At 45.4% G+C, this 144179-nt stretch overlaps 1 protein-coding gene across 1 annotated transcript; it reads left to right on the top strand.

Moving 5' to 3' along the window:
• The first annotated feature begins 29316 nt into the window (after positions 1-29316).
• On the top strand, positions 29317-131379 carry P3H4 (prolyl 3-hydroxylase family member 4 (inactive)). The gene is made up of 7 exons (XM_069237657.1): positions 29317-30024; positions 70885-71034; positions 92203-92374; positions 102944-103072; positions 105989-106134; positions 108364-108447; positions 130934-131379. The coding sequence occupies exons 1-7, from the start codon at positions 29500-29502 to the stop codon at positions 131081-131083; spliced, it is 1356 nt and encodes a 451-aa protein (XP_069093758.1). The 5' UTR covers positions 29317-29499; the 3' UTR covers positions 131084-131379.
• Positions 131380-144179: the final 12800 nt, after the last annotated feature.

The raw sequence follows: 144179 nt of genomic DNA, 5'->3' as shown, positions 1-144179 counted from the left end.
AAAAGTGAGGTACCATTTTTATTGGAAGACTTAGGGAAATGCTGGGTGGATGGAAGGTTGTGGCTCTCTGCAGATTCCAGAACTTTTCATCACAGAAATGCAAAGAGCATGTGTTTTTGTAGTTAAAGTTTCAGGATTGCAAGGGACTCTGGGTAAAACAGCCTGGTAAGAGCTATACAAGTCACCCCATTCTGAATTCCCCGCAAGGTGTCTAGCTTTCAAAAATGTACAGGTTTGCTAGGCTTCCCTAAGTGCTGGTTAAGCTAGGGCCCAAAATCCACAGCTACTCACTTTTAAAAAAACAGGTGAGTGGAACAATGTGATGTGTTCATGGTGTGTTTTGGTCCATTTCCTGTTGCATGCACTTGACCCACCCAGATAAAAGAGGTACTAATTTTATCAGAAGACTTAGGGGAATGCTGGGTGGAAGAGAGTTTGTGACTCCTGGCAGATTCCAGAAATTTCCATCACAGAAATGTGAGGAAAATGAGTTTTTTAGTCAACTTTTCAGGTTTGCACGGGATTCTGGGTAAAACAACCTGGTGAGAGCCATGCAAGTCACCACATCCTGGATTCCCCTAGATGTTTAGTTTTCAAAGATGTACAGGTTTGCTAGTTTTCCCTAGGTGCTGGCTGAGCTAGGGCCCAAAATCCACTGCTGCCTACTTTGCAAAATATGAGTCTGTTCTAAGTGGAAAAATGTGATATGGACATGTTGCTTTTTGGACCATTATCTGATGTGGGCACTAGGCCTACCCACACAAGTGAGGTACCATTTGTATTGTGAGACATGTAGGAGCATAGAATAGTAGGCTATTTATCACCAATTGAATTTTGCTTCATTTGTGCCTTCCAAATGTAAGACAGTGTGTAAGAAAGAAGACATTTTGAAAAATACCCTCTAAATCATATGCTCTTACAGGTACCCATAACTTGGAGATTTACAAATAACCATTGCTCCTGAATTCCATATCTTGTGCCATTTTCAGAAATACATATGTTATCCTGATGCCCATTTTTCACTCTACATATTTCCCACAGACCCTTAACCCAAAGGGTCTAGCGAAGGTAATGCTATATTGCTTTTGTAAACCAGTCATTGTAACAAAAAGGTACAGATGAAAACATTGTCACAAATGGCTGTTTCTTTCCTACTTGTTTTCAATATTTATTTATTTTAACATTTAGGGCCAAATTACAAGTTTGGTGGTCAAAGGATCGCCTCACTCTTGGTGGTCAAACTGCCACATTACAACCCTGGCGGGACCACCAGGAGCCACCGCCAGAATCATGGATGCCGGCGGGTGGTGGCGGTCGGAGTCTTGGTCAGCCACGGCAGCACTGAGTTCAGCACCGCCGTGCTCATCACAAGTCCTATTTCCGCCAGCCTTTTCATGGCATGTTCCTACCATGAAAGGGAGCCGTGACACTGTTTCCACCAGCCTGACCAGTGGAAATGTCATAATACGATGATTCCGCCGGTCAGTCTGGTGGAAACATTGTAATACAACTGGTGGGAAGGCTGCCTGTAGGACGGCAGCCAACTCCCCGTGGCTTTGGAAGTCGGATCATTCTGACTGCCAAAGTCGTAATGAGGCCCTTAGTTTCATTGGGATACCCTTGAAGGATCTACACATATGACCCCTTGCTGAATTCTGTCCACGTTTAAGAAATATATAGATTTCCTAGCTCACCCATTGGTTTCACACTGGTTTCCACCACAAACTGGTAGTAGGTTGAAAGCACAAAAAATAGGAAAAATGTGCTACCTCTTTGAAAAATGCCAAAACTGTGGAAAAACAATAGATTATTTTGATTCAGCTCTGCAGGTTCCTGAAAGCTGGGAAGCTGATGACTTCAGCACATCAAACCATTCATTGATGCCATTTTTATGAAAAAAACATACACTTTTATCTAGAGCACTTTTTTTCACCCCCCCACCCCCCAAATCACAATTTAGCCATATTATGCCTATTCTCTCGGACTCCCTACAGATAAATCAACAAGACCTAGGTACTTTTAAAATCCACAGGGTGTTGGAAAACTGTTACATAAATTTGCTGTGGATACCTTAGGTCAGTGTTTTTCAACCACTGTTCCGCGGCACACTAGTGTGCCGCGAGATGTTGCCTGGTGTGCCATGGGAAAAATTCGAAAGATTTAAAAAAAAAAAAAAATGTCAAATTTCCGCCCACTAGGGCGGCGGGCGCCGGACTGTAGGGCATTGTGAACGGGTCGATACGACCACGTCCACGCCAGCGCCAACCAGCTTCTCGCCAGGAAAGCCCGTTGCGCGTTCCCATGTCTCCATGGGAACGCTCCGGGCGTCGATGACGCGTTTCCCTGTTTCCAGGGAAACGCTTCAGGACTTCCGGGGGAGCGGTGAAAAGGGGCCGGAGCCGAAAGAGAGGGAGAGCGCGAGGAGGTCAGGACGAGACGAAGGAGTCTCGTCGAGGAGCGGGACGAGGAGGACGAGAGAGTGGCGGTAACGAGAGACAAGGAGAAGGAGGTCTACCACGGAGAAGGTAAGGTTACACATATCTGTGGTCTAGTTCTAAAACATGTGGTCTGAATGCAAAAAGTTAGAGAAAACCATAGCAAGGCTGCCAGGTCTAACAGTATTATTGTTGTAGTTACAGCTAATTTTAGTAAAATTGAGTGCTCAAAATTGAGGTGAGCTACAGCGAGTTAATAAGAATTAAGGATGTATCATACACCTCTTCCTCTCATACACACCAAAACACAAGTTGTTTCTCAAGCAGAGTACCTAGGATTCAAAACTAGAATGGCACTTACCTCACAGAAGGAGTCAGAGTCACAATTCATTGCGTTTTTCATCTGAGGCATCATGGATTCGTTCACCGGGGGCATCATGGAAGTGTTCATCGGGGGCATCATTGAAGATTTCATTGGGGGCATCGTGGTGGAATTCATGGAGGAATTCATCATGGAGTTATGCATATATGTACTTTTATTCTGGTAACATTGAGCCCCATAGCAATGAAAGTTCCAGCACTTTAACTGTAGAAAGATGACACAAACCACAGGTGTTTCAGGTGATTAGAAAGATAAGTGGTTCAGTGCCCTAGAATAGTCACAGTGTGTGGCTTCCAGGGACCCCGATGCTGCATAAACTTGCTGCAGAGGTGCTGAACCAATTTGATGTCTACGTAACCAGATGCTTCTAAACCAGCGTCTCCGAGGTTTCAGATTGAACTCAGTCTCCAAAACCTGATACTTGACCCTTAAAACTGCGCGTTAGTGTTAAAAACACCATGCTATCTTAATCCTTCTGGCGTGTGCATTGACAGTAGATGGAGACTGGGCTCCATGCAGACGACTGTATGTTGAAATATTGTGGGGCAAAACATTTGAGGCCTAAATATCGAGAACCAAAATATTGTGGTTCGGTACACATAATAAGTACAGTTTTGCTATGATAGAGTCCACACAGTTTAAATAGCGGCTCTGATCAAAGCAGGTCCCTACTTCAATCTAGATAGCCACAGAAAGCACACTTCATGTCCTAGATGTGGAGAACCATTATTGGAGACTGACAGGCCTTTCATGACGTGTGTGAGTTACCTTACATCTCCCTCCCTGAGAGTCATTTGACGGCTATTAGAGACCCCCTCACCATTACCCGTTATTGCTTGCACCGGGTAACTCCACTATATACCTGTCACCCCATAACCCCTTCCCCTCTTCTACGGTAATAGAAACCCCAGAGATACCCCGTCACTTACCTTGGTATTATTTCTGTTTTTCTTGCCGGTAATACTGGAGCCACCAGAGCCCACCAGAGCCTCCAACCTAAGGAATAATCAGGAGAAGACAAAGTTAACAAAAGAACCGAACCACCCCAGCCCGCAGGACAAACCTTATAATATTCTATATTCGCACAGATTTAAATAAATATCCATACTTACCATACTACTCAATCATCTGTGCCATGCCTATTCCATCACCTGTGCCATGCCTATACCATCATCTGTGCCATGCCTATTCCATCACCTGTGCCATGCCTATACCATCTGTGCCATGCCTATACCATCACCTGTGCCATACCTGTACCATCTGTGCCATGCCTATACCATCACCTGTGCCATGCCTGTACCATCACCTGTGCAATGCCTATTACTATAAAGGGGCTTCCACTCTAATAGGCCCCCGGCACATGCCCGTGAGTCACATGATCCGTTCTGGGAGCAAGATGTAGAAACCATGCATTCATTCATATAATATTGTGAGACAAATTAAGATGAAAAAAAAAAAATCTAAATAGCAATAACCATTGTGATTTTTTCTGACTATTACTATGATTTTTATTATACAGTAGTTTGGAAAGTTTATTATTCAGTACTTATTATTCATCGAATAAAAGTAAGGGCTCGCCTCTTGCACACGGGCGTTCCGATCAGATCCGCCTGTCAGATCTGATTGGATGCCCTATTCAGCACTATGGAGCAGCGGATGTCAGCTGCGGAGACGGAGCTGTCATCCGCCGGCTCAGCGGGGATCAGCGGATCGATCCCCGCTGAGCAGAGAACGGTCCGCAACGTTTTTGTTTGCCATTAAAGAAACAAATATTAAACCATGCTTGAATGTCGGAACTGGTTACTAAAATTTTTGAATCCCACCACTGATGTTAAGGACTATAAATAGCTCCGGTGTCACTGTTACACTAACAGGAGGAGGACAGGAGGAGACATCGCAGTAGATCGCCGATGAGCAGAAGAGCGCCAATGGATCTGGATTTGGAGGAAACATGAGCAGAAGAGCAGAAGAGCGCTGACTGATGGATCTGGATGGAGACATGCGCAGAAGAGTGCTGAGTGTGACGGACAGCGGCTATCTGGAGGAGACAAGCGCAGTAAGTACTGAGTGACAGTGAGATACTGCAGTGATGGACAAGTTTTTGAAAAGGAAAGAACTGGACTCTGAACAAAATTTGGAGCCAGATGAGAGCCCAAGTATGAGTGGGGATCAAAAGAAAGCAAAGATGGTTAGCTCAAGCAAATTCTCTGGCACAAGGCAATATAGCGAAAGTTATATTTCATTTGGATTTACTTTCACCGGAGATGCAAACAAACCAACTCCACTGTGCGTGGTGTGTGGTGAAAAGCTAGCTAACAGTGCTATGGTCCCAAGCAAACTTAAACGCCATCTCCAAACGAAACACCCTTCGCTTCAAAACAAGAATGCAGACTATTTTGTTTGCCTGCGTGAAAACACGGAGAAAGAGGCAACTTTCATGAGAAAAACCACAAAGGTAAATGAAAGAGCTCTTAAAGCTAGCTATCAAGTTGCTGAACTTAAAGCCAAGTCAAAAAAGTCGCACACTGTGGCAGAGACATTAATACTTCCCGCCTGCAAAGCTATTGTACAGGAGATGCTCGGACCTGAAGCAGCTAAGGAAATAGCCAAAGTCCCTCTCTCAGACAACACAATTTCCAGACGTATTAATGACATGTCTGCAGACATCGAAAGTGTGGTTTTGGAAAAGATCCGTATCAGTGAGAAATTTGCATTGCAACTTGACGAGTCTACTGATATCAGTGGACATGCTCAACTCTTGGCCAATGTGCGTTTTGTTGATGGTGATGCAATTAGAGAAAACTTCTTTTTTTGCAAGGCATTGCCAGAAAAAACAACAGGAGAAGAAATTTTTTGGGTCACATCAGAATACCTTGAACAAGGAGGACTTAAGTGGGAAAACTGCACAAGTGTCTGCACCGATGGAGCTGCAGCCATGGTCGGGCGCACCAAAGGCTTTGTAAGCAGAGTGAAGGAAAGAAATCCAGATGTTATTGTTACGCATTGTTTTTTACACCGTGAGGCCCTCGTAGCCAAGACTTTACCAGCAGACCTAGTTCATGTGTTGGATGATGTTGTGCGCATGGTAAACTTTGTAAAGTCACGACCCGTGAAAACTCGCATATTTGCAGCTTTGTGTGAGGAGATGGGAGCGAAGCATAAAACCTTGCTGTTTCATACGGAGGTCCGGTGGTTGTCGCGTGGCAAGGTCTTGGTTCGTGTGTATGAGCTGCGGGAGGAACTTAAAGTGTTTCTGACAAATGAGAGGTCAGATTATGCAAAGCTGCTTGCAAGTGATGAGTGGTGTGCAAGGCTGGCATACCTGGCAGATATATTTCATCATCTGAATGAACTGAACACACGAATGAAAACCTGCTTACAAGTACAGATCAAATAAATGGATTCCGTTCAAAGGTGCAACTCTGGCATCAACACGTGGAAAGTGGCAATCTTGAAATGTTCACACTCACCAAGCAATGGCAAGGTGTTCACACTGCTGCACTGTGTGAGATAATAGTTAAACATTTAAAACTCTCGAGGAGAAGTTGTCATTTTATTTCTCTTCAGTCTCCACTGAATGCCTTGACTGGGTTAGGGACCCTTATAGCTCAGCATCAGTTGGTGGAAAGGACATGACTTTACAGTAGCAGGAGGAACTAACTGAACTGAGACAAAATCGTGGTTTCAAGCTAAGATTTGCTGATCTACCTTTGGACAGTTTTTGGTTGGATACTGCCAAGGAGTTCCCCCTTCTGGCAAACAAAGCTATTTTGACATTGCTCCCATTTTCCACTACATATCTGTGTGAGATGAGCTTTTCAAGCATGATTGCTATAAAAACTAAATACAGAGAGAGACTGAGAGCTGTTGACGAAGAGCTACGTGTGTGTCTTTCTTCGATTCCAGCCAGAATATCAGCTTTGTGTTCAGCCAAACAGGCCCAGGTTGCGCACTGAATAAAGTATTTTATAATTTTTCATATTTCTGTTTACTTACTATTTCATAATAAAGTAATTATAAAATACTTTCTTTGTGTTTATTTGATTCCTATTCAAGAGAATTACTTTATATATAGTCAATATAGGCACAAAGTTACATTTTTTAACATTTTCTAATGGTGGTGTGCCTCGTGATTTTTTTCATGAAACAAGTGTGCCTTTGCCCAAAAAAGGTTGAAAAACACTGCCTTAGGTTGTCAAAAGGTTATAGCCAAAAAAGGTAAGCTGCCCCATGGGCTGGGGGCAGGCTGGGGGGTGCCCAGCATCTAAGGGGTTAAAAGACCTACAGTGCTTAGTAGTGATGAGAGCGATGCATACCTTTCTTCCAGATAATGGTTCAGCGTTCACCATTAAGGCTTTTGCTAATGCTATGTTTGTTCTGGGAGTACATCATCTATTCTCCCATTCATTCCATCTGAAGCAGAAAGGTGTGGTCAAGCAAGCCAATGGTATTCTTATATAAGCCTTGACTGTAAGGATTGTTGTGGCACTACAACTTATGTCAGGCTCAGTGAGCAATCAATAATTTGCCAAGGGCAGTACTAACATGTCGCACATCATATGCACTTCTGTTTAGCATACCAATGTATATTTTCTCTGCTTTGCTGCTCTCTGGAAAGGTAAAGAGGCCAAATGATTTATCTTATTTGTGTGTTAATCTGTTGCAGAATTTTCATGACCTGAGAGGAAAACTTGCGAACAAAAAGAGTTCTTCTGGTGCTCTTTGCAAATGTAAAGCTGCTGATGAGTGACTACCACGAGTAGGAGAACTAGTCCAAGAAATGATTCCTGAGAAAATGCTATTTGGACTGTCATACAGACCACTTTTGCCATTTTTTGGTGAAGATAGCACTTGTATCATAATTCTGCTGCCATTGCCTGGTGCTAATAAAAACAGGAAGTTGTAAGTGGAGCAGATCAACAAGCATTATGGGCTTCATTATGACATTGGCTGCAAGTGCTGCCTACGACCACGGTGACGGCCGCCAACATACCGTCGCCGTGGCTACCGACCGTCCATGGAATTATGACCGTAGCCGGAATTCCACCAGAAGGCTGGCGGAATTCTGTCTACGGTCATGGCGGCGGACGTCGGTAATGTGGCGCTGCTGCCAGCAACAGTGCCACACCAGCAAAACACCACCTACCGTATCATGTTCCATGACACGGCCTAGCAGTGTTTTGCCGGCGGACCCTACTGCTGGCAGCAGCGCCAGGTCCCGTCTCCTACCGGAGGACCCCCTCGGAGCAGGTAAGTCGGGTTCTCCGACAGGAGAGGGGGGTGGGGGGTTTTGTGTGCGTGTGTGGGGCTGTGTGTGACTGTAATATACACCGGCAACAAGACAGCGTTATCACGCGCTGTCCTTGCGCTCTCCGCACTAATGGATGCATTACTAAACGTATAGTGACTGAAAGAAATAAGGTTGGGCCCAGAGGGACCCCGTGTCTATCTCCGTATGTAACTACGGATATACTATTTGACCAATACTTACGAGTACGGCAAGCCGCATAGTGCCAAAGACAGGAGCACTAGCCACAAAATATGGCAAGACTGACTATTTACATTGGAACCAATGCTATATTTTAGGGGCTACAGCAGCCCTAGTGAAACTATTCTTCATCCAAGTCTGAATCTATGAGCCTTGAAAAAGTCCGCTAGGACGAAACACGTGTTGGCTGTTGTCTGTTCTTGGATTAAACACTCCTTGCAACTCTACTCATTTTGGACTATATATTGATTATAGAGACTCAGAGTGCCCTGGTCCCTGTTTCTTTCTCAAACTGTGTGTGACTGTGTTTGAATGCGTGCATGCATGTGTAATGCGTGTGTGCATGAGTGGGTGTGTGTACGTGCCTGTTGTGTCGTGTGATTGCGTGCGTGCCTGAATGTATGTTTGTGAGTGTTGCTGTGAGTGTGTATAAATGTATACATGCGTGGTTGAATGTGTGTATGCGTGTGTATGTCTTTACGTGTATGTGTGTATATGTGGGGGGTGAGATGTGGAGGGTGAGCGTAGGGGTGGATTGTGGGGAGGGGCAGGGGGCGGGGGAGACCCTTATCAGTGCCAGGGAAGGAATTCCCTGGCACTGATAGTGCCTACCGTCATGGTTTCCGTGTCGGTACAGAAACCACGGAAACCATGGCGGTGTGCGGGGTCAAAATGCAATGGGCAGCTTAGTGATGGCCGCCGGGCTGGAAACTGTAGTCTCCAGCCCGGCGGTCGTTACCGCAGTGGTGGTCGGTGTGTTAACTTGGCAGTTTGGCTTTGGCCAAACTATAAATGTCATAATAGTGGAGGTATGTACCGCCAGCCTGTTGGGGTAATACCTCCACTATTGCACCGACCGCCGAGGTCGTAATGACCCCCTATATGTCTGATTCTGTTCAGTAGCCCTCCACCAACGCCAAAGTGGCTCTAGATTAGACCAGTACATCATCTCCGTGTTCAGGAGTTACCCCAAGAAGAAATAAGCTGAGCAAAGATAGTCTCCCCATTGGAGGGACTGCAGAGCTTCCAGCTGTACACCCAACAAACCCGATAAACACGACCAATTGTGATTTGGTACAACCAGCAAGTCCAACAGCTGAACCTGCTTCAACACTGACTGCATCCACAGCACTATTAGAAGAACCTTCACTAATTAAACAATGAATTGCTTTGCAAGAGATTGCAGTATCCAAAGGTGACTCTGAACCTGAAGAAACACGAGTTGTTCTTGCATTTCTCCAGGAAACAACGATGTCTGAGGTAAGCAGACGGTGAGCTAGATGTTGCTGGGATGGTAGATGGTAAATCCTTCCACCAGGTATTTCATCCTTCCATTTGTGGATTGCAATGCTGATTATCGTCTTGAGGGTGTTGCACGGGCCCTCTTTTCTGGCACTGCACCAACTGGAAAGACCTCCAAAACCGAAAATTGCTTGTCCAGCCTTTCTAGATAGAGAAAGTGTCCTCATATGTGCACGTGAGAAAGGCACACTACTGTAAGACCTAAAAAGAGCGATGTCTTTCCACTATTTTACTGCTTTACCTCTGTACTTTAACCTCTGTTAAGGCTGCCAGGAGAACATTATTGAAATGAAGGAAGTATTGCATTGTCCGTCGAAATTCCACATCAGATTTAAGGGATGGAGTTATTTTTTTAAGCTGATGAATATGTGGTGGAGTTCACTGAATTGCATGTTCGCAAAAAAAGAGAGAATGGTCCTCCTCATGCGGCTGGTGGACGTCCAAAGTAACAAAGCGTGGTGCAATGGTCTGTCTGATGCTCCACAGCAGAACTGGTTGGAAGTGGTCCAGATGATCGGATACACTGTTTAATGCCCACTGCTGCAGAGAATATCCCCTGTGCCATGATCGTTGGTTGAACTGACACCAAGTCGAGTTTTGCATTTGTTGTAGTGTTTCAGTGCACTTGGTTATTAACGCAATAATAGGTCGGGAATACTCCATTCAGAAAGGAATGTAGGCAAGGGTGTTGAGGCCATCTAGTGTAATATATCCATCAGTGAGTGACATGGTTTTTCCTCATCTGATTTGGAGATTGGTGTGGTTGCACTGGCAGTTTGGGGTCCATCTCAGACGGGTGGACTGGGTGTTAATAGCGGCACTAAGGTGCTTCCACTATTATAATCCTAGGCGATGTTGGAAATGGTGGTGGCATATAATTTCAATCCACTGCAGGGCAGTGAGTGAGCAGCCCTTGGTCTGAAGTGCCACAAAGCCTGAACTTCATAACATGGGATGTGAGGGGGTTAATCACCCCATTCAGCCCTGGAGATAAGAGTGCACCCGAAGTGACTTCAAGTCACTCTTGCTATGTCACATAAATGTCACGTGGCTGCCTCAATAGGGGTTTCACCTCTTGCCAACAAAAACAGGGCTGCCATAGATACTTCTCGAAAGACAGGCACACTCCCGCTTCTGTATTAGAATTACACACAACGGGGAGGTTTTCAGGCGAGGCGAGCTGGTTACTTGTTCAGTTGGGGGATATTTAACTGTGCACAAGGGTTTTTCAGACGAAAAAGTGCTACTCATCAACTTCTACTACTGCAATGGTAGTGATGTGTTATTCTATTCTGTGGTGGCAGAAAACCTGGGAACTGTCCAAGCCATAGGTAATATGTCCAGGGAGCGTTAAATAACATCACTGAGCTGGTCATCAAGGGGTTTGAGTGAGGCATCTGAGCCAGGCTGGTAGGACCCTAGTGTGCATTGAAGATCTATTTGAGCTGCAGGAGACTTAAAATCAGAGACACACAGATGAGAGGGGTTTAACTCCCACTCTGACTGTTGAGAGCGATGAAGGTGTTTGGCCTCTAAATCCGTGGAGAGGAGATCACGGATGTTTCAGGGCGCAGACCACACCCACGGCAGCGACATGGCGGTCTGGTATGCTCCGTGTAGGTGACACTGCCCATGAACACTTTCTCCAAGGAAACCTTGAGCACACCGCAGGCAGGCCTCCTCATAGATGAGGCCGGAGATGTGTGTGACTCGTATGTGTTGTACCAGGCACCAACTGGCAGGCGCCGTGATGCCCCGGATGTTGTCCCGCAGTAACTTCTCTGCCTCCTGGCACCCCTATTGTTGAGACCCTTCCCTCCTTTGCCGCGTGCAGACACAGGCCCTCATTCTGACCTTGGCGGTCTTTTCGCAAGACCGCCGAGTTACCGCCGCGGTGAAGACCGCCGACCGCGGCGGTATGCCGCTGTGCGCATTCTGACCGCTGGGAGCGTTCCGCCGGAAAACCGCCAGCAGCCACACTGGCGGTCGGCGGGAAAGTGGAGACTGGTCAACCTCCACCGCCACGCCAGCAGAACACCGCCCACAGAATTACGACCCACATTTCTGTGTGGCGGTCTTCTGTTGGCGGTCTTCTGTTGGCAGTCACCTCCCCATGGCTCCTGTCACCTCCCGGAGGACCAACGCACAAGGTAAGTTGATCGTCCGTGAGGGGAGGGGGTGGGGGGATGTTGTGTGAAGTGTGCGTGCATGGGGGTGTGCGTGGGAGTGTGTAGAGGGGGTGTGTGAGTGCGTGCATGCGGGCGGGGAGTGCTGCTGTGCCTATGGGCAATGTGTGTAGTTCAGCGGGTGCGCATGTCGGCATGTATGTGTGCGGGTATGTGTCCCCGTTGTGTATGTGTGTGTGTAGGGGGTGTGTATATGTGCATGTAGGGGGTGTGTGCATGTCGGGGTGCGTGTATGTGCATGTCGGGGTGGGGGTGGGGAGGGGGTTCGTACCACCTCTGGGGGGTGGCAGGGGGGTGGAGGGTGTGGGGGGAGGACTCGGGGGGGCAGTGGGGGGTGGGGGAGACCCCTATCAGTGCCAGGGAAGGAATTCCCTGGCCCCGATAGTGCCTACCACCATGGTTCGCATGGCGGTTCCCGACCGCCAGAAACTGCGGCGGTAAGCAGGGTCATGATACCGTTGGCGGTCTTGGGTCGACCGCCGGACCGGAGTGCGCAGACTCCAGCCCGTCGGTCATGACCGCCGTGGCTGTCGGAGTGGGGAAGTGGCGGTCGGTCGCGGCGGTGACCGCCGCGGTCAGAATGCCATTTTTAATACCGCCGGTCTGTTCGCGGTCCGACCGCCGTCTCTCCGCCGACCGCCAAGGTCAGAATGAGGGCCACAACAGTTTTTTGTGCTCTGATCCAAAGTAGGAGTAAGGAGTGGTATTACTTCTAGAACTGTCACATATTAGTGCATTGGTAATCCTGCAAAGAAAGCTCTCCAAACACTCACCTGTCTACATCCAGCGGAGACCCTGGTGTTGTAAATGCACAGAACTATTAGAACCAGTCTTGTGTTCAGAGGTGGTGAAGCAGGTCCAATTCTATGTTTACACTAATTTTGGCTCTAACAATGGCGCTGATAATGAATTGACTGCTGTCTGTGAGGGGTTTATAGGTTTCTTTATCTCCAAGGAAAACTTGGTATAGAAAAGGCATTGAGAGATAAACTAGCAGGACTTCAATCGAAATTAAAGCCAATGGAATTGCGGTACAAAGATCCGGTGATGAAGAGATTATAGGAAGATTAGACAATGTCTTGAGGTAGGCCAAGAGACAGGCGGCCATGATGGGAAACAAGGTTGTAGCTAGCAGGCATGGGGAGGCTGAGTGGCCAAGCAGGGCAATGGCATGGCTGCTCGAAAGCATTCACAGCCCCACAGGCATCTCAAGGATCAGAGAAAACCGTGTCAGCTTCTTACTAGAGAAAGGGACATTCAAGTAGGGTTTTCCTTCTATTACATGATGATATTGTCCTTACAGAAATATGTTCCCCTGAAACAACTTAGGCACTTGTATCAGATGGTTCTCCCCTGGATGGAAGGAGAATGGAGGGGCACCATTGCCCCTGTCTATGCTAACAGTAAAGCAGCTGGTCCAGACAAAATTACATTTGAACATGGCATTCAGAAACAAATGTATCCCCACTGCTTCTACTACTGTAGAGTGAGGCCAACGGAAAGGGGAAGTCACCTTAAATAACTAGGGCAGCACAGGCCGGCAATTATTATTTTCCTCTTGAAGCCCTGCAAGATCCCAGAAAGCTGTGGCTCACATAGGCCTCTATCACATATCAACTTTGATTAAACAATTCAAGCAAAACATCAGGCAAACAAGTGATTCCCCAATGTTTGGTTTTACCAGACCAGGGAGATTTTATCCCTGGAAGATCCACTTTGAACAACCTGTGAAAGGTGTTTAGTACTGTCCATTAGGTAGACCCCAAACTTGGGAAGCGATGGCCATGCTTGATGCGCTGAAGCTCTTTGATTTCGTATAGTGGTTGTTCCTTATAGAAGTGCTGAGGTTGAGAATTTGTGTGGGTTTGCTTACTCTGGTGAAACTAATGGACCGGTTGGCTGGGTCGCAACAAAGCTGTGTTCTTTTGAACTATTAGGAGAACAAGGCAGGTTTGCCCCCTAACACCTGTGCCCTTGCTCTGAAAGCAGAACCACTGGCTGACCAATTATATTGTGCATCTATGTACATGATAATCTCCTAATAATTAAGAATCCCAGTTTGAATCTTGAGAGTACATGAAAACGTTTTACTCTAATAGTTTGCCCCCAGATACATTAGGAATAACTTGGAGTTTCTGTGTAAGTGGTTGCTATTGGTTGGAAATGGCCCTCTTTGCAGGGTTATCCTCAGATGAGGAGAAGGGTTCCCCCGGGTTTAGTTCAGTGGGCCCTGAGAGTGTTGACCAAGGGATCCCCCTAGCTTTAGAGAAGCACAGAACTGGCAAGAGCCCCTGCAGTAGTGGGCCATTGTCCAGGTTCTATCGCCCTGAGCAGGAAAATCCAGCAAGGTATTGATTGGCCTACCCGGGCTTTAGGCTGGGAGAGGGTTGTGTTGGAAATAGTCCTTTTTGCAGGGTTATCCCCAAACTTTTTGCCTTCTTCCTCCTATTTTTTCAGGTCTGTTTTTGCTGGTTTATTGTCTCTGCGCACTTTACCACTGCTAATCAGTGCTAAAGTGCAAGTGCTCCCTAAGTAAATTAAACTGTTGATTGGTTTATCCATCATTAGCATATTTGATTTACTGGTAACTCCCTAGTAAAGTGCACCAGAGGTGCCCAGGGCCTGTAAATAAAAGGCTACTAGTGGGCCTGCAGCACTGATTGTGCCACCCACATAAGTAGCTCAGACCTGCCACTGCAGTGTTTGTGTGTGCAGCTTAAAACTGCCAATTCAACCGGGCAAGGGTACCCACTTGCCAGGCCCAAACTTTCCCTTTTTGTACATACAAAGGCACCCCTAAGGTAGCTCCAGATAGCCACATGGGCAGGATGCAGTGTAATTAAGAGTTATGACATGTACTGGTGTGTTTTACATGTCCTAACAGTAAAATACTGCCAAACTGAGGTTTCACTGTCGCAAGGCCTCTCTTACTCTCATAGGTTAACATGGGGCTGCCTTTAAATCACTTTAAAGCGCAGATTCCCTTTGAGAGCAGAAGCAAATAAGGAGTTTAGGGTCTCTGAACTCATAATTTAAAAATACATCTTTTAGTGAAGTTGGTTTTTGGATTGTGAGTCTGAAAATGCCACTTTTAGAAAATAGGCATTTTCTTGCTTAAACCATTCTGTGACTCTGCCTGTTTGTGGATTCCCTGTCTGGGTCAGTTTGACAGTTGGACCTCTCCTCTAGACAGTGACACCAAGGGAACTGGGGTGTAGCCTGCATATCCTGATAAGCCATCTGAGCTAGAGTGGAGGGAGGAATGGTCGCAAGCACCTGAAAGGACTGTGCCTGCCCTCACACAATGCAGTCTCCCACCCCCTGGTGTGTGTCTGGGGCCTGGCCTGGACAAGGAAGGATCTTGCAAACACTTGAGACTTTGCTTCGAAGTCTGCCAACTTCAAAGGCAGAAAGGGGTATAAGAAGAAGACCCAAACCCCAGACTTTTAGAATCTTTCTGGAATCAAGAGAAACCTCTGCCCAGGAGAAGAGCTGAAGAGCTGGAGGAGGAGTACTGTCCCTTTGCTGTCTTGTTTTGCTGGACTGGCCTGCAGTTGCTGCTTCTGCCTGAAAAGAGTGCAAAGGGTGAACTTGGCTTGGGCCTACCCACGATAATGCTTCAGCAACGACGACGACGCTGCCTGCACCATGACCTGGCGACACTACACGTCGCACCACCCCGCTTCACACCACAGCCGTGGTCTCACCAACGCCGTTGGACGCCATCACCAAGCCGCTGCCTGCACGGTGACCTGTGGGCCCCACACGTCGCATCATCCTGCTTCGCACCGCAGGCCCCGACGCCATCCAGGCCAGCGCTCCTAACTTCATTAGTCCTGAGTTCGATCTGCAACGCGTGTGACTTCAAGGGCCCGACGACCCTCGCACCGACTCCAGAACCAACACCGCAACGCCCGCACCGCAAGGATAACGACACCCTGCAATTCCAAAGGTACTGTTTGGGGGTCTCCCCGACACCGTAGCTGGCCCTCGATGCCACCGCCGGCCTGAACTGTTGGTTTTGTTGTGATCACGATGCTGTGATAGCCCCAGGTGGAGCTATTGACTTTAAGGAACTGTGGGCCAGATGTAGCAAATTTGGAAATTGCAAGTCGCAATTTCCAATGCAGAACGATGTCTCAGACACCGTCTGCGAGTCGGTATGGGGTCGCAAAGACCCACCTCATTAATATTAATGAGGTGGGTCGCAAATTGCGGCCCCATACCGACTATGGGCACTCACAAACATGGAGGCCTGCTGTAGTCAGCAGACCTCCATGTTCATGACTGCTTTTAAATAAAGCATTTTTTTTTTTTAAGTGTAGCCCGTTTTCCTTAAAGGAAAACGAGCTGCACTTAAAAAAAAAATCGAAACCTTTAGTTTCGGTATTTTTTCAGGGCAGGTAGTGGTCCCTTGGACCACTACCTACCCTGAAAAAATAATTTGTGGTCCAATCACAAAGGGGAAGGGGTCCCATGGGGACCCCTTCCAATTTGCGAGTGGGTTACCATCCACTTGAAGTGGATGGTAACTGCGACACCATTTGCGACCGCATTTGCGGTCGCAAATGGTATTGCATACCACTCCGAATCGCAAATAGGAAGGGAACACCCCTTCCTATTTGCGATTCTGAAATGCATTTTGCGAGTCGGTCCCGACTCGCAAAATGCATTTCTGCATTGGAAACTGGAATTTGCGACTCGCAAACGGCATTTTTTGCCGTTTGCGACTCGCAAATAGTTTCCTGCATCTGGCCCTGTATTTTTTGAGTAAATCTTGCAAAATTCATATCTTTAACACCATGTATTGGATTTTTATTGTTTTGGTCTTGTTTTACACAGATAAATATTGGCTATGTTTCTAAAATTGGTGTGGTGTCCTTTTGTAGTGTTTTCACTCATTACTGTGTGTTATGTGCAAATACTTTACACATTGCTTCTGAGATAAGCCTGACTGCTCGTGCCAAGCTACCAAGGGGGTGAGCAGGGGTTATCTGAGTGGGTATCTCCCTTATTTTGACTAGAGTGAGGGTCCCTACTTGGACAGGGTGCAAACTGACTGCCGACTAGAGACCCCATTTCTAACACTATTAAAAGAATTTAAAGGAACAACTATGAATTTGCTGTAGGAAAGTTTGAAGTTCTAGAAGAGAATTGGATTGAATTACTGATATTATTGGTTATGCATCCATGCTAAAATACTCATCCTGAAGAGGTTCCTTTAGCTGTACAGCATACTTTCTCTAGGAATTCTAGTCCTTTCCTTCACCTGACAGCTTGTAGCAAACAAAAATCACATTTTAATTTTTAAGAAATGTGCCATGTATCCTGCAGTAGCAAGAATGGTGACAATGTCTACATGTTTTAGATATTCAACTGAATATTCATCAGTGGTGGCCGGCAGCTTTAGGAGGGAGGGGGGCAGGCGGGGCACACACACACACACACACACACACACACACTCATTTTTTCACACACAGGCACGCACGCACGCACATCCATTAACAACACTCATACCATTCAAACATGCACGCACGCACCAAACATTCATTTTAAAACATCACACACTCATTCTTTCACGCACGCACATCCATTAACAAAATTCATACCATTCAAACATGCACGCATGCACCAAACATTCATTTTACAAGATCACACACATTCATTCTTTCACGCACGCACGCACATCCATTAACAACACTCATAACACTCAAACATGCACGCGCGCACCAGGCATTCAATTTAAAACATAACACACATACATACACACACACACACACACACACACTTACCTTCAGCCTCCAGGTCCCAGGAGGGTTGGGACTGCTGCCTTAAGGTCAGCCAATGAGGGAAGGCAGCAGTCCCAGCCTCGTCACAGAGTGGGATGGGGTCAATGAGACTGCTGACCCCACCCCACTCTGTGACGAAGTGTCAATGGGTGACGCTTTCCTCGTCACCCAGGGGAGGGCCTCGAGGCACTTTTGCTGGGCCGCGGAGGTCACGCCCAATGGAGCTGTGACCTCCTCAGCCCAGCAAAGTTCAGCTCAGGCAGCCAGGAGTCTGTGCAAATCGCGCATGTCTGCTCCTGGCTGCCTGACCTGAACATGAAGAGTGTCTGTCAGGCTGACCTTTGTTCAACCTGACAGACACTCTTCATGGGGTGGGGGTGTGTGGCCCCTCCGCCCTAAAGGACGGGCCGCCACTGATATTCATAATTCGGATTTATATCGTCAACATATGACATTGCATTGATCGCTTCTTGTATCTTATTGATACGTGCAGAAAAGATCCTAGGGCTATACTTATGTCCTTGAGGTACACAAATGAACATGTATTATGATCAGATGCTATACTTTGTGTGAAAAAATCAATACCCACTTTTTTCATAATCTGATACATTTTGCATGTAAGCTGTGTCACAAGACCTGTACTTTGTGCATTTTGAACCGCAAGTGCTTTCTAGTGTAGACTGGGATTTTTAAAGTCCAAAACTAATCTGTAGAAGCCATCAGGGTTTGAAACTTGAAAGACTGTGGTGTTCATTGTAGTCAGGCATGGACTGTATATGCCCTGTTACATTAGTTCATGTAAGATCTTGTGTAAATTTATTTTAGCCTGAGGCTTCAAAGGGTACGGACACCAAATTTATGGTTCATCACATAAAGGAATTGATTATGGAACTGTTTCCTTATCCTATCCAGTTTTTTTTTTTTTGTAGCGAGATAGCACTAATTGTAGTACCTATTTTTTTGCACAGAAACCCTTGAGTGATTGGGGTATGACACAAGAGGTACACATTAAGGCTCCCTCTTCTGGGAAAACAAAAGGATGAATGATGGAGTGCTGAAACTTTTCAAACACTCACCCCCAGTCACAGTGTTGGGTTAAATCAATTGTTCTTTTGCTCACCATGCCACCCCAGTCTGGACCCAGCCTTATGCAAATCAGTCTTGACTCTGCTCCCCATGGCAACAGTCCAGTCTGAACTTCCAGGCCAGGTCCTCCCTGGACCGGAAACAAGCATCCTTGAATGGGTTTCGGGGTATCACCCCTCATCAGCCAGGCTAGCTCGCTGGACTGCTCCATGACTGATTTACACATGGCTGGGTCCAAACTGGGGTGATTGGGCACGCCAAATAAAAAATGGATTAAACCTAGATATGTGGCTGGGTGTGAGTGTTTGAAAAGTTCCAACACTCCATCCATCATTTTATTTTGTGATTTTGCTATGTGCGCCCTAAGTGGCTAGGGTATGCCCAGACATGGGTCCCTTGCCTGCTGCTCAACTGGATTCAAGCTAGCCTGGCTGATGACGGGTAATACTCTAAAACTGGTCCCAGCATCCTTGAGTACGGTCCAGGGAGGATCTGGCTTGGCAGTACGGTCTGGACTGCTCCCATGGGAACCATGGTCAAGACTGATTTGCATATGGCTGGGCCCAAACTGGGGTGACATGGCGAGCAAAATAACAATGGATTAAACACAGATCTGTGCCTGAGGGGTGAGTGTTTGAAAAGTTTCAACACTCCGTCCATCATTTTATTTTGTTATGTCCCTCTTCTGTGGGAACATTGATCACAAATTGTGGTGACCAAACATCTTCAGCCAAAATAATGTCATAAGAGTCTGATAAATGAGCCCCAATATCATTTGAACTGCCCTTTCAATACCTCCTTCAATTTGAATTTTAGTTTGGTAAATTAGGACAGTTCACTTAAGTGCTTGTCAGGCATTTCTACCTGAATATAATGTGTCATCATTTTCATTTTCAGAAAGTGCCTGAAAATCAAGCAGGCTAGTGCTGTTTTTGTCCTGTTCCTTTTCTGTCCCATTTTCCTTGGTGATGTGCTTGACCCATCGGGTGTCCTTAGGATGACTGACAACTCTTATGAGGATCAGACTTCTTATTCTGTGGAAAGTGAGAATAATTGAGAGTAATGATCATCAGAGGACTGATATCTCCCAGGGGCTTTAATATATTTGTTATCTCTAAACTCACAATTCTCCTGATCTTCGTCTTTTACAACAATATTATTTTTCCCTTCTGAGGACTCCATCCCTGATTTTGGAATTACCTGTTTGGTATTCGTCTTGATCCTGTTTTTTTTTTAACCTTTTGACAGGGGTGGCTCGTCCGCTAAGGCGGAGGAGTGTCGCCCCACTGGATTTTCAAAAGAGAAAAAAATAAAATGCTAATAACGTATGCTACATTATTATCATTTTATTTTGCCTTGGAGTAAGGGGTGGGCGGGGCTGGAGGCAGGGGGTTGGAGGAGGGGCTTTGCACAACAATGTGCGCATGTCTTTTTGGCTGGCCGTGATGTGCTGGCCAAACAGACATGCGCACTTTGCATATTCTCTGCCGAGCTGTATTGAACAGCCAAGTGGAGAACATGCTCAGGCTCCCAATCCCAGTCTCAGCGGCGAGGCAGGCCACTCAGACCAATCACGACGTTGCTGTCATGCTGGTGACAGCAGCGTTCTGATTGGCTGGGAGCCTGTGTGCACCCGGGAACAGGAAGAGGACGGAGGGAAGATGAACGCATCTCCTCTCGAAGGTAAGTGTTTTTTTATTTTTGTTTGGGACCCATCCCGCCCCGCCACTGCCTTTTGAGTTCCCTTCACTTCCAGTTTCGGATTTTAACAGATTTCTTGGTGCGTTAGTTCCAGGAGCATCCCTAACCAATGAAAGATAGCTTTGGGTATTGGGCAGAGTAGTCGCTTATATGGTGAACAGTCAAAAGCCCATCACCCCTTATGTTTCCATGAGGATATTCTCAACTAAATTCTGTGGCTAGGGATTCAAGTGACAGAGGACCAGCAAAATGGATTTCCTGCAGTAAGACTTTTGTTCAAGAAAAGTTTCAATACTCCAGAGTCCAGATTCCTAGTAACATTAGTAGTAAACCCCATCCTTTTTAGGTCTCGTCAGTCCCCAATGATACTTCTTCTTTCTTAAGGTGTATGCCTTAACTCCCTTCAGCTGTACTGAGAAGAAGTGAAGAACATGTGACTCTAGGGTCACCTGGGGTTGTTCTTTTGCACCTCCCTCATTAGCCAACTTGTTTTGTTCTCTTCTCCACTTGATATTATTGGTTTCTTAGAATCTAGAAAACTATTTTCTCTACCTCTTTCTCTCTTTGGTGGGAAGTGTTTCGCATGGTCTTTTCTCTAACTTCCCTGCCTGATCTCTTTTGTCAAAGCCTTGGCCCTGTATGCTGTGAAGCCATACTTGGAAACAGCACCATTACTACCAAAAAGACTGGTCATGGCCGGAGGTAAGGTTTGGACCTTGTGAACACTGGACTTTTAAAAGAAGACTGAAGCTTGGACTACTATCTTTTAATCAGTGACTCCCAAAAAAGATACATCATGGCCTTTAAGCCAAGAGGTTGATATTATTATTATTGGTAGCTGAAGCAGGGCTCCTGGAGTCTGTGACACTGCAGCAGCTACTGCCTCCTAGTCAGGTTGGTGTGGGGAAATTGGGCAGACTGTAAATGGAAGTGGGTGAATTTAAAACATTGGTTCTAACCCCGCTGTTCGAGCATGTGTGTAACTGGGACTCTGACTGGTTTTTAAAGGGATCAGTCTTTTACATTTGTGTTGTGTATGAATCAGTTGCAGAGTATTTAGGGGCACATGTACGTACGATTTTCCCTGTCACAAACGGCCCGATTCACAGAATCGGACCGTTTGCGACAAGAAAAAAACATTTTGTTATGTACAGAACGTATTTTGCGATTCAGTAATCTATTTACCGAATAGAAGGGGCTTTCCCTTCCTAATTGCGAGTCGCAGCGCGATGTAGCATTGTTTTGTGACTGTGAATGCGGTCACAAAACAATCGCAGTTAGCACCAGTTTCAAACTAGTGCTAACACATTCGCAAACGGGAAGGGGTCCCCATGGGACCTCTTCCCCTTTGTGAATGGCAGTGAAAATATTTTTTCAGAGCAGGCAGTGGTCCTATTGCTTACTGCCTGCTCTGAAAAATTTAAAAGAAAACTTTTTGTTTTTGTTTTTTAAATGCATCTCGTTTTCCTTTAAGGAAAACGGGCTGCATTTAAAAAAAAAACTGCTTTATTTAAAAGCAGTCACAGACATGGTGGTCTGCTGTCTCCTGCAGGCCACCATCCCTGAGAGGGCAGCCATTGCCAATGGTGTCGCAAATTGCGACCTGCCTCATGAATATTCATGAGGTAGGTCTTTTGCGACCCCATTGCGAATCGGAAAAAGTGTAAAGTACACTGTTGTACATCCAGTTTTGACTCGCAGTTTGCGAGTCGCAAAACCGGATCTTTGTACATGTGGCCCTTGGTCTTTTACTATTTTATACCAAGGTCTACAGCTGGAGATGTACTCTGCTTCTGTTGGAGCTACTTTCGAACCTCTGGTAATACAGCTGTTGAAGGGATACCATTTGTGGTAGTGTATAAGTTAGAAAGGGGTCCTTTTTCCTTTTTTGCATTAGGGCCCTGGGTACTCATGCATGCTCCAGAGACAGGTTCTTCCCACCCTTCCTTAGGGAAAAACTCATGGGAAGATTGGAGATGTTATGAATGCTACAGGCCTACTAGATATCTACCGGTTACAATTAAGGACCATTACCCTGGGCTTCCCTGGACAGCACACATACTTTTGTATTGTTGAATAATTAGCGTGTATTCTGTACTAACCTAAATTGAATCATATGTATTAGAATTAGCATCGTAATAAAAGATAACTCAACATTAAGCCATACAGAGAGGGTGAACCAAATAAAAACTCCAAACATTATTCATCAAACATCACAGACTTATTTGGCTAATCTCCCTACTTACCCTTGGTATCTGCCGAAGCATGTAAGACTTCCTGTCAGAACCCTTTCAGAGGTCCACGGAGCAAGCAGAGGCTGCTGGGCCTAACCATTGGGGTTGAGGCCTTTTACTTCTGATGTCCCAGGGCCCAACCTCTTACAGACCTTGAGCTAATGGGCCAAGTACCCCTTCTGCACTTGACTCTCACTGGTAGTGCAGGCCGAGCAGCCCAAGGCTTCTCAGAGGGAAGGTAGATACATGGGGGTGAACGCAGGCTAACAAGTCAAAATACGTTCAGAAGCAGTAAATAAATGATTGTCCAGTCAAATCATTTCTTTTATGACAAAATATGAACACAGAGTGAAATACGGCACAAACAAACAATACACACAGCTCTCTAAGGTCAGGGCTCTAGTGTTCAATAGGAAGGTCCCTGAACGCCACTTTCTTCTCACTAGTGGCAGGAGGGTACTCTCCTCACAGCCCCGATCCCCTGAGCCTGTTTTTTTCTGCAGAGTGCATTCAGAGCGCTCACCACCTGATCTGCCTGACCTCCTCAGCCTGCCTGCATTTCAGAGCGCTCGCAGCGCTCTCTCACAGCGTTTTCCCGCCTGCTGATGATCCCGCCTCCTCAAAGCCCTGCCCACCTGCCAGCCTATTGGGTGCGTGCAGTGGGCCGAAGGCATGCTAAAGGCAAGCCCGTCTGCGCCCGTCCGTGCCTGGACCGCACCCAGTGCCAGGACCCCTGGCCTCCATTCGATCCACCAATACTCCTCACACGAACTGTGAAACCTCAACATTAGACCGCACAACAACGACTTTCTCGGCCTACCCACACTCAACGAGGGACCTTTCAGCTGCATACAGTGCCACTTCTCCTGCGTCTAACACCAGACCCTGCTCATCAACTCCCCTAGAGAACCCACACCAAAGACTACAACCAACTCCCCACCTCTTGAGTGTTTCATGCTCAACGCACGCTCCCTATGCAATCATGCCATGGAAATCTGGGATACCATAAACTCCCTAGACGCAGACATTGTGTTCATCACCGAAACCTGGATCAATCCCTCCTCGTCCCCCGACATCGCCACTGCCACCCCGACCAGATACAAGATGCTCCACTGAGACTGCATCAACAAATACGGCGGGGCGTTGCCATCATCTTCAAAGAATCCATCCATTGCACCATCACGGACGATGACCAAACGCCCCTCAAGGAGCACCTCAACTTCCAAATTCAGACCAACACCACCATGAGAGGCACCCTAGTATACAGATCCCCAGACCCACAAGCAGCCTTCTGCGATGCCATCACCAACTTCATCGCTCCTCTCGCCAACGACTCCCAACACTACCTCCTTCTCGGCGACCTCAACTTCCACGACGACAACAACTCTTCCTTCCTCCTTGAAGTCCTCAACAACATCGGTTTAACCCAGCTTATAAACAAGCCTACCCACAAAGCAGGACACACACTTAATGCAATCCTCACTTCAAGTAAATGGATCTTGTTTTCCTACGTCTCAGACCCCATATGGTCAGACCACTACATCGTCCACTTCCTCATCCACGTCACTCATCCCCCTATTGCCAAATACCGTCAGACCCCCGCTGCAGATGGAGAAAGGTTACTGAAGATCTCTAGTCACAGACCCCACACACTGCAATCCCCACAGCCACGACCGACCTCGACCAGGACATCAATAACTTCTCCAACTGGATCACCAGCTGCGTGGACAAAGGTACACCCAGAGCTTAAATCAGTCAAATGCAGCTGCCAAACAACTCAAACAAAAGTGGCAATCAACTAAGGATCCCTCTGACAGAACGGCCTACAAGTTAGCCCTGAGCAAATGCCACAGTCACATCAAGGCCACCAAGAAAGCAGCAATCACCACCCATATCAACAGTGCAACCAACCACTCCAAGGAACTCTTCAAATTCATCAACTAATTTGCCAACCCCACAGCAATTGAAACCACCATCCAGCCCTCCCAGGAACTCTGTGACTCCCTGTCTAACTATTTTCACAGGAAAATTGCCACCATCTACTACAACTTTGACCGCCAACCCAACACCACAGACATGGATGACGAGCCACAGGCGACAGCCAAAGCCCACTCACGGACCTAGTAGACACCAGTTACCACTCAAACCACAGCCAAAATCATGGCTCCACTCACTCAGAGGGAACACACTGACTCTTGCCCCCACTGCCTCTTCAACGCTAGAGCCAACGCCATGAGCCCGGTCCTAACCAACATCATCAACAGCTCCAACTGCTTTGCCTTCTTCCCGGACACCTTGAAACATGCAGAGATCACCCCATTCCTCAAAGTGCCCTCAGCAGACCCCAACAATCGCGAAAACTACAGACTCATCTCCCTACTACCATACCCCGCCAAAGTAATTGAAAAAGCCATCAACCAACAGCTCACAGAATACCTTGAACAAAACCAAATACTGGACTGCTCACAATCCACTTTTCTAGCCAACCACAGCAGGAAAACTGCACTGGTCGCAGCTGTGGATGACATCAGAACCCTCCTCGACTAGGGAGAAACAGCGGCACTCATCCTACTAGACCTCTCTGCGACTTTTGACATGCCCTCAAATGGATCGCTTCCTTTCTCTCAGGCCGCACGCAAAGCATCCGCATGCCACCCTTCACATCTGCACCCGAAACCATCACCTGCGGCGTACCCCAAGGATCTGCCCTCAGACCCACGTCATCAACATCTACATGATCCCCCTAGCCAACCTCATCAGATCCCACGGCATCACCATACTCTCCTATGCAGACGATACCCAACTGATTCTCTCTCCCTCACCAAGGAACCCCCTACATTGCCAAAACCAACTTCCACAACACCATGAAGGACGTAGCCAGGTGGATGAGGGACAACTGCCTCAAGCTCAACACCGACATGACAGAAGTCCTGATCTTCGGAAAAAAATCCAAAATATGGGACCACAGCTGGTAGCCTGCTCAACTTGGACCCCTCCCACCCTTTCAGACCACGGCTGTAATCTCAGCATTATCATGGACAGCCAACTCTCGATGAATCGCCAAATCAACTCAGTGGCCTCCTCCTGCTTCTGCATACTCTGGATGCTCCAGAGAACCTTCAAGTGGATCCCCCTCTGCGAAAGAAAAACAGTCACTCACACCCTGGTAACCAACCTTCCCAACTATGGCAACGCCCTCTATACTGGTCTCCTCACCCAGCCACTGAAGAGACTGCAGTCCATAGTGAACACAGAGGCCAGGCCCATCCTGGACCTCCCCAGATGCACCAGCATCTCACCCCACCTCAGAGCCCTTCATTGGCTCCTGTCCAGAAGAGGTACAAGTTCAAGATACTCACGCTGGCCTTCAAGGCACTACACAATCACGGCCCGACATACATGAACCACAGACTGAAGATGCAAGGCGCCTCTGCTCCTCCTCCCGCCTCCTCGCACACGTCCCTCGCACCCACTGCGTCTGCAGCCGCTCCTTCGCCTACGTTGCTGCCCAATCTTGGAACAGCCTTCTCTTACACCTCAGAATGGCCCCCTCTCTGACAGTCCACAGGAAACAACTCAAGACATGGCTCTTGGACGGAGGCAAGGCCCCCCAGAGCCCAGAGACCCGCAAGAGTGATAGAGCTGCACTTTAGAAAACATTGATTGATTGATAGTGGTTATTCCCCATTCACAATAAGCAACATCCAGGTTAGGCCCAACTAGCAGTCCAAGTCTCAGGAGGCCCACTCTTACTCGTTGAGAAAAGTCAAAAGTGTTCCAGTGCCGAAGCACTAAATGGCAGACAAGTTCCCCCGGCACCTTCCAGCCCTTCGATCAATCTTACCCGAAACCAGCAGAGATTGAATGACCGGAGTCTCCTAGAATGTCTCACTCATGGGCATGGAGGCTGCAGCGCATTGGCTGGGTATCAGCTGGGTGTCCTCAATGCTCCTCCGGTGAAACTATAAGTTTCCTTTGATCCTTCCCACAGAATGGGGCAAGGGGATTCGACAGCTTCTAGTTCCAATCCTCAGTCAGGGCTCAGGTTTGCACGGGTCACCACAGTGGCCTCTCTCAACAATGGCATCAACCAGGCTAGATCCTTGTCCTTTCCGGTGGCCCCTCTGGCATACAGGTTCACCACCCTTAAACCTCAGTCAGGCAACAGGTGAAGAGTCATCGCTTTATGTGGCCATATTGGAAATGTTTTTGATTAATTTATTAACAATTGGGCAATATTTGAAGATTAATGGATGGTGCTGATTTTATGTGCTTTATTGTTAGGAATATGGGCCTTTTTGGACCATAGAGAGGGTAAGGCGGACTGACTCTCCTGACCCGTGCACACCTGCTAGGATAAACTGAAACCTACATTGATAGGTGCAACAAAATATTCCCCAGTCTTCCTGAAAATCAAAACTAGTGCAGAGGTGTTAAGTTTTCCTTTTGAGCTACTTTTAATACTGTGTGACATTAAAACTGAAAGCATGTGGCAATATGCACACAAAATACAACAATATTCTGGTTTTGCAGAACAAACTCAAAAGCAAACTCATGATAAGTAACAATTTGTTTTAGTATCTATTAAGGGAAAATCACACAGCTGTGGTCCATCATCATGTTCCATTGGTAGAAGCTGAGACCTCTGTGATTCCAAGCAAGCTTTGACTGAAGGAGCCTACCGAGGAGCTTCCAGTATGAACAGTAGAAGTCAGCAAGCCACTGAAAGCTCAATTTGGATGCCTTACTCTGTCTCAGCTCAAGGTCTTCTTGGAATGTTAAGCCCAAAACTAGTCAAGTTTTCACGGGAAGTGATGTGACCTAGAGACTGCTGACCATGCAACATGGCGAGCTTGGTTCGAATCCTGACCTGGGACTGTGTGAGTCCAGGCAAATTTACCTGTGCTTAAACAAATGTGCAACATAGTCTGTGCCTGCTGTCAACTACTCTCAGCTTTTAAATAAAGTTCAGGCTATGTGAAACTGTCAAAAATAAAATGTGGATTCTGCCTGTCTCCCATTCTCTAATCTCGTCCTCCTAGAATTAAGGACAAAGCATTAACCTTCATGTCAGAAAGTGATACCTATCTAGTGGCTGAGTTCTACAGTGTGAAACTGAAAAATCTGGGCCCAGTCCCAGCTTCCTTGTCTGACCAAATTGTGTGACCCTAGGCAAATATTTTATTTCACTGAGCATCTTTTTGTTCATTATCACGAGCACACTTTCAAATATGTGAATTAAGGATGTGTGCTGTACAAAAACCTCTTGCGTTTGATTTAATAGCCTATAATGTTCCTTCATGTATAATAATAAGAATGTATGCCAGATATACAGCACGCATGACAACATCCTTTTCTCTTAGTTTACAAATAAAATTGTCATTATGGGGGGAGAGGAATGTTTCACAGTGCATATTTACAAGCTGTCATTTTTCAAAAATACTTCATAATGCAGTGATATCTGATGCACTAACGTAAACCGCTTCTCTGTGTGTTAAAGAAATAGACTTTTTTAGATTTTTAAGATACCTTATGAGACTCTACCATTTTCCTTGATGATTTACATGGCAAATATTCCTGCGGCTTGGCTTGTGCACAGGCTTTTAGAGCCAGTACCGACTCAGGGACGTTTAAAGGCATGGGCAAAGTGGGCTCTGGCCCAGAGCCTCAGCCCTTCAGGGGGTCCTGTTAGAGCCAGCTCTGTTCTGCAGAACGTCTGGCCCTGATGACCTTTAATAATTCTTAAACAGATTGTTTTGAATACTGTTTTCCTTTCATTTGTTTTAATGTGGATGATGTATGAGAGTCTATTGCAGATATTTTTCACAGAAGTGTATTGTTTTATGTTTCTTGCGGTACCCATTAAAAGTTTATTTTAGATTAAAACAGAATCGTACATGTGAGAAACGGGAGGGTGTCACAGAGGTTAATTGCAGTAATATTAGTGACCTGTAGCTGTATAACAATATAGAAAACACTAATCACTGTCGCTGAATGTTATATGTAAATGCATTTAGAATGTGGACGTGTGTGCCTGTGCAGTCAGTGATGTGGCAAAAGAGGGCATGGAAGAGCTGAAATTGGATCATAAATTCAAAGCTGTTCCGAACTGGGGGAAGGGGGCAAAATATGTTCAGCCAGAGTCCCCAAAATCCTTAAGATGTCCCTGCTGTGGCTCGGCTCTCCGTGTTATTTTGGTGGCTCGCTCACCTCTGAACGGAGAGCTGTATTTTGGTGGCACATTGACGAAACATCCTCGCTGGACTCGTCTCATTCCAACTTTCTTGAGTTTCTCGGAGCACTAAGACCCTGCAGAATCCCCTGTTCATCCTCCCTCCCACCCTTACCAAATTTGGAAAAGGGAAAAAAAATTCCAGATGTGCCCCAAAAACTTTTTTCATGACTTTCAATGAACAGAATTCTCGAGCCGGGTGCTACGTGTAGGGGAGCAGCGTGTGCACGAGACAGGGGGCAAGAGAGGGGCGTCAGGGGGCAAGAAAGGCGCAGCAGAGGGGCGGCAGCAAGGGGTCGGGGCAGGGGCAGTACTGCTACACCGGGGCAGAGGAGCAGGGGGCATAGGGTAGCCGGGGCATAAGGAGTGACAGCAAGACCTGCACCGGGGCAGAAACAGCAGGGCGTTTGGGGCAGCTGGTCCATCAAACGTGACAGGAGGGGCAGAGGGCACCAGGGCAGGAGCACGGGGGCGGGGGCGTAGACGGAGGGAGCAGAGGAAGTGACTGCAGGGCGCAGGAGGTGCACCGGGGCTCCTAGGGTTCAGGGCCAGCTCCAGGGGGCAGACAGCACTGGGCGGACCCCTAGGGCGTGCAGTGGGAGCCCCGGGGTGCTGCACAGGGCACCCTAGGTCCCTGCAGGTGTTGCCCCCAGAGCGAGCTGCCATGGACCTCCCCACTCGGCTGCATCTCCCCCAGAGCGTCCGCCTAGCCATGCTCTGGGGGCTCCTGCTCCTAATGGGGGCCCCCTGCACCCGGGCTCAGTACGAGAAATACAGCTTTCGGGGCTTCCCCCGGGCGGACCTAGCGCCCCTGACGGTCACCTACAACCTGGCGCTGGAGCACTACGAGGGGGAGAGCTGGAGGGAGACGGTGCGGCTCCTGGAGCACAGCCTGCGCTTGCACCGCCTCCTGCGGGACAGCGAGGCTGCCTGCGGCCGGGAGTGCGGCCTGCAGGGGGCGGCAGGCACCCCCGACCCCCAGGAGGGCTGGCACTGGGAGACCGCCGAGCCCCTGGAGGGATGGCACCGGGAACTGCTGCTCTTCCGCCGCTTGCTGCACACCGCCGTCTGCCTGAGGAAGTGCAAGCAGGGCCTGCCCGCCTTCCAGGTGGCATACCCCAGCCGGGACACGCTGCAGGACTTCCAGCGGAGGGAGCCCTACCAGTACCTGCACTATGCGCTCTTCAAGGTGAGTTGGCGGGATTGTGGGCGCTACGGAGGCCCTTCTAGGCGCTAGTGGAAGAGCATACAATGTATATAGCCCCTTGTAGCACTGCTTGCTCAAATGCTTAATGGCCTCTAGGCTCTGTGAGGGACTTTTGAAGTTCTGTGTAGACATCTTGAAGCATATATATATATATTGGCGCTGCTGAATAGTTTTGAGTGATTTGTATGTTATTTTATGTGCTGTGGAAGCGCCGTGTGAACTTCCCTTAGAGACGTTAGAAACGAATATATGCTATTTCGAGTGCCATACGTTTCTTCAAAATTTAGTTGGCACTCCCTTTTGCTATGTAACGTATACAAGCCCCAGAATAGGAGCCTTAAGTTATGTGATTTGTAAGCAATTATAAAACGATCCCATTAATATATAACGCGCACTTCGTGGGTGTTCTGCTATTTAGGCCTCGCTAAAGACAGCAATAGTTGTCCACAACACCTGTTGTTGTAAATACTTTATTGTATACATAAAATGGACTTTGGCTCCGCCCCAGAATAGTAAAGTTCTATCACCTCATACTACTGCCTGTTCGGATGTGCCCTTCCCTCTTTAAATTGCAATGTATGAGGAACTATTTAACATTTTCAAAGTACACTAATTCGTCATACATGCATTTCTTTATCCAATATGTGCAGATTATGCAGAAACATTTTTTATTTTTACTGCAACATATATTATTAATTACGTTTGTCAGTGCCGAAGTGGTAGCCTGACCCGAAGATGGCCACCAATGTTCTTTTACATTCGTGTGGGCTGACACCAAGATGGCTACCCCAATACTAGAGTTTTGGCTTCCGTCTATCTTTTAGCATCCCAGGAGCTCTCTCTCAACATGTCACTGGAATGATGCTGCTTTACGTCTTGTCTGTCTGTTCCTTTTCATTCCGCTGCGAGGCTGCTGATTGATGTCCTCCACCCCACGAAGCGGCCATCCTTAAGCTCTGGAGCTCACATAACCTGACCATTTATTTTTCGGCGTACCTGCTGCATCCATCCCGTCATTTTGACGTGGGACTAATTGGGCCAAGGACCAGGGCGCCAATCTCCAGCAGGTAGCGGGCATCATGTGTTTTCCTGGAAGGATGGGGGACCGGTTTTGCAGAGTTGCTGCAAAATCTGCCCCTAGTTACAAAAGCAGCAGCAAGCTCGCACTACCCCCTACTAGACCTCACACCACCCCCTACTAGACCTCACACCACCACCCTGGGGCTGGTCCGACAAAATTGCCTGTGCTGCTTTGGGTTCCCAGTCCAGGCCCTGAGCTCCAGAAGGGTGAAAAGTACTGTTTGCATAAAGGTCCGGCAAACAGCAACTCCCCTCTCTCTTGGTGTTAGAAATGGGGTCTTAAATTGGCAGTAGTATGCACCCTATCCAAGTAGGGTCCCTCACTTTAGTCAGGGTAAGGGAGTCACATAACTAAGACAACCCCTGCTCACCCTCTTGGTAGCTTGGCACAAGAAGTCAGGCTTATCTCCGAGGCAATGTGCAAAGTATTTTTTCTCTCTCTCAACCATAGCCACTATCTATTTATTTATGTGAGTTAAAACAAGACCAAAACAACAAAAATCCAACATTCATAAGTAAAGATATGAATTTTCAATTTTCTTAGTAAAGCACTTAGAAACACAATAGCTCCAACTGGAGCTATCACGGCCGCTTGACAAAGTCGTTCCCAACAGTCCGATGCCAATCATAAGGGAGTGCTGGTCGATCACAGAGTTGCATGGACCCCAGGTACAGTGCCTTGGAAAACTACGAGGAAACAAAGACTTTGCACGGAGTCAGGGAGGTGAGGCATCACTGGAGCCAGTGTGGCATCAGTTCCTTACTGCTACCGGGCAGGTGATGCATCAGTTCCTTACTTCTAGGCAGGGGAGGTGAGGCATCTGTTTCTTCCGGTTCAGGAGAGATGATGTGGCATTGGTGGCGATGTGTTGGATCCCCGCGACCCAGCAGAGTCAATGAATCCAGCATGTCAAGATGCAAGCCGATGACTGCGGTTTTGCGAACACACCACGGGGCCAAAGGTGCTGGAGTTGGGTGTCACGGACGTCAGTGACACGGCACTTCGGACTCACGCTGTGGCCGGACTTTGGAGGCGCTGTGGCGGCATCGGGCTTGTGTTGCAGCTCCCGGTCGTTGCACTTAGCGGGAAGCATGGCTCCAGTTCAGGGGGCGGCATGGAGTCGGAGAGCAGCGCCAGTTCCCAGGTTGTTCTGGGGTCGATGTGCTTATTCAGGTGCAGGTGTCAGCTCTTTCCACCGCTGTAGCTCAGGAAGACCCATCAGCCTGATGGTGGGTTATCAGGATATGCAGGGTACACCTCAGCTCCCTTTGCGTGTGTTACAGAGACAGGCAGAGGCACAGAATGGTTGAGCAAGAAAATGCCCACTTTCTAAAATCTACTGTAATAAAGAAAGGGGTATGGCCTATAAAACAGCGAGGCTAGGCCTATCAAACTACACAAAAGAAACAAGAGCCAACACTGTAATTGACTTGGAAAAAAATATTATTTACAATGAGAAGGCAAAACCAATTACCTCTCTCTAGTATTAATACATGACATTTATCCAGAACAATTGTAATTGAATAACATATATCACCCACAGAAGAACAAATACAAAAGCAAGCAATTACCTCATATAAAAAAAGTTTTGTGGCACTGCACACAAATTACATACATCAAAAACATATGACAATTTACAAATTGAAAAACAGAAATTGACACGGTTCTGCACCGATTTGAAAGAGAGAACTCAGAGCCTAACTCATTTGCAACATTTTAAGGCTCCTCCTTAAAGAGCAGAAAGGCGCAGAGGCGTTAATTATGTCTTTGTGGTAGCTCAAACAGGAATGATGTGCAATAGAAGACAATGCTTTGAATTCTCCCTGAAGGCCAGATCTTCTTTATCAGCGCTCACCGCTGCTCCCTATTGTTGATGCGTTTCGAACCCACTCGATTCAAGGGTTCTCTTTTGGACACAGAACACCAATCATCACTCAGAGAATGATGTGCTATTGACAGTGCTGGTTGTGGTCAAGGATGGACATAGAGGTGGGGATTTAAACTCCTTGCTCATGAGAAGAGAAGCCAATTTGATTTTGGAATGTAATACTGCTACAGTGGGGTTGAATGACTTCAATGAATTACAGCATTTATTGTAACTGTCAATTGTCAACTATAGTGTTTATTAATAATTTGCTCACAATTCCACGAACTTGCCAGTTATAGTATAGCAACGTGGGTCCCCCTTTGGCAGATCACACAACCTTTGCACCGTGGGACACAGTTGTGTCTGAATGCTGTTCAGCAAAGGATTAGTTCTGTAAGCATACCCTTCCAGTACAAAATCCTATGCATAGACAAATTCTTACACATTCCACTCATTATATGTGTGCTGTACAGCGTAGTACACTTTCAATATGGGGAATGTTTAAAGGAATAAAACATTTCTCCTCGTCAGCGACTACTTCAAGGAGGTATTATTTTGTGGCAAAGCCAGGTCTAACTATCTTGGTTGAAAGAACTTTGTGGCAAAACTAGGAGTGCTTGTACTAATTTGTGTAAGTAACGCCTCCCACCCATTGATTCAAGGTGGTGCAAAGCAGCACAAAGCTCTGTTTGCGCTGACAAAAGGGCTTTTTTCAGTGCAAAATACCATTGTGCTAGAAAGTAAATTCCCTTGCAAGAACTTTGCTGCTCGTCGTGACTTTGCGCAAACCATTAGTAAATCTTGCTTGTATTGTCAGTAACCTGCAAACACGAGCTCTAATCCTGGCTTACCCTGAATAAACTCACTGTGTGTTCTTGGGAAAATCTACATATCTATGTAAATTGTGAGCAACAGGAAACCAGAGATCCTCTAATTTGATACATATATCTCTTATTTGTATAGGGCAAGTCTGGCTGATAAGAAGCTGAATTTTGTACATGTTCACAGATAATGTAAACAAGTGATTGGGGAAGCAGCTGGTTCTGAAAGTGGTCTGCTACCTCATCCTGATGTAGTATCCTTCAAAGACATGGAGCAGGGGTGAGGGTGTACTGATATGTGGACATTTTTCCAGATTCTGGGCAGAAGGATGGTGAAATCCTGTCACCTTATGTCCTGGCCAAGTGGCATTGGAGGTGGTGAGCTTGTCATTCGGGTAGGTGGGGTGCTTGTTTTGATGGCTTTGTAGGTAACACTGTTGCTTGTCAAGATGGTAATGGGTGGGAGTGATGTTTGTATTTGTATCTAAATCCAACCGAACCTTATATATCCAAAACGCCCTGTGAAGAAGGAATCAAGCACTTCATCTGGATTGTTCAAGTGATCAGGTGCACACATGGCGTCAATGCATGAGAATTTGAGAACACAAGTTTACCGTAACTATTCCACAATGGAAAAAAGGAAGCACATATATTGATCTACTAAACATGTAATTCTAATCTTGGGTTCCGCAGTAGTATGCGACTTGCTGCAGAGAACTTCCTCGTTTCGTCAGAGGTAGTAAGCACTATACAATTTTCTGGTTCCAATACTTTTTAAAGTTACAATATTAGCGTCTCTTCAACCATTTATTTGATGAGGAAAAGGTTTGTCCCGTGCCACTCCGACTGAAAACTTTTTATTTCAAGGAAAGCAATTGCGTCACTAATTCCGGAGTTATGATTATCATTTGACAGAGAGAACTTTTCTGTTTTTTTAATTCGTACAATGTCCCGTTTAATTTAATTGATTGCGTTTGGTGTCACCCAAAGGCAGTTTTCCGACAGCAGATAAACCCTGGAGCTCCCACCTGTGGAAAGAGTGTGGGCTATGCTCGGAGTATAGGGTTTCACAGTCAGACTACAAGGGGGCTTTTGTAAGTCTCAGCCACGTGACTTGGGGCCATGTTTTTACGCCACCCACGCCCACTGTGTCCACGTGTCCTTTCTTTTACATACATTTCACAGTATGTGGTACACGAAGTCCACTCGCCGTCAAGGCGCCTAGATGCGTTCATTAAGGACGGTGCTAAGCGCAGGTAGATGACAGAATAATGAACGTGCCTTATATTTGGAGTACAACTTGTTAATATATTGTGCTTCTTTGATTTAAAATGTATTAAAGCCGACGTGTGAGACTATGGTGAATTAAAAGCACTCAAAGCTGCGATAGGACTTTCCTATAACAAACCCAAGCCCACATCTTGATCCTGTTTGGCGATTTTCACACTGAGACCTATTTCGTTTCTTCTCTAGACCGTCTGCGTACGTCACATTATTATGTATATCCGGGCCCCACCCCTTCTTGTCTTTTACCACTTAGTTTTATGTTTGACAATGTTCTTGTAGTATATACTTCTTACCGCGCTCCCTCCTTTCTGCAATGCCCCCTTCTCTGGCATCCGGATGTCAAAGGGCAGAGGTCAGTCGTAAGGGGCGCATCTCAGTGTCTGCACACACAGCCCCCCCCCCCCTCCTCCGCAGACGGGGCTGAAGAGCAGAAGCTGGCTTGTTTTCTACTGTGCTATTAAAGCATCCCTCCCCCAGGCCAGAGTTGTAAAGGAGGAGGGGAGAGAGAAATGCCACGTCCCACTCCGAAGGACCCCACGGCTTTAAACACGGAGAGAACAGAAAGAGACCGCAACCTGCACGTTTTGATAGTCAAATCTGTAGTTACTGAGAAAAGAAATCGCATTTCTCTGCCACATACCGCTTCACTCCGTTGAAGTCTGTTTGACCTGTTCATCTGGAATATATTATAAGCGTGGCTTCCAATCTGAAGTATGGTTTGCTTCTTCTCTGCAAGCAGACTGCGGCCTACAGACCCGTTCAATTGCAGTTTATGTTTTCTGTCTTTTGTTGTGGTGTTAATAGGGTGGCATTTTTATCACGTGCTGTTTGGGTTGGAATATATCAGTAACAAGGCCTTTGCTGTCCAAAAGGCAATATGCTCTGTTCTACATGGTTTTGATTTTAAAACGCAAATCGGTGTCTATCGGTGACAATCTACTGACTCAATTCGCGAATTGGTTTAGTCATCTCGAATTACAGGCCCAGATAAGGAATCTGGTGGTTGGGTAAGGGTTTTTTAGCGCACCCTGTATACACGGACACTGTTGGTAACCTGAGTTTTCTATTTGAAAATAGAGTTTACCATGCGGAATTCAGCCCATACTACACCAAATTGCAGATATTGATACTTACAGGGACTTTTTCCCTGATAAGTTTCAGCAAGTTTAACTAGTTGAAATTTACTCGAGAAAAATTGTAGGGGTGTTTCAATGCCCGCAAAACTTAGAACTTCTTTATATGTGTTTTAACCGGAGTAACTGCACATATCAGAATTTCATATCAGGCCAAATCGTGTTTGGGGCCACAGTGTAAGGACAATTCAGTGTTAAGGAGCACAGTTTCTGTTGCAGAGAAGATGCTCTGTGGGTGGACGGTTAGGAATTAGGGGTATGGATGGTCACCAAACCATAACTGTCTCCTGAATCAGGCAAGCACCAAGGGCCTCCATTCACAAAGGCGGAAAACAATTTACACAAGTTTAATCCACATTTGGAGATGTACAGTTTGACGGTTCAAAAGGATTTATCAGTATAACATGTGGAAATGTGTATTTTTAATTTTCCCAGCCTTACTCTCCACCAAATATCAGATGTGAGTAAAATAACGATATAAAGCACGTACTCCTGCCTTTAACAAGAGTTCTTTTGTGTGCATTTCCAGAGCAGAAAATACAAATGTTCGTGATAGCTACAGGATTACATTTTTGTGGGTGTAACTGCATTTTCAGGGTCACCTCCATTACCTACCACTGCCATTGGGGAGAGAAAAACACAATACTAGTATACTTTTCATTGTCATAACTGTACTTTATGCTCCAAAAATGCCTAAATGTTGATTGCCTCGATTCAAATTGCAAATTCCTTTCTCTGTGCATATTAGATAACCTTAGGCTCCCAAAAACCTCACTTTTGTCTGGTAGACTCTTCCCTTCAGGAGCAATGACGGTGTCACAGTTGGACAACACACTGTAAACAATTAAGAAATGCGGTAAGCATTGTCCAATGCAATAAGTTCAGTAGACTTACATTTAATGAAGACAAATAACCAAGAATTAAAAAGCCAGATAAATAATTAAAATACTTGTTCCTATAACAAACAAAGCAGGTCTTTGAGTGATGAAAGTGCTTGGGACTACTATGTGGGAAAATCAGAAATTGCATCCATGGCAGATCTTCAGGGTACCCACACATGGTACACCTAGAAATATTGACGTTAAATGGGAATCGTTTGCATAGTTGGGGTTATCCTGAAATTGTGTTGTGTATTTTTCGTTCCTGTAACAGTGCTGGACATCCACTTCTGAAGAATATGACATATTGAGATAGCCAGTTCCTAGGGACTAACCAGCCTAAAGGGCACTTTAGCTAACTGACTGTGATAACTTTCACCCCGTGGTGCAGATGATATCAGAGTGAATGTAGTCTCCGGTGAGATTCAATAGAAAGAACCAAGTGGCCACTCCCAGGATGGAGAACACACTCAATTCACCTTGTTGGTGGATATTTGCTCTGCTAATCGTTCTAGACTGAGAATAACTGGGCCTTATTTAGAGTTTGTTGGACAGGATACTCTCTAACAAATGTGGTGGATGTCTTATAACCTATGTTACTTTTAGTACATTGAACAAGATATCTGCCACATTTTCATGGGCCGTCCCAGCTGTCAAACTCTAAATGAGAAAGTGTCAGAGAAGTACTGGCACCGGGCAGTACCAACACAAGGGGGTTGTGCAGCTAGGGCTAATTGCCCTGGGCCTGCCTCCATTCAGGGCCCTGCACCTCAGCTGAAAACACATGATTCATGGCTCATAATAAATTGAAGATGACAAGGTCTTATTAGTGACTCTGCGATTTAAGACTCAGAAGGTCATCTCCTTTCCAAAAGCCACTTTGGCCCATTTTGTGGTAATTCTGGACAGGGAGTGCAGGGATAGTTAATTCTCCAATTAGCAATGCTAGAGTGTGTGCACACTGTCCTAAGGGAGAAGCTCTATGCTTTCCTCCTCCACTTCAATAAACAATGATGAAGTCAGTCATTTTCTGCAGCAGGACATTTCAGAGTTCATTCATACATACATGGGAACAAAGGTAGAGGGGGTGATTGGGGTAGGAACATGACATAGAAGGAAGAAGAGTTTGTTTTGGGATAATAGGAGTAAAGCCATTGCAGTGTACATTGTATATTTGCAGTGTGCTGATCATATTTGCAGCTGGGCCAGTTTCATGGTTAAACAAGAAACAATCATACATAGCGCTTCTTGTTTGTGTTCCACTTGTTTCTGAGTGCAAAAGGTCAAATAGGCAGATTTAAGAGCCCCTAGTTCCCCTGTTAGGGAGGGCCGAAGAAATGGCACAAAAAAGTGCGCCCTTTTTTCAGAACTTTTAACGCTTGCTCAGAGCAGGGGGTAAAAGGGAGTATACCATTATTTATAATGGGCCGTTATGTACTCTGCAGGAGTAGCGCCAAAATGTTGGCGCTACTCCTGCAGAGTACATCAATAGTGTCCAAATAAATAACGCTATTGCCTCCTACCCTGCGCCTCGGTGCCCTGTATTTTAAATATGGTTTTCATGAATCCCTGAATGGCTTTAGAAATAGATACCAAATCGAAATTTGGAAGGCGGATGTTCAGGGCGTCCTTTCCATATCAGATTACTTGTTTTGCGAAGCGACTTATTATTAGTTAGGCTGGTTCACAAAATAAGTTAATAGCCACAAACGTTTGGTGTTCAGTTTGCCACTAATTGTTGCAACAAAGTTTTTAGTAGATCCAGCCCATATTTGTGAGTGAATTTGTTCAGGATAATAGGTTAATGTCGTACTATTTATATACCTTTTCCCCAGACTTTCTGTTCCTCCTTTTTTTCTTTCTCTTTGTTTCTAATTTTTAGTTTTTGCTTTTTCTCTACTCTACTCTTGCTCACCTGATTACCGTTTTCTCCTTTCTCAGTCACCACTTACGTCCCTGAGCCCATTCAACCGATCACGCGGCTCCCCCATTACTTACCTTTGTCACGCACCTTCCTGGCCGGCTGGCCCAGGTATGAGCCACTCACGTGGTCCTTCCGTTTGATTTTTCAACCCCATTACTATATCTTTACTCTTCTACTTATCTGATCTCTTTGTCTCAGTCTTTCCCTTTACCTTACACTCGTTTCTCACTTATTCCAGTAACATAATGGTTTCTATCCACCTTATATTCTGTCCATATACCTTTGAACACATTATTTCTAGATTACACAACACAGTGATTTACACTTCTTCTCAAATCTTGCACTTCGGGCCCTAATCACTTATTATGTTTTCCAGATTTTCTAACCTCTCACCTATCCACCTTTCATTTTAATACCCACTTTGCCTTACACAGAGCTCACTGGTCATTATTACCATTTTTGGAGTCTCCTTCACGTGCTCTCCTACAAACACATTTTTGTGCCCATATACTTCTATATGCCGAAACTCTTGTTTTAATTATCATTTTTGCAGCCTTGATAAAGTCACTGGTGTGACGAAACACGTGTTGGCTGTATCACGCTGATGACACAATGATTTCCAGTATCTACAAATAAAAGACACCCTCTACAAACAGGACTTGAGACTCCTTTCAACTTTGCTTCATAGCAACATAAGATAAGGGTCACTCATCCCTGCCACACTATTGGACTATACTATCGGTGTGCTGTGGCCATTCTTGTCCAGGTTAATGTCCTAGTTTAGATATTTGTGTGCAACCTATAAAGCCCAGGTTTAAATCCTGGCAGATCTCCTCAGCCTTTCATCCTTTCAAGGTGGATAAGAATTACTATGTTAGAGGACCCCCACCAAAACATTTTTCCCCAACCCAACCGAAACTTGACTGGGTAGCAACTTGAATCTGTCTAGGCCAAGCTGCAGGCTGGCTTCAAGGAGTGAGTGTACCTGGTAGCAGGAAGTCATAGCTACGCGTTGTGATGGCTAAGGGCCATATTTAGAATGTGGCAACCTGTGCATTGGTCCACCAGGGCAGGAGAGGGATGTACTCTACTGACCTACAGAGGACTGAACACCATTCCTAGAGATCTATGCCAGGCAGCTCCTCTGAAGGCACTTGGGGCTTTGCTAAGCAGGTGCCATGTTTAATGCTCTGCTCATCAAAATGTTTTGTTTTTCTAAACAAGCCCCCAAAGTAGAAGTTTGTTATTGGAAAAACAATAAAGAAATATCCCTGGCACACTGGTAGTTTACTCTAAGGGCCTCATGGATATTTCTTTGGTTTCCTGTTTAGGTCAACCAGGCTTTCCCTGGTGGACCAGAACATAAAAAAATGTACGTCTGAACGCTTGCCTTAATTAAGGTGGATGATCTGAGGTACAGTGTAATTTGGGTTGTCAGTCAAAGGTTTCCACTGTTATAGACATTGTAGTTTCTGCCGACGGAAACATGGCATTTCCCTTATGAAGGGAATGTGCCTTTTGAACAGGGTCACCATGGATTTCTTTTGCCTTTTTGATCAACCCAGTTTTTGTTGGCCATAGAACTCTGCACAGTTTACTCCTGTTAACCAGTAGTAAAGTTCTTGTTCTCCTTTCAACACAGTAACATTGATATACATCTGATTGGTTTATTTAAATTGCCTATAAGTCTCTAATAAATTGTACAAAGTGTACCCTTGGCCTGTAAATACATTCTAACGGTATGCTGCAGCATTCGTGCCTTCCACTGCAGTAACACTGTAAATAAAGCACATCTCCAGGCCTACTGTTGTAGCCTAGGTGTGCAGTTTTAAAACTGCAGATTTGACCTGGCTAAATACCACCTCTTAATAGGCCTAAATCTCCATTTTAAATGTAAATGTGCCATGCTTAAGCAGGCTTTACTGCCCGTAGGCAGGGTGCAAGGTTTTTAAACTTAGGACACGTAACATTTTAACATTAAACATGTCCTTACATTTAAAGATGTCACACACTTTGGGCCTCATTACGACCCGTCGTGGTCTGACCACCGCCAAAGGAGTGGTCCGACCGCTTTGACAGAGGTCAGACTGCCACATTATGACAGTGGTGGTTGTGCCACAGTCGGACTGCTGGCACTGATAACGCGTCCCGTCTTAGATAATTTACTTTGTCTGGGACTCGTTTTAGGCTAATTAATCTTTTGACCCTGATTGAAGACACCTTAGGACGAGACAACTAATCAGCATATAAATCACCAGGTCAATAATTTTCTCCTTAACCAATATGTCAAAGTAAACCAATCTAGATAAATGCATTAATAAAGTTTGATCACACCATGACCGTTCAACCATGAAGAACCACAGAAAAATTAGTAAGATTTACGTTATTTTATTCCCTATTGATTACACTCTACTAGCAAGTTTATTAGTCTCAAAACCAGTAAACACATCAGCAATGTCACAATATGGCAACTAGAATAAGACTTCATCAAGGCAAAGATCATAAACATTAGAACAAATCACGACGTCAACATGGATTAACTTTAACAGAGTATCATTAGCGCATTATTCAACAAAACATTGATTCAGTCATTTGTCTATTTGCGTCCGTTTTAGTGAACTCCTTAACTAATCTCGAATTAGCATTGGCATGTTGGGCTTCATGCAGAACAATTTAGCAACACAAATTTAGAAAATATCTAGCTATGGTCTCTATCAAAAGGTAGCAGTTGGTACCTAGAAAGGAAAGGCAAACAGACAATTACAATTTCATTATCATATAGTTACCCTCCGTAATGGGTCAGCATACAGAGTCAGTCTTCGTTCTCAGCACATCAGTTGATTCGCCATCAGTCAGGAGACACAGCAAAGTTCGGCAAGACGGGCAATACGGGACACTTCCCTCATAAGGAGGAAAAGTATGAATCAGGCAGGACAAATATAAGGATGGTTTGAAGAATTAAACAGCAAAGTCTTTAAGACAGAGTGGCGAAGTGTCTAGGTAATAGCAAAGGCACGTAATGGCTGATTTCCCCTCGCGTCACAGGCTTATATAATACCATTATTGTACAGTCCCCTAATTTCCAATTGGGCAAAATTTGGTGCATCATTATCTCCATCCAATAATCAGGTAATCACCTCATTAGAATTGTCACTCTAGAACAGTTTTCACGTAGTTTATTGGCTCTTGTCATTGACGTCTCCAACAGGTAGAATGTCAGGTACAAATTCTTATTCTCTCAGGCTCAGTCAGTAGTTCCATTGTCTTTACCAATTCAGGCGACCTTGTACGTGTTGGAAGTTTACACTGTTGCATTCAGCAAGAATGTCTCCTTGAGCAAGTCGAGTCTCATGAGAAAGAATTTACTACGGTTACACACATCTTCTAGCTTCTGGAAAAATACAGCTACATGTCCTTCAGCAAGTCAGCACATTGCACGTTAGAAAAACAAATTTAATATGAAACCGGGTAGCTAGGCCCGATTCATACTAACTAAGGCCTAGTTATTAATTTCTAACGACATCTTAACATATAACTCTTAATGCCAGTACAAAATCATACATTAGTACATTAATAATTCATCATTAGTCAATTTCATTTATCATCGTATATATTGATGGCCACTCCCCGTGGGCACATTTCAAACACGCGTTTAGTAAAGCACAGCAATACAGTTTCTATGCGGCATCATTAGGCATTAATTTGCAAACATTTCATGTTAATTTTGATTATAATAGCTACACTCCAACAACCCCCACTCTGATGACACTTGTCATCACACAGATCCATTCCTTAACAATCCTTTACCTTTTCAATTCCTTAATTTCAATTTCTTCCTTTTGCTTCGCCTTTTCGTATTTTGCTCGGAACATTTTCTTCTTTTTCTTTTCCTCCCTCCTCGCTTTATATTTTGCCCATTTTACCTTACTTCTTTCGCAGATTTTGCTCAATAACCATAGTCTGAATAAACAAGCCAAAACAATTACTATTCCATGTATTAATTTTTCCAAGAACCCATGCCAAAGACCACTAAACCAACTTCCCACACGCTCAAATCCCTCTCCAACCTTTTCCCAGACTCCTGGTTCTTTCAGTTCCTTCAAATCTGCACTATCTCTTGTTAGGTTAGTAAGCATACTTCTAATCTCATTACTATTATCCGGTATATAGGCACAACAGTGGCGCTCATTAAGCATCTTACAGACTCCGCCACTTTTCGCTAAAAGAATGTCTAAAGCAAGCCTATTCTGAAGAGTCATAGCCCTCTCCGCAGCAAGTTCAGTATCCATCAGGAGTATAGCCCCTGTGAAGTTTGTCAGCATGTTATCCACAATAGTAGAAAACTTTCGAATCTTTATGGAGTTCAAAACAACTCCCACTGAAGGAATTATTGCTCCAAATATGTCTCCTACTACACCAGCAGCAGTTTCTCTCTTTTGTCTAGCACCAAGTAGTTCTGTCACTTTCGGAAATTTCTTTAAATCATCTAGTTGATAGATCTTTGGAAAAACTATTCCCAAATAACATGTCCCATACCATCCCTTTGGAAGACGGTAAAAAGCACTAAGTCCACAAATATAATAGACCCCTGGGATCGCTTGATCCATTCCATTTAGCATGAAAGTCCATTTATTCTGAAACAAAAACACATGCTTACACTCACTCGTTCCCACAAACACATTATCATAATATGACTTTGGCCGCGTTATGCAAAGCCTACCTACATGTTTTGCATCTAAAGCTAGCTTTCCTTGTTCCCTGATCCCATTATTACTATTACTAAGGAATGGTCGTTGCTGCAAGCCTTTTTCTAATTTCCCCTTTAGAACCCTCCTTCTATCTTCAGTGTGATCTAAACAGCAATTTTCTACAGATGTAAGCAAGCATGTCAAATTATTGCGGTGCGCATATGAAGCACTAATTGTCGTTCTAGGCTCAAAGAATCCCTTAATCAGCTTTATAGCATAATACTTAGCTACACTATTCAAATCTTCTATGATAGGCACATAAGAGAACACCAAATCATAGTTTGAATAAAAATATTGCACTTCCTTTTCATTATAAAAACGCGTTAGTAGCAAGCTACAACTAATCCCGTATATTAATGGCAAGCTGTGATATGTAACTCCCTCTTGGACTGAAAGAGGAATTTGTGTACACACGTAACAAGCCTTCGCATCCATAGCTCCCCTTTTGTATTAGTACTTTGTATCTTGCTCAAACTTATCCCACGGTGTTAGTGTAGCAGTCTCAGAAACTGTGGCATTGTTAGCTTCACTCTCATCCACCAAACGCATCTCCACAAACAGAGCTATAAGGAATATCACACACATAACACCCAAAGCAATACCCAGATATTTACAGCGCTTATTCCCCTCAACGTCCTCTCCTGACCTAGGCATGATCTGTAAAGAATCAGAAAGTAAAGTACCACAACCGTAATCAACTAATAGGAGGATGGTTAATAACTCTTCCACAAAGCTAATGCAAAAGTCTTTCTTCAGCAAGTATTTACAGCTCTCTCATTCAGTCCAGGGTCTTTTGTCAATCCAGTTAGCAGCTTGTCACAATCGGTTCTCGAAGTCAATTCAGGTTAAAAATGTCACATCCAGTAATTTATCAGTCTCTTCTCTCAGGTTTTCCCTTTATTCAATTTCAGCTTAACTCAGTCTCTTTTATTTGTAGCCAACTTCAAGTACCATACTATTGACCTGGAACTTCACGATCAAAACAGAATCCCAAGAACTCTTATTGCCACTCGGCTGACGTTGCATAAGCCTATTCAGGACGTGCGTATCTTCTGTTTGCAATTCTCTTTCTTTTCAACTTGCGGTCCCCCTGCAATTCTCCTTCACTCAGATCTTCTTTCCTTGTGGTATCGACCTCTTCCTCTATTGTTTCATTAATGACCACTTTCTCCTTTGCAGCTTGCGACTCTGGCCACTTACCTCCTCTCAGTGTCCTTTTACTGTTTGGCTTTTCAGATTGCTGTTCAATGCCCTCCTCTTGTGCTATGGTGTTTTCTCTTGATGGATCTGCAAGTGTCTCAGCAGGAGTCTGAACACTATGACTTCCCTCCGTTTCATCTCCTTCGCCTTCCGGGTCGGTCAGGGGTTCAACTTCAAACCCGTATCAGTCTGCTTCTGGGAGAACCTCTCTTTGGGTCGGTCCTCCTGGTGCCTCAGTTGAGATAGGCTCACTGTCACCCTTCTGGAAATTGTTTGCTGTTTGAGTGACCAAGCCGTCCTCAGCGGGCTCCCCTTCAGTCTCAGTTCCTCTTTGACTACTCTCCGCCCGTGAGACTTCCTTCTCTGTAGCAGTTAATTTCGACAACTCAATTTCCTCATCAGTTGGGCTTCACCTTCCTTGTGTGACTGGCATGGATCCAGTTTGGAATTCCCACACATTTCACAGCAGTAGTGGTTGTCAGTATCACTTGATATGGCCCCTTCCAACGTGGCTCCAAACACGACTTCCTGACGTGTTTCTTGACAACAACCCAGTCACCGGCTTTCAGATTGTGGCCTGGATCATTTATCGATGGCAGTGTGGTTGCTTCCACCTGGTGAGAGAAAGAGCGGACCACGTCAGCCAGACCCTTGCAGTAGTCCAACACCATATCCTCCGTGATAATCACAAAAGCATTTGCAGGCACTGCGGGCAATCTCATAGCTCGGCCCATGAGAATTTCATGAGGAGACAGTCCTGTTTTCTTGTTAGGTGTATTTCTCATTGACATTAGCACTAAGGGCAATGCATCTGGCCATTTCAAATTGGTAGCTGCGCACATTTTTGCCATTCTCGACTTCAAGGTACCATTCATCTGCTCCACTAGTCCTGAGGCTTTAGGACGGTAGCTACAATGCAACTTCTGTTCAATGTTCAGTGCGGCACATAAGAGCTTAACCACCTCATTGTTGAAGTGACTTCCTCTATCTGATTCTAAAGAGATCGGGAACCCGAAACGTGGTATCAACTCCCTAAGCAGCAACTTCGCTACTGTGAGACTGTCATTCCTACGTGTAGGGTAAGCTTCAATCCAGTGACTAAAGATGCACACAATCAGCAAACACGTACCTCAGACCTCCACACCCAGGCATCTCAATAAAATCCATCTGCATCCTGCTAAATGGACCTCCAGCTCTCCCCATGTGGCTCAAATTCACCACGGTCCCTTTCCCCGCATTCATCTGCTGACAGATGATGCACCTGTGACAGATTACTTCTGCGGCTTGTCTGAATTTTGGATTGAACCAATCGATTTTGAACAACCTGATCATGGCGTCTCTCCTAATATGTGCTTGCCTATGGTAAAACCTTGCAAACTGTGACAAAAGACTGTTTGGCAAAACCATTTTCCCCTCATCTGAAACCCACAAATCATCAGGTTGTTGTACACATTGCATTTTAAGCCAAGAACGTTTCTCTTCTCTGGTGTCAACCACCCTCAATGCATAACCTGTGCATGCTTCATTTTCAGTTTCAGGTAACAATTCCCACTGATCCTTGAACGATATACAGTTCAATGCACAAAACCTTGCGACTTGATCTGCATATCTGTTTCCCATTGACACAAAGTCTTGTGATTTCATATGAACGCTGCTTTTCACCACGGCAATTTCAAGAGGAAACTGAATCGCGTGCAACAACTCCTTAATTCTTTTACCATTTTTCACTGGAGAACCAGAAGAGGTCATGAAACCCCTCTGTGACCATAGCTGGCCAAAATTATGGACAATTCCAAATCCGTATCTGCTGTCAGTATAGATAGTCACTTTTAGTTTGTCAGCGGCATGGCATGCTCTAGTAAGAGCAACCAATTCAGCCACTTGAGCAGAATACACTCTCTCGAGCCAAGATGCTTCCAGGATACCGGTGATTGTACACACAGCGTATCCGGCTCTCAGTACTCCTACTGAGTCTCTCAGGCATGAACCATCAACGAAGATAATGTAATCATTCTCCTTCAATTGAGTATCTTTAATGTCAGGTCTTGGTTTGGTGCACAGTTCTGTTACCTCAAGACAATCATGTTCTACTTCCTCAGCATCATCAACATCTGTATTCTCATTGGGAAGCAAAGTTGCCGGGTTTAACACAGTACAGCGTTTCAGTGATACATTAGGTGACCCCAATATAATAGTTTTGTATTTGGTCAGACGGGCATTTGTCATGTGCTGCGTCTTGGTTCGGGTGAGTAGTATTTAGACTGAGTGTGGGACCATTACTGTTAAGGGATGTCCCATCACTATACCTTCACATTGAGTAAGGCTTGGACCAACTGCTGCAACTGCATGCAGACAACCCGGTAAGGCAGCTGCAACTGGGTCCAAAGTAGCTGAAAAATATGCTACCGGACGGTTTGCACCTCCATGGACCTGTGTCAGGACAGACAAAGAACAAGCATCACGTTCATGACAAAACAGTACAAAAGGCTTTGTGTAGTCAGGCATACCTAAAGCTGGAGCCCTGCACATGCACTCTCTCAGTTCAATGAATGCTCTCATCTCTTTCTCAGGCATAGTTAGGGTACCAGGGCCATCCTTAACCTCCTTGATAGTCAGCCTCACCAAAGGCTTAGAGATAATCGAGAAGTTGGGAATCCACTGGAGACAGTAGCCCACCATTCCCAAAAACATCCTCACGTCTCTTTTGGATGCCGGGGGATTCATCTGCAATATGGCTGTCACTGTCTCTTTAGAAATTCTCCTCGACCCTTTCTCAATTAGATGGCCTAAGTACTTCACTTCTTTCTGACAGTCCTGCAGCTTCTTTGGGGACACTTTATGTCCGTTCTTTCCCAAATGATTCAGTAAGGCAGTAGTATCATACCTGCAGTCATCTTTCGTTTTGGACGCAATCAACAATTCATCAATGTACAGTACTAGAGTTGAATTAAAAGGCAGTTCCAATGATTCCAAGTCCTCCTTCAATATCTGATTGAAGATGGAAGGCGATTCTGAAAACCCTTGAGGAATTCGACACCAACTGTAAACCTTGTCCAAGAATTTGAAACTGAAGAGAAATTGGCTATCCTCGTGAAGAGGCACAGAAAAGAACGCTTGAGACAAGTCCACGACTGTGAACCACTCTGCATCACATGGAACCTGAAACATGATCACGGCTGGATTTGGCACTATAGGGCAACATTTTACCACTATCGCATTAATTTTCCTCAGGTCTTGGACAATTCGAACTTTCCCACAAGGCTTTCTCAATCCCATTATTGGCGAATTACATGGGCTGCTCATCACTTCTTTTAAGACCCCTTGCTTCACAAAGTCTGCAATTATCTGAGTCACCTGTATAAGGACATCTTGTGCCATGTGGTACTGCGGTACCTGGGGAAACACGGCATTCGGCTTCACATCTACTTTGACTGGTTCTATGCCTTTTATCAGTCCCAATTCCTTTCCTGTCAAGTCCCACACCTTCTCTGTGACTGTTCCCTGTAATTCGGTTGGCAAATCGGCCACTGTGAACATTGGGAAAAAGCTTATCAAAGGGTACTCCTCATCTGTGGTCTCCGTCTCAGGCTCTGAGATCTGCCCATCATCTCCTTCATCATCACCGTTTGTCTGTACCTCAATTCCCTCATTGGAGCAGGTGATCGAACACCTCGTCTTCCACAGCAAGTCTCTCCCCAATAGGGACACAGGACTTGAATCACAGACTACAAACCTATGTAATCCCTGAAAGGTACCAATCTCGACTTGGACCGGATCTGTAATTGGATTAGTCAGGAGCTGATTTGCCACTCCTACCACCTTTATAGTACGCCCTGAAAGTGGCAATTTCGGTACTTCTGACTGTAGAGCGCGTAGCTCATGTATCAACCAGGAATGAAACTTAGTGACCCATCACCTTTCCCTGCACGTAAGGTCCCCTCTGATCTACTTCTAGGGACGCTGCAAGCCTACACTCCTCACTATCCGAACAGTCATCCGACCATTCATAGTTTATTCCATTCTCACCACGCAATGGGAACTGTTGTACTGCATTATTTTGACTCATTGTTTGACCTGTGACCTGTCGAGGAAGCATCACCTGTTGCTGTCCCATCGGAGCTAAAGGCAACTGCATTTGCTGTCTAGGTACCACAGGAATCTGCTGTTGTATTTGCTGCACCTGCGCTGGATGAACACGTGGAATCATGCATTTGTTGCATAGGCTGGAAGTTCGGGTTTGAACCCCTCATTCTTGGACCCCTCACATTTTGAAATGCACTGACATCATTGCTTTGTTGAACAACACTATCCTGCACCATCATTGGACATTCCCGCTTCCAGTGTCCCACGCCCCCGCACGCATGGCATGGTGACATCTTTTTCATCCCTTGCGTGTCATTTTGAACCACAACAGTATTCAAATCTGGACCTCGGTTCACAAAACCTCCCCGACCTCTGCCTCTTGTTTGCGGCTGGAACATTCCGTTCCCTTGAGGTTGCTGCTGTACCATCTGCTGTACTCCATTTCCCTGCATCCCTGCCTGAGCTACCTTGATTTGCATCACCATCACCTTCTCCTTTAGCTTTCTTTGCTTCAACTCAATCTCATTACTACAGTATTTTGCGTACTGCAGCACCTCATCAATCGGTTTCGCTTGCCAACAGATCAAATGATTCTTAATCATCTGGCTAATCTCTTGTCTTAATCCTTCAACAAATCTGAACACAAGGTGATTCATGTATTTCGGTTCTATGACCTCGGTGCCACTGTAGTGTTTGAATGCCTTTAACAATCTCTCATAGTAAGCATGTATCGACTCTTTGCCTTCTTGTGCCGTTCGATCAATTTTCTGCCAATCAGTAACTTTGGGCAACACTTTCTGCTTCAAGAATTCAATCACCTTATAATAGTGCTTCATCACTTCAGGAGACGGTGCTCCCGTAGTCCTGTCCCTTGGCGGTTCCGCTGTCGGCCAATCCACACTCCTCTTGCACTCAAGCCACAAATCAGTTGGAACTATAATCTCAAACAGTGTATTCAAGTCTTCCCAGAGACACTTTGCAAGCTTCACAAACATATCCGTTTGCTGATACAACTCTATTGGCTTTTCCCTCAGCCTGGGTAATCATTTGTGAATGACAAAATGTCACCCCTAGACATCGGGACATGAACTAGAACCCCTCCAGTTGTCTCTCTCATCGGTAACATCTTTATTGTTCCCGTGTCTGGCGCAGCCTTCGCCTGCTGCTGTTCCAGGCAGTCACTTTTCCTCTTATCTCTCTTCTTCGCCCACCTGCCTTCCCACTTCTCTAAAGCTCCCCAAACTTGAGCACTCTGTAGTATCTCCTTAAGGTGTGCCTTCATCCCAGTAGACCTCATATGATCAAAATCTTTAGGTTCGAAGTCTAACCTAATACTCCTCTTCAGATGTTTAGTATTGTCTAAGTCTATGCCGTATTTGTCTGCCAAATTTGCTAACCTCTGGTGCACCTTACTCACTTCTTTGGTTATTTTCGGGCACAGATATCTTAATTCTGCTTCAGTGTATGATTCTAATCTGTTCACTCCCATGCTCCCTTCTACTAGCTCAGCTGCTTCCACTCCCAACCTCACAAAATTCAGGTATTCCTCTCTTTCTGATCGCTCTGCTGTCGCAGGAGTAGTCTGTGGAGTGTTAAGCTTGTCTAACCACTCATTCAACTGTTGCACTGTCAAGCCTTGCAACAAGATATTTCCAGCCTGCACCATCAGGTTTGCGACATGTTTGCACTCATTACCCGTGGGGTTAGTAGACCCAAACCTGCTTGTCTCATTGTCTCTAAAGGAACCCCAATCAGACTGAAGTCCAACAAGGATCTAGATCTCTCCGCTATCTGTTCTCCCGGTGTCATCCCTTGGGAGCTTCCTGTGAACCCTCCTCTTATCACCTCTTGAGTCATTACTCCTTGGTCACACACACTAGGTTTTGCCTGTGCATATAGCGGTACTGGCGGACCAACGATAATGGGCAAAGATATAGCAGCTGGTGCCTGGCCATTTCACAATCCTGGTGGGGCATTAACTCCCATAGCTTGATTCATTACAGGTGCCGTAACTGACTGCGGTCTTGTGACTGAGGTATAATTCGGAACCGCCTGTTGCTGCGGCAGCAATTGTGGAGTTGGCTCCATGTGCACTAACTTTGATCTTGTGTATAATGGATCAGACGGCACCATCAAACTCGTAGTCGTCTCTAATACTGGGACATCAGGGTAGAGCCGCTGAACTGGTGGTGGCTGCAACTGTATCTGCGTCTCGGGTGCAGTGGATACACTAGCACCATTCTGTATCGGAGCTGATGTGGTAGTATTATTTGTCTGTACTGTATTCGTGATCCCCTGATTCTGTGACGAACTTACAGGACCTGCGTTAGTACTCGGTCTGTTGTCATTTATGGCATATGTTGGTGGTCGATCATGTAACAACTGATTGAGAAACTCATCATCATCCGAATCGTCTGCATCCACCCATGACTTCTGAGTCTCCTTTTGCCTACTAGAACCCTTGTCTGTTTTACAAGTTGCCTTTCTTCCCTGTGTTCCGGCTTCTTGAGTTATTGCCGGAAACATCCTAACTCCGTCTATGATTTCCCTTCTCCACATCTTAGTCTCACTATCCCACCTAGCCTCCGCTAGAGTCTTTTCTGCTTTCCTCATTTTCCTCTCGAATTTCTGTTGCCTCTGTCGCATGGCCATTAAATCCCAAATCGCTAACGCCTCAAACTGAGCTGGTCTCCGAGGCGGCTTTTGCTCATTTAATGCTTTCCTCAAATTCTCTAGAATGGTTCCATTCTCTGGAAACGCCAAACACCCATCTTTCTCTGTTAACTTCCACCATTGCTTTAGCCAAAGACATGGCACGACCCCCTTCTCCTCCATTACGGCATAAGCCGGAGTATCCTCTGGCGGTGTAGGCTCCCCCACACTTGCTGTAATATATGCATCTCCCCTCAAAGCACTCTTTAAAGCCTTGAAAAACTTCATTTTTGCGTCTTTTATTTTGTTCAGAATCGAATCAGGAAGTGACTAGTTCCCAGAACACTCTTCGCCTACCTTCTCAACCAATTGCCTCTCACGGATGGCTGCCAATCCGTGCGCGACCCTTCTCACTAGCTGACCTATCCCAGCGCAGCTCCAATGACGTCACACCCACACACACTGCGGCTGACAAAGTCTTACGGCTTGTCTTCCTCACTCTAAATCCACACAAAACTAATGCAATATATTGCGAGCACCTTAACAAAAACTCAAATTTGCAGGTATACTACAGGAAGGGTAACACAATCGCTTCAGAACTTTACAGAGATTTCACTTGAAGCCTCGGCCGCTACTCTCTCCTTCTCAGATCCCGCACCCACAAGCAGAATTCGACCCGCAAATTCTACTCTCGACTTGTCAATGGTTCGTCCTAGTACACATTAGAACTTACCAAATCTCCATCGAAGGTTTCATTCACACAGTTTGACTCAAACTCGACTCGTCAACCACGCCCGATTGACCTATTAAACAGCGCAAATTACAACATATACCAAGTGTCTCATACACTTATCAATATACTCCAGAGTCTTAGACCACGCCGGGTCCGTACATCACCAACAACCACATGGACAATTATTGAGCACAAAGTGCCACACTCACATGAAGTTAGCCGACTTCCCTACTCTCATACTGCGGAGTACACCCACGCCTACTAAAACATTGGCTAACCTAAATTCTCACAAACCTCATAATTCACCAGCGATATGCATAAGCTGAGCAAGCGCAAATTCTACGTCACACATATCTATCATTAGAACGCCGAGAACATACCCAACTCCCTTCAGCAAGCTCCGAGATTCCGGGAAAGTTATTTAGGACTTAGGGGCACATCATCTTTCCAATTTGCATTATTTCGAAAATACTTCTAAAACAAAGGTCCCTCGTCCTAGGGCCCCAAAGGGCCTAAACCGTCCTCTGCTACCAGAACTGATAACACGTCCCGTCTTAGATAATTTACTTTGTCTGGGACTAGTTTTAGGCCAATGAATCTTTTGACCCTGATTGAAGACACCTTAGGACGAGACAACTAATCAGCATATAAATCACCAGGTCAATAATTTTCTCCTTAACCAATATGTCAAAGTAAACTAGATAAATGCATTAATAAAGTTTGATCTCACCATGACCCTTCAACCATGAATAACCACACAAAAAAGTTGTAAGATTTACGTTATTTTATTCCCTATTGATTACACTCTACTAGCAAGTTTATTAGTCTCAAAACCAGAAAACACATCAGCAATGTCACAACATGGCAACTAGAATAAGATTTCATCAAGGCAAAGATCATAAACATTAGAACAAAGCACGACCTCAACATGGATTAACTTTAACAGAGTATCATTAGCGCATTATTCAACAAAACATTGATTCAGTCATTTGTCTATTTGCGTCCGTTTTAGTGAACTCCTTAACTAACCTCGAATTAGCATTGGCACGTTGGGCTTCATGCAAAACAATTTAGCAACACAAATTTAGAAAACATCTAACTATGGTCTCTATCAAAAGGTAGCAGTTGGTACCTAGAAAGGAAAGGCAAACAAACAATTACAATTTCATTATCATATAGTTACCCTCCGTAATGGGTCAGCATACAGAGTCAGTCTTCGTCCTCAGGACATCAGTTGATTCGCCATCAGCCAGGAGACACAGCAAAGTTCAGCAAGACAGGCAATACAGGACACTTCCCTTATAAGGAGGAAAAGTAGGAATCAGGCAGGACAAAGATAAGGATGGTTTGAAGAATTAAACAGCAAAGTCTTTAAGACAGAGTGACGAAGTGTCTAGGTAATAGCAAAGGCACGTAATGGCTGATATCCCCTCGCGTCACAGGATTATATCAAACTTGTTGTACAGTCCCCTAATTTCCAATTGGGCAAAATTTGGTGCATCATTATCTCCATCCAATAATCAGGTAATCACCTCACTAGAATTGTCACTCTAGAACAGTTCTCAGGTAGTTTATTGGCTCTTGTAATTGACGTCTCCAACGAGTAGAATGTCAGGTACAAATTCTTATTCTCTCAGGCTCAGTCAGTAGTTCCATTGTCTTTACCAATTCAGGCGACCTTGTACCTGTTACAAGTTTACACTGTTGCATTCAGGAAGAATGTCTCCTTGAGCAAGTCGAGTCTCATGAGAAAGAATTTACTACGGTTACACACATATTCTAGCATCTGGAAAAATACAGCTACATGTCCTTCAGCAATTCAGCACATTGCACGTTAGAAAAACACATGAATATGAAACCGGGCAGCTAGGCCCCGACTCATGCTAACTAAGGCCTAGTTATTAATTTCTAACGACATCTTAACGTATAACTCTTAATGCCAGTACAAAATCATACTTAGTACATTAATAATTCATCATTAGTCAATTTCATTTATCATCGTATACATTGGTGGCCACTCCCCGTGGGCACATTTCAATTTTTTTTATTCTTTTGCACCTCAATTCTATGACGGTTTTAGTACTGCAAAATACTTTACAAATTGCCTTTTAGTTAAGCTTGTCTGCTCTGTGCCATAGTTACCGGGGGTTGAGCACAGGACAACTTAGTGACTTTAGTGATTCATCCTAAGTAGGATTGTGGTTATTACTTGAGGTGGGTACCTTCCCTTTCATCTCATACCCCAATATCTTACAGTTCAATTCTAAATAGAGAACTGGACCCCCAAGTTTAGCAGATAAAACAGTTGCCACTTTTTTAGTGAATGCCCCACATCAGCCACACTTTAAATTCTGATATGTGCTGTTCGCCCTTCCCCACCTTCCAAGGGAAGAGGCCTAGGTCACTAAGGGTGTTCTGCTGCCCTGATCTTCCCTAGAAGAAAGAGGAGCGCCATTTCCTGTTTTAGAGAGGAACTCTGCCCAGATGAGTAGGACACGTATTTAAGACTGATCCTTTGTAAAAGTAATTTCAAGGAACTGATGCCCCTTGGAATTATGTAGCTCTTTCAGACAAGCTGGCAAGAACCAAACCTAATCCATTTGCTCCCCTATTGGGTCACTGACCTTGTGGACATTCCAAGGCTGTAAATGGTCTACTTTGCTTTGACTCAAAATGGACCATACTGGACTGTATCATCCTTTCCCAGTACAAGAGAAAGGCACCCATTTTAGCCTTATGCCTGACTTCAGAGTAGAACCCCATTGGCTGAGGCTGACCACCATGAACCCTAGTACCATATAAAACATCTTTCAAGATCTGACAGGTGCAGTTTAATGTCATCCCTTAATCTTAAGTCCCAGTGATTCAGTATCAGACATTACCAGCCATTTATGAGCTATCTTCCAAAAGGTTTTCTACCCTGAGGGAGGGGAAGTGTTTAATTTAGGTGCTGCCCTACTCCCAGGAACCACAAACAGTCCCCTTGTAGTGACTTTCACTTTCGGAGACTGACTTGGGCTATCACTGGTGTTCCGTTTAGTCGTGTTCAGCTCCCCTTCCCCAGTTAATAGACACTGAAAGTTTATAGTTTGCTTGCTTTAATTGGCGACCTAAGGCCATGATCATCAGTGAGTGGGGATCCTAGTTCACCTTGGGAAGTGGGTTTTGGGTTTTTAAAATAGTCTTGGGCTCTATGGTCTTTTTAGTAGATTATCAGCTTCATGAGCTCTGACCTGTCAAGTTATCGCCCCTTACCATCAGGGCTCCTGAGAAAATAGGACAAAGGTTAGACATATCAAAGCAGAGTCGATCTATATTGTAACATTTTAGTTCCTTTGAACGGGGACCCAAAAGTGTCTGAATACTACTAAAATCTCTCATACCTCTGTAGGAAACTATTGCTCGTAGATGTCAATGTTACTGGATTTATATTCCTTAACAACTTAAACACTAGAAAATGTTGAGGTTGAATCTCACCTCAAGCAGAAACAAGCAACAGGTAAGCTTCCCAATCACATTTTCTCTTATACAAATATAAAACAACTGGATAGACTAGTGCTATCAGACCTCCTCCAAGTTATCCAAGAGGACAATGATAACCACCTACACGTCACTCTACTAATCAACCTCAAACGAAGCCAGTAATGGCACACAACCCTATATATAGACCACAACAACTTAAATATATCACATAAGAATTTTGGAATCCATAGGAAGGTGTGAATTGAACCCCAGAATTAGACTTGTTTTTTAAGTGTGTACAACATGTGCTTTACCAGAGTAAGGATTGGGTTAAAATGTGTGCCATTTCTACAGAATAGGATAGCAAATATGCTCTTCATATTTGCAAAACAAGATCTCCTGCAGCAGACATTGAGAGTTGCACCAACTACACCAACTACTTTGTTTAAAATTCTGTGCTAAATCATGTATTAATACTGGAAACTGTATTACTGCAGAATTTAGAATTACTGTGCAAGGACTGATGAATCACAAGTTTTTTCACATTAATGTTGTCACTCTTACCATTTTGCTTGGTTTTAACTTCGTGCAAAAAATCTGTGCTGTGATGTGAAGTGACGCATTATGACCACTGCCTTACCAGATCACTTAAAATAGTTGAAAATGGAAGAAGTGTGTGCAAAGCAGGTTAGTGCTCATTTTTTATGTTTCTGTGACACTCTGACTGAGCCAACTATTATTGAAGAGCCTGAGTGATAGAGGGTCACTGTAAGAAAGTGGGGTACTGGTTGAGGGGAAGGTGTAACCCTAGTCAAGCAGCAACCACAATTGTTGTCAGGGTGAAACACAAGCAACCCCACATTAACCTATGCTTAACCCTCTGGTAGCTTGAAACAAAAGCAGTCAGGCTTAACTTAGAGGCAGTGTATAAAGTATTTGCAGCACTTCAAACAGTAATAAAGTGAAGATACAACACAAGAAAAATCCCACAACAATTTAGAAAAATAGAGTAAAATTTAATAAATCATATGGCACCCAAGCAACAAAATCCAATTAGTAAAACCGGAGATATGCAATTTTAAAGATTTAAGTAAAAAGCACAAAGTGCCAGTTGTAGTTATCTGGTCACACTGGACCGGGACAAAGTCACAAGTTCGGACCGACTATGATGGTGTAAGGGCCGGACACCGAGACCAAGTTAGGTCTGCTGATCAAAGTACTTTAAGTCCTGGTTGCAGTGCTTTGTGAGGTCCTGTGTCAAGGTTGCGTAATGCAGCTGTAGTTCTGTGAAGTTGCTGGGCTGTGATACAAGGTCCCACACTGAGGATACTTCACACAGTTGCAGTTCCAAGGAGTGGTGGGTCTGTGATGCGTAGTCCTGTGTCAAGAATGCAAAGCATGGCTGGCACAATACATGCTGCAGCCCATGGGGGACCACTGGTGTATCAATGCTCTGGGTACCTAGATACCATATACTAGGGACTTACATAAGTGCACCAGTATTCCAATAGTAGGTGTAGAAAGTTTACCAGCAACCAAATTAAGAGAAGAAAGCACAGTCACTGGGGCCCTGATTAGCAGGATCCCAGTGAACTACTGTCTAAACACACTGACATCAGGGAAAAAAGTGGGTGTAACTATGCTAGAAAGATGTCACTTTCCTACACCACCTTTTTAAAACACAGTGTACTCTACCCTTTGGGCTGTTTAGGACCTGCCCTATAGGTAACATATGTATTAAAATGGAACGGTGAAAACAAAAAAATTAGGAATTATCCTGCAGAGCATGCCATGCCCTACAGTCATCATGCATTATATGGAGTAAAGTACCTCAGTCATGAAAAACTACGGCCACCCCAGGAGACTTTATTAATCCTGGGGACTGAAAAAGATGCAGCTTATTTCAAGTTTCTGTTTTGGTTGATGCCATCTGATTTCACTTGCCAGACAGTTAAGTCTAGCCTTATGGGCTAGACGCAGTGCTTTAAAAGCTACCCGTTCCTTTACAGGCAGCCAGTGGAGTTCTATTAGAGCATTTTACACCGACTCATAATTAGGCAGTTTCATTAGGAGGCGAGCAGCTGTATTCTGCTGCGCCTGGAGCATTTTGAGTGGCAATTGTTGAATGCCCATGTACAGGGCATTACAATAATCAACCCTTGAGAGAACCAGAGCAATGACTACTGATTTCTGAAGCTGGAAGGGAATAAAAGGCAACACCTTTAGGGACCTAAGCAGCAAAAAGCAAGGTGATGTCAGTTTGTTAACTTGCTATTTAAAGGATAGTTCAGCATCAAAAATGTAAAGCAGATGTCTTGGTTGACTAGACATGCAACCCAAGGTAAGCACTGGCGTACTCAAAGCAACCCAGAAGTATTGGTATTGTCCACATGAGGTCTTTGAAATTTAAAAAAGGAATTACTAGTCACAGAGGAGTCCCATAGGTTCTTTGAGGAACTCGGCCTTCAGCCTTGCGCTTCTGTATGATCAGAGAACTCCTCTGTGACTTGCCGTAAACTCACTATGTCTGGTAGAAAGTACTTTGTCCTGTATATCCCACATTCTCACTAAAAGTTGCTCGGAGCAGAGGAATTGTTCTCTTGTGGCATAAGAGATGCATTGTACACTGATAATGACTATCTCAGTGGAACGGCTTCACGTTGTGAAACAATCTATCATCTTGTACATAACTAAATATATTATTCATCTGAGATATTCCTCTCCATAGCCAGTGTTTTTTGTCTGACCTGCTTTTCACAAAAACACACTCCTCGAGTAATTCAGTGTGAGTCGTAGCCTTTGTAGCATATAACCTCTTGCTGGCCAGTAACAATGGCCACAGCAACTTTAAAGGACTGTCCACATGGGAATCCAATTTTGTACTCTTAAAACATTAACATATGGTCCACAGCCTATATACGTGGAGATATCAGACCCAACCAAATCCATAATTTTTCCAGTTTCCAACAGGCATGTGAAAGAATGATGCAATTAAAAACCTTTACCTTTTTGTAAGGAAATGCCTCCTTGGCATGGTTACCCCCTGACTTTTTGCCTTTGCTGATGCTATGTTTTGAATTGAAAGTGTGCTGAGGTCTGCTAACCAGGCCCCAGCACCAGTGTTCTTTCCCTAACCTGTACTTTTGATTCCACAATTGGCACACCCTGGCATCCAGATAAGTCCCTTGTAACTGGTACCTCTGGTACCAAGGGCCCTGATGCCAGGGAAGGTCTCTAAGGGCTGCAGCATGTATTATGCCACCCTAGAGACCCCTCACTCAGCACAGACACACTGCTTACCAGCTTGTGTGTGCTAGTGAGAACAAAATGAGTAAGTCGACATGGCACTCCCCTCAGGGTGCCATGCCAGCCTCTCACTGCCTATGCAGCATAGGTAAGACACCCCTCTAGCAGGCCTTACAGCCCTAAGGCAGGGTGCACTATACCATAGGTGAGGGTACCAGTGCATGAGCACTGTGCCCCTACAGTGTCTAAGCAAAACCTTAGACATTGTAAGTGCAGGGTAGCCATAAGAGTATATGGTCTGGGAGTCTGTTTTACACAAACTCCACAGCACCATAATGGCTACACTGAAAACTGGGAAGTTTGGTATCAAACTTCTCAGCACAATAAATGCACACTGATGCCAGTGTACATTTTATTGTAAAATACACCACAGAGGGCACCTTAGAGGTGCCCCCTGAAACTTAACCGACTATCTGTGTAGGCTGACTGGTTCCAGCAGCCTGCCACACTAGAGACATGTTGCTGGCCCCATGGGGAGAGTGCCTTTGTCACTCTGAGGCCAGTAACAAAGCCTGCACTGGGTGGAGATGCTAACACCTCCCCCAGGCAGGAGCTGTAACACCTGGCGGTGAGCCTCAAAGGCTCACCCCTTTGTCACAGCACCGCAGGACACTCCAGCTAGTGGAGTTGCCCGCCCCCTCCGGCCCCGGCCCCCACTTTTGGCGGCAAGGCCAGAGAAAATAATGAGAATAACAAGGAGGAGTCACTGGCCAGTCAGGACAGCCCCTAAGGTGTCCTGAGCTGAGGTGACTCTAACTTTTAGAAATCCTCCATCTTGCAGATGGAGGATTCCCCCAATAGGATTAGGGATGTGACCCCCTCCCCTTGGGAGGAGGCACAAAGAGGGTGTACCCACCCTCAGGGCTAGTAGCCATTGGCTACTAACCCCCCAGACCTAAACACGCCCTTAAATTTAGTATTTAAGGGCTTCCCTGAACCTAAAGAGTTAGATTCCTGCAACTACAAGAAGAAGGACTGCCGAGCTGACAAACCCCTGCAGAGGAAGAACAGAAGACACCAACTGCCTTGGCCCCAGACTTACCGGCCTGTATCCTGCCTTCCAAAGAAACCTGCTCCAGCGACGCTTTCCAAGGGACCAGCGACCTCTGAATCCTCTGAGGACTGCCCTGCTTCAAAAAAGACAAGAAACTCCCGAGGACAGCGGCACTGCTCCAAAAGAACTGCAACTTTGTTACAAGGAGCAGATTTAAAGACCCCTGCAACTCCCCGCAAGAAGCGTGAGACTTGCAACACTGCACCCGGCGACCCCGACTCGACTGGTGGAGAACAACCAACTCAGGGAGGACCCTCCGGCGACTCTACGACTGTGAGTAACCAAAGTTGTCCCCCCTGAGCCCCCACAGCGACGCCTGCAGAGGGAATCCCCAGGCTCCCCCTGACCGCGACTGACTGAACTCCATTTCCCGACGGCTGGAAAAGACCCTGCACCCACAGCCCCTAAAGAAACGGAACTTCTGTGCAGGAGTGACCCCCAGGAGGCCCTCTCCCTTGCCCAGGTGGTGGCTACCCCGAGGAGCCCCCCCTTGCCTGCCTGCATCGCTGAAGAGACCCCTTGGTCTCCCATTGAAACCTGAAGGAAACCCGACGCGTGTTCGCACACTGCACCCGGCCGCCCCCGCGCTGCTGAGGGTGTACTTTCTGTGCTACTTTGTGTCCCCCCCCGGTGCCCTACAAAACCCCCCTGGTCTGCCCTCCGAAGACGCGGGTACTTACCTGCTGGCAGACTGGAACCGGGGCACCCCCTTCTCTCCATTATAGCCTATGTGTTTTGGGCACCTCTTTGACCTTTGCACCTGACCGGCCCTGAGCTGCTGGTGTGATAACTTTGGGGTTGCTCTGAACCCCCAACGGTGGGCTACCTTGGACCAAAAACTGAAACCTGTAAGTGCCTTACTTACCTGTTGAAACTAACAATAACTTACCTCCCCCAGGAACTGTGAAAATTGCACTGTGTCCACTTTTAAAACAGCTTATTGTGTTTTATGTAAAAAGTATACATGCTAAAGTAATGATTCAAAGTTCCTAGAGTACTTACCTGCAATACCTTTCAAAAGAGCTATTACATGTAAAATTTGAACCTGTGGTTCTTAAAATAAACTAAGAAAAGATATTTTTCTATAACAAAACCTATTGGCTGGATTTGTCTCTGAGTGTGTGTACCTCATTTATTGTCTATGTGTATGTACAACAAATGCTTAACACTACTCCTTGGATAAGCCTACTGCTCGACCACACTACCACAAAATAGAGCATTAGTATTATCTCTTTTTACCACTATTTTACCTCTAAGGGGAACCCTTGGACTCTGTGCATGCTATTCCTTACTTTGAAATAGCACATACAGAGCCAACTTCCTACATTGGTGGCAGCGGTGGGATACAAGACTTTGCATTTGCTGGACTACTCAGCCAATACCTGATCACACGACAAATTCCAAAATTGTCATTAGAAATTGATTTTTGCAATTTGAAAAGTTTTCTAAATTCTTTAAAGTCCTGCTAGGGCCTTGTGTTAGTCCCTGTTAGCATTTCTTTTAGAGTTTAAAAGATTGTAAAAGTTTGAATTAGATTCTAGAACTAGTTTTAGATTCTTAAAAGCATTCCAACTTTTAGAAGAATAATGTCTAGTACAGAGATGAATGTGGTGGAACTCGACACCACACCTTACCTCCATCTCCAGATGAAAGAGCTAAGGTCACTCTGTAACATAAGAAAAACAACAATGGGCTCCAGACCTACCAAAGTACAGCTCCAGGAGCTGTTGGCAGAGTATGATAGAGCCAACCCCTCTGTGGATAACACAGAGGAGGAGGATAGTGAACTGGAGGAAGAATCCCCTCCACCAGTCCTATCTAGGGAGAACAGGGCTTCTCAAGCCCTGACTCCAAAAATAATAGTCAGAGATGCTGGCTCCCTCACAGGAGGGTCCAGCCTCTCTGAAATCACTGAGGATAACTCCAGTGAAGAGGACATCCAGTTAGCCAGGATGGCCAAAAGATTGGCTTTGGAAAAACAGATCCTAGCCATAGAAAGGGAAAGACAAGAGATGGGCCTAGGACCCATCAATGGTGGCAGCAACATAAATAGGGTCAGAGATTCTCCTGACATGTTGAAAATCCCCAAAGGGATTGTAACAAAATATGAAGATGGTGATGACATCACCAAATGGTTCACAGCTTTTGAGAGGGCTTGTGAAACCAGAAAAGTGAACAAATCTCACTGGGGTGCTCTCCTTTGGGAAATATTCACAGGAAAGTGTAGGGATAGACTCCCCACACTCTCTAAAAAAGATGCAGAATCTTATGACCTCATGAAGGGTACCCTGATTGAGGGCTTTGGATTCTCCACTGAGGAGTATAGGATTAGATTCAGGGGGGCTCAAAAATCCTCGAGCCAGACCTGGGTTGACTTTGTAGACTACTCAGTAAAAACACTAGATGGTTGGATTCAAGGCAATAGTGTAAATGATTATGATGGGCTGTACAATTTATTTGTGAAAGAACACCTATTAAGTAATTGTTTCAATGATAAACTGCATCAGCATCTGGTGGACCTAGGACCAATTTCTCCCCAAGAATTGGGAAAGAAGGCGGACCATTGGGTCAAGACTAGGGTGTCCAAAACTTCCACAGGGGGTGACCAAAAGAAAGGGGTCACAAAACCTCCCCAGGGGAAAGGTGGTGAGACAGCCAAAAACAAAGATAGTAAAGAGTCTTCTACAGGCCCCCAAAAACCTGCACAGGAGGGTGGGCCCAGAGCCTCTTCACAAAACAATTCTGGGTACAAGGGTAAAAACTTTGATCCCAAAAAGGCCTGGTGTCGTAACTGTAGTCAGTCTGGACACCAAACTGGAGACAAGGCCTGTCCCAAGAAAGATACCACTTCTAACTCCCATCCAGCTAAAACTGGAATGGCCAGTCTCCAAGTGGGATCAACAGTGTGCCCAGAGCAAATCAGGTGTCACACTGAAGCTACATTAGTCTCTGAGGGTGGGGTGGATTTAGCCACACTGGCTGCCTGGCCCCCTAACATGCAAAAATACAGGCAGCAGCTCTTAATTAATGGGACAAGTGTAGAGGGCCTGAGGGATACAGGTGCCAGTGTCACCATGGTGACAGAGAAACTGGTTTCCCCTGGCCAATACCTGACTGGACAAACCTATCCAGTCACCAATGCTGACAATCAGACTAAAGTACATCCCATGGCAATGGTAACTTTAGAGTGGGGAGGGGTCAATGGCCTGAAACAGGTGGTGGTCTCCTCAAATATCCCAGTAGACTGTTTGCTTGGAAACGACCTGGAGTCCTCAGCATGGGCTGAGGTAGAACTGAAAACCCATGCAGCCATGCTGGATATCCCTGAACTGGTGTGTGTCAAGACTAGGGCACAGTGCAAGGCACAGGGTGAAAAAGTAGAGCTGGAGTCTGGAAAAATGGCCCAGCCTACCAAGAGAAAAGGAAAGTCAGCTGGGAAACCAGCTGCAACACAACACCAAAAAGAGAACCTCTCTTCTCAGGAAGAAGTTCTGCCCTCTGAGGGAACTGAGCCTATGGAGCTGGAACCTTATCAGGTTGAGCTCTTGGGCCCAGGGGGACCCTCAAGGGAAGAGTTGTGGAAGGGACAAGAAACCTGTCCCTCTCTTGAAGGCCTTAGGCAGCAAGCTGCTGAAGAGTCCAAAGGCAAGAAAAATGGAACACATAGGGTCTATTGGGAAGATGGACTCCTGTACACTGAGGCAAGAGATCCCAAACCTGGTGCCACTAGGAGAGTGGTAGTGCCTCAGGGTTTCAGAGAGTTTATTCTGACCTTAGCCCATGATATTCCCCTTGCTGGGCATTTGGGACAAACCAAGATGTGGGAGAGGTTGGTCAACCACTTCTACTGGCCCAATATGTCCCAGAAGGTTAAGGAGTTTTGCCTCTCCTGCCCCACCTGTCAAGCCAGTGGTAAGACAGGTGGGCACCCAAAGGCCCCCCTCATTCCACTTCCAGTGGTGGGGGTCCCCTTTGAAAGAGTGGGTGTGGACATAGTTGGTCCACTAGAACCTCCCACAGCCTCAGGAAATATGTACATCCTAGTAGTAGTGGATCATGCTACTAGGTATCCTGAAGCTATTCCCCTTAGGTCAACTACTGCCCCTGCAGTAGCCAAGGCCCTCATTGGTATCTTTACCAGAGTGGGTTTCCCTAAGGAGGTGGTTTCTGACAGAGGTACCAACTTCATGTCAGCTTACCTAAAACACATGTGGAATGAGTGTGGAGTGACTTATAAATTCACTACACCATATCATCCACAAACTAATGGCCTTGTTGAGAGATTCAACAAGACATTAAAGGGCATGATCATGGGGCTCCCAGAAAAACTCAAAAGGAGATGGGATGTCCTCCTGCCATGTCTGCTTTTTGCTTACAGAGAGGTGCCTCAGAAGGGAGTAGGATTCTCACCCTTTGAACTTCTGTTTGGCCACCCTGTAAGGGGACCACTTGCTCTTGTTAAAGAAGGCTGGGAGAGACCTCTTCATGAGCCTAAACAAGACATAGTGGACTATGTACTTGGCCTTCGCTCAAGAATGGCAGAGTACATGGAAAAGGCAAGTAAAAACCTTGAGGCCAGCCAACAACTCCAGAAGTTGTGGTATGACCAAAAGGCTGCGCTGGTTGAATTTCAACCAGGGCAGAAAGTCTGGGTTCTGGAGCCTGTGGCTCCCAGGGCACTCCAGGACAAATGGAGTGGCCCTTACCCAGTACTAGAAAGGAAGAGTCAGGTCACCTACCTGGTAGACCTGGGCACAAGCAGGAGCCCCAAGAGGGTGATCCATGTAAACCGCCTTAAGCTCTTCCATGACAGGACTGATGTAAATCTGTTGATGGTAACAGATGAGGACCAGGAAGCTGAGAGTGAGCCTCTCCCTGATCTCCTCTCATCAGACCCTAAAGATGGCTCAGTAGATGGAGTGATCTACTCAGACACCCTCTCTAGCCAACAGCAAGCTGACTGTAGGAAGGTCCTACAACAGTTTGCTGAACTCTTTTCCCTAACCCCTGGTCAGACACACCTGTGCACCCACGATGTGGACACAGGAGACAGCATGCCTGTCAAAAACAAATATTTAGACAGTCTGATCAAGTTACGGAAAGCATCAAGGTGGAAGTCCACAAGATGCTGGAATTGGGAGTAATAGAGCCCTCTGACAGCCCCTGGGCTAGCCCAGTGGTCTTAGTCCCCAAACCTCACACCAAAGAAGGAAAGAGAGAGATGAGGTTTTGTGTGGACTACAGAGGTCTCAACTCTGTCACCAAGACAGATGCTCATCCCATTCCTAGAGCTGATGAGCTCATAGACAAATTAGGGGCTGACAAATTCTTAAGTACCTTTGACTTAACAGCAGGGTACTGGCAAATCAAAATGGCCCCTGGAGCAAAAGAAAAGACAGCATTCTCCACACCTGATGGGCATTATCAGTTCACTGTTATGCCCTTTTGGTTTAAAGAATGCCCCTGCCACCTTCCAAAGGTTGGTGAATCAAGTCCTTGCTGGGTTGGAATCCTTTAGTGCAGCTTATCTTGATGATATTGCTGTCTTCAGCTCCACCTGGCAGGATCACCTGGTCCACCTGAAGAAGGTTTTGAAGGCTCTGCAATCTGCAGGCCTCTCTATCAAGGCATCCAAATGCCAGATAGGGCAGGGAACTGTGGTTTACTTGGGACACCTTGTAGGTGGAGGCCAAGTTCAGCCACTCCAACCCAAGATCCAGACTATTCTGGACTGGGTAGCTCCAAAAACCCAGACTCAAGTCAGGGCATTCCTTGGCTTGACTGGGTACTATAGGAGGTTTGTGAAGGGATATGGATCCATTGTGACAGCCCTCACAGAACTCACCTCCAAGAAAATGCCCAAGAAAGTAAACTGGACTGTAGAATGCCAACAGGCCTTTGACACCCTGAAGCAAGCTATGTGCACAGCACCAGTTCTAAAAGCTCCAGATTACTCCAAGCAATTCATTGTGCAAACAGATGCCACTGAACATGGGATAGGGACAGTTTTGTCCCAAACAAATGATGATGGCCTTGACCAGCCTGTTGCTTTCATTAGCAGGAGGTTACTCCCCAGGGAGCAGCGTTGGAGTGCCATTGAGAGGGAGGCCTTTGCTGTGGTTTGGTCCCTGAAGAAGTTGAGACCATACCTCTTTGGTACTCACTTCCTAGTTCAGACTGACCACAGACCTCTCAGATGGCTGATGCAAATGAAAGGCGAAAATCCAAAACTGTTGAGGTGGTCCATCGCCCTACAGGGAATGGACTTTATAGTGGAACACAGACCTGGGACTGCCCATGCCAATGCAGATGGCCTTTCCAGGTTCTTCCACTTAGAAAATGAAGACTCTCTTGGGAAAGGTTAGTCTCATCCTCTTTCGTTTGGGGGGGGGGGTTGTGTAAGGAAATGCCTCCTTGGCATGGTTACCCCCTGACTTTTTGCCTTTGCTGATGCTATGTTTTGAATTGAAAGTGTGCTGAGGTCTGCTAACCAGGCCCCAGCACCAGTGTTCTTTCCCTAACCTGTACTTTTGATTCCACAATTGGCACACCCTGGCATCCAGATAAGTCCCTTGTAACTGGTACCTCTGGTACCAAGGGCCCTGATGCCAGGGAAGGTCTCTAAGGGCTGCAGCATGTATTATGCCACCCTAGAGACCCCTCACTCAGCACAGACACACTGCTTACCAGCTTGTGTGTGCTAGTGAGAACAAAATGAGTAAGTCGACGTGGCACTCCCCTCAGGGTGCCATGCCAGCCTCTCACTGCCTATGCAGTATAGGTAAGACACCCCTCTAGCAGGCCTTACAGCCCTAAGGCAGGGTGCACTATACCATAGGTGAGGGTACCAGTGCATGAGCACTGTGCCCCTACAGTGTCTAAGCAAAACCTTAGACATTGTAAGTGCAGGGTAGCCATAAGAGTATATGGTCTGGGAGTCTGTTTTACACGAACTCCACAGCACCATAATGGCTACACTGAAAACTGGGAAGTTTGGTATCAAACTTCTCAGCACAATAAATGCACACTGATGCCAGTGTACATTTTATTGTAAAATACACCACAGAGGGCACCTTAGAGGTGCCCCCTGAAACTTAACCGACTATCTGTGTAGGCTGACTGGTTCCAGCAGCCTGCCACACTAGAGACATGTTGCTGGCCCCATGGGGAGAGTGCCTTTGTCACTCTGAGGCCAGTAACAAAGCCTGCACTGGGTGAAGATGCTAACACCTCCCCCAGGCAGGAGCTGTAACACCTGGCGGTGAGCCTCAAAGGCTCACCCCTTTGTCACAGCACCCCAGGACACTCCAGCTAGTGGAGTTGCCCGCCCCCTCCGGCCCCGGCCCCCACTTTTGGCGGCAAGGCCGGAGAAAATAATGAGAATAACAAGGAGGAGTCACTGGCCAGTCAGGACAGCCCCTAAGGTGTCCTGAGCTGAGGTGACTCTAACTTTTAGAAATCCTCCATCTTGCAGATGGAGGATTCCCCCAATAGGATTAGGGATGTGACCCCCTCCCCTTGGGAGGAGGCACAAAGAGGGTGTACCCACCCTCAGGGCTAGTAGCCATTGGCTACTAACCCCCCAGACCTAAACACGCCCTTAAATTTAGTATTTAAGGGCTTCCCTGAACCTAAAGAGTTAGATTCATGCAACTACAAGAAGAAGGACTGCTGAGCTGACAAACCCCTGCAGAGGAAGAACAGAAGACACCAACTGCCTTGGCCCCAGACTTACCGGCCTGTCTCCTGCCTTCCAAAGAAACCTGCTCCAGCGACGCTTTCCAAGGGACCAGCGACCTCTGAATCCTCTGAGGACTGCCCTGCTTCGAAAAAGACAAGAAACTCCCGAGGACAGCGGCACTGCTTCAAAAGAACTGCAACTTTGTTACAAGGAGCAGATTTAAAGACCCCTGCAACTCCCCGCAAGAAGCGTGAGACTTGCAACACTGCACCCGGCGACCCCGACTCGACTGGTGGAGAACAACCAACTCAGGGAGGACCCTCCGGCGACTCTACGACTGTGAGTAACCAAAGTTGTCCCCCCTGAACCCCCACAGCGACGCCTGCAGAGGGAATCCCCAGGCTCCCCCTGACCGCGACTGTCTGAACTCCATTTCCCGACGGCTGGAAAAGACCCTGCACCCGCAGCCCCCAGCCCCTAAAGAAACGGAACTTCTGTGCAGGAGTGACCCCCAGGAGGCCCTCTCCCTTGCCCAGGTGGTGGCTACCCCGAGGAGCCCCCCCCCTTGCCTGCATCGCTGAAGAGACCCCTTGGTCTCCCATTGAAACCTGAAGGAAACCCGACGCGTGTTCGCACACTGCACCCGGCCGCCCCCGCGCTGCTGAGGGTGTACTTTCTGTGCTACTTTGTGTCCCCCCCGGTGCCCTACAAAACCCCCCTGGTCTACCCTCCGAAGACGCGGGTACTTACCTGCTGGCAGACTGGAACCGGGGCACCCCCTTCTCTCCATTATAGCCTATGTGTTTTGGGCACCTCTTTGACCTTTGCACCTGACCGGCCCTGAGCTGCTGGTGTGATAACTTTGGGGTTGCTCTGAACCCCCAACGGTGGGCTACCTTGGACCAAAAACTGAAACCTGTAAGTGCCTTACTTACCTGTTGAAACTAACAATAACTTACCTCCCCCAGGAACTGTGAAAATTGCACTGTGTCCACTTTTAAAACAGCTTATTGTGTTTTATGTAAAAAGTATACATGCTAAAGTAATGATTCAAAGTTCCTAGAGTACTTACCTGCAATACCTTTCAAAAGAGCTATTACATGTAAAATTTGAACCTGTGGTTCTTAAAATAAACTAAGAAAAGATATTTTTCTATAACAAAACCTATTGGCTGGATTTGTCTCTGAGTGTGTGTACCTCATTTATTGTCTATGTGTATGTACAACAAATGCTTAACACTACTCCTTGGATAAGCCTACTGCTCGACCACACTACCACAAAATAGAGCATTAGTATTATCTCTTTTTACCACTATTTTACCTCTAAGGGGAACCCTTGGACTCTGTGCATGCTATTCCTTACTTTGAAATAGCACATACAGAGCCAACTTCCTACACTTTTGTATTGGGCTAGATGTTTGAGCTCAAGTCCCTCTGCCTCACATCTGTTTACAATGTTTAAGCCTTTTATACTTGGCACACCTGTGTATATTTGCCTCTTCTAGTGATGGTTACTGGTTATTTCTTGATCAGTCAATTTTTGCTAATCAATCTGAAAAAAGCCTGGGTTGATTAAAACTTTGAGGCTGATAATAGGGCATGCAGATGGAAAAATGTATCCAGGCCCAAGCCATGCGTCATCCACTTTGTTATCATTCTAAGCAACTAAATGAGTGCTTTCCAGAATTCTTAGAACCATTGCTGACTTTTTAGCATGACAAATGTTCGCGACCCACCTAGTTTTAATCGACATGAGGTGGGCGTTTTTTCCAATGTAACTAAAACATCATGGTGTAGTTCACTTTCATTTACAGACGGCACATTTTCCATTGAAATGGGCACTAAATTTGCAGAGACATACAGTGTTTCTGATAAAACTACAAATGATAACTTGTGGAAATTGGGGTTTAGTGAATATTTATCATTTGCGCATCACCTAGAAAAAGTGTCTTGATTTGTTTTGATCTTTGCTTCCTTCACACTTAAGAATCACAAAAAATATGCTCTGTTTGCGCTTTCCGAATTGCTCAATGTAAATAGTTATTTTAAAATTATTTACATTTCGTTGTATGTTGCAAAAAATGCTTTCCTACAGCCTTTTCTTTCACACTCCCTGTACTTCAGTAAGATTGTCGAATAATTCACTTTACTTTTCTTTCTCTGACTGCAAAGTGAGATGATTTTGTAAACACCAATCTTCATGTTAAAAAACATAAGCCGCAATTTGTCTGAAGACATAGCTTGACATTTGACCTCTGTCACTGAAGCGCAGCAAATGCGAGAAGATAATATAGAATTTAAAGATATTTTTCTTTATTGCTTTGACATTTAGGACCCATCAAACATTGGCACACAAGACCCACAGTTTGGGAAAATGCGTTCTAGTATTCCATAGCAAGATTTTTTTATCTTTTTTTTTAACTAGTATGCCATAGCAAGATTTTTTTCTCTTTTTTTTAACAGGCTTTGCAGATGTTTCACTTAGTAGTTTTTGTAAATAATACATATTTTTAAAGCATCAAAATGTTAAGTGCTCCCCAGAGCCTAACGTTTGTTGTACCTCGGCTTATCAGGTTCACTGGTTTAATACATCTTCAGTGATGTACAAGATCATTCTGACGTCACTTTCGACTGCTATTGCCTCTCAGAGAATAATCTGGCATCCTGTACATTTTTTTGTTTAAAATAAGAACAAAGCGCTGGGCCTTCTAGATGTTAAAATGTAAGAAATTATCAAAGAAAACCATTATTTAGTGGGCAGACGCCAAATTACCTGCCGTGGATCTTTGCTCTGTACAAAAATAGGACTTCAGCACATAAAATTAACATTAAATCCAACGATGTTTATCCATGTTTTATGATTTTAAGTTACTGTAAAAACTGTAAAGGCTGCAGTTCATGGAGCTCCATGCGTCTCTGTCTATTTCTTCCAGGCTAACAAGATCGAAAAAGCTGTCTCAGCAGCGCACACCTACCTGCAGAAGAACCCCAAGCACGAGATGACTTTGAGGTACATGAACTACTACAAGTCTTTGTTGGACGTCGACGAATTTCTGATAGATATAGAGGCTCACCCCTATGAAGTAAGTTGAGACGCACTGCTGTGGCACCTGTATATTTTTTATGAGCAGTGGAGACTGGCTGTGCCACATTGATGGCTTGCTTTGTGTAGCGTGATGTTTTGATCTTAGATAGCAAATATTCCAAATAGAGCCAGTAGGTAGAAAGTGCCAGACCTTCTGCTCAGGTCTCGGTGTGACCAGCCAGCCTTGGGGTTGTTACTCTGCCACCATTTATAATTAAAACCATAGGTAGTGCAGTGGTGTGTAACGATGTATCAAAGATCTGGGGGGGGGGGGGCAGACTTTCATTTTTGTATATTTTGTGGGTGTGAAATCTGTTTTGAGAACTATATTCTACTTTTTAATGGAAAACATTCTGGATGGCTACTACCTGGCTTTAGAAGGCTCTCTCCTACATAATCTATGCTGACCATGCATGTAATGTGTGATTGTGCATTTCTCTTTAAGGATACCTTCTGTGCACAAGCCTGTGTGCCATGCATGCTCGGTGACTAAAAGTAAACCAGGTAGGTAGGCGAAGGGCTGAAGATTCTGCCAAGCGTTCATGAGAAGGGTTGTTGAGTATGTTCAGATCTGGCCTCACAGCTCCTCTATCTGGGAGAGCTTTTGTCACTTCTCTTCAAAAACATATGTACAGTTGGCTTCAGTGATTAGGGGCCAGATGTAGCAAAGGATTTTTCCCATTCTGTGTCAATGGAAAAATGTGTTCGTACAAATGGCCCTAGGACTCTCTCACAACAACCTCGTATACTATTTCAGCATTCCACGTTCTATAGAGTCTTTCCATTACAATGCATGAGGGACGATTGTACATATTTACAGTAAAAAAAAAACACTTTTTTTGTCACATTCAATTATTCATCCCGTACATGCATTGCAGACAGAAAGCAGCCCTTTTTTCACTGCATTAGCCTTTATTTCTTTACGCTTTTTTCAGGACTCGAGTGTGTGAGTCCGAGCTTAAGATAGCTGTTTATTGACTTGCCTCTGCAGTTAGGGGCAGCCTGACCCCTAAATTCCCACCTGATCTCTTTCTTCGATGGAACGTGACTCAGATGCTAAGGCGTACACAGCTCTTAATGGTAAAACTACACTGACAGACAAAAATGATGTGATGCTCTTGGAAAAACATGAAAAAACACATAACCGATATGTTATGAATTTCCAGCTCTATTGATGAAGTACATATCACCGCTTGTTAAACTTGCTGTGTGATAACTACTATACGATGATCACTTTAATGCTGAAATACATTTTCCCCTTATGTAGTCCTTGTAAAACAAATGGCAGCCCAACTTAAAATGAAGCCAAAGGGATCTAATTAGCATTCCAGCTTTAAAAGACCAGAAAAGACAAATTTCCTGCATGTCTTATTATTGTGCCCAGGTGGTCATGAGTGCTGTGGCTAAGGAGACATTGATTGAGTGTGCCAACCTCTGTTGCCTGGCTAAAAACATTCAGCGGCTTATTTACAAGTGGCTTGCGCCGCCGGTGCTTCACTTTTTGTGACGCACTGTTGGAGCAGGCTGCAGGCCCATATCTACAAGGCCACACAAAGCCACTTTGCGTGGCTTTACATGGCCTTATAGATATGGCCCTCTTTCACACATTACTCTGTGTGTCAGTGGTGTTCCATAGGTGTTGCTGTGGGCGTTCCCACGCAACACCCATGGAATCTTACTTATTCTCTATTTAAAAGGTTTTGTAAACCTGGGAATGCATCAGTTTCCTACGCCACCCAAGGGGTGACGTAAGAGTGGCACAACGGGGAGAAATAACATTATTCTGTAGCACACATAAAAGGAAGGAAACACCTCTTGTGATTGTATTTGAGTAGGAAGGTGTCCCTTCCTGCACAAAAACAATCATCCCCGCAATGCAGGTACCTTTGTACCATGGTGCGAGGGTGCCTGCATTGGCGCATTGCAGCAATTTGTGTGCCAGCGCAGGGGACAAGGACTGGAATGCACCATATCTTTTAGATACGGCACATTCCTGCCCTTTTGTTTTGACGCAGGCAGTGCAGCAAAAAGGCTTGAGACGCTGCCCTGTGACAAAACTTTGTAAATGAGGCCCTCAGAGTCCTTCTTCTTCCCCCACTCTAATTTTGAGTTGTAACTCACACAGACATGTACAAGTGCACATGTATGCATGTCTGTGCTTTCAGGCATTGGCATGTTAAAGCCAGACATATTGCCTTTAGGTAATACTTGTTTACCAGAACACTTGGAGAGAGTGCTCAGGTACATTTCTTAGCACTTTGCATTTACTGTCCTTTTCAAACCTTCTTTCATCTTCTTCATCCCCCTCCCGTCGCCCATCCCACCTCCAGGCAACTCCATGTTCCTTCCCCAATCAAGGTGACTTTTAAAAATTTGTATGGGTCCAACATATCCCCTATATGTAATAGGGACAGGTTATGTGAAGGGTAAATAGTAGAATTACTAATGTTTAAACCAATTTTCAACATAATGAAATTGTAAATGAGCTCAGGCTAATTCATGTGTACGTCAGTAGCTGAGCCCTACCTGGACAGTTGTGTACAAGGAGTTTGTCACACAGTTGTCTCCTCTGGATTCAAGCTAGCCTGGCTGATGAAGGGTGAAACCCTGAAACCGGTCCCAGGATGCTTGTTTCCGGTCCAGGGAGGACCTGGCTTGGTAGTTCGGGCTGGACTGTTCCCATGAGGGAACAGGGTCAAGACTGATTTGCATATGGCTGGGCCCAAACTGGGGTGGTATGGTGAGCAAAAGAACAATGGATTAAACCCAGATCTGTGACTGGGGGTGAGTGTTTGCATTGTTCAGCACTCCGTCCATCATCCTTTTGTGTTGCTAATCTTCTAGGAGGAAGGCAGAGCCTGTGATGAAACCAAATGTAAATTAGCACTTGTATAGCGCACTACTCACCCGTTAGGGTCTCAAGGCGCTGTACTCATACCGCTATGGAACCCCTCCTGGCTTTTCCCTGTGAGGCGCCCACTCCTGAGCACCCCCAGGGTGAAGCCAGGCATCCAAGCGCTGTTGGGGCCGTTGTGGAGATTAAGCAAGCTATTGCCCAGAGTTGCAGAGTGGGACCCATGAATTAGATTAGGCACCGAGGCGAGAATTATCTGGTCAAGGGGAATTGAGCCCAAGACCTGCCGAAGCGGGACTTGAACCCTGGTCTTGAGCCAGATCTCTGCTTCAGGGTCTGCCGCTCTAACCATTGAGCCACACTTCTCCACAAACAATGGACTAGGTAACATGCAGTTGGTCACACAACTCTGACGTATGTCTTTGCTTTTGTCTAGGCTGTTTATTTCCAACCGATAGTTCGCTGCAGTTATGATGTTGAGTGACGAGTTTATTCTAGCCTTGGGCTTTACTATTCCCTACCGTTATGAAAATGGTTAATAGAGTTCAGAATGCTACCACAGTTTATCAGGGGTTTGCAGACTTGTTTCCTTGGAACACTGATCGCTCAGCCTTCTTTTTCACTTCTGAAGCCTGTCAGAGCCAGATCTCTGCTTCAGGGTCTGCCGCTCTAACCGTTGAGCCACACTTTTTCACCAAACAATGGACTAGGTAACATGCAGTCGGTCACACAACTCTGACGTATGTCTTTGCTTTTGTCTAGGCTGTTTATTTCCAACCGATAGTTCGCTGCAGTTATGATGTTGAGTGACAAGTTTATTCTAGCCTTGGGCTTTACTATTCCCTACCGTTATGAAAATGGTTAATAGAGTTCAGAATGCTACCACAGTTTATCAGGGGTTTGCAGACTTGTTTCCTTGGAACACTGATCGCTCCAGCCTTCTTTTTCACTTCTGAAGCCTGTCAGCTGCCCATTCCCACTGCACTGGTTTCTTAAGTTTCATATTTTCCATTGATGAGTGGTCTGCAGATTTCTTTTTCCCACTCACACCTCACCAGGGCAATAGAGTTCTCCAAAAAGTCCAACAAGACGGCAGCTAGATTCTGACATTCACAGTTACCTCTGTAAGAATCAAGGCGCTATACTATACATCTCCTAGACATAGCGACTCAGCATCTCAAATTCATGTGGCTAGCATTGCCAATGGACTATACATTTTATAGGCCTCTACAATGCAGTTGTGAAGCTATCTACTGCTCTCCAGTTTGGCATTGAAGAATGCCCTACAGTAGCTCCCCGGTTGCAAATATTCCAGTCCATCTTCTGTCAACCTGACTTCACTGTAGAACTTACAAAAATGAGAACTTAAAGGAATGTGCTAGAATTGAGAACCTTCATGAATATTAATTAAGATAACCTAGTCTTCCAGCTTTGGAAGACTAGAGTGAGTAGCCGCGCTTTACAAATATTGATTGATCGATTTAAGAATATTGTTTCATTACATACTGTCAATATTTCACCATAATCAAATTTCCCAAGTAACTTGCCCTGAGACATTACAGACACCCTTATCAACAAACACAGCTATGAATTACCCTGCCCCAAGCATTTTTCCTAAAGGATTTTTCAGGAATAAGTTTCCCATAATGATGGACAGACCTGTAGTTGGTTAGCCATTGGATAGATACAGGCTGCAACTCGTTTTCAGGCCAAGTCCCAGAGAAAAAAGATTTACTAAGCACGTTGACTCCTAGCACACATTAAAATCCCCACATCAGCTACTTTATCTAGGTCAACATAGAGCCTGGTGACCTTTGAACCCTTACTGTTACTTTAAGAAATTTATGTCATTTGTAAGGACAATATTTTATGGCACCTGTCAGTCTTCTTGGATAAATTCTCTAGGAGTATACTCGCCAACCATTCTCATCATTCTGAACTACCCCGTGCTTTTATCTAATGTGTGGAAACACTCCCCGCAGTTGGAATCACATCTGAATCTTTCTTCAGGCCTCTCCCGAAAATGTTATCTTCTCCAATCTGCAACATATAAATCAGCCCACCCATCTATTGCTGTAGCTGTGACCATCTTGCCATCTCCCTGAAGAAAATCAAAGCAAGTCTTTTGAAAATTAATGGGCATAGATCTCTCAAGGTCTAGTAGCATGTTATAATAGCAGAATTATATGGGCAACTGCTTGCAACTATAAACCACTCATTTTAAATCTTGAGTTACGTCCATCCGGGACAACACCATCTTCATAACGCTACTGAGAGAAGAGGCACCTCTTAAAGTGTTGGCAGAAGGTAATGTGATGATTACTGTAGGTAATCCACATTTTCGACGTTGTCACTTTGGATTTTTTCGCCTTTTGCTGGGAACCTAACCAGTAGTAAAGTTCCTGTGCTCCCCTTTAAACATGGTCAAATTGGCACATTCCGAACTGATATATTTAACTTGCCAATAAGTATTTTTTATTTTTTTTTAAATATATGTTTATTGAAAATCTTATATAGCGGATGATAAAATCAAGAGTGAGATTTCAGGGTATATCAAATACGTTGTACAATTTAACAGCATTGCCAGATAAAGAGAGATAATTTGTAGGCCGCCTTCTCGGTTGTATGACCTGTTATTGCAGCCCCAGGATGAGGCTGATTCCGAAGATCCGCTTTTCTCGAGGTGAATCAAAAGTGCAAACACATTTACTAACCTAAAACATGTCCTCCCCCCTCCCCCAAAGAGGCTTACCATGGTTACAATAAGCAGCACATTGTGTCATGCGTAGGGAGTCATAGTTGCAAGTTGGCTATTCATGGGGCTGTGTGTTATGAAACAGTTGGGGCCAGGTGGTGTAGTGTAATGTTGCATACTAGTTTGTATTGTCGGGGACATCTAGAGAGGTCTAATGTCGTCATCAGGTGGGGAGCGAAGATTTAAAGGATTATATCCCAATATGTGGCCAGTGGATATTTCTGCAAGCCGCATTTCTCCTTCTGGTGAAGAGTGGTGCTCTCAGCCTGCGCTTATCTAGTTACCTGTGCCTGCCCTTGCAGCAGTGAGGGAGGTTGTGGTGATTTCCATTTCATTGCCTCTGCATGCTTCACCAGAATGAAGGCGAGATACAGTAAGCAGGTTCTTGCTTTTTCAGGGTTGCCACAATACATTGTTGTGCTGTGTCTAATCTGTCATTCCCTGTTGCCCAGGCTATGTCTGACAGTATTTTCCTAGTACTTTGCGTGTCCAGAACACATGTGTCATATCAGCAGAACCAGCTTTGAATCTGGGGCAAGAGGATAAATTTATGGGTCAGGTATGCCCTGTGTAAAATGCAAAGTTGAATATATTTGAAGTGGGCGTTGGAGGGTATCTTACTGCTGTACGGTTCCTTCGAAAATAATAAGACTGTGCATTAAGATGACGGAACTTCAGAATGTGGGAAACTAAGGGCCTGATTACGAGTCCGGCGGTCTCAAGACCGGCAGACTCACAGTGGCGGTCGTAACACTGTGGCTGTGGCGGTCTGACTGCCATATTATGACCCTGGCTGTGATGACTGCCAGGGAGCCGCCGTCTCTGCCAGAATCTCTGATGGGATGATGGCGGTCTTGGTTGTGGTCAAGCAGGGCAGCGCTGAAGTCAGCGCTGCCCTGCTGATTACAACCTTGTTCTCCGCCAGCCTTTTCATGGTGGTCTGACCACCGTGAAAAGGATGACAAAGAACAAGTGCAGGGGGCTACAGGGGGGCTTCTGCACTGCCAATGCCTGTGACATGGGCAGTGCAGAGGTCCCCCTGCCCACCACCCTTGAAATGCGCATTTCAAGGGTGCTGGTGCACCCTGCATGCAGCAGCATTGCTGCTAGCTCAATTATGCGAAGGTCACAATGCTGTTGCACATTTCCCACTGGGCGGAAACCTTGGTTCCCGTCCGTCAACTCAGTGGGAAAGTAGTAATGGGGCCAATGGGGAGCCCACCAGCACCGTGGTGGTCTCCTCGTTGGGAGTTTGGCAGTCAGATTTTTCCGACCGTAAATCTGCCCACACCATCATGAGATGTTGGCCCAATTCTTGGCTGTCACTCACACTAGTGACACAAAAAATGCACCACAAAAGAGACTCCACACGTAATTATATAAAAAAAAGTCTTATATTGTAGATATAGATCATGGACCAAGAACATCATAAATCTCAGATACTGTGCATAAATCATAGACAAACATGACATAGTTCATAAGTATCGCACATACTATGTCAATCCTGAGTCCACACTCATTATCCTGACAATGCAAGGTAAGAAAATGACATATATTAGAACATCAAGCCATGAAATACCATCAGTGAATAACCATAAGCATCATGATAAGAGTGCTAGTATGGTAATGACATTTAGGGATAAAACCACACATATCATCAGGAAATTATGGGGCAGGATGCAACTGTGCTCCTAGTAAACTTTAAGTGGTCTTACTTATATATCACGCAGGGTGTAGAACAGCTGCATGCCTACTATAGGAAATGCGGTAATTCCACGGCCTGACTAAGATAAGGCCGTTTAAAAAGTAAACAGCTGGTGTACTTGTGTGCCTATTTCTAATAATACGGTAAAAGCAGGTTCCTAACTTCCTGATGCGGGAGTTCTTGGTCGAGGTGTCCCCCTAATGTTGAGTCACATGCCAACTGCCCCCCAAGTATGTGCTTAAGCAGGGGAGAGGACACACCACACAAGGACCTTAGGCAGGAATGTAGGCCGGGCAGATTCCTGTGCACCTATTACTTGCTGGATGGTAGTTTTGGGTTCCGTTTGCGTGTAGGTGATTTCTCTGGTGACTTAGCACTGTCCTGGGGGTACCCAGCTGGAGTTTTCCTCTTCCAATGGCAGAGCCGTCCAGTGCCCACTCCTTGAGGTAGGTCCTCAGGGGCGGGGAAGGTGCATGTGGGCAGGAGCATGAGCAGACTTTGCCCTTCAGTTTCCAAACTTGGCTGCCTGTGCACAGAGTGCTGCCCGGCCGCTCATGTGAGTAGCGCGGCTCCCGCACCTGGGCCTAATCCTGAAAGTTTCAACTGCCACTGGGGGAGATCAGTCAGCCTTGTCCTGGGGGAACAGTGGATGCATCAACCCCTGTAGCAGGCTCCACTTCCTGGGGATAGCCAGAGAAGTGGCAGCGTTGCCTTCGTTAGAACTCCAAGCCACGCCCCCCACAAGAGTTTGGTGAAGTTCCTCTGTTCCACTCATGCCTCTTCTTTCGTGTCTGCCGTGAGACTTTCTCCAGCTGAAGAGGCAGAGCAGGAAGAACAGGGAGAGTGTAGGGGCGAGAGACAGTTTCACCCATTCCAGGGGATGCCTGTTCCGAGGTTAGCAGAGAGGCTCTCAACATGGGCTCCTGGCCATTCGTCTGGAGAAAGGTGGAGGGGGAGCACTCAACAGGTGCTGATCTCTTACAGAAGGAGCCATGCACCAATTCTCAGTCAAAGGGGGCAGAGAAATCTAGTGCTCACCATGCGCCAGCTCCAAGTGGATCCAAAATACCCGCTCTAAGTAAGTTTAAGCCGGCAAAAGTAGGGAGGGAGCAAGCCACCCAGACCCTGGAGAACACTGGGGAGGGCACCATGCAGATAACAGCTGACAGGCAGACCACTACAATACAACAGGTAGTCCCTCTGGTGATCCTCTCTTGGCAGCCCAAATTGTCTCAATAGAAACAAGTGTGTTGCCTTACACTTCGGAATAACAGAACTATGCACTTCAGGACAATTTATGGCACAACGAGAAACAATCACTCTCAAACACCGTTATAAGTAGAATAATCAAGTTTATTTATGGGACAAGTTCTCATATAGCAAAACTGACTACACTAAAATATCATGAAAAATAACATGAGAATAACTGCAAGAATATAAGCACTCTGTGATATCATGAAAAATAACATGAGATTAACTGCAAGAATATAAGTACTCTGTGATATCATGAAAAATAACCTGAAAGTAGCTGCAAGAATAAATGCATACTACACATACACACACAATATGCTCAAATTACTACAAAAATGAAAGGCTTCACCGAAAAGAGATTCTGCATCCCTCCGCCGTACACCAAGCCGGGGAACCCAAATCGACTTGCGCAGGGAGTCTCGTTTGGGACAATCAGTCCTCCTGGTGTTGCGTCCAAACCAGAAGAGAGTTCCTGAGCTAGTTCATAAGGGCTCCTGACCTTTATAGTATTTATTAACGCTCAGGAGTCTTTTTGAGAAAAAGACCCCCTCCTTTACAAATTGTGCAATCGGCCTTACCTTGTTCACCCTTGAGATGTCTCCTCAGAACGGGCCAGGTTCCCAGAAGAGGGCTCCAAGGTGAAGCTTGCATTCCTCCTTGAGTACAGGCGCATTCCCCTGTCCTAACTGATAGCTCGTGGAATGTAATTAGCGCCCTCCGTACCAGGCAGATGGAGCAAAGTTGAACAGAAAAACACTCCGCCCTGCAGCTTGCAGAAGCTTGTGGAAAAACACAGAACAGTGCTTCACGCACAGAACCAGGCTCGACAAGATGGCGTCGTGAGCCAATGTAAAATGGAAGCAGAGGCCAATGGTCCATCGTATATTACTATGCATTATTTCATTGCCCTTACACTGCACCTCGGTTTACCTTGCACGTAGTGCATGTAGCAATACACTGAGTCAGAGATCAGCTAGCAACAGGGCAACAAACAGAAAAGTAATCCAGTGTGTCTTTTAGGCCAGTAGCAGGCAGCAGGGCAACAGCAAAACATCAGTCCAGATGAGCTCTTTGTGCAGTCCAGCAGTCCTTCTGACAGGGGTTCAATCCCAGTTCCAAAAGTGCTCTAAAAATCATGGGGTCAAAACCCCTGTACTTATACTGCAGGTGCCCAGCTTCTAGAAGGTGGGAGTAGTTTCCAGCAAGATCTGACCAGTTCCAAGAATTTCCCTTCTCCCCTACTCTGGCTCTAGACATTAGCAGGTGGTAAACAAGCCCTTTGTGTGAGGGCAGTACACAGCCTATTCAAGTGTAAAGTGTGAACGCTTTCTACCTCTCCCAGCCCAGGAAGACTATCAGTATGTAGATGAATGCAGATGTAACCCTGTCACACCTAACCCTCTCTAATGGATGGCTGTCTGGAGAGTATGCACACAGTATATCTGTCACTCTGCCCTAGACATGGATTGGAGTCAAGCTGCAAAGCACCAGAGTTGTCCACATAGAGAAATGCACACTTTCTAAAAGTGTAATTTCTAAAATAGTAAGTAAATTGCAGTGGCAAGCCTGAGACAAATTTGAATGGCTACTTCTGTGGGTGGCGCAATCAGCGCTGCAGGCCCGCTAGTAGCATTTAATTTACAGGCCCTGGGCATACGGTATACCATTTTATAAGGGACTTACAGGTAAAGTAAATAAGCCAAATGGGTGTAAGCCTATTATACCAAGTTTTAGGGGAGAGAGCACATGCACCTTAGCACTGATTAGCAGTGGTAAAGTGCCCATAGTCCTAAAGCCAACAAAAAGAGGGTCAGAAAAATAGGAGGAGGAAGGCAAAATGTTTGGGGATAACCCAGCAGAAAGGGCCATTTCCATCACTGGCTAGCTGACAGTGTCTCGTCTACACCCCTAACCCTGCGGGGGTGAAAGGTGATTATGGCAGTCTGAATATGGCACTCTGACTCCCAAGGAATTCAGATATCACCCTTTTGTTTTATTATTCATGCATGCCCAGGTGAAACACAAGAGAGATATGAGATAAGTTTTCAATACATTTATTGGAACAGTCGTAGTCTTACATAGAGCGAATGAGCTGTGATAATTAGGCACATGAAGCAAGGCAATGTAATCAACATTAAGAACATGGTCTAAAACCAACCATGAGAAATTATTTCTAAATGTTCCTACATAACCCTTAGACAATACTGAGAGCATAGCGGAAATAGCCTCTGCCTTTGCCTAATCTAAGGGATTAGGCTTAGCCCACACCTGAAATCGCGTCAGGAGTTACCCTGTATTGTCAATGGCAGTACTCCTGAGGAAGCTGGTAAATTAGTGCCAGCAGAGCTACTTGTTGAACACAGCATTCGTCACAGGACAGTCACTGCTGGAGTGCTCCTGTGTCCCTTCCGGGCCAGTGCACCATTTATGTATTAAAAGCCACACTGTGCTAGAAGCACAGGTTGATGCAATGCTATGTTTAGTTGTTAGACACTGTCTCCTGAATGGGCAGCACAAGCACTATGATATTCTGTACTGTATTCCTAGCCTTGAACAGAATGTACTAATTATATGTTGAGAAAAGGCTAACTAAAACAAGCATGTTAAAAACATCACAGCTAAAACGTGTAAAATGTGAAATATAAAATGAAGTCAAAATATTGGAACAGTGTGGGTCCAGTAGGACACCACTATTTCCCCCCTCCCGCCAGCTGTGAAAAATCTTCACTCCAACAAGCAAAGTAAAAGGCTGAATAAATAATGAGTGAATTAAAAATATAAAATCAATCAGATTATTTTCTTAAAAACAAGGGCCACATTTAACAATTAGTAGAGGCTTCCAAGATGTCATCCATAATGTCAGTGTCATTAGAATTCAAAATGCATCCAGCTTCCACAGACAAAAGAACCACAAGGGCCTTGATGAGCAAGTCGTAGGAACAAATATGGTCAAAATCTTCAGCCGACGCCAAGGTAGTAGCATCCTGTGCAGGGGGTGAGCCAAAAGTAAGGAATCCTGGAGCCATTGCATTCATACCCACATAAAATGAGAAACATTTGGCTCATAGAAGGCATTCTAAAGCAATGGCAGTCTCATGGGAGACCACTGAAAATAAACCCTTAACAGACCAATGTCTGTAGATTGGACCAATTGTGTTGCAAGAGGTGTTGAGTGCACACTCGAAAAGGCCCCAATGACAGCAGAACACAGGCTGCACTCAGTAGAACCATACTGGCCAAAAGTAGAAAGACCAGTTGTCATTAAGTTCCCCCCTATAAAGTTACGCCAAAGTACTGTATCATGCATTTATGACACAGATGGATGTGCAGTAGTTCCATCACCATTTGTCTTTGAGATGGGACATCTATTGCAGAGCAGCAAAAGTAGAATTAAAATACCACCAATTAGGAATTACACAAGTGGTATACCCCCAAATACACTTGAAAACAAAGAGCGTATAAAGGATGGTTTTACTCCAAAAACAGTCAGTACTGACCAACCCAGACCCAACCTCTTTAAAAAAGTGTAAAACACTGTGGTGTTGGGCGCATTAAAGATTTGACTCACAAGTTCACTAAAGTGTCAAGGAAAGTTGGTGTTTAACAGCAATTATATTTCAGAGGATGACCTTGCAACTTGCAATTTGAAAGTTTCACAGGCAGAGGTAATCCATATTAAAAACAATGCATAAAAACAATGCAGCTAAAATGTATAAAATGTGAAATATAAAACAAAGTCAAAATAGGGGACCAATGTAAGTCCAAGAGGATATCACTGTATTACTAAGGTATTCTAGGGCTTTCCATTGCATCATGGAATGCTTGTCCCAGGTGGGTCATAGTTTTGACACCACCCTCAGTGGGTCCCTCGCAAAGGCCCGGAATAGCCACGTATGCAGGTTCCTAGCTATTTTTGGATTGGTTCTTGGGGCCGAATCTCCAAATGCTGCAGCAAGGTCGCCCTAAGTGCCCTCAAGGAGGTCACAGAAGGACATAAATGTCCTCTCATTGAAAAGGTTGCCAACGCCCCAGGTTCCAGAGTGCAGCTGTAAAAGGTTTGGCAGCCTATTGGGGGCCCCCTCAGCAGGACAAGAGGGCAGTAGGGCTGGGATGCCACAGTTACAGGGAACCTCTGTTTTGGACACCCCCAGGTCGTCCTCAGAAGGAATGATTGCTGGCTTCCCAGTCATTGACCGGGGAGCAACATTTAGTGAAGATGGCCCAGGTGGGGCTCTGCCTGAGGGAGGCCCACCTCGGTCATATGATATCCAGCACTGAAATTGAGCTGCTGGATAATCAGGAGTAAAGGTGGGGTTCCCATTCCGGCGTGTGTTAGGGGAAGTTGCAGAGTATGTAGCTCAACCCACTTCCTTCTGCTGCCCCAAATTAGCCTGAGTAGCACGGCTTTGAGATCTCAGAGGGTGCGTGTGGGGAGAGTGGCCAAGAGGTGGAGAAGAGGTAAAATAATCAGGGCAGTATCACTATCTTTGACAATGTGATGGGGCCAGCTATAGATAGTGATAGGACAATCCAAAAGTATACTTGGGTTCCAAGAGATCACATTACCTTTCCATCTAGAGATCCTCCTCCCTGTGACATATTTGTATCCCAGGATATCTAAACATCCGGGAAACCCACTTCAGAGCTTTCAATCACAGCTGTACCCTCCTCTCGGGAAAGGGTTAATTGAATGAGAAACTACAGATTTGTTAAAATTTACATAGAGGCCAGAAATGTCTCCAAAACTGTTTAGGACAGAGGTAACGTGTTCCAGCTGTCCGTAGATGTTTTGGATGTAAAGGATCATGTCATCCACGTATAATGAGACAACATGTAGTTGTGGTCCCACAGATATTCCCCAATCTATTACACTAATGTGGAGGAGGACCACCAGTGGTCTAGGGCCAGAACGAAGAGCAGCGGGGAGAGAAGGCTTCCCTGCCTAGTGCCCTGGCCATCGGGTAGGTCGCTGACACATGGCAACCCTTCTAGATCCTGGTGGTGGGGTTCGTGTAGAGTATTTGAATCCAACCAATTAATTGATGGCCAAAACCAAATCAGTGAAGAGCCCAGAACATATAGGGCTTGAATACAACTTTTAGGATTTAATGGACTCGTAATACGGTGGGCGGGATATCTGTCACATCTGGGACGGATTAACCTCCTCCGCCAAAGTTGTAATCAGGCCCATAGTCCCAGGTCAAGGAGTTGAAAGTCTGCTCGAGGTCCAGGGAAAGGCAAGCCACATTGGCCTACTGTTAGGATGCCATTTCTTTCACTGGATAGAGGTATAAGATGCTGCGTTGGTGGATGAACCCATCCTGATCTGAATGGATCAACATTGGTAAGAGTGATTGGATGCGTTCTGTAATAATTTTGCTGAGGGTTAGTAATTAGTGGGCATCGGGCGGTAGAAGGATGGTAGTTCACAGTCACGTCCCGGTTTAGAATAGGCACTACTTTGGCCTTGTGGAGAGTGGGCTTTCTTTCACCTCCTCTTCAGTAGACGAGGCACCAAAGCCAACTCATATGCAACATAGAATTTGAGGGGTAGTCCATCAGAGCGGGGGGAATGGATCCTTTGGATTGTCTTCATCACCTCCTTGATGTCCTGTCTGTAATCAGGCCCTCCAGGGTCTGCTGGTATAATGGGCATCCATTAGTGATATGGAGCCTATACACCCCCAGTGCAGATCAAAACCTCTTTCTGTCCTCCCTCTCCCCTATCCTGGCCCAAAGAGGGGAACTCTGTGGATACTGGGCAGAGACTATGGGGGTCATGCCGCCCGCCAAAATTCCCCCCTCCGAAATACCGCGCCGCGGTCAAAAGACCGCGGCGGGTATTACAAGTTTTCCCCTGGGCTGGCGGGCGGTTGCTGAAAAACCGCCCGCCAGCCCAGGGGAAAACAACCTTCCCACGAGGATGCCGGCTCGTAATCGAGCCGGCGGAGTGGGAAGGTGCGACGGGTGCAGTGGCACCCGTCGCGTATTTCAGTGTCTGCAAGGCAGACACTGAAATACTTTGCGGGGCCCTCTTACGGGGGCCCCTGCCGTGCCCATGCCATTGGCATGGGCACGGCAGGGGCCCCCAGGGGCCACGCGACCCCCCCCTACCGCCATCCTGTTCATGGCGGCTTTCCCGCCATGAACAGGATGGCGGTAGGGGGGGTCGGAATCCTCATGGCTGCGGAGCGCGCTCCGCAGCCATGGAGGATTCACACGAGCAGCGGAAAGTCGGCGGGAGACCGCTGACTTTCCGCTTCTGACCGCGGCTGAACCGCCGCGGTCAGAATGCTCGTTGGAGCACCGCCAGCCTGTTGGCAGTGCTCCCGTGGTCGGTGGCCCTGGCGGCCACCGGCCGCCAGGGTCAGAATGACCCTCATTAACTGCGTTTTCAACCCAACATTGGAGACTGCACCCCCCTCCCCCCAAACTGGTACCTCAGCAATTTGCAACTCAAGGACCCATTTAAACTGTCTGCAACACTGGTCTCTGGTAGACATATGGCGAACTCAACACCCACACAACAAATAATATTCCTTTTTCTCAAACCCCTCTGACGGCCCTGTGGAATAAGAACTGTAGGAGGCAGACCTGTAGCTTGGGCCACATAATTTAGATGGGCAAAATTTAAGGTACATTTTCACTGCCTGTCACCGCCAGGAAAATCCTGGCTGTAAGGGGCAGTGAAAACTGCAATATGCTCCCCTCACTATGGGAGAGGACTCCCATGACAGGGGACCATTTTCTTTTTTTCTTTTCAAAAAGAAAATCTCATTTGGAAATAAAAAAGAAAACAGTGTTTTTGCAAGGCTTCGGCATGTTGATGGAACCCTACTCCAAACTGCGAAAAGCATTGACATGAACCACTGTGACGGCTGTTCCTGCCAATGCGTTATAAATGACCCCAGCATGGCAGTCATTTCTAAATTAGGTGGTGGGACCTCCGTCAAGGAGAAGGAGTAATTTACTTTGTCTCTCTGACGCAGACACAGACTGCCACCTGTATCTTATTAATAGACTATCATTGACACTTTGTGCCTTTTCACGCTATTTTCCCTAAAATCTGTAAAAAATAATAATAATATCTTTGGTTCCCCTTTTTGGATTTTTGTCAATTTGTTTATTAAATTTTATACTATTTTTCAAGTTCGGTTTGGGATTTTTATGGTTTTGCATTTCAACTTTAACACCGTTTTTGTCTGCATAAATACTTTACACAGTGCCCTAAGTTAAGCCTGTATGCTCTGTGCCATAACTGCCAGGGTGTTGAGATCAGGTTAATTTAGTGACTATGGGCATTCACCTTCCCCAAATAATAATCCAATTTCTTATATTGGTGCTCAGTGGTGGGATCCAGGACTTATTTTTGCAGTACTGCACAGTGATTCGAATTGAAATTAAAAAAGACCTTTCTAAATTCACTGCAAAAAGTGCGTTTTTAGATTTTTGATCAACGTTAGGTTTTTAATTGAGTCACTTATAACATTTTTCCAAAACTTATTCTTGTCCTCAATTTTTGTACCTTCAATTTTGGGAACATGGAGGTGAATTTAGTTAACGCGGAGAGGCTTAGCATGGCAGAGCTGAAGAGTGTGTGCAAGCGAAGGGGACTGAAGCTGAACAAGAAGTCCAAAAAGGAGAATTATCACATTGCCCTCAGAGCCTGGAAGGAAGCTCATCAGCTTCATTGTGCCCCTGAGGGGCATGAAGATAAAGTTGAGGAGGGAAATGAGGATGGCATGGGGAAAGCCCCAGTGCCATGAAAGTATTGTCCCTAAGGAGCAGCATCACCCGGTGAAGTCCAGGGCAGGGAGCAGTGTGATCCCCATCAGAGCTGGAGGACAGGAAGGCAGAGTGGACCTTGAAGTTGCAGCTGACTTGCCTGTGAGAAAAAAAGATTGGACTCGGCAGCTGAGGAGAAGAACGCAGCCTTAGCCCTTGCACTGGAATAAAAAAAGTTGGTCTTGGCTTTACAACAAAAAACGACCTTCTGGACCATGGGAAGAGGTAGTGCAAGATGTACTTGAGGTCCCGAATGGCCTGAGTCCTGTGATCATGGTGTCAGTGACACTGAAGTGCGTAGGAGAGGTAAACAAAGGGTCTACATCTAAAGAGACTTGGTGCCTAGTTATATGATGGGGAATGACACTGATAAGCGGTCTGCAGCTTTTGATGTGACCTTGCAGAGCCCTTCAGGAGAACTGGGGTGGTAACTTGTGGAAACATATTCCAATTATTGGGAGGGAAATACTATTAGCCCTAGATGCTACTGACCAGGTTCCTTGTGGACCCATGAAAAGGGGCTTACTATCCAAATTTGGTCTTATCCCGGAAAAGTATTGCCTTCACTTCGAATATAGCCAGAATCACTCACATCAGAATTGGGTAGATGTTGTAGACTCGTCCAGTAAGTCAATGGATGATTGGGTGAATGGCAGTAAGGTAAAATATTATGATGGGGATGGGCGTATAATTTCATTATGTGGGATCACATCTTGAGTAACAGCTTTACAGAGTAATGCCAGCACCTGATAGATTCCAAGCTCACTGTGCCCTGAGAGCTTGGTAAGCAAGCACATCTGTGGATCAGCATTATAGTGTCCAAAAAGGTACATGGGACTGACCACAAGAAGGGTGGTTAAGGTTCCCTTCTGCAGAGAGAAGGGGAGGGCCAGGATAATATAGAGACGTTTCCCAAAGTCAGTTCTTCTTTATCCACTGTCTGATTGCTGGAGGACCCTGCGTTTATCCTACCAGACCTCTGTCTCTGTGTTTGTTGTGGTTACAGTTCCCGTCTCAAACTGGATTTTAATGTTATATGTTGAGTATACCCCCCACACAAACCCCTAGACCTCAGAGCCCAAGTTTAGTGGGGGCAAAGAGCTTTGCCATCTTGGAAATGCGCTGACACATGGCATTTTGAGCCTGTTTGCAGTAAGGCAAACAGGAACTATTGAAAACGTGGGCCGGCTTGGCCCTGGGAACTCTTACCCTATTGGTTAGAACATGCCCAGGATCCCCAGCTTGTTCCAGGCATAAATGTGGCACCTCCAGGCACCCACTTCAGAACACTTTCTGGACCTGCAGAAGATCAAAACAGGAGTGAACCTGCTGTCTGTGACCTGAGAGAAGCTTTGAAGGACTCAACCCGCTCCCTCTTGTACCCAGAACAAACAAGCAGATTTTGAGGATTAATCGGCTGATCACCTCTGTGGCTACTGGCACACAACAAGATGAGAGAGGCCTTCTCCTGGAAGTGCCCAGCTGACCAGTTGCAACTGAACCTGGACTGGAACCTGCTGTCTGGCCTCTGCCTGAGGCCCTGTGAGTCTACAAGTGCCCTGGGGGTGCTCTAGAAGTGTACTCTTGTGGTGGATTGGGACTTAAAAGATTAAGAGCTGATTTTAGAGTTCGGCGGAGGGGGAACTCCGATACAAACGTGACAGATATCCCTCCACCGTATTATGATCCCATTATAGCCTAGGAAGATAGTAATGCAGCAGACAGGATTTGTGAGGGAGTAACCTGTCCGACAAACTCTAAATCAGCTCCTCAGTCGAAAGCTAAAACCTTTGACTGGAACAAACATGGTGGATGTATCCGACCCGTGCTCTGCATGAAATTGCGTCTAGGTACTAGCCTATCATTCTTGGCACTTTGTGATTATTTTTTTAACACTGTTTTCTCCTGTATGTATAAAAATTCACATGTTTAGTTTAGTTCAATAGATTTATAAAGCGCATGGCTACCCGAAGGCCTCCAGCGCTGAAAGAGGACGAAGGCATCACAGTGAGAATTTATGCTGGAAAGAGTAGAGTTTTCAATTTACCTCGAAAAGAGAGTTTGAAATTGTCCATTTGAAGTGACCGGGGGAGGGAATTCCATTGATTCGCTGCTTTGAATGTGAAGTACCTACCTCCCCATCTTGTTTTTTTAACATGGCAAGTGTTAATTAGAGCAGCAGATGAGGATCTAAGGGATCTCTGGGGGGTGTAGGGTGTGATCATGCACTTGATAAAAGAAGGTCCCTTATCATGAAGAGCTCGATGTACACTACACAAAGCTTTAAAATGAATCCTTTGCTGGATAGGAAGCCAATGGAGAGAGGCTAAGGCTGGTTTGGCCGATGCAGTTCTGGGGATGGCCATGAGTAGCCGGGCTGCCGCATTCTGTACTATCTGCAGTCTCCTTAATACACAGATGGGAGAACTCAGGAACAGCACGTTCCCAAAGTCTAGGCGGGATAACATGAGGGCTTGAATAATAAGTCTTTTGGCAAGGGGGAGATTTGAAATTTTTTCTGAGCATTCTTAGAAGATTGAAGCAAGAAGCGCTATTTTTTTTGCATGCTGTTCCATCGATTTTTATTTTTAACAAATAATTCCCAAGTAGATCTCCTGTCATCGGTTGGATGACTAAGAGAGAGGGTCTGGAGTGATGGTGTTCAGTCTGAGATTACTTTTTAAGCTTTTTAGATGAGTTATTAGTCCGGTTACCGAATCGCAAATTGGAATTCATACATACCAAAATGCATGATACTTTGGCCCTATGTTCCTAATAAATAGAACATAATTTCCTTGTGCCGCTTGTGGCCACTGCTCTTATACCCAGGAGAAGGCCTCTGAAGACATTAGAATATGGTTCAAGTCGTCTGTACATCTTTCATTGCATTGCCATTTTGTTTCCAGGCCAGAATTCCAGGTCCTTGTTTGTTGCAATCAAGCCATTTGGCTGTGGCCAGGATGAAAGTGCGTCTTTCCTCCGGGCTTTTAAGAGTGCAAATATATGACTCTATCTGGCTCGTCTGGCAGAAAACGTGTTGCCTCACTGTTGATTTACAGGATTGCTTTGTGTTTTCTGGAGTTTTTGACTGTTTGTACTTTGAAAGAAATCTAAATTCTGTATGTCTCTATTTATGTCTGTTTTTATGGCTTTTCGCATTCTTCTTCCCAACATTTGTCATTCGAATGCCTGCTCGCAGCTGTATTGCACTTGACTCCTTAGCTGTTGCCCTCATCTTGCATTCACCACCTCTAAATTGGATGCTGCCATCTTCTTTGATTATACTGTCTGAGGTTGCTTGGGTAATTTGTAGAACTCATCTCCCAAATTCTCTGTTATTCATACATCCTCTCAGTATATTTTTCAGCTCCCAGATGTCCACTCTGCATAGCAAGGTACTTCCCATTTTGTGATATTGGCTACATACTGTTTTGTAAGCAGCCATGTCACTTGCTCTCGCTTCCTCGGATGAAACATAGACTTTCCAATACAGAGGGAACTGAAAGCCAGTTATACCAAGGTGCTGACTTGTTTGATTGGTTCGCCATTAGGAAGCATCATCTTTTTCGAAATCTACCCCATTTCATTACCCTGGCTTTGGCGGGGTTAATTAATGCTTATAGGGCATTTGTTTTCCCATTATGTATTGCAGAGCTGGCTGTCTGGTCCAGTAGGACAAAGTGACCACCATATATTGAGGCTGTCAGACTTTGATTCTTGAGCTTTGGAACATGTGGGTTGGCCACCATGTGGTGTTTTCGAGCAGTTGCTATAGACATTGAGCTGGAGCAGGTGTATTTGGGTGAAGTTTGTGTACATTCATAATTGCAACTAACGGGTTCATCTTACAATTCGGCCTTGACAGAAATATCACCGGTCTCCAGACATAAACACAGTTGCTCATTCTCAGCTTGATTATTGCATGTAGAATTAAAGAAGGGCAACAGCGAATGATGAGGATGTTTTTTTTCTGAGGGGTTCCTAGTGACATCAGATAAAAAGAACAAGGACCGAGTCGTCTGTGGTGTCGTTCAGTACCCCGAGGTGAAAAACATCCCCGGAATTCAAAATTCACTCTTTTATAATTTTATATTCTGTATGTTCCCTAAAATCATCTGCCCCTGTTTGCAACAACCCTCTCCTCTCCGAGAGCCCAGCCAGAGTAGCCTGGGAGTCTTCTATGACGTGGCAACAGTGAGTAACACGTCCAGTTACCCACTGGAACTAGGCAATAGCAGTGAATTACTGAATTTACAACCCAGTTATTCACACTAAGGGCTCTTTACGAGAGCCATGCATTACTTTAAATAAACGTAAGTCCCACAAACAGAAGCTCTGTCGATGCTGTGAGCAGGACTGTGAATCTGGCCCAGGTAGCATGAATAAGAACTCTCTGGGCAGTACATTTCTGCCAGCGTTCTTGAGAAATTACCATATATTTGGGGGACAGGTGCTATGTCCATTAGAATGGATGCAGTTCTAAATAAACACTGCAGGTTAGAGGGCTTGTTAATGAACGTTGCCACACTGGCATCAGGAGTGGCCATTCTGGAATCCTTATTGCTGATCACACGAGAATAGGTAAAAAGCTGGATTTTTTAACATTTATTTATACAAGCAGCACCTTCAAACTTGACAGTTACTCATATTAAGTTGCCGGACAAGTACCCTTCGACCAAGTGATGTATGGCTTAGTGACTACCTTTTAAGAAAACGTGCTTGGTGGGTGTTGTGTTGGTGATTTGGTGTTTGTGAAAGTCGCACTCTGGAACAGCAGCAGATGCTCAACTGAACCACCATCTGACCCTCCCTTTAGGCAATCTTCGTGAAAGCTGTGAAGTCCTACAACAGCGGCGACTTCAGCAGTAGCACCGCCGGCATGGAACAAGCTCTCTCCGAATATTACAAGGTCTACGAGAACTGCCTAGCAGGCTGCGAGGGCTCCTACGAGGTGAAAGAGACGAAGGACTTCTACCCAGCCATTGCCGGTGAGTGCCTCTGCCGGATGCCCTCCATCCTGAAGAAGAGGTTTCCTATTTTGTTTTATATCCATCGTCTCCGTAGCACATTTTTGTGTCTAAATCCTTACACACTGACTATAGTTTCCTCTCCACTTGCTACAGAGAACCGCCCACCTGGCATCGCTTAACTCAGTAGTGCTTCTGCTGCAAAGGGCATCTTTGGAGAGTGTAAGGTCATGATGTTGAGTAAACTTTGTACAGTTTCAAAGAAAAACAATTTATCACACCTGTAAACCCACCCTTGTCCCCAAAAAATCAGCATGACCGCAAATAAAACATATCTGTCGAAATGAAACACATCCATCTTTCTCATAAGATGCAAAGTGTCCCATGTCCTTTGCAATACCGTCAACCGGTCAGTACCTTTTAGCCAACAGCACATTGCTCGTGATCGGTACCTGTCTTCCAGTAGGCAAAGCCTGCAATTTGCTAAAAAAAAAAGCCTAGAGTATCTGAACATGGTACACAAGACATAGACACCTGGCACCTGAGATGTTGCATGCCCAGATAAAGCAAACACGATATTTTGGAAAAAAAATAATATAACCATATTCCAGTAAATTTGATATTTTTCATTTCAAGCCTTGGATCAGTGGATACTCCTTATTATTCCTGATGGGCAATATAATATGAGGCTCAATGAAGATGGCAATGTTCCTCTGCATTGTATGTGGTTTTCTCTACTCTGTTTCTATTCTGTTCTATCCTATCAGGATTTATAGCGTGCATGGCTACCAAAAGGCTTCCCAGCACTAGCATCCACAACATTACTGCCACCTGTGCTCATCAGGGGACCCTCTCAAGAGAAGGACTAGGCTACATAGAGCCATGCTTTTAAATGCTTCATGAACGTGAATTCATTCTTCATCAGACGCAGGCTTAATGGACATAGAATTCCAAATCTAGGGAACGACATAAGAGAAAGAGCGCCCACCCCGTTGTGTCCTACGTGCTAGAGGCACTTTCATGGGTCGTGCATTGGGTGACCTCGGTGCCCTGCTCAGTATGTAAGGCACCATAGGGACCCATGGCAGATGGGGGCCTTTTGCATGAGGTCCTCTTCATCAGTGGTTCCCAACCTTTTGATGTATGTGGACCCCCACTTTTTCATTCCGGGGACCCCCACTGTATCATTATTGGAATCTGGGGACCCCCCAGTGAGTCGTTACCGGAAACCGGTGACCCCAGCCTATAAATTATTGATGATTTGAACAGCAAAACAGTACACAAAAATACAGAAACAAGCATTCATCAAACAAATACACAAATGATAACACATTTTATTAAATTTTCAAACAAATACAATTTTTAAAAAAAGAAACATTTAAATGGACTAGGAAGGTTGGGGCTTTCCTGAATTTAATTGAAGCCACACATCATCCATACTGTATTCTGTTTGATGCACCAGCACTGCTCCCACGAATCAAGATGAGGATACAAATTTAATTTTTAGCCACCAATTACAAATTCCTTGACATTTACAGTACATTTAAAAAATGTTAACTGTACATTTAGCCACTAAATGTATATACACTCTCTTGATCTGTTAATATTACTTTGGTGGTCATTACAAACTTAGCGGTCTTTTTTTCAAGACCGCCGAGGGACCGCCGTGCGGAAGACCGCCAGTAGTGGCGGTTTGCCGCTCGGCGTATGATGACTCTTGGCAGCTCTCCAACCTTTTTCGGATGGAGAGCCGCCAACAGCCATACTGGTGGGCGGCGGGGAAGTGGAGGTTGCTTCACCTCCACCGCCACGCCAACAGAACACCGCCCAGCGAATCACGTCCTGTGATTCGGCGCGGCGGTGTTCTGTTGGCGGTGTGGTGTCGGCGGAGCAGCCCCCATGGCTCCCGTCCCCTCCCGGAGGATCAACGGAACAGGTAAGTCGATCGTCCGTTAGGGGAGGGGGGTGAGGGGGCGTTGTGTGTTGTATGGGTGCATGGGGGTGTGCGTGTGTGTATGTAGGGGGGTGTGTGAGTGCGTGTATACTTGCGGGGGTGTTGCGTGTTGTGGGAATGAGTGCGTGTATGTCTGTATGTATGTCTGTATGGATGTGTGCGTGTATGTTTGTATATGGGTGTGCGTGTCTGAGTGTGTGGATGTAGGCATGTATGTCGGTCTGTGTGCGTGTGTGTGTTGGTGGTGCCTGCGTGTCATGTGTGTGTGAGTGCTGTGATGTTGGGGGTCGGGGTGTGTAGGGGGGCCCTGCCACCTTTGGGGGGTGGCAGGGGTGGTGGGGGGTATAGGGGAGGGAGTCGGGGTGGGGGAGACTCCTATCAGTGCCAGGGAAGGAATTCTCTGGCACTGATAGTGCTTACCGCCATGGATTTCATGGCGGTTCCTACCGCAGGAAATCCACGGCGGTAAGCCAGGTCAAAATACCGCCGGCGGTATTGTGACGGCCGCCGGGCTGGAGACCCAGGTCTCCAGCCCGGCGGGCGGAACGGAGAAGCGGCGGTTGACCATGGCAGTAACCGCCATGGTCATAATACAAAAAAAAAGACCGCCAGCCTGTTGGCGGTCTTACCGCCGCTTGTCCGCCTTCCGCCAGGGTCATAATGACCCCCATAGTGTGTGAAACCCTTCTCATATACTATGTTTAAGAAGTACATTTTCAGGCTTAAGACATCCCTTAATTTGTTGGTTATAGCTTCCTAGAAAGGGCTGAGAAGTCTTCATGTCCAAACTGTGCATGAAATCTCCCACCTCGAGCCTGCATCTCTATCATGATACGCTGTGACTCTATAGGTGATGCAGATACCCAGTGCCGGATTAGACGCCGTGGAGGCCCCTAGGCAGGCAAAATATTGAAGCCCCCCCACGCAAATTATCTCCTAATATGTTTTTAATTTGACCAACTAACAACTTTAATAAGCCAATTTTATTACACAAAGCACGTATGTAGTTTGAGAGAAGATGAGATTTTAAAAGACAAACTGTTATGTGAATCTGATGTCTATGGTTTATGTACTTTAAGTTGTTAATGGGTACATTACATTAACAAAGTATTTTCTCTATAGAGTCTTTAATTGAATTGATTCATTTTTTCCTGTCTTTTGGAAACAATTTCAGAAAGCTTGATTGCAATTGTCTTTGAAGATCAAATCAATATTGTTTTGATCCTTTGTTGTTAATGGGTACACGACTTTTATACTGTATTTTCTCTATAGAGTCTTTAATGTAAAGTTTTTGTTTCTTTTGAAGTGATTATTTTTTTCTATCTTTTGCAAACAATTTAATAATACTTGATTGTAATTTTCTTCCAAGATCAAATCAATAATATTTCGATCCATTGTCACGGACCCCTAAAAGGAGTGGGGCCCCATAGGCTGGAGCCTACTTTGCCTATTTGGTAATCTGGCACTGCAGATACCGGTCTCGCTATCCGGTGCTAGCTAGAAGAGATTGCAGCTTTGCTTGGTGCATCGCAGTGTAGGACCAGTCTTCTTCTACTGGGCCCATATCTGCCTCCCAGGCTAGTGTTAACTGATTGAGGTTATCAGGGATGCCAGTTATGAAGGATCTGTGGAGAAGCGACATTCTCCCCCCTCGCCTTCATTTGAGACCTCATCTGTTTGGCTTCAAGTGTGCTGAATTCTGGGATCTCTGCAATGCTGGCAAGGTACAGCATGGCGCCACATCTCAATATAGAACTTGGGAAGTTTCCAGCCCGAAGTCTTCTCATAGTTCACCACATTGTTTCATTGTATGTGCTCTCGTTATGTTGTCAGGGAGTGAAATATCAAAATGATAAAATGATCCCAGACTTTCAGAGCGGTCGCCATAGGTGGGGGTGAAGAGGGTGGGGGTGGAGGGGGTTGGGAGGGCGTGGGTGGAGATAGAGGGCACCCAACCCGTACCAAGAGTTGAAAAAATATGCATTTACTTTTGGGACTTTTTATAACATTGTCCATCTCGCTGTGTCTCGTAGCATGTTAAAAATGGTTGCTGTCACCTGGTTACGCGTTTAACCACTATGTTGTGGTGATTGATTGTTTTTATGGTTCTTGTTTATTTCTTAAAAAGAACACGTATACAGTCTGAGTAAACCTTCCAGAGATATAACATTAAAAACGATTTGCTTCCAAACTTCTTATTTCAGACAGTACAAGGATTGTGGGACGGAGACAGGCCTCAGTGAAACCAGTAATTATGCGGTATTTGCGTTTAGTTAAAAATAACACCAGGACTCCAATTGTTAATTGTTAAATACTGAAAGCAGGGACGACGCTAACGTGAGTTAGTAGGAAGGCAAAGGGTAAATTTAGTTAGTTTTCTGTAACGAGGAAAAATTGTGTTATAAACAAAAACAATTACTCATCACAGTTCACTAAAAGGACTCGGGGTGAAAGACCTTTCTGCTTAAAAAAATACTTAAACTTCTTATGTTACTTAATTTCACTCAGTTAATAGTAATAATGTATTGAAACTGCTATTTATAAGATACACATATGAGTTTTGAAGGCAAATATGTATATGTTTTGTATGTCCTGCAAGCCGCATAAATGCTTCTTCAGGGCACCGATGGAAGCAAATTACAGGACATGACAGCAGATTAATACAAATAAGTATTATTCTAATAAAAGAATAGACCATGGGTCTGCACCATGAGTATTGCTTCACTGGTTATATCATCTCATGGTGTGGTTCGTGCTATGGTGAGTAAAGTGAACAAGCTCTAGAGCAGTCAAGCGTTGTAGGTTGGTCTGACGCAGCTGCTCGAATATTAAAAACGGTAAATACTGAAAGCAAATAACTGGCATTGTCCTGCTGAAAGAAAAAAAAATCTGATCACTGAAGGGAACAATGTGGCAATACTTGTAATAATAAGGATGAATTTCTGTATTAATAAGCGTTAACATAGATGCACTTGGGTGCATGCCTGTAATACCAACAGTGGACACGTGATGGCAGCAGAATGCAATGCATGTGAAATTTATGAAGTTGGAACTGGCTGAGTTATATCACGCTGAGATGATGGCAAGGAATAGCAATGTATCCTTCTGCGGTTTGCCAGGTTCATGTGCTGTCTAGCTCTCATTAGTCTGCAGAATCAGACATGTTATGGTCTGTGTAGCCAAATGATAAACACGCACTGAGAAAACCAATAGGTCTGGTTTAGGAATGAAAGCGCCTTTTGTGTCATTGATGGAATTAGGCACTCAACAATTCATAAATACACCCTATAACTCATTTTTACACACATGCATGCGTTCATCTATCCACTGACTCATTCTTGCATTCACCCTCTGACACAACCACAGTAGAACACACACAAACTCAACAAGATAGTTGCAAAAGGAGGACATGCTGCCGTCTAAACATAGCAGGTCTGTGTTTGCAGTAACAAAACTAAACATAGCAGTGGTTGCCCATCTTGCGCTGGTATTGTTATTTTAACGTTCCAGCATTGCCACCATGTTTAGAACCAACGTGCTAGCCATCTCGGACAGGTAAAACAATGATAAACTATGGACAACAGTATTCTATAATGATCGACCTGGTTTAGAGGAAGTGGCCACATGGGATGCAACACACTGCAGATGAAATGAGTGGTAAGCAGGGACTGCCTCTCAAGAATTTAGTGCCCTGTTCAGTATCCTTTTAAGAAAAATGCAAATAATAACAGGAGAAGCAGAGAAATGAAACGAGAATTATAAATGGATAAAATTGAAAACTGAAGGACTGGCCACCCATGACTGACGCTGAAGCACACTTGTTTTCAGGTGGATGTGCAAATGTGATCAGAAAATTATGCCATTCACAAAGCAAGAGAGCCAGTGACTGATGTGATCTGAATCATTCACTAACCATGCAGTACACTGTCATGGTTGGAAACAAAGTGTAACTGACACCCCGACAGCGGTGGCAGTAGACAGCTGTCACAAAGCTGTCTTTGTATCTATATGAATATATATTCTTTTGTATGAATGTTTGCATTAGTTAATGTCTTTTAAATACAAGATATTGGCAGACAGCTAATCTATCAGGTCCAAAGAGATTCTAGCAATAATTAATGCATTGCAAACCTTCTACCTCTAAGATTTCTCAAAGGGCGTACCAACACCAAACTCCTTCCCTACAAAGGTAATCTGTGAGATTTCATGCAACAAAATACCTGACTGCCAGCTTTATCCCAATGCAAAAATAATCCATATAAAGGCTTATTGACTTTGACGTGTTATATAATGAATACATCTGCCCTACTGCCTTTTTCATAACTTTTCATAATAAACAGGTCAGACCTATGGTGTGTGAAGTACCTTTTCCTGATGAACCCATCAGGCCTATAGCTGTTATCATTGGCTTGTCACCATGAACAGGTTAGGCCTAATGCATTGAGCTTAAGCCTAAACTTTCCCACAAGGCAACCACCAGGCATACAGTCATAAAACTACAAAAGAATAGAAAATTGCAGTTGGCAAAACAAAATTCTATGCATTCTATGATGGCTAACCAGGATTCTCACAGCACAAATGTTATATACCCACAGTTTGTTAAAGGGGGTAACCAACACATAAATCCTTGCCCACTATACTAATCTGCAAGATCCCATATGAAAAAACACCCATCTGTACGCTTTAATACAGAGCAGTAGCAATACACCCTTAAATGTCTATTGACTTTAACATATCCTTCTCACAATCACTACGTTAGGCCTGCTGCCTTTATCACAACTTTTCATAGTAATCAATCAGGCCTATTAGCTTTTATCATTAGTGAGTCACCATAACCAACTCAGACCTACTGTTGTGGACATAAACATTCCAAAAAGCAACCATCAGGAATAGCTTAATACAAATGTTTAGAAAAGTACAATGACAGCTGTCAAAAAATAGAAAATTCCTTCAAAACATACCCCCTTAAGGATTATCACATTCCCGTGGTTTGTTTGGGTGGGTCACCAACACCAAAACAGTTGCCTTATTTGGCCATGTTAGGGATTTTGTGTATGAAAATATCTGTCTGCAGGCTTTAGCGCAGTCTAATAACAATTTACCCTCAAGAGCCTATTACCTTTAACATATTCTTTTCAAAATAAGCAAGTCAAGTCTACGTACTTTGTCAAAACCTTTCATTCTAAATAGATCACAACTCTGAAATATGACATACCTTTTCCAGTGAACCAATAAGTCCTATAGGTATAACCATTGGCTTGATGCTATAACCAACACAGCCCTACTAAAGTGCACATAAACGGGTAACAATCGTGCACCCGGTTATAACATTACAAATATGTATAAAATGATAGTTAAAAAAACAATGTTTTTTAGAGTGGGTGGCCAACACCAAAACCTTTATGTACTACGATGATCTGTGAGAAAGCATATAACAAAAAACCTGCCAAATGCCTGTAACATAGAGGCATAGATAGCAATCCACTGTTAGAGTTCTATTGACTTTAACAAATGCTTTTCACAATAAATAAGCCAAGCCCATTGTTTTGCCATAACTCATAATAAACAGATCAGACCTATTGTATCTGGCATTACTTTTCTTAGTACACAAATCAGGTCTGTAGCTATTATTGTTGACTTGTCACCATAACCACTTAAGGCCTACTGTACTCAGTGGCCACAAGGCAATTAAGAAGCACACGGTCCTAAAGTTACAAATGTATAAAAATGACTGTTCACAAAGCCAAACGCTTTCTTTCATAAGAGGGCCTAACAAGGTGTTTGACAGTACACATCTTCTATACCACAGTTTCTCAAAGGGGATAACTAACACCAAAATCCGTACCTACTGTGCTAATTTGTGAGATTTCGAACACCTATCTTTAATACAGATTAGAACATTGGAATGTTGGGAGCTCTGTTGAAGACAATGGAGTGCTCTGGGATTCTAATGGCTGGTAAAAGTCCCGACCTCCAACATCCCAATGTTCGTCTCACAGCAAGAGCTGTAAACAAAGGCGTCACAGAGCCCGAGGGGATCTCAATCCCCTCTGTCTCTGTGAGGCCTTTGTTTTTTTTTTTTTTTTTTTAATTAGAACATTTTGCCCTCTAGGGACAGAATGCCTAATAGCCCACCGGAGATGGGCTATAGTGACCATTGAAGGCTCGCTCCCTTGGAAAGGCCTTGGCTCAGGCCTTTTGGGCTGGAGTGGGCCTTTCATGGACGGTATAGCCCGCTACAGCAGGCTATAAAGCTACAGTAATAACAATCACTCTTACATGTCTATTGACTTTAACATATGCTTTTCGAAATAAATGTGAGTCCTAATGCCTTTATTGCAATTTTTCATAATGAACTTTCAGACCTATAACCTTTATCATTGGTTTGTCACCCTAACCAGTTCTGACTTAGGGCCTGATTTAGAGTTTGGCAGATGGGGTTACTTCATCACAAACGTGACGGATATCCCGCCCACCATATTATGATTCAATTATATTCTATGTAAATGGTAATACAGCTGACGGATATCAGTCACGTTTGTGACGGAGCAATCCATCCATCAAACTCTAAATCAGGCCCATGGCAACCAACAGTAATAATTATAGTAGTAATTAGCTAATGCTTATGTTTTGGTTAAATGGACACATTTGACTATTCTAAGTTTATAAGAAAAAAAACACTCATTTTACAATGTTTATATTTAGTTAAGAGTAATAAATGTGCAGAAATTGTGTTATTAGGAGAAAATGGCAAACACAACTAAGGAAACTGTTTACAATAGAAGGGAATTAAATAAGTAAGAAAGGGCACAATGAATCAAGAATCATATTATTTAGATGAGAAAATAAATACCTAGATTTATTGTTAATAAGTTAACATTCTTGAGATATTTATTTTGTTGGGGGATTTGTAAAGCACTGTGTTTATCTTAGAGCACTAATGCCACTCCTAGCTTTCCACTTACTAATAAAATGTTTATTCACTTTGAAATTATTAAAATTTAAAACAACCACAGTAATTTTTAAGTTATAAAAAGAACGATGTGAACATTTAGAAACATGATAAAATGACATTGAATCAGCGGCATTAATATTACTAATTGTACACACAGTTACTAAAAGGCCTGATGCTGATGAGTAGTTCATGGCAGGACAATATATTCATGCAGCAGGACCTGGGTACCATAGTGCATTACATACCTTAACTTAAAACATTTGTGGTCAGAGCTTTCCAGGAGGCTCGAGTACATATGCTCGCAGAGATTCATATCATGAACTAGAGTTTGTCCTGATTCTGTTAATCTTAGTTTTTGATTTACTTTGGTGAAATGTCAGATTTGACTGTATGACTGTCTGCCTTTCCATGGGAGACTCCTTTGTTGGGAGGGTTTATCCTTTAGCAGGAATTCTTGGGAGGTTGTCACTGTGAAGGATCTTGCTAGCCAGTCGTAGCAGTGTCCCACTTTTATGGGGCAGAGTGGTCTGATTGCACTCTAAAACCTTGACATGTGTGACTTTGTTTAAACTAGTACTTTATTTTATTTTTGTTAGATTTTGCGAAATCTATTGTATTACAAAAAAATCTTAAAGGGGGCTAACAACCCGCCCAATACTTACCTTGACTTCATTGATTCCAGTGTTGTTCTAATGTACATGCTTCTGATTGGTCAGAACATCATTTGCTTTCACTTTGCACATCTTCCTGCTTTGCCTGTCCATACCGTGGAGCAGGGCCCAAGTGCAGCTTCTGGTCACTGGCCAGTGTCCTTCCACTGGCTACTCCCTCTGAAGGTACTTTTTTTCCATTTTCTATCTAGCACTCCAATCAAGTGCATCTATAGGCAGTCTCCTCTCCTCACTGGGTCTCTTCCCACATCGTTCCTGCTATAAACAAATTGTGATAAACGTGTTTTTAAGCCACATTTCTAGCACAGTACTGTAAACAAACTGATCCTGGGATTATCATGCTGTTTACAGATCGTATCTTTTGGCCACACAGTAATTCCACAATCACTGCACAGCAATTCCTCAATCATCGCATGGCCTTCTTGATACTGATGGACTCTTACTAGAGAGTGTGAAAATGGATCTGCAAACTTTATTCTCTAGCTTTGTCAATTTATATACATATTGCAATATGGCTTAAAGTAAAAAAAAAAAGCAATTTGACAGGGTCAGCAATGACTGTTTTTGTTAAAGCCATGTTACACAGCAGCTCAATGGTGCAACCTGTAAAAAAACATTGACAAAGCCAATAGATATTGCATAGGCGAAACCTGTTGGCTTTGCCAATGCTTGCTGTTAAATGCTATCACCCATCCAGTTGGTGGCCTGGAAGTGTTCACTGGGTGGGAGCAATGGGAAAGTAGGAAATAGGCTGCTGTAACAGTGGATCCCATGTAGGCCTACCGCTACTAGAGAAGGTCTTTTTGCAGAGTCTGTATGGGCCCAGTACTATGAGGCATATGCCTTTCATGTCTTTTTTGGCAGCTGTTAACAGAATGAGAAAAAGAGCAAGCTTTAAAAGTGGTTCCAACTCTGCAGCACACAACACCAACCATAGAATCTGGGAACTGGACTGTTAAGTCAATTTTCTCAATGCTCCTTTTTTGCGTTTCTTTTTTTGACAAATTCAGATCTTTTTGTGGATGTCCTGAGGTGTAAAGTGGACTGTGAATCCAATCTGACCCCGAACGTTGGAGGCTTTTTTGTGGAGAAGTTCGTAGCCACTATGTACCACTATCTGCAGTTTGCCTATTATAAGTGTAAGTATTTTTTAACATTATTCTCACTTTGTGGATATGAAACTGTGCCTTCATTATCACTTTAGTGCATGACCAGGCCTTTCAGGAGCCTCTTTTTTAGTGATTTTTATTTTAAAGCACAGAATCTTGGTTCTTATTTTGAGGAGCAGAGACCACAGTTCCAAATAGTTGCATTTTGTACATTTGCTATAGTTCAAATAGCAGGGTTTTTGAAACCCAGAACTGATGTAATTTCATTTGTCTTAAGTAACCCAAGTATCCAAATCAAGCAAAATAGGTGTGACACTGCTAATTGAATTTCTAATACCACTAAGCTCATTAGCACTATGCATTTACTGAACAACGATTTCAGTATTTAGCTGACTGACTAATAATTGGGAAAGTATTTTGTCAGCTAAATAGCTGTTTTACCATAACTAGGTTTAACAAACTTGGCAGCCCCATCTTGTGCAATTGTGTTTGCATGATTGTTATATTTTGCTTACCTTTATTAGCACATTTGAGGTTTCACCTGAACAGCACACGTGCTGTTGGCAAAATCTATTGTTAACCAAAAAAGGCTTAGAACCCACTGATTATTTACCACTGCTTACCATTGGTTGGCTTCCATGTCACTCCTGTTTCCTTGCTTCTGATTGGTCAGCGCCACTTGCTTTGTCCTGCTTCTGCCAGGTGCTTTCAATATGTGTCCCTGCCATGGAGCAAGGACTTAGTACAGCTATGTGGCCATTGTCCTTCCACTGGCCAACGCCCCTACATGTACTTTTTCAAAAACTGTTTCACATGCACTGTCGAAGAGTGTATGTGTCTGCAGTTTTCTCCATCCCCTGCCCCTCCCTTGAGGTGCTTGTTACCTCACCTTCCTCCCTCTGTCTGTGCTGTTGCTATTCCCTCCCTTCTCCCCCACACCTTCTTCGTTTTGCTTGTCCCTCTACCCTTCTCTCACTGTCTGTGCATGCTGATCCCTCCTTCCTCGTCCACACCTGCCTTGTTTTGCTTTCCACATACCCCACCCTCCTGCTGTCCGTTTTTGCTGTGCCCTCCCCCTACTTTGCACCTCCCTTATGTTGCTTCCTCACCCCCCCTCACTGTCCATTTTTGCTGCTCCCTCCATCCTTCTCTGCTCCACCCTCGTGTGGCTTGGTCCCCCTAACCCACGTATTTTTTAACATACTGCACAACAGCACGGGCTGCTTTGCAAAATAGCTTTGTTAAAAAGTGCTGGTTAACCTGGTTAAGCTTCCGGTGCCAGTCATAGAAGAAATGCCATGTGGGCAGGGGGATAGTATTATTATTTTTTATTTTTATTTTTTAAATATATTTATTGGTTTTATTTTACAAAATATGATACAAATTGTTCAATTTGCAACTGCAGGATAAACCAATACAATGGCTAATTAACTAAGTCATGTAACAATTACACACCCCCCCAATATGCACTTCACGGAACACTTCTAATCTAGCGGTATCATTTCTGGCTGCACCCTCTATGGGTTTATCCTTCCTTGTTGATTTTATATAGGCATTCGCTCGAGACCAGTGTGGACCTTGCTTTGTGTGCATGAGTTCCCTAATTGTCTGAAGGGGGCCTCAACTTAATTAATGTATGCAGGTGGCTCCCCTGGTTTTCTGCTCCCCATGTATCGCTAAAACTGTGGTGGCATGGATTTAGTGGGTGACTATTACTGGACAATTGAGGGGGGATGGTGTGCATGCTCTGTGGTGCCTGGGTGTCCTATGAATTTTGTTTCAGAGATGAGGGGTGCAGAGGAATTTGTGCTGTGGTTGTTGCAAATACGCATGCCCCGGTTCATGGCGGCTTCTCATCGTTTTTGGCCTCCAGCTTTGTCACCATATTCTCCCATGTAGAGCATCCTGTATGCTGTCGCCCTTCGCGCACCATTCTTTTTAGTACCTGATATTCAGTGCGAGTCCAGCGTATTATTAGAGAGTACCAGGATTTCAGGTCAGGAGCCTTGGCGGCTTTCCAATGCATTGCTATTAACCTTTTGTACATTAAAAAGGCCAGGTCTATGAATTTGTGTAAATGTCTTTGTTTTTTTGGTCTTTTCCTAAGTCCCAACAGACAGGACCCGGGATCCGCTACTAGTGCAAGTCCCGTTAGCCCAGATACCTCCTCTGCCACATCTGCCCAGGCCTTTTGTATGTTCGGGCAGTCCCATACCATATGATAGAAGGATGCCGACGTTGCTCTACATCTAGGGCATATTGATACTGCATCTGGGAACATGCGCTTTATTCTGGCTGGGGAAAGATATGTTTGATGCGTGTAGTTAAATTGGGTGTATCTGAATCTGGGATTCCTTGACACACCTCTGATGTGGGACAGGGCCTTGGGCCAGTCATCCAGTGGTATCGGAGTGGGAAGTACTGCATTCCATCTACCCCATGCTTTCCCTGTTTGTGCATCCGGTGTCCTGTTGAGGGTTCTGTATAGATTGGATATTATTTTTGTTTGATCACTATATTGTAGCAGCTGGTGAAGCACAGGGGAGATCTCTGGTTCCGAGGTGCCCATTCCCCATATTTTCCTAATTTCGTGACATATGGCGTGATATGTCAGAAACTGCCCCGGATTTATCTCCGTGAGGGCCTGGAGAGCCTCGAACGTCATTAATTTACCGTCTAGGGGGATATTATTAATTGCTACTTCTGCCACCAAACCTTCCAAGACAGGCCTTTATGATGGAACTGTCGAAGAACTAGCATCCATTCATTGTTTTCACATTGACAGAATCAAGAATGTCTCTGCAGCTAGTATGAATGCCTGGAACTCCCTGCCTGTACCCCTCAGGAAACACTGGAATATTGCTTATCCTCTGGGGCCAGTTTGGCTCTAGGGGGTCCGAGGGCTGTCTTGGATCAGGGGATTAGAGCTCCTTTGTGTTTTCGTAGTGAATGACATCAAGAATGCGGTGCAGTGCGTCTCCAGCTACATCCTCTTTGACTCCCAGGATGACGTCATGCAGCGGAACCTGGTGTACTACCGCTTCTACAAGGAGCAGTGGAACCTGCAGGAGGAGGACTTTCATCCACGAGAGGTAAGAGCAGGCGCTAGAGGTGTGTCATGAGCGTGAAGCCACCATGGACGTCATTTAGGGGTCGCCAGGGGTCAGTGAGGCCCCTGGCTTGCCCCTTGCGACCCCCGACCTTAGAGGTCAAAATCAGTGCTGATCGGTCGGTTGGGGATCCATTCTCTTTGTTTTCTCTCATTTTTTCAATTACACTAATAGTGAATAATGCCTCAATTTTCACTATTAGTGTAATAAAAAATGGATACGACTATGACCTTCCCTGGCAGCTGAGGTAAGCTTTTAAATGTATGCTGTGTGCGTGCTTGTGGTGTGTGTGTTTACATGAGAGACAGTGTGTGTGCGTGTAAGGGTGAATGTGTGTGTATGCATGTTGTGTGACAGGAACTGACGCTCAAAGGGAGCGTGATGTCACTTCCGCTACCCCTGGCATTTTGGTGAATTGACGTTCATGGAAGCCATCAGAGCCTGGCTGCTATATACATAATAGGCATGTCTTCCCTGTTTAGCCTGTTACTTCACGCTCTCCGAGATGCCCTACTACAGGCAACCTATTCTTTACAAGTTAAACTTGTGGTCTGCTGTGCAGTTTAAAAGCTAGAACAAAGCTAAAAGTAGAGGTAACCTTGTTGATCTGGATACTGTGCTAGATTTAGGCAGTGCTTAATTTGTGCTTGTTGTTTCCGGTGCTGAGCACCGGCACTTATTTTTGAGGGCCTGGGCTTATTCTTCTACCTCAAGCATTTGCTGCGAGCAAAAGACACATATGGGAAAGACGGTGGAAGGGAAAAACGAAAAAAGCGTCACAAAGGAAGAAAGCAGAAAACTGCAAGAGTGAGTTGAAGGGGCAGGCAGTGGCTTTAAGTGGATTGAAGAGGCCCGAGATGCCTTCAGGATTATGTCTCCTCAGGATTCCGTGTTCACACATTTAATTGCAGCAGCCGTGTGTTTAAGAGGGGGGCTTTGAGCACCGGCTCATTTTTATTTACAAATTAAGCACTGGATTTAGGGGGTTTACCGAGCAGTTGGCCCATGTATGCACTGCCAGTGTAACACCACATGCTTCCAGTACAAAATCTGTCCCTGATTCAGAGTCTGGCGGGTGTGGAACATCCTCCAAAAATTGGCATATATATTTGTATACAATATACATAGGGCAGTGGGGCCATCTACCAGTGTTTGGTAACCGTCCGACATCCACAAAAAGGCCCTAGTATTTTGGTGGAGTAATGTTCTGTGAGCAAAGGTAGGGAGGGAACATTATTTCTCAGTAAATGCCTTTGGTCAACCCCTTTTTAAAACTAGTAATCATGCATTTGAAACTCTGATATAGTGCTACGTTCCATCAGTTGTAAACCATGGCAATGGCTCCCTTGGATTTACTTTGTCAACCTCAGTCACTTAAGAGCTTGTCAGCATCTCACGAGCAGTTGACAGCGTGACATGGACAGTGAAAAGTCAAAAGTCTAAATTTATTTTGAACTCTACAGTCCCAGAGCTTTACACACAGAGGATGCCACCATATCTGTGTTGTTCTGATGAAGGCCTCACTATTAATCAACTTTTGGGGTCGAAACATTGACATATCCAGCTTATTAGCAGGTCATTAGCTGTGTAACCCAAAAGCTTGAATGACATTGTTGTCATGTTTTAAAACTGAACTGTTTATGCAGCCAATTACTGTTTTTCTTTCTTATTATACAGCTGTTCACTTTCACAGTGTTTTTAGCGATCACTTGTTCTGCGGCATCACATTGAGCACCTACTTTGTGCTGCTTTTGTTTGAATAAATTGAAGAATATCAATAGAAGCTTATCTGTGATTCAAAACGTGCCTTAAATACGTATGAATTTATTCAAGGGGTCTTAGCATGACTAAACTTCCCCTCAAGTGATGGAATTTCACTAAATAAATCAGAGGGAACCAATGTCATTGTTCACTACCATTTTATCAGCCTTCCAGGAGTACCTGGTTGCCCCTTGAACTTCTAGCTTGACATTCCAACTGTAGTCATTTCAGAGCATTCTTGAACTATAGCAACAAATGTGGGGCACTTTAGAGACAAATGTGCTATATACATGGAGGGTTGCAAGATGCATTTTAACTGATTTTTGAAGTATGCTTATCCCAAAACGTACTGCGGAACAGTTTCCGGAGACTCTGAACGTCTCTTACAAATTGTAAGTTAATATAAAGAATCACATTCTGCCTTCTTGTATGTTTTTTTTTCTCACACAGGAAGCTGTTCGGTACCACAACCGGACCACCATTCAAAGGAGCATGCTGGAGTTTGCCGAGCATCACCTTCAGCCAGATGATGAAGTGAGTGAACAAGTTGCCCCCACCTCGATCACCTTGAAATGGCTCTTTGTTAGCTACTAGCAGTAGGGCCTCCTGCTGTCCCTTGCACCTTGGCAGGGCCAGGCCTACTGGTACAGGAAGCATACTAGGGTTTACCACACAAAATGGGATCCCTCAAATCCAATATGGTTGACATCCCCTATGGAAAGTACAGTACAGAACCAGTCCTCGTGCAAGGGACCTTCCTCCCAGCCCTGCAGACCTGCGCTGATTTTTTTATGCGTCATGTTTGACCCATTTAGTAATTGGTTTGCAAATTTCTAACAGGCACACTTGAAGGTTGCGGAGGAAAGGGGTGGGCCACGTGTATGTGGGTGAGCTGGAAATGAAAGAAAGGGAGCAGAGAAAAGGTTAAATACATAGATAGAAATTACTATGGAGCCTGAGAGGTGAACAGACAGTGAGAGCCAGAGATTGATAGTTTAACTGTGGTGAAGCCAATAGAAGAGACCATGCCCCTAAAGCTACAACACATGACATGATGCCACACAAACATGAACTGTAATATGAGATCCCATGTCTTTATGTCAGATCCATTAATCACTTTGGGCCAGACGTATCATGCATTTTTGCTGTCACAAACGGTTGTTTGCCACTGCAAAATGCATTTTGCAATGTATGAATTCCAATTTGCGATTCAGTAACATGTTACCGAATCACAATTTGGAATCGCGACTACATACCGATTTGGTATTTGGAAGAGGCATGTCAAGGGTGTCCCTTCCTAATACTGAATCGCAGCGGTATGTAGGAATGTTTTTTGACCGAAATACGGTCGCAAAACATTCACATTTTACCACCTACTTAAAGTAGGTGGTAACCCATTCACAAACGGAAAGGGTCCTCAAGGGACCCCTTCCCCTTTGTGAATGCATGCAAAAATATTTTTTAAGAGCATGCAGTGGTCCTAAGGGCCATTGCCTGCTCTTAAAAAATGAAAAGAAAACTTTTCAATTCTCTTTTTTAAACGCATACCGTTTTCCTTTAAGGAAAACGGGTTTCATTTAATTAAAAAAGATTGCTTTATTTAAAAGCAGTCACAGACATGGTGGTCTGCTGAGCCCAGCAGGCCACCATCCCTGCGATTTTAGCATTTCCTAATGGGTCACAAATTGTGACCTACCTCATGAATATTAATGAGGTAGGTAGATTTGCGAGCCATTGGGAAACGCTAAATGAACTACTGGAGTTTCATATATTCAAATAGCAATTACATCATTGCAATTCACGAAAAATTAGCAATTGGGTAATCGCTATTCTAAATATTGATACATCTTGCCCCTAGACATTAATTAACAGATTGAATAATTTAAAGATCCATTTTTTCGTTTTCGCCTACAGACAGCTCTTAGACGTCTATAGTTGAAGGCCTATTGCATACAATACTAACACTTAGAGTGGGTCTGCCCATTATAATTTCTTGGCTTTTGATAGGGTGACTTGTATATTTTCACAGCTCACATCAGCAAATTACTTTTTTCTATGAACACTTCACGGGAGTGCATGTGTTTTCTTGTTCTCGTCGTCACATGCTTTTTCCCCCAATCATCAACACCCCAGTGCTGTGTTGATGACCACCCCTCATGAATCATCCGTAAGAGCACAGCAACAGGTATGTTTTTGCCAGGTTTGACTAATGAGCAGACTCTGTTGGTTTAGTTTTCTTTTATCTCCTTCCTTCCACATGTTGCATGAAATACCAGACCTTGGAACACACAGGCAGCATTTATGACGTTGGGGAAGTGTAACCAAATGACTAGCACATTTGTTCAAGTTCTGAGTTCTGTGGAAAATAAATGCCAGGCATGTTCCTTTAAATTCTGATAACTTCGCAGACAGCTTTATGCTCTTTTAAGTACCTGCAATGAACCATTTGTGTTATTTTTAATCTCTGTCATGTACAGCAGGCTTTTTACATCGTGTTCCATCTCTTACATGAAAGAAAAAATATATACACTGTTGTTTATAATGACTGAAAATATTTAATTCAATGTGAAGTTTTGTGATACCTTAAGATATGTGTTTCATTTTCCTCCAGTGTTTTGTATTTTTTTTTCTTTTCTTTAAATTATGCTTTACAAACAAGCATTGGGAAAGACAATAGGTTAGCAGCTAAGTTGCATAATAAAAGTGTGACCTATTGGCTTAGCTTACACTTGTTATTGTTGTGTTTTCATAAACACAATATTACATTTATCCGTGTTGCATCATCTACAATGTTTTCTTTTCTCTTATTGATTTTTTAGGTTTCGCCTCCACGGCGCACTTTTGCGCGCTGTGCTTGTGAAGCCTTTTGTTGATTAAAAAAAAAAAATCTCAAAAGGGGCTTACAAGCCGCCCCCATACTTCTCATTCGTAGGCTTCCCAGTCACTCGCATTTTCAGGCCTTTGGTCAGCAGCTTCAGGGTCACGTCCTCAAGGTTCACTTCCTCTTTCTCTGCTGTTCTTTGGAGCCTGGAGCAAGTACAGTTTAGGGCTGGCAGCCAGTATCCTTCCGCGGCTGCATGCATCTCAGGGTAAATCTCATCGTAAATCTGCTGGTGTCTCTCGAGCATGTATCCTTTCTTCTGCCTTCAGACTATGCAAACATTTCTACAGGGAGAGGTCTGTGAGGCCTGTGCGCGTTATTGTTTATGGCAAGAGGCCCACCAAGCCCCAGATGGCACATGCAGGAATTTAAACCGGTATTGAGATTCTCTGCCTCACTGTGTGTCAACTCGAGAGCTCATCTACCGCTACATACTAGCTGTTTACCACCCCCTCCCCGCCCCTGGATACCTTTAAAGATATTTATTTTTGGCTCAAAAACGTTCCTTTTTTGCCATTAAAGTGGTTTTGGTATTATTTGTCCTGGAACATTCTTTAGATGCACAATGTTGTGTGTGCACTCGCTGCCGTGTGGGTGATTGGAGGCGGCGGACCACACAGTTAGTAATGTTGTTTGTGGATGTGCAGGAGCTGGCACAATCAGTGATGGGTAAAGGCACAGAGGGGCTTTGTTCTATGGTAGTGATGCCAAACTGCCCCCTCTTTAGAGAACGTAGAACTGTAAAGGCAGCCCTTGCTTTTTTGTTGTTGTTATTAGGGAGAGATTTGCTAGGATTCAAACCTAACCTGGGTCCGAGCTCCCTTCGATACATGATTGGCAGCTGTAGCCAAAAGCCTCACCGGTTATGGACACGAGCCCTCACAACCCCTTGGCGACAGGATACCTTCCACACTAAGAGTTGTTTGCATACTTAGTTAAAAAGCAGAACGTCATGCCACTTTTAATCTTTAGAGCAACCCCCCCATGCCACCCCATGGTCTCTGAGCCAAGTTCTGGCTGGAGAAGGCAGTCCCGACTCTAGGGCCACTTGAACGGTAACAACGGTGAGTGTGACGTATGCTCTGTGTGTCTGTGCACTACACTGTCCTTACAGCACGCTGTGAAGAAAGTATCTTAAGTATGTGCACTAGCTTGTTTTAGAGACAGTTCAGAAATCCACGGTCTGGGATTTCTTGGACATTAGTGAAAACCAGGTGCATTATTCAGGCAATTCCCAATCGTGGTGAGGTGAGTCTTCCAAATAATCTAAAAACAGCAAAAAAAGTTGTATTTTTGACTAAGGTTATCAGATGGGTGTGCACCACCAAGGACATGAGGCTGCACTTCTGGGTGTTTGTTTAACAACTTTTTGTCTTTTGGGGGTTGTAGTTCCGGTTTGCTTCAATTGCTGCAGTGGTACAAAAACATCAGAAGAGCAATGATTTGTGCAAGAAAAGCCCAGGACTTAAGCATTCTGCCCTTGGTACCTTAGAGTCACCAGGAAACTTAAATTTTTATAACATGTGTCTAGAAATCCCATAAGTAGCCATTGCCACAAGCGGCTCTCAGCATCCAGTGAAACACTGCCCCGTGCTGCACGAAGAGACAAATAACTGATAGCTGAACCTATGTGCCACGTGGCACGTCACGTGCCAGCTAGCCATAGGTCTTGCTGAAAACAGTCACTGAGGTGACTCATTTTACGTGTGGGACTTTCATCCAGTACTGGCTTTATTAGCAAACAACATTTTACATTCTAGGATTCAGCGATGGCCACATCATAAAGCGTTTTTATTGCTTGCTGGAGTGCGGCGCCAGAGGCAACTGTAGGGACGGAGTACATGCAACGTGGAGGGTGTAGATGCCTCCCACCAGCTATTAAAACAAGCCTATGCTAAATCGGTTTGCTTTGTCAATGTTTTTAAACATGTTGTACAGCAGTCGACCAGCTGAGCAACAAGGCCTAAAGTAAAAAAGAAAAAAACAAATGAAAAAGCGCTATCACATGGCTAGCTTTGACCGTCATACACTTTTTTTGTTAAACCATGTTGCTCAGCCGGTCAGATGCTGTGCAATATATACAGCAAACACTGACAAATGATATAGATTTCATATAGGTGAAACATATTGGCTTTGCCAATGATAGTTTTACGTTGAGGACAGACTCCTGTATCCTACACTTCACCATACTGCTAACAGTACTTTCAGCCCTGTTATGTAATTTCAGCACTTCAGCGTAAAAGAAATCCATGACAATCAGTGATAGCTGACATCTGGGGTGTTGGCTTGTTGACTGATTTGGCTTCTTCACATACCTGTATTTCCTTGATGATGTTTTGTACAAAGATATTGTTGGTTTCCTGACTTCATTTGAATTGTACAGGCTGTACATTCTTCTTCTTTCAATCACCCTCTCATTAGTCAGCAAAGGAGACGAATATGGCCTCCCTGGCCTCAGGCACAGAAAAACCCTACAGTTAGGGTGCAGTTGACCTTTCACTTCCTGTGTCACTCTGGCACTGAATCTACTGCACCACTGATAGCTAAGAGTTTTTACATATGATCTCTTTGGTTTTCTGCTTGGGATCCTCGGAGGCCTTCTAGGTTTCCTGCCCTGCAAAGACTCTCTCACTTTTTATGATCTTTTAAGTTAGGCCAGGTTCCCTTTCTGGAGTACTTGACCTGACTTTCTGTTAGGGTACCTTTGCATCCAAGCACCTCCTCTGTATGATAAACTGAAATCAGACATGTTGTACATGTACAAGGCTGGGCCTGAGCCAAGTCAGTTGTTGGACTGGGCCTTTTCTGCATGGTTACCCCCAAATGTTTTGCCTTTTGCCCTCCCTTTTTCTTCCTTATTTTTCAATTGCCTTTTGTTCCCCCTTTTCTAAATTTAAGTGTTCTACCTTCCTTTTTCGCACCATGGAGATGAATCCCTGCAACTTTGACACCTTTAGCCTGGCTAAGCTGCTGAAACTGCAAACAGAAGGGACTCCTAGCAGACAAGAGGGCTACAAAACTTGATCTCCGGGTAGCACTCAGGGCATTTGAAGAGATGACAGGCCACCTCAGAGGAGGATGAGTTAGGTGGCAATGAGGAGGAAGGAGCACAGACAGACAGGGAGGTGAGAGAGTGGACACAGCCCAGAGTGCCTGAGCTCCCAGGAGAGCCCTTCTCAACCCCAGCAGATGACCAGGATGTCACAGATTCTTAAGATGGAGCAGGGAGCAGTGTGTCTGTCAGGGGCCTCACCAAACAGGAACTAGAGGACAGGAGGGAGTAGAGAATGCGCAAGCTGGAGCTGGAGGTGGAGCTGGCCAAGGTAAGGATGGAGAAAAAAAGGATGGCCCATGAAATCAAGGAGCTGGACATTAAAGCCAAGCAAGTTGGGTCCAGCAGTATTGGTGGCAGCATGCCAGCAGTGCGCAATGGAGAGGTGAAGGTCCACATACTCAAGGACCTGGTGCCCAGTTCTGTAGTGGGAGAAGATATAGATAAATGGTTCTCAGCATATGAGGTAGCTCGGAGGGTACACAAGGTCCCAGAGGAGTACTTGGGGGGTGGGGGTATGTAGCTTGTGGAGGAACATACCCACAGAGGGAAGGGACACATTCCTGACACTCGAGGTCGAGGACCAAACCAAGTATGCTCCCATAGAGGCCATTCTTCTTGCTTAATTTGGACTGAACCCTGAGAAGTACAAAGTTCAGAGACAGCCACAGACTCCCAATCCAGTCCTAGGTGGACTTCTTAGACTATTCCAGCAAGGAGGCACTTCAGGGATGGGTGAGGGGCAGCAAGGTAGATGATTTCACTGTGCTGTAAAACCTAATTTTGAGGGAGCACATGTAATATACCTGTTTTACAAAGCTGCGCCAAAACCTGGTGATAGCAATCTTGCTGACCCCAGGAAGCTTGCTAATTGCATCAAAACCAAGTGATAGAAAGTTTGTTGACCCCAGAAAGCTTGCTAAAGAGGCGGAGCTTTGGGTCATCACCAGAGTGTCTAAAAGGGTACCTGGGGGTGACCCTACGTAGGGTGGTTCAGGTTGCCCCCAGCAGAGTGAGGCAGAGGTCAAGAGAGACCCAGACAAGCCTCATGTTAAGTGGGAGAGGATGGGTTCCCATGTCCCTTCTGAGAAGGTGGAGGGAGGTTCTGGTGGGCGGTGTCCCAGGGCACCCCATTTCCACCTCCATTGCTTTGATTGTTCACAGCTAGGAAACAAGCAGGGGGACTCTATCCAAAGAAATCGCCCACTGGTGGGAACTTTATAGGGAGTGGCCAATATGCCCTGAGGGTTAGGTAGTCCAAGGAGAAGGAGATAGATTGTGCCCTAATCTCCCTTAGTTGTGGGGTGAACTCAGAGGGTAGACTGTTGATCCCTGTAGGAGGGAGTTGTCACTTCCCCCAGGTCATGTCACGCCGCGGCGCGCAGCATGAGCCGAATATTCGGCTCGGGCCGCAGCACGCGGTCTTAAGACGCGGCGCGTCCCCAGCCTGCTCTGTACCTTACGAGGCCCCAAATTGGGCATGGGGCCTCGTTCTTTTTTAGCACACCGCGCTTCCAGGCAGGTCTGACCCCCCACTCACCTGTTCTTTTCTTTTCTTCTTTTTCTGGACATCTGGTTGTGCCTTCCTTTATGTTTTTTCTCCCTTTCCCATATTACCCTTCTCTTCCCAGCATTCCTTGTTCCCTACTCTCTATGGCTCCTAGTCCATTCTGTTCTATGTGCTTTTCCCTATCTAAGATGGAGTCCTTTTACTTCCTGTTGGTCGTTTCCTGTTTGTTGGTATTTAAGGGCTGTGATTCTTTCTCTCCTTGCGCTGCAACACTTTCTGTTTGGATGGTGTCTTCGCTCCTGCTTCCTTTTATTCCTGTGCTGGTTCTTGTCGGTTTTTTGCTCCTGCTGTTACCTATTCTTTTTGTTCCTGTTGCAGGAACCTGTCTTTTGGAGGTTTTTTCCCCTTTCAGGGTTTTTTTCCCTCTGGCACTACTTCTGAGGGACACGGCCTGCTCTTGGCGTACCCATTGCCTGCAGCACCGTGGCTACCAGAAAGAGTCGCCCCTATTTGGGCCAAGGCCGAACATTCAAGAACAGGATCCACGCCTCTCGTTCTGCGGACTCCAGGGTAAAGCAGCACGTAAGTCGTGACAGATTGCAGCGCCAAATACTCCCGACGTCGTCTAACATCATGGATGATACAGTGGCGGCTGCTGCAGATCCTGACCAATCTCTTCTGGCAACCATTCAGCAACAGGCTCAGGAACTGCAATAATTACGCAATGAGAACGCTGCTTTACAACAGGCTTTGGCCTTCCGCAGTGCGGATGTTCCAGCCGTCTCCACCTCTACTCCTCGTTTCTCCGGTGAACCAACTAAACTGCGAGAGTTCCTCGATGCATTAACTGTGCCTTCTGACCTACCCAATTCTCCCACGACAAGACAAAGGTGGGATATCTTATCAGTGCGTTATCCGGTCCTGCCTTGGCCTGGGCAACCCCGATGGTATCATCCAATGACCCAGTATTATCGGACTATCCCGCCTTCGTGAATCGGTTTAAACAGATGTTCAGTCGTCCAGGATCGGAGGCCTCTGCGGAAGAAGCCTTATGTGACATCCAACAAGGCTCACAAGATGTCCTCCAATATATTACCCGCTTTCGACAGCCAGCGGCTGAGACCACTTGGGTGGAACGAACTCTGGTGACTTTATTCCGTAGAGGACTTAAAGAAGAGATTAAAGATGAGTTAGTACACTCCATCCGAGTTGAAGATCTTCGTGGTCTGATGGAACAAGCTCTTTCCATCGAATACCGTCTCCAAGAACGGCGTATGGAGAAGAGAAAGAGTAGAGGATCTTCCCAGGATCTTCCCAGCCAAGCACTTCACGTGTCTTTATGCATCGTTCCGAGGAACCTCGTCCTCCCGCCAGAGACACCGAAGGTGAACCTATGCAGGTGGATTCCACTCAAGGCCCACTTTCCGTTAGCGAGCGGGAAGAAAGACGTAAGAAAGGATTGTGCCTGTATTGTGGTGCTGCCGGTCACATGCTTCGTACCTGCCCCGTGCGTCCTCTAAGGCCATCAGGAAACGCCACATCCCGTCCTCTGTAAGAAGGGAGGGGACGGGATCATCTGCTATACCTTCCATCAGTTCATTCAAGGACAATGCCACAACTTTGTTTATGCTACCTGTGACGTTACAGTTACCTGACGGTCGTGGAGAAAGAACAATGGCTTTACTTGATTGTGGTGCTAGTGGCATATATATGGATAAGACTTGGGCCACAACACAACAAATACCAACTCGACCCAAAGAAGTCCCAGAACAAGTTCACACAGTGGATGGATCCTTAATATCCTCTGGTCCAGTCGATACTACCACCCTGACACTAAGTTTACAATTTGGGAACCACCAAGAACACATCTCATTTGACCTAATATCATCTCCCAATCATACTATCATTTTAGGAAATCTGTGGTTCATAAGACATAATCCTTATGTAAATTGGGAAACCCGGACTATTTCCTTGTCCTCACAGTTTTGTCATGAAAATTGCTTTGCTTTAGACACATACTGGTCACCCAAGAGGTTGATGCCTACAGAAATTACTACCGGATGTTCCATCAATACAGTCCAAGGAGTCCCCGATCACGATCTAGAATTTCAAGATGTATTCCAAAAACCACCCAGACCTGTGTTACCCCCACATCGAGATTACGACTGTGCTATTCCCTTAGAACCTGGGGCAATCGTTCCCTTTGGGAGGGGCTCCTCTCTTTTTTGTACCCAAGAAAACGAAGGATCTTCATCCCTGTCTGGATTTTCGAGGTCTAAATAAGATAACTATAAAAGACCGTTATCCTTTGCCCCTCATCAAGAATATTCTAGAGGCAGTCAGAGGGGCTCAACGATTTACCAAACTAGATCTTCGTGGAGCCTACCACCTTTTACGTATCAAAGAAGGAGACGAGTGGAAGACTGCCTTCCGAACCCCATTTGGTCATATTGAGTACAGAGTTATGCCTTTTGGTCTCACTAATGCCCCCTCAATTTTCCAAAGATTTATGGACTCTGTGTTTTCTGATCTCTTGAACCATACGGTCGTCATCTACTTAGACGATATCCTTATGTTCGATGGCATCTGTCGCTGTAGATACGCATGTTTTGCAATAGCTCGCCATCTGGTGTTGGGCCGAAGAAGTATTTCGAGTCACGGGACCGAGTGACTCCTCCTTTTGTCTCCATTGCGCATGGGTGTCGACTCCATCTTCGATTGTTTTTTTTCCGCCTTCGGGTTCGGACGTGTTCCTGTCGCTCCGAGTTTCGGAACGGAAAGATAGCTAATTTCGGAAGATTTTCGTCGGTATTGTTGCGTTCAGGATCGGCGTAGTTAGATTCAACACCGCGTCGAAGGATCGAAGAGCTCCGGTGCCCTTCGGGGTAGTTTTTTCGATTCCCCGTCGGGGCCTGGTCGGCCCGACCGCGTGCTGAAGAACGCCGATGGAACGGACCTCGTTCCGTTTCTGCCCCAAATGCCACAATAAATACCCCTATACAGACCAACACTTGGTCTGTAACCTGTGCCTGTCACCTGAGCACAGTGAAGACACCTGCGAGGCCTGTCGTGCGTTCCGGTCCCGAAAAACACTCCAAGACCGTCGAGCCAGAAGACTTCAGATGGCGTCCGCGCCGACAGCCCACCGAGAGTTCGAGGAACAAGAAGAGGAAGGTACCTTCTCGATCCAAGACTCAGACTCCGAAGGATTCGACGATACACAAACCGTGAGTAAGACGTCGAAAACCACTCAGAGGAACATTTACAAGGCCCAGGGGACGCCACTGCCACCAGGCCATGGCTCCACCCATAAATTCGGTGACCGACCGTCGGCACCGAAAAAGGCCCAAACAGTGCCGAGATCGTCCGACTCCGGTCGAGACACCGGCACGCAGCCTTCTCGGGACAGAGAAAGTGCTGGAGACAAGCATCGACACCGAGATGCCGGTGTAGACACGGCTCGACGCCGAGACAGCGGCCCCGAAGAAGATCGGCGCCGACAGGTTTCGGCACCGAAAAAGAAAAAAGTCACCTCGGAGCCGAAAAAGGACACAGACAAAGTTTCGGACCCGAAACAAACTGCAACCGACCCAGCTTCAGGCTCTTATACAGAAGAGCACTCGCTAACCTCCCAAATGCAAAAGCATAGGTTTGAGGAAGAGCTACAATCAACTGATGTGGACCATACGCAAAAGCGTATTTTCATACAGCAGGGGACAGGAAAAATAAGCACCCTTCCCCCTATTAGAAGAAAGAGAAGGTTGGAGTTCCAAACTGAACAGACACCACAACCGAAAGTGGTGAAAAGAGTTACCCCACCACCCTCTCCTCCGCCCGTGATTAACGTCTCACCAGCACAAACTCCATCACACTCCCCAGCTCACACCACCATGAGCCAGGGTGACCAAGATCAAGACGCATGGGACCTATATGACGCCCCAGTGTCAGATAACAGTCCGGAGGCATACTCTACGAAGCCATCTCCACCAGAGGACAGCACCGCGTATTCTCAAGTGTTGGCTAGAGCAGCACAATTTCACAATGTAAGCCTCCACTCAGAACAGGTCGAGGATGATTTTTTATTCAACACACTCTCCTCCACCCACAGCTCATACCAAAGCCTGCCTATGCTCCCTGGTATGCTCCGGCACGCAAAAGAAATCTTTAAGGAGCCGGTCAAAAGTAGTGCAATCACACCAAGGGTGGAAAAAAAGTATAAGGCGCCTCCTACAGACCCAGTTTTCATCACTACACAGCTGCCACCAGACTCTGTCGTTGTAGGAGCAGCTAGGAAAAGGGCCAACTCCCACACATCTGGAGATGCACCACCCCCAGATAAAGAAAGCCGCAAGTTCGATGCAGCTGGTAAGAGAGTCGCAGCACAAGCTGCAAACCAGTGGCGCATCGCGAACTCCCAGGCACTACTTGCGCGCTATGACAGGGCCCATTGGGATGAGATGCAACATCTCATTGAACATCTGCCCAAGGACCTACAAAATAGGGCAAAACAAGTGGTTGAGGAGGGACAGACCATTTCCAACAACCAGATCCGCTCCTCCATGGACGCTGCAGACACAGCTGCACGGACAATTAATACATCTGTAACTATCAGAAGGCATGCATGGCTCCGAACGTCTGGATTTAAACCAGAGATTCAGCAAGCAGTTCTCAATATGCCTTTTAACGAAAAAGAACTGTTCGGTCCAGAAGTGGACACAGCGATTGAGAAACTCAAAAAAGACACGGACACTGCCAAAGCCATGGGCGCACTCTACTCCCCGCAGAGCAGAGGGAATTACAGCACATTCCGTAAAACACCCTTTAGAGGGGGGTTTCGGGGTCACAGCACACAAGCCAGCACCTCACAAGCAACACCGTCCAGTTACCAGGGACAGTATAGAGGAGGTTTTCGGGGACAATATAGAGGAGGGCAATGCCCTAGAAATAGAGGAAGATTTCAAAGCCCCAAAACCCCTACTACTAAACAGTGACTCACATGTCACTCACCCCCTCCACACAACACCAGTGGGGGGAAGAATAAGTCATTATTACAAAGCATGGGAGGAAATCACTACAGACACTTGGGTTCTAGCAATTATCCAACATGGTTATTGCATAGAATTTCTACAATTCCCTCCAAACATACCACCAAAAGCACAGAATTTGACAAAACATCATTCCAATCTCCTGGAGATAGAAGTGCAGGCACTATTGCAAAAGAATGCAATCGAATTAGTGCCAAACACACAAATAAACACAGGAGTTTACTCACTGTACTTTCTGATACCAAAGAAAGACAAAACGCTGAGACCAATCCTAGACCTCAGAGTAGTGAACACTTTCATCAAATCAGACCACTTTCACATGGTCACACTACAAGAAGTATTACCATTGCTAAAACTACACGACTACATGGCAACTTTAGACCTCAAGGATGCTTATTTCCATATACCAATACACCCATCGCACAGGAAATACCTAAGGTTTGTATTCAAAGGAATACATTACCAATTCAAGGTACTGCCTTTCGGATTAACAACCGCACCAAGAGTCTTTACCAAATGTCTAGCGGTAGTCGCTGCACACATAAGAAGGCAGCAAATACATGTGTTCCCATATCTGGACGACTGGCTAATCAAGGCCCATTCGTTAATAGAGTGCTCAAATCACACAAATCATATCATACAAACCCTCTTCAAACTAGGGTTCACCGTCAACTTCACAAAATCCAACATTCTGCCGCGCAAGGTACAACAATACCTAGGAGCCATAATAGACACATCAAAAGGAGTAGCCACTCCAAGTCCCCAAAGAATTCAAAATTTCAACACCATCATACAACGCATGTATCCAACACAAAGGATACAAGCAAAGATGGTATTACAACTCCTAGGCATGATGTCCTCATGCATAGCCATTGTCCCAAACGCAAGACTGCACATGAGGCCCTTACAACAGTGCCTAGCATCACAGTGGTCTCAAGCACAGGGTCATCTTCTAGATCTGGTGTTAATAGACCGCCAAACTTACCTCTCGCTTCTGTGGTGGAACAACATAAATTTAAACAAAGGGCGGCCTTTCCAAGACCCAGTGCCACAATACGTAATAACAACAGATGCTTCCATGACAGGGTGGGGAGCAAACCTCGATCAACACAGCATCCAAGGACAATGGGACGTACATGAAACAAAACTGCATATAAATCACCTAGAACTTCTAGCAGTTTTTCAAGCACTAAAAGCTTTCCAACCAATAATAGTTCACAAATACATTCTCGTCAAAACAGACAACATGACAACAATGTATTATCTAAACAAGCAAGGGGGGACGCACTCCACGCAGTTAAGCCTGCTAGCACAAAAGATTTGGCGTTGGGCAATTCACAACCAAATTCGCCTAATAGCACAATTTATACCAGGGATCCAAAATCAACTCGCAGACAATCTCTCTCGAGATCACCAACAGGTCCACGAATGGGAAATTCACCCCCAAATTCTGAACACTTATTTCAAACTCTGGGGAACACCTCAGATAGACTTGTTTGCGACCAAGGAGAACGCAAAATGCCAAAACTTCGCATCCAGATACCCACACAAACAGTCCCAAGGCAATGCCCTATGGATGAACTGGTCAGGGATATTTGCTTACGCTTTTCCTCCTCTCCCTCTCCTTCCTTACCTGGTAAACAAACTCAGTCAAAACAAACTCAAACTCATTAATAGCACCAACTTGGGCAAGGCAACCCTGGTACACAACGCTGCTAGACCTATCAGTAGTACCCTGCATCAAATTGCCCAACAGGCCAGATCTGTTGACACAACACAACCAAAAGATCAGACACCCAGATCCAGCATCGCTGAATCTAGCAATCTGGCTCCTGAAATCCTAGAATTCGGGCACTTACAACTTACCCAAGAATGTATGGAAGTCATAAAGCAAGCCAGAAGGCCATCCACCAGGCACTGCTATGCAAGTAAATGGAAGAGGTTTGTCTGCTACTGCCATATTAATCAAATACAACCATTACACACAACTCCAGAACATGTAGTGGGTTACTTGCTTCACTTACAAAAATCTAACCTGGCTTTCTCTTCCATTAAAATACACCTTGCAGCAATATCTGCATACCTGCAGACTACCTATTCAACTTCCCTATATAAGATACCAGTCATTAAAGCATTCATGGAGGGCCTTAGGAGAATTATACCACCAAGAACACCACCTGTTCCTTCATGGAACCTAAATGTTGTCCTAACTAGACTTATGGGTCCACCTTTTGAACCCATGCACTCCTGCGAAATACAGTTCCTAACCTGGAAGGTGGCATTTCTCATCGCCATTACTTCCCTAAGAAGAGTAAGCGAGATTCAGGCGTTTACAATACAGGAACCTTTTATACAACTACACAAGAATAAGGTCGTCCTAAGGACCAATCCTAAATTTTTGCCAAAGGTTATTTCACCGTTCCATCTAAATCAAACAGTGGAACTTCCAGTGTTCTTTCCACAGCCAGATACCGTAGCTGAAAGGGCACTACATACATTAGATGTCAAAAGAGCATTGATGTATTACATTGACAGAACAAAGAACATCAGAAAGACTAAACAACTATTTATTGCATTTCAAAAACCTCATGCAGGAAACCCAATATCAAAGCAAGGTATAGCCAAATGGATAGTTAAATGCATCCAAATCTGCTACCTTAAAGCTAAACGACAGCTGCCCATTACACCAAGGGCACACTCAACCAGAAAGAAAGGTGCTACCATGGCCTTTCTAGGAAACATCCCAATGCAAGAAATATGTAAGGCAGCCACATGGTCTACGCCTCACACATTCACCAAGCACTACTGTGTAGACGTGTTATCTGCACAACAAGCCACAGTAGGTCAAGCCGTATTAAGAACATTATTTCAAACTACTTCCACTCCTACAGGCTGATCCACCGCTTTTGGGGAAATAACTGCTTACTAGTCTATGCAAAACATGCGTATCTACAGCGACAGATGCCATCGAACTGAAAATGTCACTTACCCAGTGTACATCTGTTCGTGGCATCAGTCGCAGTAGATTCGCATGTGCCCACCCGCCTCCCCGGGAGCCTGTAGCAGTTTGGAAGTTACCTTCAACTATTTGTATATGTATCATCTCAACCTTAAATAGGTACATACTTAGTCACTCCATTGCATGGGCACTATTACTACAATTCAACTCCTACCTCACCCTCTGCGGGGAAAAACAATCGAAGATGGAGTCGACGCCCATGCGCAATGGAGACAAAAGGAGGAGTCACTCGGTCCCGTGACTCGAAAGACTTCTTCGGCCCAACACCAGATGGCGAACTATTGCAAAACATGCGAATCTACTGCGACTGATGCCACGAACAGATGTACACTGGGTAAGTGACATTTTCATTACTCTAGACGTCCTGAACTTCATTCTACTCACGTGAAACAGGTCCTCCAAAGACTCAGGGTACATCAACTGTGCTGTAAACCAGAAAAATGTGAGTTTGACAAGACCGAAGTCAAATATTTGGGATATCACCTTAGTCCCACTGGAATAGCAATGGACCCGGAAAAGGTACAAGCCATCCTAGACTGGCCTTCCCCTTCCTCTATTAAGGAAACGCAATGTTTTCTAGGACTGGTTAATTTTTATCGACAGTTTATTTTTGACTTTGCAGAACAAACCAGCCACATAACTCAAACATTAAAGAAGGAGAATTTAAATAAAGGCTTTGCCTGGACAAGGGCAGCTAAAACAGCTTTTCAGAGTCTAAAAAAGGCCTTCACTCAAACACCGATATTGAGACACCCAGATACCAACAAACAATTTATTGTTGTTACTGATGCTTCCGAAAGAGCCATCGGAGCTGCCTTACTCCAACAACAAGAAGATGACGGTCTTGAACATCCTGTGTTCTATTTGTCCCATGTACTCTCTGCGTCGGAACAACATTATTCAGTACTTGAAAGGGAGTTGTTAGCTCTGAAAACAGCCTGCCTAGAGTGGAGACAGTTTCTTATGGGTTCCAAAGAGCCCTTTGAGGTGAGAACAGACCATCGTAATCTACAATGTTTACGTCATTTTTTATGCCAGAACAGTCGTCAGGCTCGTTGGGCCTTTTTCTTCAGCCAGTATGACTTTTATGTCACCTATATTCCTGGATCCCAAAACATTCTGGCCGATGCTCTGTCTCGCTGTTATCCAGATTGTACTTCTACCCCATCACAGTATCTACTTGAGCCCAGTAAAATCATCGGAGTAGCTCAGTCTTTCCGGGATGAGGTACAACTGGAATATTCCAACCTGACTGATCAAGAATTAAAGAAACTGAACATATGTAAACTGCAAGGATATTATTATTACAAAAACCTGTTGTTCCTCCCTACTAATGGAGTAAGAGAAAAGGCACTACAAATGTGCCATGATTCGCCGGTTTCTGGTCATAGAGGCATTAAGGCCACACAAGAACTACTCTCGCGATCTTTCTGGTGGCCTACCTGGAAATCGGATGTCGAAAGATACGTTCAGGCTTGTCCCATATGTGCTCAAGTAAAGATCCCCCGTACCAGACCTGCAGGATTACTACAACCATTACCTGTTCCACCGGCTCCCTGGCACACCATTTCTACTGATTTTATGTGTTCCTTACCTCCATCAGCAGGAAACCGGGTTATCATGGTCACCATAGATTCCTTTACTAAGATGGCTCACTTCACTGCTCTGACAAAACTACCTAATTCCCAAGAACTAAGTCAGAAATGTATCCATCATATTTTCCGTCTCCATGGACTTCCACACAGCATTGAATCTGACAGGGGATCTCAGTACATCTCCCGGTTTTGGAAACATTTTTGTAGGACACTGAATATCAATATAGCACTATCATCGGGTTTCCATCCTCAAACCAATGGACAGACTGAGCGTCTCAACCAAGGATTGGAGCAGTACCTTCGCTGCTTTTGTAATTCTACCCAGAGCAACTGGAACACTTACCTTCCTATCGCTGAATTCTTTTACAATAACACAGTCCATAGTGCCTCCAAGTTCACTCCTTTTTTCTGTTCTTATGGCTATCATCCTACCTCTTTTCCTACTACTCCTCAGTCTACCTCTTCTCTTCCTGCTGTTACTTCATTTTCCAGACGACTTTTACAGATCCATAGATTGATTCGAGCTAACTTGTTGAACACCAAAAGATACATGAAGAGAATAGCATACAAGAAGCGTAGGGATGCTCCAGAATATCACCTTCAGGATAAAGTCTGGCTTTCGTCAAAATCTTTGCCTTTACGCCTTTCTCAGAATAAGTTTGCACCTCGTTACTACGGTCCTTTCCGTAGCCTTCAGCTGATTAATCCTGTCACTGTCCGTCTTCACTTGCCTCGTACCTGGAGGATTCACCCGGTCTTTCATGTTTCTCAGCTCAAACCCTATGTACCTGATCCTTACTCTCGTCAGTTTCCTTGTCCTCCTCCTGTGTTAGTGGATGATGTACCTGAATATGAGGTACAAGAGATTTGTGAGACTCATATCTTTCACAAACGTCTTCAGTATTTGATTCATTGGAAGGGTTACCCTCTCTGTGAATGCTCTTGGGAAGATGCATCTTCTGTTCACGCACCTCTTATGATTTGCCATTTTCACCGCTTGTTTCCGCACAAACCTGGACCTTCGGGGGGAACCTACTGTCGCGCCACTGCATGCGGCACGGGCTGAACATTCAGCTCGGGCCGCAGCACGGGGTCTTAAGAGGCGCCGCGTCCCCAACCTGCTCTGTACCTTACGAGGCCCCAAATTGGGCATGGGGCCTCTTTTTTTTTTAGCGCACCGTGCTTCCAGGCAGGTCTGACCTCCCACTCACCTGTTCTTTTCTTTTCTTCTTTTTCTGGACATCTGGTTGTGCCTTCCTTTATGTTTTTTCTCCCTTTCCCATATTACCCTTCTCTTCCCAGCATTCCTTGTTCCCTACTCTCTATGGCTCCTAGTCCATTCTGTTCTATGTGCTTTTCCCTACCTAAGATGGTGTCCTTTTACTTCCTGTTAGTCGTTTCCTGTTTGTTGGTATTTAAGGGCTGTGATTCTTTCTCTCCTTGCGCTGCAACACTTTCTGTTTGGATGGTGTCTTCGCTCCTGCTTCCTTGTATTCCTGTGCTGGGTCTTGTCGGCTCCAGTGTATTTTCCTGTATTTTGCTCCTGCTGTTACCTATTCTTTTTGTTCCTGTTGCAGGAACCTGTCTTTTGGAGGTTTTTTCCCCTTTCAGGGTTTTTTTCCCTCTGGCACTACTTCTGAGGGACACGGCCTGCTCTTGGCGTACCCATTGCCTGCAGCACCGTGGCTACCAGAAAGAGTCGCCCCTACTTGGGCCAAGGCTGAACATTCAAGAACAGGATCCATGCCACTCGTTCTGCGGACTCCAGGGTAAAGCAGCACGTAAGTCATGACAGGTCATGGTGAATGGGGGTCACTGCTGTGAGGGACACCGGGGCCAGCCAGACCAAGGTAGTGGAAAGGCTGGTTTTCCCAGAGCAGACACTGGTCAGGTGTGTGGGGTAGCTCAGGGGCAGGTCTTTGTCCACCCAATGGCCCTGGTATCCCTGGAGTGTGGTGAGGAGGAGACCCTGCAAAGGGCGATAGTTAGTCCCTGGGTGCCTACTGACTGTATTCTGGGGAATGAGTTGCCACCGGTGACAGAAAAGCTGGGGGAGAGGTTACAGGGGGGTGTGGCTGCCTAGGGAGTCCTGAAAACTCATACTTCTGGACATACTACTCCCAAATGAAAGGTAAAGAGGCCCACAGGGAGGGGCAGGAGGAGGAAGGACTCACCCTTGACTGCTTTCAGCCTCAGGGCACAGATGCTGGGCTGAGGTACCACTCTCAGGCTACCAACCCTAGACTGGTGGGAAGGAGAGTGGAAAAAGTGTTCCTTACACCTGGGGCTGTTGCCCCCCCACTCTGAGAAACCACGGAGAAAAGAGGCCCTTGGATGGCCTTGGGCCTGGTTGTTGACACTGACAGCTGTCAGTGGCCTCTATTGGTTGCTGTCCTTATAGGCAGAGTTTTCCTTGAGTTGGGCACAGAATTCTGATCCAAGCGGTGGAACAGGCCACATCACTTTGTTGGCCATTGTGTTACTGTCTGCCTACTGGGATGCATCTGTGAGCAAAATAAGGTTAGGTGCTGCACAGATGGGGTCCACAGGTGAGGACAAGCGGCTGGAAGTAATAATGCTTAGGTGGTACCACGTAATGGACCTTTTGACAAATGTGTGGCTACAAAGGACATTGCCTTTGCTCCAGACCGGAAGCTTGGTAACCCCCAAAATAGAGGGTTTCTCTAATTTGATTCCCACTCAGGTAGGTCCTAAGCGGTTTTCCCGTTTCTTGGGTAATACTCCTTGGGTTTAGGTTTTAGGGATCCTCAGCCCTGACAAAAACCCCAGACCGATTTAGGCTCATAGAGATTACAGAAACATGTTGGCTACAAAGGACATTGCCTTTGCTCCAGACCGGAAGCTTACCCTGTTAGGGTAAGTGGGCTCTTATTTCTGCACTAGAGTGTTTTTAATCATACCCTTGGACACCACTAATAAAGGTGAATGACACTGGTAGTCCTGGAGGTATTTTTAACCAAGATCTGAATCCCTGACTTTATCCAGTAGTTTTTATATAAGAACTCCCTGTGGTGTACACCTTACCAAGAGGTTGAGTTCCCCCTGGAAGAATTGTCCTACCAGGGTGGGGAAAGGTGGTCAAGGATGAAGCATGACACATGAAGTGTATGAGACCACTTTTTCCATTAAGGAAATATCCTGTGTTGCTCGATTAGTGCTACATTCACACGACGATCTAAGGACATGACAAATGGTCCCGCTTATCAGAAGTAGAAAAAACGTCATACTTTGAGTTCTATGCCACCACGCCATATGTGTTTATTGAGGAGAAGGTTTCCCCATGGGTTAGGTCAGTGACTAAGGTCTGGTGTTGGATTTTAAGTCCAACTCATTCCCTACTGCTGCGCAGATTTGAGTTGGAATAGTAAATTCTACTATTCCAAAGTCCAGCGCTTTCCTGGGGCACATCGTTGTAATGACTTATGTGGGAAAGGAATGCGTGTTAACAACGCATTTGTTGTTTAGACCGCATTTTAAAGGCACTGCGAGATAAATGCATGCGCGGTTCCATCATACAACTCTTTACCACTGCTAACCAGTGCTAAAGTGCGTGTGCTTTGTTCTAAAAAACATGGTCAATGACTCGTACCCAGTTGGCATATTTAATTTACCTGTAAGCCCCTTGTAGAATTGTATACCATATACCCAGGGCCTATAAATTAAATGCTACCCGTGACCCTGCAGCACTTATTGTGCTACTCGCCTAAGTAACACTTTAAAACATGTTCCAGGCCGGTCTGTCATTGCAGTCTGAATGCAGTGTAACACTGCCATGTTGATGTGACATTTAAACCCTCTTGCCAAGCCTTAAACTCTCCTTTTATTACATATGTTACCCCTAACGTAGGCCCTAGTTACCTCTTAGGACAGTTGCTGTGTACTTAAAAGATTGGACATGTACTTCAATTTTTGCATCTCTGGTAGTGAAACACTCCTAAATTGATATTTCACTACTGTGAGGCCTATCCCTCCCATAGGATAGCATCGGGGAATCCATATTACTTTTAATAAGCTGTAATTTCTAATTAGGAGCATGTTGATATATCATGTTTGGTACCTATGAAATTGTAATGATAAACCTTCTTTAATGTTAAAGTTGGATTTTTCATTACAATTTTGAAAATGCCACTTTTAGAAGGTTGGCATTTTCCTGCCCTTAGCCCTTTTGTGCCTATAGCCTGGCCTGGGTTACATGAGTGGGTGTAACTGAGAGTCAGACTTTGTGAATTCCTCCCAGACAGTCACGAAATAGACAGATTAGGTGTGCCTGAATGGGCCATCTGCTGGTGGGAGGAGGGGGGGGGGCTAAGCATAGCCCCTTTTACACCTGAATAGACTGTGCTCTGCCTCCACACAAATAACTTAACAACCCAGCATCGTCACTGCAGCCAGCTTAGAGACTCTGGAGTAAAGATATTCTATGTACTTCAAACAACCTTTCCAGAAGCTTCTCCCAACGTCCAGAAGAAAGGCACCAGTGTATAAAAAAGGACCTTCAGATACACTCTTCAGTTCACTACTGGACTTGCGGAAGGACTCTCGGAGGACTGCTTGCCACTGTGACCTGCTGTGCACTCTGCCAGACTGCTGCTGTGCCTGGAAGAACTGCTTTGCTGCCTGTGGCCCACCTTGAACTCTGAGATGCCAGCCCTGCTATTCTGCCCTGCATCTACAGCTGAACCCAGGACTACCAAAAGTGATTTCATGGGTAGTTTGTTGGCCTCCTGTTCAGAGCCAATGGGACATAAAAAGCTTTCACCATCTTGAACCCGCACCTGGACCCAGCCTGAGTGAGTCCTAAACCCCAAAAAGTGTCCCGCCAGGCCTGGAACTTTGGTTCTGGTGCTAAAGGTGCCCAGATGACCAATTTCCAAAGCTGAGGACAGAATTTGGGCAAAAAGTGCTCAGAGAACGCAACCAACCTGCTTGCCTATCCGTTTGAGTTGCATCGCCGGTCAGACTGAATTTGCGGCTTCTCCCAGTACGTACTTCTCCACAGCAGCAAATCGGTTTCAGCGGTCCTTTGCCAAAGGAGTATCTGACCTCATGGAACTGTCTTCAGCTACAGCCCTCTGCCTCGTCCTGCTGCAGATTTTCAACTTCCATTTTGGCGACTAAGTCCGAATGTAGAAATCTTTACTGTAACTTTGACCCACGGCCATCAGATGGCAAAGCTCCCTCCTCTGACACCTCCTGCAGTCTTTTCCTACTGAACCTTTTAATTTTGGACATTCAAGAATTTTTCTCAGTTGACGGTAAGTGCTCACCGGGCCCAATCGACTTGTGGTATCTGAACCGCACTCCATTGCAGTCGCCTTAATGTTCACCTTTCACCTGGGCTCACACAACTGGATGTCTGCAGTTGGGTCTTTGATCTTTAGGCGCTAGCTCTCCCTTAAAACTTTAAAAATTAATTACTCTGGTTCATCTGATTCGATTTTTGTTGTTTCGGCGTCAAATAATTTATTATAATTTCCACTATTTTTCTAAATTAGTTTGAAATTATTCTTGTGTTGGTTTCCAGTTTCTTACTGTTTGCCTGCTACATACATACTTTACACATTACCTCTAAGTTAAGCCTGACTGCTTTTTGTGCCAAGCTACCGACGGCTAAGCGCATGTTAATTTAGTGACTTATTGTCGTTCACCCTGCAAGGGATTGTGGCTGTTGCTCGACCAGGCCTCACACCCCAGTCAACCAACAATCCAATTTCCCACACTAGTGTTGTACAATAAGTCCCACTTGTTAAAATGATGGCACCCAGACAATTTAGTTATAATGTTAGGATACACCCCAGGTTTTGAAAAGCTTTTAAATTCAAACAGTAATGTTTTTCAGAAAGTTATTTCCCTGCTTAATTTTAGAGGCATGACTGTGTTTTTTTCTCTTATCCAAGATGGAAGTAGGAGCAGAGGAAGATATGGCAGACGTAGAGGCAACATCAGACAGTGAGTTTGAAGGTGAAGGTGATTATGAAGAAGGAATCTACGTCGAGGGGTGGAGGGATCACAAGGTAAAAGGAGACAAAGCTGATAGAAGCAACTGACAGTGGAACATGGGAGAAGATGCTACCTCAACATTCCAGTGCCGAACAAGTGATATCCTCGGCAAGAGGGCCCTGATGGCTTGCTGAATCACAGGGTTAGAATTAGTCCCCTGCCTGAATGCCCAGGTGACATATGTAGGCTTTTGGCAGAAGATAAAAGAACATCTTGAAACCCCCAGGACATGTGAAGCAGCATTCACCCCACCCATGATAGAGACAGAGACATTGACTACATGAACTACAACTTCTACGAAGGTATAATAAAGTCATGTAAATAAAAGTGTAAAGACTCATCAGCCAGTATCTATAATTGAATCCTTTCAAAGGGGTCTGGGTGGGATGGAAAGGGTGGACCAGAAGACGATGGGACCATGATTCCATGGCTCTCATTGGGGATTGTTGTCTTTCACCACTAACTGTATATTGTCTCTGTGTGTCTGGTAAGAACACGTCCTCCTATTGATTATGTGTTACTCAACATGTTCCACCCTTTGGGTGAGCTGAGATTCTGTCTCTTTTTAGCAAAAGTGACACCATGTCCTTTAGTATCCCTAGTGATCTCAAGTAAAGTAGAAAATCTCCACCAATTGAGGCTGGTGTGCATTGGAGAAGTACAATGGCAGATGATGAAGTTTAAAATTAGTGGGGTGTAAAATGAAACCATGAATTTGCCTGAGCGAGTGCCCGTCCTGAGAATTAAAAAAAATAGGGTAATATGGTGCATTTCCCAACACAATTTCTTTAAAAATGGCCAAAAAACAATAGTTTTCACAGAGATTTCTAAAGGAACACAGAAGCCTGACCCTCTGGGTAACTAGGTAAGAGGACTTGGGGGTTGGAATCTCCCCATGCCATTTTTCTAAAATTAGTTGTCTTACCTCCGTGTGCATGCTCGTCAGGCTGAAACATCCTCTTGCCTAGGCTTACAGTCACTCAAAGAGAAATCATGGTGCACTCTTCTTTAGCTAGGACAGGATGCCTAAACCGACCTGACAATGCAAAAAATAAAAAGGTCAATAAAAGGGTTTTTTAATGGAATCTCCTAATATAGTAATGCAAACCCCTCTGCGCTTACACCCAGTTTCAGGTATCCAGCTGTTACCACTGCAGCAGGTGCAGTAACTAACTTGTAACTAATAACTAACTTTTCAGAATGATGAGACATACAGTTAAGCTCCACAAATATTAATGATGTGCATGTTTAATTGGTTGATGGTAAAAATCCTGAAAAAGGACTGCTGTTGGGTGAGTTCAAAAGCACAAGCTCAATTAAGCATGCAGTTTGAAAATGTAGATATCAGAATAATCAGATTAAAAGAGGACAAGTTACTGACCCCTTTCAATTAATAGTTTTGCATAACGCTTAAACTCCCCCCCCCCCTACACCTCCCAAAAAAAATGTATCGCAGTAGGCAGCGCTGCAGGAGGTACTCCTGCTCCTACAAGATAGCATGGAATGGGGACAGGTGGGCTCACCGTAGGAAGCTCAGCCAAGTCTATCAGCCAAGCTTTGTCCACCCACTTGCATATCTATCAGTAGCGCAGCAGATGCCCAAGGGCCTAGTTGGCCCATTGCAGTCCAATTTTTACTGTTTATGGCTGTCCAACAGGGACAGCCTGGCCATTTTACATGCTTGCAGTAGAGCCTAAGGTACCCTTGCTAAGTCACTGTGCCCACCTACTCTGCCATAGCTGTTATGGAACAAGAGATAACTGCTCTATTCTCAACTATTTGTTCAGATGTGGGCCCAGCCGGGGTGACTCTTGACAAAGTCCAAGAAGCGTCTAGGAAACAATCTTGCCTGATATGCATTATACATGGAAAGGAGGGGATACGTCTCAGAGCAATGAGAAATATCACTTAGGCCTGAGGAATAAAAGGTTCCAGTTGAGTTCTCAAGGAACACCTGACACAGGCTACTCCAAGAACAGTGCCCCCATCTCCAAAGGATCTCACTGTATCAATAAGGGAACATCTATGACGTAATGAGAAAGCACACCTCGAAATAATAGAGGTTACATCTCACAGGAAACAGGAAAGTATCACTCTTAGCATAAGTGATGTAACAAACTTCCCAGAAGGTAAGGAGGCCCATATCTCCCATGAAATGTGTGAATGCATTAAACATAGAAAACAGAGGTGCATAATCGAAGCACATATCAGGGAGCACAGGCTACATCTCTCAAAAGGAGAACGAGATCTGCCAGGCAGTGGTGGCACTGCAATCAGTAAAGTACAACTTTTGACACATTGCTGTAAGAGTGCCACATGTAACAAAACTGGTGCAGAGGGCAAGCGAAGAGGGATGGGGACGCAATAGCATTTGAATAAATAGCTGGCAATGCTTTCTTTAAAAAAAGGATTGGGGGGGCTCACCTTCCAGGACTCGGGGTCATTAGAGTTTGGCGGTCCCAACGCAGGACCGCCAAACTCGCAGAGAGGTCGCCACGGCGGTGGCGTCCCTTCCGCCCTATTACAAGGTTTCCGTGGGCCTGGCCAGGCTGACTGGCAGAAACCTTGAAATAGAGCATTCCAGCCGGTCTGACCGGCGGGAACATTGCTGCGAGATAGCACTTGGCTCCCTTAAAGGAGCCGAGTGCTATCTCGTAGCACAGAGAAGGCCGTCCAGCACCCTCAGAATGCTTACTGTCTGCAAAGCTGACAGTGCACATTCTGAGGGTGCCGGGCAGGGGCCCCCCTTTGGCCCTCAGCACTTGTTCTCTGCCAGCCTTTTCATGGTGTAGAGCAAGGTTGTAATCAGCAGGGCGGTGCTGAGTTCAGCACTGCCCTAGGTGATTGCAACCAATATCACCGTCAACCTGTCAGGATCTAGGATCCTGGTGGAGACAGTCGGATGGGGTCCGACCGCCAAACTTGTATTGCCACAGCCTCGGCTGTCCAATCGCCACTGCGAGGCTCCCCTGGTGTCAAACCCTTAATTAAAGGTTTGTGATCTGTGGGAAATACAAACTTTAAGTCCCACAAATATGTCCTAAAATATTCAACACTCTAATCTGCAGCTAATGGCTCCCGCTTAATGACCAAGTAGTTCCGTTCCGCATCAGACAAGGACTAGGATGCAAAAACTGCGATCTTCTCCACATTGTTATGCAACTGGGACAAAATTGCACCAATACCGGAGGCACTGGCGTGCGCAGTTAGTACATCTTTCAAACCAGTGTCAAAGGGTACCAGAATGCCATTATTATAAATCTGTCTTGATTTGGTCAAAAGCTTCTTGTTGTTTCTTTCTCCACATAAATGTGCACCCCTTTTGCAACATACCCCTCAATCTGTCTGTTTTTCCAGCAAACCTTTCAATGAACTTCAAATAATACTCTATAGGGCCAATGTAGGAAGGTAATTGGTCCTTATCCTGTGGAGTGGGAGCCAAACTGATAGCTTTGAGAAGGTCCTCCTTAGGTCTCACCCTTCACTGCTAACAATGTAACTCATATTCCCAATATCTTGAACAAAACATGTACACTTGTCCTTTCTCATTGTAAGACCTGCCTATTAAAACCTTCTTAAAGCTTGCTTCAAAGCACAATTATGTTCCTCCACTGTCCTTCCAAAAACAAGGATATCATCTTGAAAGTAGATGAAGTTATTTATGACTCTGAACACTTCAGACATCATACGCTGAAAAAACACTAGCGGCTAAGGAGAGGCTGAAGGGCATCCTAGTAAATTGAAACGTTCCATGGTGATGAACGCCGTGAGATTCTTTGACTTTTCATGCAAACAGATCTGATGGTACACATTCTTCAGATGTAATTTGGAGAAAAATCTTCCTCTATTCAACAAAAGAACAATTTCATTTATGCTGGGTAATGGGAAACTCTCTGCAACAATGTTATGATTTACACTCCTCAAATCTACACAGAACCACAAGCGACCATCAGCTTTTTCTGTTATAACTATGGGTGAAACCCAACTAGTATCTTCCACTGGTTCAATAATTCCTTCCTTTAATAAGTCTTCCAGCATTTTTTTGACTTCACTTCTAATGACCACAGACACCCTCCTCACTTTGTTTCACAAGTAGAGATCCAGGCCTAAGAACAATGGAAGGACAGGATGGCTGTTCCAAGTTTTCTAAAGTAGGACAAGGTTGCTGTTCTACCCTAAGTTCCTTTAAGATGGATTATTTTACCCCGAGGAGCTCAGCTGTTATAGCCTTAGGCTCCTGTGATACAGGTTCCACCCAGGTGATGGGTTCCTCCATCAGAGGAGTGGGATCCCCAGTGGGAGTTTGGACAGGAAGTAACTCTGTATCTTGCCTGTCTCTGTTCTTAGGAGTGTCCTGGGCCATTATTCCAGGGTTCCTTGCTCTTCATGCTTTTTAACCTGGTGTTCAGGGATGCCCAGCATGGCTGCATGGGCTTGAAACTCTACTTCAGCCCAAGCTGAGATCTTCAGGTCATTACCCAGGAGGCGCTCTACAGGTAAGTAAGGTGGACACTCCAACCTGTTTACAGCCAGTAACCCCACCCCAGCTAAAGTGTACCAAAGCAATGGGAGGCACTGAGTGGAGCTATTCACATCAGTGACTTGGTACCTGTGACCAAGTAGGTGTTGTTCAGGTGACACCAGTTTTTCAGTAACTATGGTGACACTGGCACCTGTGTCCCTGCAGTCCCGAAGGTGAACCCAATTACACATTTGGGATGACTACTGCTACCACGGTTGTTGTTACTGCTAGGGGTACTAGTGGTAGTACCTGTGTTCCTGTAGGCCTCAGCCTCAACATCGTTTATCAAGGGATGCTGCTTGTACTTATCCATATTAAGTGGTAAAGCAGCTAGGGGGGCAATGCTCTGCCACCCTTAGAGACAAAAGCTGTCTGAGGGGTTTCTATGTCTACCCCAGGTCCCACTACAGTCCCAACGGTGAACCCAACTACACTTTTGGGCTGGCTACTGCTACCACTGTTGTTGCTACTGCTAGGTACACTAGTGGTAGTAGTAGTAGTAGTAGCAGGCTTGGTGCTATTTTAGGACAAGTGCTGTCATCTGCCCTGTGGCCTAGTTGCCTACAAATGTAGCACCAAGGTTTCTTTCAGGAAGAAGAGGAGGACTTAGACCCACCCCCAGAAGAGTTTTTTGGGCCTGAGGAGGACTCTTTTTGTTTGTCTTTGTCCCCACCCTTGTCCTGATACTTACCTGCTTCCTTCTTTTTGGGGTAACCCCGTGTGAGTTTTTCTACTCACCCTGGAGTGGGCCCACTTGTCTGCCGTCTTTCCCAATTCTTGGGGAGGGGTCAGATCAGAATCCACCAGGTACTAATGCAGCTGATCAGATATACAGTTCTTCAAAGATTTCTCTCTTCGAATTAGACTGTATAAGCCCTGGTAATCACTCACTTTGCTCCCATGCAACCAGCCTTCCAGGGCTTTCACAGAATAGTCCACAAAATCTACCCAATCCTGGGAGAACTCCTCCTTTCTGGTTTCCCTGAACGTGATTCTATATCATTCAGTGGTTAAACCAAAACTATCTAACAGTGCATTTTTAAAGCTGTGTAATTGTCTGCATCTTCCTCTCTGACAGTGAGGAGTTTGTCTCTGCCTTTGTCAGAGAAGGAGAGCCACAAGATTCCTGCCCACTAACTTTGGGGAACTTTCTGAACTTTACAAGCCCTCTCCAAAGCAGTGAAGCATTTATAGATGTCATCTCCCACCCTGTAAGGTGGGACTACCTTGCTCAGGTTCCTAGAATCATAAGAGTCCTCCCTGATTCTTGTGTCCCTGGAGCTCAAATTGCTGCCACCATGGGGTGCTAACCCCAAACCTTGTCTTTCCCTCTCCACTGCCACTGCAGCTTCAGCTTGGCCTCCTTCAATCTCAGTTTCCTAAGCTCCCTGTCTAAGGAATCCTCGTCTGAGGTGGAGCCTCTCTGTACCAACCCTCTAAGGGTAAAGATGGGCTTACTGGAATGACCCCCTTTTCACTACCTGCAATGCTCCTAACAGGGCTGTGGTGTTCCCCACGTTCCTCCTGACCCTCCCCAGTGTAGTTTAAATCTAGCTACACTAATGGGGTAGTAAGGGTGAGAGATAGCCGCACTCCTAGGGAAGTAGACACAGTTATGAGATCTATAATGTGGTGCAGGTGGTCAAAATGCCTTACTACCCATAGGCATGAACAATGTGTACATCTATACACAAAATATAATACACAAGACAGACCACAGCACTCATTAACAACAGTGTGACACAAAAATGTGAGCTCCGTAATGCATAGTTGATGTTGAATAGAAGAGAATAGGCACGTCGATGTTCACATCTTTTCACAAAAGATAGTCTCTTTATTGATAGACGAAATACATCCAGTGAGAGAAAGCATCGTTCCAGAAACAGCCACTACAATTACGGCGTACCCTCACCATCTCACCATAAGGTATGGCTTCAATTTGAGACTTGGGTTGTGCGCTGTGTGCATGGAGAATGGAGTTGCAGGCTGCCAGTTTTCTATACAATCGAGATGAAATCTTATTTCCAGTGATGTATAGAAGCAGATCAAGAAACTCAATTTGTGTACTGTCACACTTAAACGTAAAGGTTGTGTGTTATGTTTTGTGTATAGATGTATACGTAGTATAAATCTACCCTGTCTAGGATTGGAGGGTCAGTTTCTAACTCTTCCTCCTCCTGGCTACCAGCATTGAAGCAAACTTTTATTGGGATTTCTCCCTGTCTTCAGTTTTCTACTGGCACACATTTCCCTAAGCTCTTGGAAGATCAGACCCTCATAGTGAGAGTCTGGGGCCTGAGAGTTGTGCTCTACTGAAGACATTTTCTGGCTAGAGTGGTGTAGGTGTACCTAAGTACTCTAACAACTAGGCTCACAGAAACGTTTAGAGCCAGGGCTACGCTAGACCTCTAGCTTACTCAAACGTAGGAGACTAGAAATCTTAACAATTAAGAGTAGTGTGTACCTAGCAGCTATTAATGGTCTTTCCTGTGGAAAGTAGCCAGTGACAGAGTGGTAAAGCAATTGCAAATGTCTTATCCCACATCTGGACCACTAATGTAGGAAGCTGGACTGGTATGTGGTGAGCATCTATGGTGTTATCACCTTATACCAGGTCCAGGTATCCCCTATTAGTGAGGTGTAGACAGTATCTAGGAAGCCAGGGCTCTCTAAGGGTAGCTGTGGATAAGCAGCCAAGATTTATCTAGGAAACATGCAAAGCCTATGCAATACCACTAAAGTCACACAGCACTTACACACATGAAACAACCACGCAGTGTTACAAAAATAAAGGTACTTTACTATAGCAACACAAATACTAAAATACTGTACAGGCAGTACTCCACTATGAGGTAAGTAAACACACTATTATGTACACATTAAAAGTCAGTGATAAGCATAGAAGGCAATAGAAAACAGTAAAAACACTAGCAAATAGTGAAGGCCCTGCGCGGAGACCAAACCATAGCCTAAGTGAGTGGAATGTGAAAGGCAGTCCCCCACCCAAGGAAGTGGAATCAGAGAGGAGCTGGAGGAACTATGAACCCCAAGAGATGAAGTACCAGGGTGTCCCCCAACAACCAGGAGAGAAGTAGTAAGTACCTGTTTTTCCCCAAACTCACAGGAAAGCTTTGGGAAACGACTGTGCAAGACCCAGACAAGACTGGAAGATACCAAAGCTGGACCTTGGCGATAAAAGGATCTGCAAAAGAATGGGACCAAGTCCAGTTCGAGTTGGAGTGTCCGGCTGTGGCAGGAGTCACTGCCCACCCTTCTGTGGATGCAGGAACAGGTCGACGGTGGATGAAGAAAGTCAGCAGTGCAGCAAAGGAGCAGAAGAGCAGTTCCAGAAGTGATGCAAATGATGTCCCACGTCGGTGGTTGTGCTGCAGACAGGCAGGGGTGCTGGAAAACCACCAACAAGCCTTGGCAAATGCAAGAGTCAGAGAAGAAGGTTTTGCAAGGCTGAAGAGGACCAGCAAGGCTCAGGGGACTCAACCCAATGGGGGAAGTCTGAGGTGAGCCTCAGCAGCTGGGAGAGTCACAAGAAGAGGAGGCAGCCCCCACAGGCCACCCACGGGCAGTAGGCACTGGAGTCAAAATGAGGCCCACTCAGCACAACTAGAGGAGTCCCACGTCGCTGGAGCAGTGGGCAGAAGACTGTGATTTGCAGGGAAGAGTGCTGGAGGCCGGGGATACACAGAGCCAGAGGATCCCTTGGAGGAGGAACAAACAAGCCTTGTTAGCTGCAGGAGTTGCGGTGCATAGGGGTACTGTCCTGCAAGGAGAGGCGAGGGCTTACCATCTCCCCAGTTGGAAAGCTGGTAGATAAGACCAAGGCGATCACTCCAGACCACCACCTGTGATGCAGGATCCACGCAGTTCCAGAGGAAAGAGGATCCACGCAGCCGGTCATTGTTGCAGTTGGTGCCTGCGGATGCAGAGGAGTGGCTCCTTCACTCCAAGGGAGATTCCTTCTTATTTGTTGTGCAGGCTGAAGGCTTTTCGCCCTCAGAGGATGCTCAGCCAGGGAAATGTTGCATTTGCTGGAAGGAGCCGGGGAAACAATTTTGCAGAGTGGAGTCATCACTGAAGTTGCAGATTGTCGGTTCCTGGAGGGTCCATTAGCAGTCCCAGTGACCAGAAGATAAAGTAAACGATGCAGAGGAGTCCTGCTGGAATCTTGCTTGTCGCATCTGGGAACCCACCCGAGAGACAGACCCTAAAAAGCCCAGGAAAGGGGATCGGTCACCTAGCAGGGTGACCACCTATCAGGAGGGGGCTGTGACGTAATTTGCCTGACTTGGGCGCTCAGATGCTCCCAGTGGCCTCTGCACACCTTGGATTCAAGATGGGAGAATCAAGAGGCCACCTGGAGGAGCTCTGGGCACCACCCCTGGGGTGATGATGGACAGGGGAGTAGTCACTCCCCTTTCCATTGTCCAATTTCACGCCAGAGCAGGGACCTAGGGTCCCTGAACTGGTGCTGACTGGTTTATGCAAGGAGGGCACCAAATATGCCCTCCAAAGCATACTGGTGGCTTGGGGAGGCTACCCCTCCCAAGCCATATAACACCTATTTCCGAAGGGAGAGGGTGTTGCCTCCCTCTCCCAAAGGAAATCCTTTGTTCTGCCTTCCTCTACTTGAGCTGGTCAACCAGTAGGAGGGCAGAAACCTGTCGGAAAACCCCAGAAAACTGGTAGGAGCAATGCTGGGGGTACTCTAAGAAGCCCCCAGCGTTCATGGAATCATACAACCAATACTGGCAACAGTATTGGGGTATGATTTCAACATGTTTGATATCAAACATGCCCAGGTTCGGAGTTACTATTATGTAGCTGGACACCTGTGTCCAGTACAAGGGTAAAATGTCTTCCTCATACTTATGAAGTCCAGGCAAATGGGGCTGGAGCTCGTAGGGGCACCTCTGCTTATGCAGTGGTGCCCTCACACACAGGTACCTGCACTCTGCCCTCTGGGCTAGAAGGGCCTGCCATAGGGGTGACTTGCAGTGACCTGGTGCAGTGACCTGTGGTGAAAGGGTGCATGCACCTTTTCACACAGGCTGCAATGGCAGGCCTGCAGACACATTTAGCATGGGTTCCCACGGGTGGCACAATACATGCTGCAGCCCATGGGGAATCCCTGGTGCTTCAATACCCTGGGTACCTAAGTACCATATACTAGGGACTTATATGGGGGCACCAGTATGCCAATTGTGGGGTGTGCTAAGTCATAAGCAACCAAATTTAGAGAGAGAGAGAGAGCACAGTCACTGGGATCCTGGTTAGCAGGATCCCACTGAACACAGTCAAAACACACTGCCACAGGCAAAAAGTGGGGGTAACCATTCCAAAAAGAGGGTGCTTTCCTACACCCGGGGGCTAACTTTAACAAAATGTCATCAAGGGATGGAGCTTAGCTCAGGGAGTTATTGCTTTGCAGGGCTGATGACATCACAGTCCTTAGGCCTGTGAGATCGCCAGTTGTGCAATCAATAGAAGCCTCAGGAAAATAGACTGTGAAGGGTCATCAGAAATATCATTACATGTGATGCACCAGTGTGTTTTCAAGATTAAGCAATTTTCCTGAGTCCTTGAGAGTGACTGGGAACATATTGTGCATGTGTCTTACAAGCTGAAAGCAAAACAATGTGGGGCAAACTAAAGGAGGACGTAGCCCCATAGCCCTTAAAGAGGAACCACCCCTAGAAAAGTACCCTGTTTAGTGATGGTCACAGAGCATGGTTCAAATAGACAATCTTAGCAGGTTGAGCTTTGTGTCCCAGTGATTTACTGCACCCACCTTATGACATAATTATCATGGATAAGCTTCTGCCGAACTGAAGCTTTTCAGTGCCAAGATGCTCCATGTATCCACCAATGTCTGTCCAGGACAGGACTCTTCGTGTCCATACTCTCCACTGCTGTACTGTATACAGCTGGTGCCCTTCATAGCAGTATCTGCAAAGGAACGTCACTGCATGCAGACCATTACCTTGCTAATACAAGAAGCTTTGCGCCCACGCTTGCTTTGGAGTATGTTTCTGCAGCAAGCTCTGCTCTGCAACATTGTTTGCTCATCCTTGAAAGATATATATATTCAATGCATTTAGTCGTGAAATTAAGAATAGTAATACTATACTTGTTTATATATTCTTAACTTCATGATATTGTGCAGTTGATATTTTGACAGGGTGATATTTAAACCCAGTACTGTGGTTGAACACTGCTTTCCATAACATCAGATCACACATTTGATGGTCTGCAGACCATTATCTCAACAATAAGAGGTTTGCTGCTCAGGATTTCCGCAGGGTCAGTTAATGCAGCTCTCTCCTACAGACTAATATTTACCCATTGGCAGAAGCTCACTTTTCAGGGTATTCTTGGATCTACTGCTTATCAATGTTTTTTTGCAGAGCATTATTTGCCCAGGTTAATGTTGTTAATGCCCAGTCTCTTCCTGGCTTCAGTGCATGCAGTCAGTGCATAATAGTAACTGCTCAAGTTTAGTCTCTGCCAGGCAGAGCCTTACACATAGGTATGTAGTGCACAATTTGGCCATGGATCTACTACAAGCACTTGGTGCCATACGATCTTTATCTGTCCACTGGCTTTGCTCTATATGGAGCCAAGTGGTGTAGTGTATAGACCTGTATCTGCTCAAGATATAAGCCAAAGCTGGGGGTTTGCAAAGAAGCAATTTCTTTGTTCGTGTGAAGTTGGGACTTCATAAACATTGAGGCCCAGATTTATGTGGGCCGAACGCCATTCCAATGCCACATTAGTGTCCGTTTTTTATGCTAATGTAGCGTTGGAAGGCCAAAAATGCTGTGCCATATTTACAAAGTGGCGCAAAGCTTGCATTGCGCCACTTTGTAACCACTTGCGCCACATTATGTCTGCGCCATGCATAATGTATGCACAGGGGCGTTCCGGCGCCAGGGGGGCCGTAAAAATGGTGCAAAGAAATCTATCAGATTTCTTTGCGTCATTTGTGTCAGCATTTTTTAACGCCTGATAAGAGCAGGTGTTAAAAAGAGGCTCTCATTGTGTTCAATGGGCCTCTGGGTGCTTGCAGGATTAGAGTCCTAATTTTTTACACTAATCCCACAAAGTGGGACTAGCGTAAAAAATCATGATGCTAGTCCCCCTGACTACCGCCATGGTGCACCGTATTTTAAATACATGGTGGCGTTAGTGGTGGGCTAAGGGGCGCAAGAAAAGTGGCGCTGCACTTGGTGCAGCGCCACTTTTCATAAATCTGCCCCATAGGGCCTTATTTGCAAGCTACGTGGCGCAGGTCAGTGCAGCAAGTGACCTTGCTGCGCTGCTCCGCGCCACAGGAAAAGAGCAGAAATGTGCTGTAGCTACAAGATACAGTGCATTTCTGTCCTCTCTCTCTGCGCTGGCGCACAATGGGCTGCCTAGTGCGCAAGGATGCTTGCGTCGCAGACAGGATTGTTTCTGTGCAGGAAGAGATGCCTTCCTGCACAGAAACAATCCTGGGAGACTTTTTCCTATTTATTTGTGTGCTGCAGAACGAAGCACACAGAGGAAACAAGGAGCAATAAAGATATTTCTACTTGTTGTGCCTCTCCTGGGAAGGCGTAAGATTTTGATGCATTCCCAGGTTTACAGATTCTTATAAATCTGGGAATGCGTCGAAGCCCATGGTTGTTGCGTGGGAAAACAAACTGCAATGCCCATGGAACGCCTTCCTGATGCAGTGCAAGGCAACTCAGTGACTTGTGCCTCGTTGCCTTACACGATATCTACAAGGCCATGAAAAGCCACGCAAAGTGGCTTTGTGTGGCCTTGTAGATATGGGCCTGCACAATGCTGTGCCAGTGCATCACAAAAAGTGATGCACCGACAGCGCACAGGGCTTGAAATAAACCCTTTGGTATGTAAGAGACGTTTGCTGTACCTTTTCTAATGAGTGTTAACTCACTGGTGAGAAAACACTAAGAGGCATATTTATGGTTTTTGATGAAAACTGTGCTAATGCAGTTTTGCATCAAAATCCCTAGCACCTACTAGCGCCATTCCATAGCGACAGCCGGACTGCCTATCTATGGAATGGCGCACGCGGGTGATAAGGAATGGGTAGCATCTAAATAAAAGACACTAGCCGGGGGGTGGATGGCGGTAGGGAAAAGGGCGCTAGTGGGTCAGAAATGACGCTAGGCTGGTTAGCAGCAATAAATATGCCGCTAACCAGCCTAGCATAAATTCCTGATGCACTACCACCCACAAAAAACTCCTGTCTTAGTGGAGTCATGCCCACCACCCCAATAGCCAGCACAGGGGACTAGTGTCCCCTGGGCAAGGCCATAAGACCCGGTGCCAGGCAGCAGGTCCCATGTAAAAATTTACAATACACGTATAAATAATAATGTACTTACCTATACTTACACAGGATGGGGTCCTCCATCCTGCGGTGTCGCTCTGGTGTTGGTGGGGGTGTTCCTGGGGCTTCGGGTGGGCATCTGTGGGCCCATTCTATGGTGTTTGGCCATGGAAATGGGTCCACAGGTATCCTAACGCCAGGTCTGACCCAGGTGTTAAATAATGGTGGTAAGCAGGCTTAGCGCCATTATTTGGGTCTGCCTACT

The sequence above is a fragment of the Pleurodeles waltl genome, chromosome 6 (assembly GCF_031143425.1).
Source record: "Pleurodeles waltl isolate 20211129_DDA chromosome 6, aPleWal1.hap1.20221129, whole genome shotgun sequence".
Classification (NCBI taxonomy): Eukaryota; Metazoa; Chordata; class Amphibia; order Caudata; family Salamandridae; genus Pleurodeles; species Pleurodeles waltl.
The sequence above is the reverse complement of the archived record's forward strand: the minus strand, read 5'-3'. Positions and strand labels throughout refer to the sequence as shown.

Coding starts and splice junctions, on each gene's coding strand:
- P3H4 (XM_069237657.1), top strand. CDS start 29,500: ATGGACCTCCCCACTCGGCTGCATCTCCCCCAGAGCGTCCGCCTAGCC. Junction 71,035..92,202: donor TAGAGGCTCACCCCTATGAA/GTAAGTTGAGAC, acceptor CCCTCCCTTTAG/GCAATCTTCGTGAAAGCTGT. Junction 103,073..105,988: donor GCAGTTTGCCTATTATAAGT/GTAAGTATTTTT, acceptor GTGTTTTCGTAG/TGAATGACATCAAGAATGCG.